Below are 144,179 nucleotides of genomic sequence, written 5' to 3'. Positions count from 1 at the left end.
ACTCAGAGGTCGCGGGTTCAATTCCCTAGTTTTTTTTTTGAGGGGAGGCGACCGACAGCTGAGGTCATTTGCGCCATAGGGGATGGATAGGAAAGGATGAAGGGTGGAGAGAAACCCGGCGTCGGCATTAGCCTACTCTTTACGAAAGGCGCCAAGGGGTCCGCAGTTTAACGTCCCATCCGACGGACGGCGTACTCACTCAAAGTGCCCTCCACAAAGCACCTCAAGGAGGGATCGAGATACCTCTGAAAAATATTCAACACCGCCGGGATTTGAACCCGGGCCCTCTGGGTGGGAAGCCAGTGCGCTAGCCCCCGCACCATCTCGAATTCCCGCCTAGGTGGTTTTTCTTTTACCTAGGACTTAAGTGTATTAAATAGTCAATTTTGTTATATAAATGTTCAAAGTACGATGTAAAGGTCGACGTGATGCTGCCGGGCTAATGCAAAATAAATAAATATTAAGCTGCTACTGAAGACAAAATGTCTTTGGTATCTGATGATATAGAAAAGAAGATGAATTGTCTTGATTGATTCTAATGATTGGAAGAAAAATGCATGCCTTTATGTACATATAAACTCAAGTAATATTCAATACTTAACTATTTATTTTATTTAAAATTCAAAACCTTACAAAAATGAATTAGATTTCACTATTAAACAGAAGAAATATGGTGTTGAAAGAAAAAATTTGAATCAGAAGCTCACGAGAAAAGGTCAAGATTAGCATCCCTTCATGACGCTATGCCATGGATTTTGAACTGCTCAATTTTGTCTAACTAATATACTAAATGAAATAACAATATGAAATGCATGTTCTTTGAGGACAAATAAGACCCTGTAAAATAGCAGACAGATAATATAAAGACCCTGTAACATATGCAATAAATCTTGATATCTACTGTTAGGTATCATTAAAAAAATTGCTCCATATTTTATTCGGTTAGAAATCACTCTATATTTAACAATCTTGGGGGAGAGATAGCCCAAGGGTAGAGCGTTGGAATTCTGACCGGAGGGCCCGGGTTCGGTATTAGGGCAAGCCTTCTGGGCGTCTGCAGCTCCACCCAAGCTATGTAATTGTTCGGGTACCAGATCCTCCTGGGGAACTATAACCGGCACAGGGAAAGGAACTGGTCCCCCTACCCTGTAGAGTTAACGTCACACTCCGTTGGGCTGATAATTGGGTGAACTCTACCTTAATCTACCAAACCGACCTTCGGGTTGATTACTGTGTTTTCACTGAGATTCTTTAAAGCAATAAAATTTGATGAATGCATTTGCATTAATGAATAAATTGAATGAATACTAATGGCCAGTGTATAAATAATTTCATTTATACGGTCTCATTGACAAGTCCGCGAAATGGACTGAGATCATGATGTAGGAGAGAAAAGGTAAATGATCCTCTGGGTTGAATTTTAGAAAACATATTTGCTGAAATTGAAAGAAAATAACTAATTATTAATCTTTGGATTAGTAATAACATGAAATGCAATAGAAAAACGTCATTTTTCAAAGAAGATTTTATAAAAGAAAATAATTTCATTAATATAATTATAATTAAGTGAAACTAATGATTGCAGTAAGATTTCTATCTGGAACAAGGAAAACTGTTATTCTTCCAGAAGGAAGCATAATTTCCAAGAATCGGTAAATGACACATTTATAGTGCTTTCCATGACATTCGGTTTTTACTACCAGGAAAGGAAAGAGAAAATAATGTTCTACACATTTTTTTCTAAACTAATTACGCCAGACAAGTTTGTATAAAATGTGTCGGTAGCAAATTTTTATCTGACGTGTGCGTGAAGTGCTGAATTCAAACCATCGAATAAGCGTGCGCATGATTGCAGATCATATTGGCATTGATAATGACAGCACTTGTATCATCATCACTGTAAATTTGGCATTGCGAAGGATCTGCGCTAAACTCATCCTGAAAGTCTTGACGGACGACCAAAAGCAGAGTCGAGAGTCTGCTTGCGAAGACATTTTGCAACGGGACATACTGATTTACCACCCCCCTTACAGTCCCGACTTTGCACCAGCAATATCTCCTATTTCCAAAAGTGGACTCTTTCCTCATTGAAAACCACCATGGGATCCGAGGTGCCGACAAAGAAGCATGCATACATACACTTACAAACATACCGGAATCCGCCTACCAGAGAGCCTTCGAGTCTTGAAATAGCGCTGGAATGAATATGTCAACGCTCAAGGGATGTACTGAAGAGTTTTTAGTGACTATAGCAATATTTGAAATAAATCTATTTTTCCGAAATATTTCCCGGTACTTTTTATACGAACCATGTATCTATTTGTGATCTAAATACGGTTTTTTAGTTAAAAAATAAACAGTATGCGTCTGAATAATGTGTTTGATTTTTAACGCAGGAAAATATATCAAATGTAGCCTGTTAAACTTTTTCGTACATTTTTTCCTGCAGTTAATATGATACTTTAAAATGAAAAATTAGGATTGATATCAGAAAATAATATATTATCGTACACTTTCTACCTGAAAAAAATGTTTGAATACATTATTACGCGGGAAAAATTCAGTTGTTATATTTACACGCAAGTATTTCCATCGCATGAATTTCATTGCGGCTGCCAAAAAAGATACGCGCTCGTATATCGTACTGAAACAAAAGGAAGTATTAACTATAACTTCGGCGGGAGAAAAGATGCAAAAGTAGGATGACGGTCTGTTGGTAGGAATATGTTGACGAATAAAAGGAATAAACCAGTAAAACATAAATTGAGGTGAGTGTATGCGTATTTGCAAATTTATCTTCCAGATGAGGTCCCATGGATAGTCTTGGTGACTGGTAAGAGGAATTGTAAATAAGAGGGACAAGTGAGCTTTCATGGGATCAACGTGTGAGTTTCTGGACGAGCCTGGGTGGAAAATGCTTACGAGAAGTTGAATACAAGGTATGAGTTGTAGGTGAGACAGATGAAAAGGGAGTGGGACGGAAAGATTTTCAAAGTGAATGATGTAAAGGCATTATCGGAATTAGGTTATTGGGGACGAAGGCGGATTCCTCAGATTGCTTATTCAAATTTCCTTACCTCTGCCACGCACCATGAGCAGCGTAATACAATACTTTTGCACCCATCTCGTTTATCTGTACAATGAATGGATCAAGTCCCCGCTTTAAAAGGCAACCACCGAAAGATTATCAATCGCTACCAATCAATCTATCAATCGCTATCAATCGCTATCACTTGTTTTTCGTTTCCAGGGAATTTGGGAAGGAGAGCTAATTTGCTTCGTAACGGCGCTCCCCGATTAATGAGCTAGCTATTGCTCAGTCCTTTTTCTTCTACCTCCTTCCCGATGATTGATTGCGACGTTCAAAATGAAAACTTAATCGTTCGATCCCTTTAGCTTTGGCCGTGAGGTTCGGGAAAGGAGGAATTTCGAGATGAAATTTCGCTAACATTTTGGTGAAGTTTAGTTATTTGTGATTAATGTTCCATCCAAAGAACTTAACTAAGACAAATTAATTTTCACATTCCCCACCTTGACATAATTGCAAGCCTTTTTGTCAATCTTTAATCGGTTACTTTACAGGTTTTTCCTAACCGTCGGATTAATAAAACTAATCATAAATGACAACATAAGCAAAATGTATGGCAAATATTTTCCTTCTAGAGTGGATCGTTTACCGGAGAAAATTTCGATGAGGGTATCAAACGTAATCTACTTCACGCAGTTATTAGTGGGAGAAAAAATCTGAGCAAAGATACTCATATATGTAGAATGATAATCACAAAATGACAGGAGTACTACTCCCAATGTCTTGAAGTATACATGTGAACAAAAAATGCAAAAAAAATATTACAGTCGTTAAGAAATTATTTTATGGTTAAATTTTCTGCGGGAATTGCAATTTTCTGTTAGTAAGAGTAGAGGCAATAGGAATTGATAGAATAGCAATATGCTGGTTGTTCTAAACTTGAACAACTTTCACATGATTAATGAAGAATTAAATGTTCAAAGCGATAAGTATTTATTCCGTGATAACGGTTCCCATTTAATCATATTTTAAGAATTAAGGCTTTCATTGTTTATATGCAACCTCTATAATCACTTTATATTATGTCATTTGTAGGAAAGTTGTTTAGCTGCAGGCACCAATATATTATGTATGTGATTCCTTTAAAATTCCCAGTTCTGTGAAAAATAAACTACGAGTATATGCTTGTGTATTTTTTCGTATTGAATTAAGGAAATGTGCCACAAAAAATTTGTTTAATCGCTAAGTTATATTAGATTTTTAGTTTATATAACATTTATGACAATGGTTTTTTACCGCCTCTTTTTCAATCGTCCAATTGTAAGATGGAACATTCACCTCCTTCTAAATCATATTGCCAGCTAAGAAAGTACCAATCCTAAATCTTGGGTGATCATTTTGAGATTATTGTCGTAAATATCTTGATGAGGGCAAATTTCTATGAGTACCCATCGGGAATTACAGTTCCACCATTTTAGATCAGCCATTTCAGATGCTGAATTTTCTCTTGCGAACTAACACCTCTGACTTAAATTTACGAATTGCTTTATGCTTTTCTTGGCTATGGAAGCATAACGTGGGGCATCAGACATTTTGGTGATCAGTAACTTTTCGCAATCATACAGTAAAATCCCTTGAACAAATCAAGTTCTCTTGTGCAACATATCGATATAAATGTTAATTCCATCATATTAATTAACCAATTCATCAGGTTTAAAATTATACGTGATTAGCATTAATATTATTTTTAAATAATTAACTGTTGTAATTTCATATTGCTGGCAAATGTTCAAGTGCAGCTAGAATAATGTTACCTTGTGAGTACATATTTTCAGGCTCTTCTTTAATAATACAATAATTTGGGAAGTGGGAGAGAAAGGTTCAATGGGGGACAAAAAATTATAAAAGAACAGTTTTTACGTTTCATAAACGTAATGAGAAAAGCATTGATTCATTTCAATCAAGCGTAACCATAAATCCAAATAATTTATCATTAATATGTTGCTATATTAAGAAAATATTGTCCAGAAATGATATTTTAATCAAATAAAATTCTTTGCATCAAAAAATATAACTTTTTTGGTAAATAATAAATGCTTTCAAACTAAATATACATTTGTAGTATATCACTATATGGACTGAGACATTGTGTCCAGCTAAATATATGAATAATAAATTTTTTGCCCAAGTTTGAATAGAAGTAATAAAAAACCTTTAGTATGTGATTAATAAAACGGGAAGGTTATCTGATATAAAACGTTTGTACCTTCTAAATTTTAGATAAATTAGTACCCTTTTGTGCTTTCGAGTTTCATCCCTACTAGCTTGATGGTGATATTGCATGAAGGTTATGTAATGATTTTGGTCGGCCGTCCTGTACCTACAACGACAATATAATAGTAATAATAAATTCAATTCAGAAATTAATCATTAATATGGTTGAAAATATATAACAATTCATGAGTATAGATTTTCTGAATAACAAAATATTTCCTTTGATGGCCCATTACGAAAAATTCTTTAAATTCGGATAAAGCCCATCTCAGATATTCATTCGCTCAAGGAATCGCTGCCAAGCTTGGGAGGATGCTTCTAGAATACGTACCCTACCTTAGTCTCCCAACTGAATCCACTAGGGTAGTCCTTCTGATTACATGTATAAATATAAATGGAGCCATTGCAGGTTGAAGTAGGTCCCGTAATGGGCGCCCATTTTGACTCCAACTCCCCCTTCCAAACCTCCCCTCCCTCGCGGCCTACTCCCCCACCCCATCCACCTTCACCACCCGAATGGTTTTGAACCTTTTAAGAAGGGCCCTTCCTTTTGTTTCTTTTGTACTCGATATCTCTTTTTTGGACAGAGACTCTTATCCCACCACCACCCCCATTCCCTCTCACGTTCGATTCCTCCGAACCACCGGCCGGCCTCCTCCAGCGCCTATTTCTCTGACCCCTTTTTTATATCAGACTCGCTCCCGCTGGTTACCCCAACTCCCTCTCTCTTTCTCCACGTCTCTTTCCTTCCACCTCTCATTTCTTACGTGAAGGGAGGCAGATTCCCGAATACGTTGGAGCCGCGGGGGAAATCACTTCTGAGAGTGTCATTTGCAGAACGTCTCTATCTTTATTTTTCCTCCCTCCCCTTCTGTATTTCCCACCCATTTTGCCCCTCCTCCTTCTCTCTTATTACACAGAGACTCGGCACCTCACCTATTTCCCTCGACATCCATCATTTCGAGGTCATCGCTCTTTCGTATCTTATTTTTGCAGTTCTTACCCGTCGTGCAATGGCATGTGATCTCCACGTATGTATTCATTAAATGAATGCAGAAACATACATTGACCTTTTATATAAATTTTACATACATTTTAATAATGTAAGATACATAGGATATTTGAAGGATTGTTTTGGTTTGCCTAAATCCTTTCAATGAGCGTAAGACCATATCGGTGAGAGGGTTTTCTAGCTACAATTAAACTGATGAGATTATATCTGTGATAATGGCATTTAAAAATGATGATTACAGACGAATTAATCGTTAAATTATGAAATTTTCATCTAAACTAAAAAATATAGATGCATTAGTTCTAACTTTTACTAAAATAAAGGTGCAAAAGTTGTACTTGAACGTTTAGTCTGACGTGCGTGTTAACCTTTTGAAATTAAATTTCAAACCGTCATTTTAATTTTACCAAAAAAACAAGAAAATTATTAAAAAACTATATGTAATTATATACATGAATAACAGTGCTGTTCAATTGAGATGAAGACTCTCCGGAAATTTATTTCTCTGGCAATTAATTGTCATACTTTGAACCTCATCTCGAACATTTCCATTGTTATTTCCCTATTATAAATTACTTAGTCTTATTATTGACAGCAATTGAGTGGGAGCTGTAAGATATTGGATGAACTGGGGTACTACATACTCCCGTATTACTGAATTATTGACGAAAAGCTAAACTAAGCACCCTAATACTGTATAATGCGATATTTCTTTCATTAAATCCGCAAATTTTCTACCGCCATTTACTCTAATAAACGTACCTATTATGTTAATTTAGTTACTCATTATGTGTAGTTTATTTGATCAGGAGAAAAATATGAATTTTTAGGGCTTTAACTTAGCCATATGTCACTGTAAATTGTTGAAGCACTTTGACCATTGGAACCTTAACCTACTATCGCATATCCGCTTTACGGGGTACTTTGTAAATGCGCTTTATTGGGCCATTTTTCTCCACGGTCCAGGATAACATTTTAAAAAGTATATTCAATTAAAATATTTAACAGCGATTGTTTTCTTTGATATGTAACGATTTTGACAAGTTTTGTTTAAAAAACAAAACCTTTAATTCCCACAAATATTTTTTTCTACACGCCTTTGGTATAATCGTCATCAGGTAAAGATCAAAGTAAGGTTCGCAAAGTACAGGGGATCGATCTACTGTAGAGGACTTTAGCAGAGTACTTGCATATTGAACTCGACAGGAGGGGGGGCTCGATGATTGGGACGGGGGCGGAGAGTAGTGAGGCTGTGGAGGTGCGGGTTGGGGTGTCCATGGCTTTTGCACGGCTTAGGATTATTGCAATTGGCAAGTAGATTTTTGCACTGCGATAGGTATACGAAGTACGAGTATTTCAATAGTAGAGGAATACGTAGTACTTGGGTTGGAAATAGGAAATTGTAAATGGAATTATTCATAAGTTTAGATTTTTGCAGTTTAAATGAGTCAATATTTTCAAAACTTTTATGACATATAATCTTGTCTCTTTCACTTTTAGGTGTAAGAGATATGTGGTGAAGTCACTGTAATGTCCATTGCCAAAACGTATTTAACACTTTGGGATTCTGGTAGTTGAATCGTTTCCGGTAATCTTTTTATTTCTTTCCGGTACCCTAGTTGCAAAATACTTTCCTGTTTGATTAATATAATTGGAAAAATGCTGCCAATAAACATCTTTTTGCTAAAACAGTTAGTATTTAGGTCGTAATAGTCGTAAATGTAGTGATAAATTCACAAATAAGAGAAATATGCTCCATTTTGGCGCGTCATTATTCAGATTTCGAGCGATGTAGAGTTGTTTTCGTGCTATCTGTGACAGGTTTTTTGCATCAAAATATTTTTCAGGAGGATTCATTAGCTCGGAAATAATAAAATTAAAATATGTGAATTTCAGTCAACATATATTTTACAAAGTTGAAAAATGGGTTTTTGTAGTAAGAAGAATAAGGCTAGTGGCTACTTTGCTTCTTGCAATGTTTTCTCAAAAAGTAGCGATAAACCGATTTATTTCCGATAATACTATAATGCCTCGAAATACTTCCTAGTACGTACCTACTCTGAGCGTCGACGTATTTTTTCCCGCGGCAAATTCACTATTCGAAGGCTCCCTGGTATGCGTATTCCGGAAGGTCCTTAAGGGTACGCGTGCAAACTTCTTTGATGACACTTCGGTCCCACGGTGTTGTCCTTTGAGGGAGGAGTCCACTTTTGGAAATAGGAAATAGTCTGCTGGTGCAAAGTCGGATCAGTAACGGAGTTTGGCAAACAGAATGGGCCGTTGAAAAAGGCCTTTGCAAGAAAACTCTGGACCATACTTTTGGTCGTCCTTCAAGATTCACGGGATGAGTTTAGCGCAGATCCTTCGCATCGCCAAATTTTCAGTGATAATGGTGTGCATTGTCATCTTATCAATGCTAATACGATCTGCCATCATATGCACGCTTAATCGACGATGGTCTGAATTCAGCACTTCACGCACACGCTGTCATTGGTTCTTGACATCGACGGATGTCCAGAGAGGGGCTCGTCCTCCACACTCTCTCGTCCAACTTTGAAGAGCTTGTGTCACTTAATAACTGAAGTTTGGTTGGGCTTTCATCTTTGAACACCTGGCGAGTCATGCCCAACGTCTCCGATTTCCCCAGTCCAACGCAAAATTTGATGGTCTACCGCTATTTAAATCGTTCGCTGCATTTCGCGCTTGCACCGAGTCACTCAACAGGAGTCTACTAAGTATACGATTTAGTTTTTGCGGGTGCTGAAGGTCAGACCCTTCACCACCGAGCCCGGTCGGTGCGAGGACGATGCAACGTACAACCACGTCGGGAAAAGTTTGCTTAAGATACTTTTAACAAACCTTTCACAAAGTAAGGCCCTATGAGCACCGTGGTGTACTTAGAGGGTCACCAAAAGCGTATCTTAAACCAGTATCTCTCACCTTATTTCACGTAAATTCCGCAGATGGATATTGTAAACATATGTTATCCTAAATGGCACGCTATAGTCAATACACTTCTGTTAATAACATAGTATAATCATCAGGATACTCCAGGACCTACTTTTTTTTACCAACGTTCATTGCAGCTGCTCTGCCTACTATTTTAAATTGGTGAGAATTTTTTTAATCATAAATTAAAATTTGTTCGAGGAAATGTATGAAATTTAAAATTTCGCTCTATTTAATATAAAACAAAAATTAGAAGTTTCTGTCGCCCGATTTCACTAAAACTTGAAAGTGGCTGGTTCTCTCTCGTATCGAAGAAAATAATTAAAATATGTCCATGACATTACCTTGTACAACACAGTATTTGAGTTTATATATTATAATTACTGATGCAATAAATCGAGGATTTTTTCAATGTTTCCATAGTCTAACACAAAACGAACCACTGGCAGACCTTCTGAAGGAAAATGTGGTGAAATAATTCATCCAAAAATAAAATAATAACAAGAAATGGCAATCTACAATTATACACCTATCATTTTTTTCCACATATATTATTTTATTTATCAACTATTTGTTGAGCTAATCCTGATTACTTATTTTATCTGTTGCCATATTTTTAAGTTTATTAATCTAGGAACAGATTAAAACTAAAAATCGCATCTGGCTCACTGTGAAAATATTTCCCTGATATTTGGGAAAGAAATAAAACATATTGAATAATAATGAAATTAATTTGGTATTCGTCTAAGTTTGTATACCATTATTATTATGTGAAAGTAATTTCGTGCGAAAAAACATATACCAGACATATAGGACTTCTAAACCATAGTGTCTAAACTACAGATTATATAGTTCTAAACCATAGAGCCTTGCCAAATAACCGTCTCACTTTCATAAAAAGCATCTGAGTTGAACAAATTTTTTATTCAACGAACAAGAGGAAAAAATGCTCTCTTGGCACCAAAATTGAATGTGTATTCATTAAAACTTTTTCCCGCACACATACGCTTCATGAGAAATGTCTGGATAGGAACGATTAACGAGAGTATTTTGACAATGATTAATTTTGGAATATGAAAATGCCTTCCGATCAAATGCATTTATTTTAATTGCATCTTGGAAGCGATTAGAGTCTATTTAGTACTCGCTGGAAATTAGTTGGGTATTGGATTTCAATATATCCGAAATATTTACCGTAGCCTTCGAATATGAACGCATATATATATATATATATATTCGTCCCTTTCAGCCATCTGTCACATTCATGCAATGAATTAATACTCGACTATAAATAAACAGATTTTAGACATCGATGGAAAATAAAAGAAAAGGTCAAACAAGTGATTTAAAATAAAAAAGGATTTATTTAAATAATATAAGAATATATGTATTTGAAAAGGGAAAACAATATGGTCTTAGGTGATCTTATTCAATACTCTTATTTTTATTGAAGTTAAGCCTTTATAACGAAATATAAGGGCTTATAAATTGCAAATGAATGTCATTAAATATAACAATTAGTTTCTACTTAAATTTATTTAATTATAAATCATCATTTACATAAATTATTTAAACGCACATGATGTAATTCTATTCTTAGCGCAAGCGCAAAAAAACTCAGATTTATTATTTAAAAATTATGACACCTTGTGTACTTTAATCATGTTGTCTGAATATTCACAGTTACATATTCCTTTATGTGGCTCATAAAATAATTTCAATATTGTTGCAAAAATACCAATTTTTCCTATACAAAATTAACTACCCTAGCTAGACAAAACACTGGTAAATTTTAATTCGGTAATGCAGTCTTTTTAAGACCGATTTAGAAGTTATATTCGTTAAGGTTCTGAAATACGAATCATGATTGGATTAAAATTTAAGAAAATGCAAAAAAAAACGCTTATATTTACCGTAAATGTGGTTTTTATGAGATGTTACATCAAGTGGAAATGACGAATGAATGATTTGTGGTAAAATTTCCTCAAACAATCCGCAAACTTCGGTCGACACAGCGTCCTTGCAGAAAGTAATTATTGCAGGCCTAAGTAGAAGGACTTAATTTTCTCACTTAAAGTCATGGCAAGCTGCATCATCACCGGGGTTTTCTTTGAATTTCCAATGCAGAACACTTTTCTGAAAGGCAAGTAACTGAATTATCATCCTCACCAGCCTCATCAATATTCCAATTATCCTCTCCCCACTTTCCGTTCGGAAAAGGATCTTATTTCCACTTGAGTGACCGCTGGCTTAAATTATCGTGCATGTAGGACGGTAACGAAGGCATTGGGGTGTGGGGGAATGCCCAGGATACGGTGGGCGCGACGACTCCGAAAGGAGCGGAAGGAGAATCCGCAGGGAAGAGGAGGGGGCATCGGCCGGCAGTAGAACGGCTGACCAAGGGCTGATCGTGGAAACTAAAAGCAGGGAGGACGACATTGGAGAACCGATTCTAGGAGTTAATCGCCTCAACTCCCGCGATTAATAAGTAGTACCCTTACGGTTCTGACCTCATTCTTGCCCCATCATTTTACCACACCTCTCCTCTTTCATCTGCCAAGACCGGCGATAGATGTAGATTGCGCGAGAGATGGAACAATGCGCAGGAGAAACGTTTTTAATGAACTAACGAATAGGGTGCAGAACAGATTTTCGAGGAATGCGGGGATGATATGGGTGAGGTGCAGGGGGTGGTGAAGTAGAGGCACGAGATAGGTGAAATAATAAAACTTCACCACCCGGAAATATCTCTCGGCCCATTCAAGCCGGTATTTCAAGAGGAGCTCCATGAATATTAATGGATATAACATGGTCTTACGACGGGGGAATTGGGGATATTTGAAAAGGGTAGGGTCCTCGGAGAATAGGAAGGTGTATAGGAATTTCTTTTAAACCCCACCCCGATACCGAAATCTACTCCAAACCTTCCAAGTTCTTTCGTTCTCCCTCCCTCCAGAGCTCTCAACCCCGTCCCTTGTTTTTTTGCGCAATTCAACTCCGTCCACTGCCCTCTCTCTCTCCTAAAATCTATACACTTATAAGCGATCAAATCGAAACCCCCTCCCTTCAACCTCTTCATTTTCTTCCCATGAAAGACGGAAAGTTTTCGGTCGAAGAAAAGAGAGAGAGAGAGAGGGAGATGATAAGGAAGAGGACAAGGTGGGAACGGGACGTTAGAAAAGTCTATGGGAGAGAGGTGGGAAGTGAGGGGGAAGGGCAAAGAGTCGACGTGGGAGCGGAGGGAAGGGGTCCTCGAGACGGTGCAGATAAGGCGCTTACGGCCGTTTTCTCGGAACTTGGCCGTGTTTGAAACAAATGAGTGTACACAAAAAGGTGTTCTTTGGATTTCGAGTGGCGTCGGAGGGTTGGTATAGTATGCGGGTGGCGAGAGAGGCAGAGTTGTGAGGAAATGGGAGTGCGAGGATTTTTCCCACCCTTCTCTACTCTCCCTCCAGTTCCCTAATCGCAAGCACCCACCCCACGAGAGTTTTCTATTGGCCCTCGGCCGGACGGGGAGTTGGTGTGTAGAAGGGTGAGATCAAATCGGGAGAGATTTTAGAAACACCGTATGTGTGTGTATATATATATATACACACACACACATTGACTCACACAACAGTAATGTGCGCAAACACAAACAAACACACAAAATAATCTGCACAAATCTACCCATTGCCACCCGAGTGTTTTTCCGGTCCCGGATTGAATTCCGGCAGTCCGGGGATAACGGTGCGAGGGACGAGTAGACAGAGAGAAAGAGAGAGAAAGATAGAAGTTAGTCTGGCGCTTTTCTTTTATGCAGTCACCTCTTTCCATCATTTTTTTATTCCTTCCGTGCGATCAAGGGGTAAAAGGAACATCAAGGTTTCAGCGTAGCTAGGATTTGTGGGAAGTTGAGGTACCGCGAGGGAGAATGCGGAGTCGGTAAAAAAAAGAGAATGAATAATAGAACCGCGGCAATCCGCCTTATGGTTTACCAATTTGGCTTCAGTCTAACCACCACCTCTGCTTATTTACGATGTCTTGAACGGAAAACGAACGGCTTAAGAATGATATAATACGACTGATTTTATCAGCCCGAAAAAAAGTGTCACCGTCATGGTAAACTATGGGAATGCTGGTTTTGATATGTGAGGCTTTAGCGTATCTCGATCTGCGTCTTAGGCCGTAAAAATACTTATTCATGGAAGCGAAATTAATCTCTATCCTGATAGTTTATTAAGCATTTCAGGAATCAAGCTAATTGCTCCACTTGCGTTTTAAATAGGATAATTCAAGACGTGCATTGATGTTCAGTCTGAGTTTACTTAAAACCTAATTGAAAACCTAGAATACCTAATAATAATGACAATACAGGACACTAAAATGATTTTGAAACACAACTTGTCATTATAGCTTTTAATTTTATTAGATGATGGACCTGAGAGCACGGCATGGTAAATATTCCAGAATTTCTAGGACAATTTAGGCATCAACCGATTCCGAGCAAATGTAGCTCATGCAATGTGACTATTTTCTGCATAATGAAGTATTGAGTGAAAATTATTGTGAAGATAACTCTAATTAAAGCGTACGGTGGGAAAGGAACTAGGAAGTCTGTGGATATAATGCACCGTCTAAGAATGTGATGGGGGAGTTCAAAAGTTAATTTGTAAAGTACGCTAGAAAGTGGTTCTAGTTGCCGGGGAACGTCAATAGAATTCATTCTGATAATTAATCATTATAAATAAGATAGTATGGAGCTTAATTTTAATTAAAAAAGAGAACTCTTTGTTTTCCATGATTTATTTAATTGATTGTACAATCGGTTTCATCGAACTGACTTGAGTATACTTGATAAACATAACAATATATTATTTGGCCTATGCGGAAATGCGAAGTTTCTTTTCTTACCCTCATCTTCAGTGTACTTAGTCCTTTGGCTGAAAACAGTCGTGACATCAAGTGAATTAATTCTGGAAGTCATTAATATTTTATATAATTTAATAATTAAAAAGTCCACTGTTATTATAATGGCTACTTTAATTAATTAGTGACGTGATGTTTCTTTTAAATTGGGTTTTACCTTAAGTAACTTTTCATTTTCAAGAACCTTGTCTCTGAAATTTACTTCAACTAACAATGATTTTGTTTCTTCGGTTCACTAAAAACGAACTCCATAGCTAAAGAACGATTATAATGAAGAAAGCCCTGCTAGAACAGGGGTACTTTGGTGTCAAGTTTTAAAGCACCAATACCTAACATTATTGAATAAAAAGGAATAGTAGAACAAGATCCAATTGATAACCATTGAACTCCTCAGCCATTTCTAATGTTGTTCATAAAATAACTGGGTTTGACTATAAATTGTTCCGTCCATTTTATATATAATAAATCTGAATAATTCTGTTACTCTAGGATGTGATTTTACCATAATTATAAAATAAGAGTGTACCTCTCTTCCATCTTTCAGATAATCACGTTGTTAGAAGCGGGGATGTAATGTAGAAGAGAGTATTAATGAAGAACTTAGGATAATATAAGTGAGAATCACCTCCAATCCTTTAAATTAGTAAGTTCTTAAACACCTTGTTTATTCAAGAACGCAATACTTTAAATAAATAATAGAAAGATTTTTTGATATTTTTACTGTTAATTGTTGAGACTAATTGGTCTTAAACAGATAAATAAATTAATTCACACCATAAAGTTGCACATAAATCTTTCCATTATATTTCCCTAGGTTTATAATTGGGCTAGATTTGGAATATCAACTCTCAAATTGAAGTATACTGAAAATCACTGCTTTTGACGAATTTCGATTTTCTTTGCATAATTTCATAAAATAATTATTCACGGCTAAATTAGAGCAACTGATCTCCCGCTCTGCATAGAAGTTAAAATACTCAAATTTTTTTAATGCAGGATAAATGAAAAAAAGTCAATCTTCATCATAAAAAGGGACTGGGGATTTTTCTGTGGTATCTTCATCCTTACGCAAGGGAATTATTGAGAGCACTAAATTTGATGCCCTATGCTCTCCGAATGGGACGTTAGTCTGTAGTGTTAACCGCTTGGTAACACTAATTAAGAGTATGAAAATACTGAACATGGATATCTCCGCCATTTTTACCTAGACTACTAGACTACTCTGAATTAATCTTTATGAATGCAACTCGTAATTTCTAATGGTACAAGAGAAGGAAATCTCTTAATTTTGCCCCAAGGAATTCTCTAATTTTTAGTTAAAAATGTTGTTAAATTATTTTCTAATTTCTCAAATTGGGAGGATCTATTTCTTGAAGTATTAGATAGAGCGAAGACGTATTATTGATTTCTCTTGACCTCTATTGTATATAATATTGTATGCCGACTGAGAAATTCCTCACCAAAAAATAATTTATTACCACGTTACCGGAAGTTAAAGGTAATTAATGCACCTAATGTAAGGTAAGATGCCAGATATACGAAGGGATATTGTTTTTAGAATGAAAAGAATGATTGCTAATAAACAAAACCGAGATGTTTGGATACAATTTATTCTGTTCATTAGTTAATCCTCCTGTAGATATTTTTGTAAACTACGCATTTAATTAATTATTTTGTTTCGGGAAGCCGTGAAATGAAGCAACTCATAGTATGGGGAAGATAAAAACTCGCAGTGTGGTTAAATTGCTTCATTTGGAAAATTAGAGTGCCCAGCAAATCCAGGATGAAATGATGGTGGTTATGGAAATTATAGCCCATAATATGGAGTTTTCATACAGACCACGTCCTTTACAGGAGATCCAAGAAGGGGTAGGCTAACACTCATGGTATACTGCTACAAAGAAGAAATTGTGGGGTTTTGTCCCATTAGACCAAAGTGGAAACACCCAAATGATTTTGATTGAACAGATCTTAGTTAGGACAGTGTATCAAAAACTGCGACGTATTCACGAAGAACTGTCCATGTCAAAAGTGTCAGCAAGCTGGGTTCCACGACTGCTGGCTTCTTTTCAGAAGCAGAAACGGGAAATTTCAAAGACATTTTTTGGAACAAGACGAAGAGGACTTTTTCAGACGCCCTGTTACATTGATTGAGTCATGGATCCATCAATATGATCCAGAGACCAAAGAGCAAGGAGAGAAGCACAGCGATTCATCTCCCTTCAAGAATGCTAATTTGGAGAAGTCTGTAGGGAAAGACGTGCAGTCTGTTTTCTGGGATTACCGTGAATTCATCTTTACAGACTACCTGGTGAAGGATCAGATAATCACTCATTCACACTACTACGTTATTGTAAATCACTGCGTTAATGGACACTTCTGAACAAATGTAATAATTATCTGAACAAATAATGGCGCAAATGGATGATCACCAAAATCATCCATCTTCTTGTCGAAAATGCACCTGCTCACTCATCTTAAGATACAGTTGAGGAATAAAGCGATATGATTTTGTCATTTTTTCACATCTACATTATTCTTTCAATCTTCCCAAACAAGTTACTCCTGTTCTAGAAACTCAAGAGACCATAGCCCGGTTGAAGATTTGACAACAAAAATGACGCCATTCAAGAGATGGATCAATGGTTTCCGACGCAATCCCTTGAGTTTCAAAATAACTGCCTTCAAAAGGCTAAGAAACGCTAAAGGAAATGTACAACTATGAATAGTGACTATGCATGTAGAGATAGTTTTAAGATACACCAAACAAAAATTGAGTTTTATCTTGATTATCTTTCAGTACTAATTGAATCTTTTTGATCCACCTTTATCATTCTAATTACAGGATTATTGGACAAATTAATATGCCAAGATATCAAACGAAATCATTCTGTCTCTGAAAATAAATGTATCTACTGTTTAAATATGTCACCCGAATAACAGTTTATTATTCTTATATCATTCTTTCCTCTGTTGCTGTTGAATGTTGAGACAAGAGAAGAAGGTTTCGGTGTAATTTTCAATATATTTTTATAAAAAGATCTCATTTTCACAGATCGACCTCATCCTCAACTTCAGTGTCTTTTAAAAACAGGCCCCATATCGTCATGTTTCAAAGCATTCGTTTACCGTTTTGCCCCTCGTATTGGAAGAGGACGACACGGAGAAGCTCAAACGGTCGGGGAGAATGTTGCGATGGCGAAAAAAGTAGCGATTGGATATCGGATTTTGGAGTCATCTTGAGGCCTTTGGGTTCTCTTTCGTTTAAATTTCGCGAAAACAGAAACGGCTTTAAGTGACTACTTCGTATGCATTCGCTTTCTTTGTGGTACTTTTTATTTATTTCGTTTTTTCTCATTTTATCCTTCGGGGTTCAATATTGAACCTTTTTTTTACCAGTCTTTATTCCTTCAAAGTTGATCAAAAACTGTGCATTACAAATATACATAAGACACTGAAGAGAACAAATTTATTTACCACTTGTAATAAAAATAATTGACTATTTAGGATGATGCAATAATTTTTATTAGTAATATTATATCTTCCAGCCATTTCTTCTGCATTTGAAAACCTGGTAATTTACCTCGTGAGTATTAAGGAAAATTTAAGTATAAAGGAAAATGCTATTGGTCATTTAAAATAGAACTACTTTACTTTGACAGTAGCACATATCCGTGGAGAATGCAATGCCACGCTATGTACAGGTATAAGCATTCTATATTCTACTAAGACCGCACTTTCTATAATACGACACATTTTTTAAGTTATATAACATATAATCTCGTTTTTTATTCATGTTTAGTAGTAGTAGTATTAATGAGAGGTGACCGATAGCTAAGGTGATTTTCGCAATTAGGGGTGGACAGGAAAGGATGAAGGGTGGAGAGAAACCCGGCGTCGGCATTAGCCTACTCTTTGCGAAAGGCGACAAGGGGTCGGCAGCTAAACGTCTCATCAGACGGACGGCGTGCTCACTCAAAGTGCCCTCCACAAAGCATCTCAAGTAGGGACCAGGATACCACTGAAAAATCTATGCTGCCACTGGGATTCGAACCCGGGCCCTCTAAGTAGAAAGCCAGTACTTTGGGAACCGCACTATCTCAATCCCCTTCATGTTTGCAAAGGAGGCAAGCGCTTGCAAACATTAAAATGAATGAATATCATCCGAAAGAATGGAGGGTAATGGTGTAGTTGCTGCCTTCACATTGTCTAATTACTATTTATTGAGTGTAGTTCTCTTGTCCCCCATTTCCAGACTGATCAATATGCTATTAAATAATCATGCCATTTCCATATTGTAATAGGTGAGTACTTTCTTTCAGTAGTATCTTAAAATAGGACTGAAATAACTGCAAAACATTTCCCTTTTTATGTATTTGGAAATTTGTATTAAAATGTATCAATATCAAAATATATATAGTATTGGACATGTCAAATTAAATTTTCTCCATATCTGTTTTAGATTTATAATATGGTCGATGTTAATGATTGAAGCATATCCATTGAATTTGATTAGAGTAATTTTAACTTACTGGCAGTGGCAGTTTTTATCTATAAACAAATACACTTATATTACTTGAGAAATAAAAAAATTTGAAAGACTTGTTTTAAAAAAAGTAACTTCAATTAAATTAAAATGCAAATAAATGCGTATTTAACCTTCATAAAAAATATTAAAGCAGAGCATTCATCGATTTCAAAAAGAAATAATGTATCTGAAATAGGAAGTAATGAAATGCCTGTTTGAATTTTTTTCACGATATGTGAAAGAGTTACTTTTATAAAACGATAATAATGTGAGAAAATTATGTTGTATCTCAAAGGTGAAAGTTTCTATTCGTTTTAAATTATAATTCTACTTAGTAATACATTGGTAACTGTTCATTAACCTTCAATATTTTCTACGCTATAATTAATGTACAAATAGAGTGAATAATTAACCAGGGTGAATATTTTTTCGTTGTTTGGTATTTACTGTGCAGATATACGAAATCATTCGTATTTGAAAACGACACTGATTCGCAATCAGTTTGGCATTTTAAATGAAATACTGGTTTTTTTGATTTAATATTGTAAATACAGGATACCTGTATGTGATATTCTATCAAGAACAAATTACCTAAGTTATGATAACTCTACCTTAAATGCCTGTACTCTTCCTCATTTCTCCACGTGAATGGGCAAATGTCTTCTTTCCCAAACGGAATATCGAAAAACGATCCGTCAAACGCCTAAAATTACCCCAAAGCGGTTTTCAGCTGCTCATGACTAACCTCTCATGTATGATGTGAAGGCCATTCAGCTGCCTCACAAAAACGCAAACACATCCACATATTAGTGATCATGGACTCCCGTGAAATAATATGAAGCACTTCTGTTGTGCATTCCCATTTCTAAAGCTCTCACCCTATTTTGCAATGCACTAAATTTCATTTACACATTCATGGAAAAACCTTCCACCCATTGGACTCACACCACATAAGATTTTACCTCTTGGCCCTCAAATCTTCCCATTCAATCCCTCCATCACATGAACCCCTCTCGTCCGTGCCACCAACTCCCATTCTACGGCCCCTTTCCATCTAATATCGCACATAATCCTTCCCACCCTCCCCATTCTTCCCAACCCAAATACACTTCGACTCCTCTAAATATCCGATTTTAATCCATTTTGTGAAACTCGATATGTGGAGTCTTACTTTGTTTTCCATCGGCTTTTCCGTTTGGTTGGCTTTGGCGCACGCGTGTGGTGCACCCCTGGGCGGTTTAATCGAGGTATGGGAAGTGGAAAGGGTTGTTTGGGGGGAGGGGCGAATGGTGTTGGTGGAAAGTTTTTCGAACGGTCGGAGAGTTTGAGGCTTATATCGAGTGTCCACTATTTTTGCCACCCAAAACTCATTCCATGCGCCCCTTTGGATCCCGCTCCTTCTCTACTCCATCCTCCTGCGTCAACATCCCTCCCCTTATTCCCAAAACCACATATCCCACCGTTCTCCCTACCCTCGAGCCGTCCCTAAACCTCTCCCTTTCCCTCTCTCTCTCAGACCATTTTACCCCCCCCCCACCGCCCTCCCCAACCCACCCCACCCCCTTCGCAAAGCATGTCCCTCATCGAGTTAGCCCCTCCGCCTCCCTCCCTAGAGTATTTACAGAATTTGTATATTCCAATTCCACTGCAAGTGTCGACGCGAGCGTGTTATTGCATTCCTTTGAATTTTTTACTGGGTGAAAAAAATGGACATAATAACTACTACTTGTAGCGTTAACAGTTGCTAGAGTGGATATGGTTTAGCAAAAAATTATTGGAAATACTCTATTGGGATGATAATTATTGGTAAAATACATAAAAACATTCCAAAAATGCTAATACTGAGGAGTTAAAAGCAGCGTCTAACGAACTATTGTCGTCCCGAATAGTACTGGTATACGTATTGAGGACACTGCAGAAAAAAAACAAACAGAGACAACAATTAAGACTTTGGTTGATATAACTTTTAACTGTTCGCATGTGAAATATATTTTCATAACGATTGGATGTTCTTTTTGTTTTAATAGAAAATAAAGTCCTAATGCGCGTGGACTTGAAAGTTTAACTGTTATATGGAATAAGATATAAATTTATATTCATCGTAATTCGCAGTAATTGTGAAAATTTTGACTCAAGCATCGCCAATAAACAAAGAGTGATATCCAGACTAGGCAAATAATGATTAATTTAAAATGACGCTTTAACTCGTTCCAAATTTTTTGGAAAAAATATCTAAATAACGGTTAAGGTTTGTTCATAAAAAAATCAGACATAAAATAAGATACACTTGTAGAGTGATTGAGACTGTCACCAGAGCTGGGTTAATTTACCTCACTTTCAGATGATCCCATCAAATCGTAATCACTCTTTTTTACCATAAGTAACAAGAGAATATTAAAATAAACCAACGAATTTCTGTATGTTCGAGGAAAAATTATTTTCCACCGTAAAATTCGACCTGCGCTTCTGAGAGCAGGGTTTACGGATGGCCGCGAAAGTGCATTTCCAATCCTTTTATCGAACCCATTCACCTTTCCCTCATCTCTCTCTTCCATTCCTGTGAGCCGAAGTGCCATCCATTTTCTCTTCCCTATCGCCTATGCAGACTCCTATGCATATGCTATTGCTTTTGATATGTGTGTATACGCTTCTGCATCCTTATTTTTCTTCGAGGACCCCGACACCTGAGCCTGCTCGCGTTAGAATGGCAAACACATATTTCACACTTTGCACTCTCGTGCGTTTTTAATGCCCTCCCATCTTTTTTGTGCTTAGGAGTTATTGTTTCCGCGTACATTGAATACAGCACAAAAAGGATCTCCAGAGACTTAGACTTTTCATTACCCAAATGAATATGCCAGTAGCAAAAATCTATATATGAATTGGTTCAAATAGCTTAGGGTTGAGCATTAATTCTACTATTTCAATCAATATCTCCATTTATTGATGTTCTACCCACTAATGCGTCTAGGCTAGAGCTGGTAGGTCAGCTCTAGCCTAGACGCATTAGTGTGAATTGGGAGGGAATTTATCTGGGTAAGAAGGGCAGGAACGATATGGATTAAGTAACATGTAGTGGAAGCTTTTTTAGTAAATGTGGCTGAATATTATCCATCGGTATCTACGTTGGGTGTTTTTTATTCTAGACTCTTTTACATGCCAAACTCCAGCACACGGTAACTTAACGGAGTAACAGTGATAGCATCACCAGCGGATAAGCCCGACTCTTCTTCATCCCCACCTACTCTCCTCACCGTCTAGCCAGCCGATTCCCTCTTGCCTCAGCATATTTTTCCGAAATATTATGGGACTATCCATTGTTAACCTGGGAGGATTGGACGGGTCTGAAAAGATACAATGCATTGCTATTTTAGGCAAAACTGCATCGACCCATTTATTGGAAACCGCGCAACTTGAATGTAAAACAGTGACAACTTCCATGGAAATTTTTTAATAACCGATCAGTTTAAGAAATACGAATCCTTGTATTTTACACAATGGCTCTTGTTAAATATAGGCTTATTAGTACAGGAGAAAAGAGTAAGAAATACACCACAATTTTGTCTACAGGTAAATTGCCTGCCAATTCAAGTTATCTCTAGGGCGATGTAAAGAACTGAAGGATAAACCACAAGACCACCTGTGTCAGAGGAAACTCATGCCGTAAAGGTAAAAGAAAAAAATGGATATTACCAGGTAATTTACCAGATAATTACCAGCCATGAAGGACAGATGTTTTGAAGAATTTATATTTTCTTTTTGTATCCGTTATCTTTTCACAGTTCAGCTTCTCTAAATGCCCAAAGTATGGTTTAAGCCATTGTTTACTGGTATATCTCTTCAAATAGAACTGGAAGATAACGTTTCTCAAGTTTAGTGCTATCCTTTTATGTTTTCAGGGCGAATTATTCCTTCAATAATTGTTCCATTTTCATCTGCCTCATATTAATTACTTCCATCATTGGATTACATTTTAAATGCTTGCGAAATGGGTAGCCTAGAGATTCAAGAAAATTATCAAACTCTAAAGCAGTGTAAATGAGACCATCCTGGGTTTCCCTAACGTACTACAGAATGTTGAGTGTACAAAATATGCACCATATTTTGACATATCTAATTACGTAGCGTGTAGTGTAATAGATTAAACATTCAAAAAATTTTTGCAAAACATAATCACGCTTAACTGCCTCTTTAATTACATGCGTCTCATTTTATAATCAAATCAAGTTTCTTTTTTAGCTGCTGCGACTATGTTCTACTCCTTATAGTACCGTTATATATTTTCTTTGTGGCTATTAGTGAAAAACAAGCCCCATAGTAAGGAGTGAATAATGCAGATTTAAAAATCTTTTATACACATATTCATTTAATTTTTTCCTCATTCCTACCGTAAAATTTTATCGCATTAAAAGTATGACGAAGTGCAAGGTAAAATTGATCAACTATTATAAATTTATATAGAAGTATTCAAAGTAAATATCTGTAAGGGTTACGAAGTTCAGATATTTGCTGAATAAAATAGTACTGATCACGTGCTCACAATTTAACCGTATTTATATAACGTTTCCAATAGCATGCATTTCTTAAAAAGAGTATCACAAATATATGTAAAATATATTAAAGACGTTTATGCTTTTTTGTGAAATAGATTATGAATTAATCTGGCGGAAGAGTGACAGAGCATGGATTTAGTCTCATTAAATACTCTGCATACCTTGACCCTATTTACCGCTGCTTCGCTACGGTTGACTATCTGGTAATGAAGTGACTATTACCCAAAAGAGTGAGTCATTGACGATTTTTAAACGACTTTTTTCGCAAAATAAACATATTTTCGAAGACTCGAGAATCAGTTTTCAGAATTCACGCAATTATGTTCAAATTTTGAGTTTTCGGAGATAATTTATTCAAGCATATATGTAGATGTAATTTCATTCTAATCGGTTGGAGCACAGTTCCAATAAAATCTGTGGATCCAATTGAATGTTATATACCTTGTTTTTGTGATTCGGCAAATTGGTGATGCCAAAAAATTGTAGGCTAGCACGAGATTGCTGGAGCCATTCGGTACATATTTGTACCAGTTATGAGGGGGGTAAAGTGTGGGCTAATGTGAAAATGTTCAGATTCAGGTCATTTTGCACCAGTTTTCCTCCATATCTGTGGACACGTGTACTAGCATACTTAAATTTTAATGGCAATTTCATCGGTTGAGGGACAAATAATATTACTGGATAAAGGTTTGTTCAGTAAATTTGAAAGGTAATTTCAATTATTAATACCCAAACCTTCAATGGAAATTCTTTACTTTTTTAGTAGTCTCCTCTACCTTTGAACAAACTATTAATTTGAACGAAAAGGGTAAGCGAAAGTTAATACTGCATACACAACATATTCCTGTCGTAATAAATCAAGTTCGATTGCCTTGATGGTAGAATATTAATCATAGAGTGGCTTTCTAGCTATCATGTAGCTATCACGTTCAATACTAGTATCCTATAACAATCGTTAGTTTTCCCTTCCTTTTTATTTCCGACTTTCATATTGTGATTTTCTTGATTCCTAAATGGCCTTTCTCTGCAGCTGTTAATTTAGGTATAACCATAACAATGATCATCAACTATTACGCCTCTATAAATGTTAAATTAGTTCTACTTATTTTTTGACGTGTTCCTAGAAACTATCTTTCACTACAACTTTTACAATAGCCAATAGGTCAGTGCATATTGTATTTATATTTTGTTACTAGTTCAAAGTTTCCATAATTATGATGCTAACATGGTCGATATGACACCTTTCACATAACCGATAGAAATCCGCTTGAAATCTAAAGCAACGTGTAGGATGAAAACTCTTCCTAATTCTTTTCAAACTCATGCTTAATTTCTTGGAATATTTCTATTATTTGCAGAACTCCTTTTTGATTAAAAGCCACTAGGATCCAACATTTCATTTCTTTTTGACTGTATTCTCATCCTTCTTTCTCGTCCATTATATCGCCGAGGTTGTACACTAGTTGTTCGATCGAAGCAATTTGAAATCAATTTTTAAGATAGTAAGCCTGCTGGTTGAAGTGCAAATACTCGTATATAATGAGCATGATAAATTTTACTTGTTTCTTGTGAATTATTATCTGAAACGCTGTGACGGCACGGTCAATTGTGGAGGCTAAAACAATGTGAAAATTCATTTCGATTCAAGTATTGAAAACAAAACTGTAGTATCACCAATTGAATGAATTTATAGTGTCAGCTTTTTAGCATCCTATATCGTAATATTAGTTAGATTAGCAAACTTTAACGTAGTATCATCTGGAAACTGACGCCAATCAACGGACCAGTTCATAGCTGTAGGTGAAAGACACGCCTTGAAGATGGCCTGACCCAGGGTCACGGTGCTTCCATCCGTCAGGCACAATCTAGAAGCGCTGCACGGCGAATGATGATTCGAGCTGGCAGTAAGAGAAAAAAATAAAACATATAATTCTCCCCCGACCGAGCATGAGTCATGTGAGATAAAATGCGACTCCCTCATTGGCTATCTGTGGATTTCCTGTGAAAGGAGGGAGGCTTACCGGCGTGTCAATCACGTGAGCCCATTCCTCCACATTCACTCTTTCAACTCTTGACTGCCACTGGCAAACTTCCTTTCATTTCGAAACCTTCTTGGGTTTCATTTCACTTCGTGAGCGCGAGTTTTTATAGCTTCAACGTGCTCCTCTGTAAACGTGCGTTTTATGTGCGAAGTTTTAACGAGAATCTAGCTTTGTAAAGATTCCTTCCATACCGAATCTTATTCCTTTCTCTCTCTCTCATTATGACCTCGACTCCTCCCATCTCTTTCCCTCTTAGTGTGCTAAATTTTCATGACGCGCAGGATGAAATCAAGATTGAACAAATTGTTTCCATCACAATGATTCACACCGCGACAGCTTTACAACATTTATCCGTCGAAGGATGTACTACCTTGATCAAAAATGTCCCGGAATTTATTCAGGAAATTAAAAATACAAGTTTATTCATCTAAATCTATATTGTCCCCTTCAAAGTAATCCCCATCGACTGCAACACACTTATGCCAGCGCTTGATCCAATCCTCGAAACATTTTTTATATTCGGTTTTCGGTATGTCCATCAGTGCTTCCTGCGATTTTTCCATTACTTCCTCTCGGCTGCTAAAACGCGTTCCCCGTAATGGTTTTTTAACTCGATTGAACAGAAAGAAGTCACAGGGAGCCAAATCAGGTGAATTCGGTGGCTGTTGGATGGTATTTGTTGCATTTTTCGTCAAAAAATTACGAATAATGATAGCACTGTGCGACGGTGCGTTATCATGGTGCAAAATCCACGAGTTTTCTGCCCACATTTCTGGTCTCTTTCGGCGAATTGCTTCACGCAAACGTCTCATAACGCCCAAATAATACTCTTTGTTTACTGTCTGGCCTTCTGGCAAAAATTCATGATGCACTACACCGTTGTAATCCATGAAAACCGTCAGCATTGCCTTCTTTTTTGACTGAAAACGACGTGGTTTTTTTGGTCTCGGCTCATTTGGTGAACGCCATTCACTTGCCTGATGTCTGGATTGCGTGTCGTACTCATAAACCCACGTCTCGTCTCCAGTAATGATCCTTTTGATGAATGTGGGATCGGATTCAGCCTCGCAAATCATGTCTTTTGCGACGTCAACCCGGTCTCTTTTTTGCATGAAATTGAGGTCTTTTTGCTGCTACACGACGGAAACCCAAATCATTAACCACAATGTCTTGGGCGGATCCATAGGCAATGTTCAAGTCCTCCGCTATTTCTCTGATGGTTAATTTGCGGTTATTGACCAACATTTCTTTTACTTTATCAATTTTTTCACCGACTTTCGATGTCGATGGTCTGCCACTGCGTTCATCATCTTCGATTGACTCACGACCACTTCTGAACCGCTCGTGCCACTGGTAAACGACCGTTTTTTTTAGAGAATCGTTGCCGAAACACTTTTCCAACATTTCCAACGTCCGTGCGCCACTAAATCCGTTTTTTACGCAAAATTTAATACAAGTTCGTTGTTGCAAATTTAAATCCATTTCTGCAATTGTAAAAAATCGCCAACACACACAGAGATAGATGTACTCTTGGCTACGTAACTTTTGCAAATGTCAAGTTATGACACTAAGATTTAAAGGGAATATCAACAACAGATGTACCAATTTAACAAAAAAAACAGAACTCAAATCGGAACGATGGGAGCGCCACACGGTGGTTATTCCGGGAACTTTTTGATAAAGGTAGTATTTCTAACGCTTTTTATTTCAACAGTTTTCATTGTTCGTAGTAAACGACAGGCTGAGATGAAAATGGGGTTAGAAAATATTATGCTAGTTTACGGGCGAAATGCAAGATAACCATCATGAAATCATTGGAAGCAAGTTGAGACATCATGCCTGCCCAAAATGTATGCCATTTACTTGAATATAAATACTTATCAACGATGTTGGCCTTTACCACAGGATGGATATATGGTAAAAAGAAAAATAGAACCTACGCGCTAAAAGCATTTAAAGTTAAATACTAACAGAAGGCAATAAAGAGGAATTAGCATTAAGGTGAGTGAAGTATCCTTGGATTTCGAGAGTGATGATCACGTCGATTTGTAGGTGCTTACTGACCTTTTTTTCGGTGTTTTGCCTGTGGTAGAAGACAATATAAATCATAAAAATAACTTTTAGAAATTTTAAATTCGGGGTACCAACATTTATAAGGAATTAGTACGAGGGTCATCCGGAAAGTAGTACCCGTTCGTGAAATAAAGACAAAAGTAAATATTAACAAACATAAAAAATTTTATTTGAAAGAGGATACTTTAAACTACTTCTCAACATAATCTCCAAGCAAATTAAGGCATTTGTCATAACGTGTGACAAGTTTCTGTATTCCTGCTGCATAGTCCTTCGCCGCCAGCTCATTGAGATACGCGAGGGACCCATCTTGCACAAATTTTTGCATAATGCAGATGGTGTTTAACAATTTCATGAACAATTGTTCGAGAAACATTGGGAAAATGCTCACAGATGTCATCAATTGTGACGCGCCGATCGTTCCTCACGAATTCGTCAACTGAGCTCACCAGTTGGTCTGTAATGACAGACGGTCTCCCCGAACGCTCATCGTCGTGTGTGTTCCCCCTCCCCATGTTGAAGTTGCGACACCACCGCCGAACAGACGACTCGTCCATTACATTGTCTCCATACACCTCCTTTAATTGGCGATGAATATCACATGGGCGAACGTTTCTTGCATTGAGGAATTTAATCACTGCCCTCACTTCACAACTGGCGGCGCTCTCAATTTTTTTAAACATTGTAAACAATCACAGAAACAACACAGGCAATGCTAGCGTCACGCAACTTGGCTCAGAGAAGGCAGACAAGCCACTGAAGCTATCTGACCTCGTCCAGCGGCTACTCGCGTCGTCAGCACTTCATGCGGCACGAACGGGTACTACTTTCCGGATGACCCTCGTATTTCCATACTATAAATTGCAGAGTGGGCAGAATACATTAATATTAGAATATTTAAACGTTTTAACATGGTTTTTTGCTTAATCTAGTTGATGCAAACAATATGTCGAGGGTAACTTTGTAAATTTGTTGTCTCAGGCGTAACTTTGTGGAATTTGCATAACATATTGAAATTAATGAAATAATTGACTTTGTAATTCCACACACTTTATTTAAAAAAACACGACCCAGGTTTCGACGTTGAACGTCATCATCAGGTGGTCCTCATAGAAGCACGCTTGCTATATATATACCTTCTGATCATAAGAGGGGGGGTGTTGGTCAGAGAGGGAGGTTGGAGGGGTAAAAAGGTTACAATGTAGCTGGGAAGAAAAGAGAATTACATTTTTGATTTAGAAGAGTGGTAGGTCTAGGAGTGGGGAGTGGGAGGGATACAAAATTTCGTTGGCAAGATCATGTTTCCAACGGACACATTTCAAAATTTCTAACTGCTCCAAAGCATCGAGCCTTTGACCTTTTTCTTCAAAATGAATATGGTCACTTTTGATGAGGTGCTTTGCAAAGAGGGATGTTATGATCTTATTTTTTACACATGTTTGGTGTTCTTGGAGCAGTTAGAAATTTTGAAATGTGTCCGTATATGTAAATATATATATATATATATATATATATATATATATATATATATATATACTATATATACCCATTTACTGAGGCACGTTGACAAAATAATATCGCTCTTTAGCTGGGAAAATATTGGTTTATTTTCAGATGATACACAGGGAAATAATTAACTCAGGAAATGCCCCATTACTCCCAAGCAACTTTAACAAATTATGGGACTGACCTAAACAGCGGGATTAAAATTTAATATTACCTAACGCACGGCAGTAAACTTTTGGAAAAAATATATGAGAAACAAATTACACACGAAAGAGACCAGAATTCATTTGGTAACACAACATCTGATGCACTCCTCACTTCCAGACTCCGTGAAAATTCGGAGAGTACGTGGTACTGCCTTGGATATACTAGTATTTTTTTTGAATAATGAATAACCTATTTGAAGAGAAAACAATAAAGATTTTAAATCATAATTAGTTTTCCCATTTGAAAAATAGAATAAGTTTTGGTTTTGATCGCAAACATTTTTAACAAGTAATCATTACAAAGCTAAAAAACACATGACTGATGAGAATTTTCAAAATCGGCGACGAAAAGAAAATAAATTATACGCGTTTGACAGAAAAAAACTAAGCATGAGAGATACCTTAGGCTTCAGTCACGGAGAAATAAGGAAAAGGTGAGACATTAGGAAATGTACTGGGTAATCGATTCAGATTTATAAGAAGGTCATTGCATAAAAGCTTATCGCATATGATATCACCAAGATTAATGATTCCCACACACGGGATGCATTTAAAAAATCTCGTTCTTACCTTAAAAACCTAGCGATAAACACGTTGGAGACTGTAAAAATTCCAGCAGTTTTGATTTGAAAACCTTATTTTTATTTGTCATAACTCTATGATTATTTTAAAATTCCCAAAATTACACAATAAAGGGCTAATGTTGAAGCTACTTCACGTCAACAAGGCTATTGGTAAAATACCAATCCAAGCTTTAGTTATTTTATATATTTAAAAAAATAGAAATATTATTGTTATTTAAAGTCAAATTTAGAACTAGTGCGTCAGGTGTGTTGTTGGATTTAAGAAGACGTGGATAGAAATAAATGCTGAGAATCGTTATGCAGACGATTGAATCAATTTGATTTCCTTCAATAGGTAACCGAGCGCGTAAATTAAAATGGTTGAGCAGTAGACACGACTGAAATTCATAAATGTCTACTACAATCAAAAATCAAAGAGCAACGCATTTACTTTTTTCTTGCGTTTCTGACAAAGGACGAACTCTTAAATCATGTCGCAAAGCTTTATTAAGTATTATCATTTTTTCAAATATTTTTTGAGGAATTTATACTCCTTTACATTTTCAAAACTTACAGTTAAAACTATGGTTATAAAAATCCTATTTCTGCAATAAATTTAACCTTTTCATGGATTCTTACAACTTAGGGAATCATGAGTTTGGCCGCAGATGAAAATGAAATAAGGAGAAATTGATCTACACTTCATTATGTATTATTTTACAATTCGTATGATTTTAATCTTAGGGAAAACACTGTTCCTCGACTAAGGTCAAATAACAAAAAATTCATTTGTCTTAAATATATCTTTATCAGTTTTTCAATTATATCTTCGACAATTACGATAAAATGTATTAGTGTATACTTCCCCAGAATTATTTTTCCCGATGGAATTCCAAATGGGTTTACCGGAGGAGAAAGGGACATCAGGTAAAAGTACGTATAATATATCATTTTTTTGTTCATAGAAACAGTTTCTGTTTACGTGCATTCATTATTTTTTTGAACCAATGAACAAATGTTTTATGTTGAAAGTTTGGTATTAATGAAAAAAGAATTAGTAATTTGTCAATTTTGATACAAATACATGTAATATTTATTTTCATTTTATGACTGTCTGAATATACTCACCTTCTTACTGTTGTGAGATGACTCTGTTATAATTTCTTCGTAATAATATTACTCTGTTTCCATAATTAATGTACACACAAAATTTGAAGGGTAGGATCACACTTAGCCCAACTTTTCCAAATTGATTGATCCCAGTACAACCATGAAACAAGTGTTCAGTCAAGTTTTCATATGTTCCAAATAGTTAAACTCCGAAAAGACCCTTCTGTCACTCATGATGGTCTTCAGATTTGGAGTTTTCAAGAAAAATCGAAAGACCATTCTCTCATAGCTAATATTGGATTTACCTTAAACAAGTTGTATTGAAAATGAAGGTGTTTAGTTCAATAGATGGAAATACATTGTGAGAATTGGTGACCTTTTGATCATCCATGTGTCCTAGAATTATATAGAAATGATCTTTTTGCGTTTTGTCGAACCTAAAAAGAATAAGAAGCGGAAAAGTCAAAGTTTAGTCAACAAATTTCAGTGACAAAGGACGAGCATTTAGGAATGAAGTAAGAACTTTAGTTCCAAAAAATGAAAAGCAAATTACCGAAATGATTGATGGAACAGAAATCTCTAACTTACTAAGTCGTATAACGATGCAGTAATTTTGCTACGGGATTTCCTTTCCCGGGAGCATTTTTACTCGCCAGAGTAGAGGGAATGTAGTTGAATGCTTGGATGAAAGATTACATAGGAAACGGGGTTGAAGTTGACTCCGGCTGAGCATTTATAAATCCCACAATTGGGACTGGTAAGCAGCCTCAATTCCATAAATTAGACCGTGTCAAGATTTTTAGGCCACCAAATCCCTCAGAGTTAGTAACTATGCCAAAAATATGTGTAAGAAGGGGAGGCATGTCTGCATGCCAGATTTATAACCTGTTGCGTACAGTTGGCTGGCTCCGAGGGGTGGTACCCTTTGAGAGGTCACGTCTAATTGTTTTCGGTTATTGGGAAAGTGTATAATTAATGGAAAAGGAAAAATTAAAATTTTCAAACACCCGGGCAAACATTTTCTCAATTCAGCCAGTAATTTATGAAGCATATAATATTAAACAACAATATTCAACTGGATAATCAAAGGAAAAATAAGTTGAAGAATATGGGAACTATAAAAGTTAAAGTAAATATTTAAAAAATAATCTCGATCACCAGAGTCTTCTTTGTTTTCTATTCGATTGAACCCGTAATGAAGATGATTTATTCACTGAACATATTATTATTCACTTAATTAACTATTATTACGCAATTTATTATAGTCTATTAATCGTTTTTATTTGATTATATTAGTATGTAACAGATTAGTCTTGACTGTTAACCTGTTGTTTATGAGATGAATTGGTTTTTTTGGTCAAATTACCTTAAAGTTTAAAATATATGTTTAATTAACCCATTAGAAATGGCTATTAATTCAACAAACTGCAAGGTGGAATACAAAAATATGGACTTCGGAAATGAGCCAATGAGATTTGGAGTCACGTACGAGGCAAGTGACGAAGCAACTAATCTACGATTATTTGCTCAAAGTAAATAGTGTGTATAAATATTCATCACTACATCATAATCAAGCTTTGGGCAGTTTATTTGTGATTCCTGTAATGGCATTATACTCCGTCACGTTTGTGCATTTCACCTCGTCCTTGTTCTCCATTTCCACTAGCTGTTCCCTGCACCGCGGTGATGCGTCTTTTTGTCATGACCTTCTATCTTCAGCTAAGATATTCTCACCTCCTATTCTCCCTCCCTCTCATTCCTCCGACTCCTCCATCTCTGCCTCCTGCCTCTTCACATCCCCCCTGTTTCCATTCACCTCCGCCACCCTTTCCAAGTCCCTTCATGCAACCCCCATACCAATTAACTGTAGAAGAACTTCTCCGAATCCCCTTGGCCTCAAACGTCTTGTCTGCCACGTACAGAGCACCTGCTCACCTCTCCTTCCAAAACCCTGTACTTCACTTTGCACGAATATCTCTCGGAAAGGCCTACGAAAGCGTCTCCCCCATCAACGCCTATCCCTCACACAAGCTTACTCCCTTTTCACGCTCTCTCCGATTCCTCCTCTTGTGCTGTACACATTTCATCTCCCTCTTTCTCTCTTCCTCCCTTTCTACTTTCTCGTATGTGAGGCTCCGTTTACACATACCTTCATAGAATTTCTCTCACTTCTCACAACGAGAACCATTCCCTTTCTCCAATTATGAGGAATTTCCCCTTCACTCAGCGCTTTCGGAAATTGTGCTCCACGCGAATCAATGCTTTTAGCACCGCACAACGCGGGGTGCGTCATGAACCCTGGACAATCAGGTAGCGATGGATATGCTTGCTCACACTTTGCGTACCCTCAACAGGTACTCATTGAATGGAAGCACTAATTGGACGACGGAATTTGATAATATTATTATTTCTTTAAAATTCCTCTTGTGAGTCCGAGATCTTTCCAAGCTTTATGGAAAATAATTGGAATAAGATACATTTAAATGTGAAATGTCATGAACTACTGGAGCATATATGGCTCTGGGCTACATATTTTTATTTGTTATAATGTTATTTTTCACATTTTGTCTTTATCAAGACAGAAAGCCGATTGGATTATACTCAGTAAGGTGGTTTTAATTATTTTCTAGTTGCAAGTAGTGCCACAAGATAAAGGAGTAGTACCGAAAAATTATATAAGCAATATTTTATACGTAATGCGATGAAAGTTATTTTCTCTTCTTGCAATGTATCCACATCCGGTCTATATAAGGGCTTTGAAATCGTTATCCATTCGAAACATTCTGTTTGCCAATTTCCTCTGCTACTTCTCCTCTTAGGAGAGGCGGCTTTATCAGCGTATAACATCTATATGGACGACTTGGAAAGCCTAGCTTGGCAATAAGATTCTTAGAACTCATATTTATTTCAAAACATTACATTAGCATTACAATGTGGAACAGTGCCTTGGTTTCCATCTCGACGCCTCTTTGCAAAGTCACATAAATGGAGGCCATTGGTTTAGGGATATCTCCAATACCCAATACCCGTCCGACAGTCAGGTCCAGGAAGAGAATTCATGTATTCCACACAAGAATTTACGCAATTAAAGATTGTTACTTAGTCTGCATCTTGGGCAAAGGTATATATGCTAGGTGCACCCGATGATCTAAATGTAAAAGGCAAAAATGCACAAAACTCTATAATATTGGAAAACGGATTCATCAACGTGCACGTCGCATCACCAGATTCAGCATTGCCAAAAAGCCCTTGATCCAACGAGCTGTGTTCGTTGACGGCAAATGGAACAGAAATACGTGCTGATTTGGAGGATTTTTCCTTCACTTCAAAACGGAGATTCACAGTAGAAAAAATAAAGGTCAAGCCCCGTTTGGAAATTTAACCACAGAGTGGAATGGCTTTAATTCAACTGTCTCGCCCCGGCGGAAATAAAGACCTGAGAATTTTTGCGACCTCAAGTTTTGACCGCGACGAAACTCTCTGTGGAAAAGTTTCAGGGTTTTTAGGGCGTAGGAAAACCCACCCAAGATGATGGGCGCAAAAGAAAAGACCAAAAAAGGGACCGGAATAAAATAGGAGTGGAGGGGGAGTAGGAGCCACATAAAGTGACTCTGATTAAGTGCCGCGAGGAAGGAGGGGGAAGGAAGAGGGGAAAGGATAGGGGGGACGGATAGGGGGGATGGGAGGGGGATAGGGGGAATGGGTGGTAGGCGTGTGTAACGAGAAATGAATATGCGCGGGATGAGGCCCGAGGGTTGGGTGGAAAAAGGGGTTCGGAGGGAGTAGGAGAAAACGGAGGATGAGACCCTGAGGTGGAGTGGGGTCGGCTGTGTGATATAGTCGGGGCGAGCCGAGAGGGGGCGGAGGTTGGGAGTTGACGGCGGGGCATGGGGGTTATGGGGGGTAGATTGGGTGTGGAAGGGAGGCTGGGGTGTAGAGGGAGGGGGGAGGTCAAGATGGAGGAGCCCAGTGATGTATGACCGTGCCTAGTGGGGAAGACTGAATTTCCGCGAGAGAAAAGTCCTTTCTTATCTTGCTTAACGCTTTAAATCATTTGCAAGATTAAAAGTCGGGGTTCCCCTTAAGACCGAGAGGTGGATTTCCTTGCGTAAACTACTTCGACCAATTCCAAAGGGCGAGCCTGGTTACTTTAGCATGGCGTGTATTGGCTTAACCAAAGAATAAAGTCCGTCTAAAGATAAAACAATTACAGCTTTTATTGGTATAAAACTCAATAGTTTAAAGATAAAATAACAGAAATAACTTCTAGATGTATCTGAAGACTTACTATTATTGCAAGATGCATTATGCATTATTCGATTTGTTTGCTGAATTTCTTTCTATCAACTTGATCACTTACAATGTCATTATTGATATTTTGGTGATACACATCTTTAAATGTAATTTTAAAACATAACACGGTACTTTCAATGAAGGTATTGCCTTTAGACGATTACACATTTTGGCAAAAGTGGTTATTAACTCATTCCGTTGAGGTTGTATTGCGATAATGCTAGTCAACGTTTCTGCAATTTTACTTAGGTCGTGATTACCTAATGTAACAGATTTATATCAAAAGCGTTATCCATTACCTATTCAGGAATATAGAAATAGAAACACATTATAAACTCCTTTACCATTTAATAAATTATCTAAGTCGTTTCGAACATGTTCATAAGTTTACATAAACTTAAAGGAGATCCAAATGAGGGATGTAATGGAAAGCATAGAATGTCGTTATACCGAGTAAAATGGCAATTGTTAACAGAGAGCCATAATGTAAAATCAGAAAATTCAAATGAGATTGGAGTTTCTCACGTTTAAAGTTAACAAGGACCCGGAAAATGGTGAACATTATGCAATTTAGTTTCAGTGACATTTAAAAAATCTGAACCCTGGAATCCCAAACATAAGATTTCATAATATAGCCGATGGACTTATTTCATTTTCAATATAATCGCAGTGATTACTGTTTGTTGTACTTTTACCATTTACATGACGTTTAGTTTATCCAAAATTTTACTGCCACCGAAGTGAACCGATTCTGTGAGGCGTATACTTATTACAGCAGAGCGAGGTATGCTATATTTTCTCAAATAATCTTTCAAAATGTTTCTTCACAAGTTTTCACAGTTCAAGTTTTCCTCCTCAGCATTTTACTAATTAACGGTAACGTATATCCCATAGTACAGAGGTCCATACTGTTTACAGTAAAACATACATTTTACAATTAAATTACTACCTTTTTTTCTTTAGCCTTCAATATAAACATAGTGCGATTTGAAAGTGGCCATACCAATTAATATCTTGGTTTATGACGTATTGAACTGTTAAGTAGAGTGATCAAACGCGTTTATTCCTATATATGCATATCCTTGTATTGATTTTTTTTACCACGACGTGGCTAAATGATGAATGAGTTAATGATTGCATGACGCGTGAGAAAAATTACTAAAAGGACCGCTTTAATACCGTCTGAAAATCTTATTCACATGGATTAATATTTGTTAAGCTATAATTGAAGGATATAAAATTATGATATTAGAAGTATCTCTATGTCGATCAAAATTAATGGAGGCTTGATTGTTTCGTAATGAAAATATAGCATCCCTTTACACAAATATCTATAAACAACATATCTTCAATACCAATGAATGGTGCTGCGACTGATGTAAATATCCAGTGGCCCTAAGTTTTGATAGGTACCATGAGCATGTGATACTCATGAACTGCCTCACCAATACGTAAGGAACACTCGTTTTAAAAGCTCACTTAGGGTATTCGAATGCTGAATAAGACCCGAAGACGAGAAAATTAAACAATAGTGATTGTGAGATGAAGAATATATGCGTTAAAATAAGCTTTATTGCAGTCACTGCGACCGCTGCATTGTCATCGGCTTGCTTTATTTTAGCTTTGTTGAATGGAGCTGAAATCGGTTAACAATTTATAGGCAAACTGACGCACACCAAATAGACTAAATACCAAAACTGTGAAATTCATCTCCGAGAATGTGTATATTCTTTTATGTTTGTTTTTTCTGATCAAATTAATACTCTTGGTTTTCAGAATTAGATGTGTCTCCCATTTCTTCCATTGTGCTCCACAGGAAACCGGATTCATCTTCATTCAGCGACAATTTTCTGCAAACAGATGGTTGCTCGCTCGCGTGTTTGAAGTTGAATTGACTTCCGCAGATGATGTCAAAACTTTTTGAGTTTCGCAGTATGCGGAGCTACGTGATCGTCCGCTTCAACCCTGGTACCTCGCAAAAAACTTTGTTGGCGTACTTTTTACATGAGACCTTAATTCATAATCTGTGGTCCAATATATTCTCCAACTTCTGGTCTACCAATTTTGGAACGGATTCCCATAAATAAACTAAATATTAGGTCCTCGTATCTCTTAATGCAAGCATATTTTGTAGGCATTGCATTTTACCAGAACCTGAACTGCGGTGGATCTAATTCAGTAAAAATTATTACCGATTGAAATAAGGGTGGACCCTTTTGAAATAATTGATTGATTTTTATATCCTATAAAATCGAATATGCACATAAACTATTAGCCTATTTTTTGCTGAATAGAAAAACTAAACCATTCTCCTGGAAACACAAACAGAGAATCTTAAAAACATTTTTTGAAAAATCGGTCGTTTATTAGGACGTGACGAGTTATCACTTACGAGTAGATGTTATGATTGAATTTCGCAATATTTCCCTTAATGAAAATATAATATGATTAGTACCCAAGCAGACACACTAAAACAGGAAAACCAGTATTTTAAGCGTTAAAAAACCTAAAACCTCAATAATCGGGTGACCATCAAATTTTAGAAGTCCTTATTTACAATTATATACTTATAGGATTTCCATAAGTAGCATGAAATAAAATAACAGACATTTTTCTTCCAAAATGCATGCTAAACCCTTGGGAACTTTGGCCTTATAGGCTCCAAAGATCTCTCTATTGGTGCAATGGGTACACATAGCAATGAGTCTCGCGGAATATATGTAAATTATATATAATTACAATAACATGCCAAAAAAAATTTTAATTTTTTTATTGCGGTGATAAAACGTCGAGGGATGAGTTGATATATTTAATAAAATTAAGTGCTTTCAATCAAAAACTTCCCTACAAGTGCACCTCACATACTTCAGTTGTTTAGACATCGGTTTAGTTTTCCATAGAAATAAATACACCATGGCCGCAGAAGAGCCCACGATAATGTAAAATAATAAATATAAACTAATTAAAAAAAATTCAAAGGAATTATGAAAAACTGGACAAGTAAATCCACGAAATATATGGAAAATCTTGATGGAAAAATTAAAGATATTATTACTATACTATATATATTAGTATGAATAAAATACAACTGCAATAAATTTTGATTTTTGAAACCAGTCCCGATACTTATTGTACGAACCCTGTAGACCTTGAAAATGCATTTATTATTTCTAAAGTAATACAAACTGAATAATAAATGCTCAAGAGTCAACCCTTTCTTCAACATCAATTTTTATCAACCCGTTTCTTGTTTCGGGGACCCGTGAAGAGCCATGGAAAACAAAGACTCAACATGCCCTCCGTCCTTGTCATTTTAAGTTCCAGGACCCTTTACGGGTCCCCATTGTTTATCTACAACCCCTCCCTATCTCCAGTTCGCTACCCATCACCAAACCACTTCTTTCCTCTTCTCTCGCTTTCCCAAATCCTCCCCCTCCTAACCCTTCCTTGCTCTGGAAATCATCTTCGCTTCCTTTTAATACGCGTACCCTCTGGAGTCACCTGTTACCAATCGACGGCTTGCCTCCCCACCCCAGACACACCGAACCCTCCCTCTCCTTAAACCCTCCCCTCCGACTCCACTCTCTGATCCCCATCGTCCCGCTTCCTGCCATGTTATCGGAATTGGGTTGAGTTTGCTCCAGGGGACGGGGAAAAAGGGGGGATTTTCTTCCTCTACTCAATCCTACCGCCCCTTTCACTCCCCCTACCTTATAATTGTGTTCACAGTTCTCCCACTCACCCACCGACCCTCAACTCTCCCTTCCATCCCTCTCATATTGCCCTCCTTCTCGCTCGCCCAAGACGAACGAACCACCTCCGGCTTGTTCCCCCTACTTATTTCAGCCCGAGATAAACTAGTTTAATAATTTCAGCTTTCATGTTTATATGCTCAACGAGAGGATGAGGTACAGGCGCACACCCTGCTTAGTTCACAAGCCTGAAAAGGCAAATGTATTCATTGGCATGAAATATGTATTTCGTACACGTGTCCCTTGAAATACCTATTGTTTTCCAGGCTCTGAGATTCGTGTTTACGTACCTAGCGAAAGTTGTTCTCCAGACTTCATTATCCCCGGGCATATTGGTGTGTGAAAAGGAGTTGGGGTAAAGGTAGTGTTAGATTATCGCTGAGATCGCTGTTCCAGAGCATCTGATGCTAAATGAAATTTTCCACAAAAACTGAATCACGTTAAAACCTGTACAGATTAGGTGGGAGTTTGAAAATTTCGTCCACCACTTTAGGCCAAACTCTGGAGAGTAGAGTGGGATGGATATTAAGTTCTTTGCCAAAATGGCCTAAATAATTACATCATTAATCCTCTTTTCCTTTCGTTCTTCAGTTATTTAACGTTGCGATGAATCAATAGTGCTTTTAGGATTAGTAAAGCTTATTTTTTTAACGGAAAGGGATAAAAAAAAATTAAACGGGCCCTTTATGAACACATTTTCCCGGTTAGGCATTAAAAATTATTTTTAAAATGAAAGTGGTTTTATCAATTCATGTATTTAAATGTAAATCATATTCAAACATTTCAATAAATGGGAAATTTTTAAGGATAAAATGCTTAAAATTCACACATACAGTTGCGAAAGCGCATTATTTTCAACTCCTTCTTCCCTTATACGTTTAGTAATAGAGGAGAAAACGGCACGGAATTTAACATCTGTTCGAGAAGAACGTTGATTGGTATGCTAATGTGTAGCCATGTCTCAACATCAATTACCTACCCTGTTCACATGCAATGCTACTTGGCAATAGAGCAGCGTTCGAGCGGGATTGATTTCAAGCGCGGAGCGTATACCTGCGCCAATTCATTCACTTTTAAGCTCGCATTGCTGCTAAAATTTATGATGAAATATAAACTACGTTGGATTTACGTCGTTTTGGGATGGCTATCACCGGGGTAAGTGGAAACTGAATTGAAGCCCGTTGACGATTATTGCCTGATCCCGGGTAGAAATCATTTGCGCGAGACATATAATCCTCTTGGATTCGAAGCGGATGACAATTATTGGCGATATTCACACTGCCATTTCCCGTTAGCGAGGCCCTGGGATCTGCAAACAGTGCGTAGTATTAGTCAGGGAATGAAAAAAGTGAACAGGACTTCGGTTAATGTATCACCACTGCGGCATCGCAGTGGTTTCATTCAGCATCCAATATCCGTGTTAAAAATTTTTCTTTTAGGCAGTTCATCCGATCGTAGTTTCCTGCACAACGAAGAAGAAGGAAGGAAGACCATGTCGTATGCGGTCGAGAGCTATAGTATATATATTTGCAGTGAACGCACCGCGCTTGCAAACTTTAAATCCTGCCGAGTAAATTGAATTTATTACCTCCCGCGCCGCATGACGTCCGCTGGTCCTCGCCTGCACGCAGTGACCAGCCCCTTGACCTCCCCTCGACTCGCTCGCTCACCACGGACACGCGGGAAGAATTTCTCCTCCTTCCTGCATTTGCAGCTCCTTATGAATTATTGATTTCAATATCCGACGTGGCAAAATTGTATTTCGGGAATATCACTGAATTTGACAAATTCAAAACGACGGAGTTGCCTTTGGGTCTGATATTCGCCGGAATAAGAAACAAGCTTGGACACGCGGGAAAAGTGACGCTCCGAGATAAAATTCCGACGCACGGATGCTTATGGATTATTCACTAATGTTTTGATACATGTCTTCATCTTGGAGAGCCCTTTTTTGTCATTCCGTATGGTAGGGGGGGGGGGGTGGGAATGTTACCCAGGAGAAGTATTTGAACACGCAGTGAATGCGGAAGCAATTTGTCGACGCTTGAGAAAATTCTGAATCGCGTACATTTTCTGGTGTTGCAATCCAACTTAATGCATTTCTGCCCCAGATGCGTCTTACTATTTCAGTCAAGAGGAAGATGGGTACGTGAGCGGGATTCAGAAATAGATTTGATATCTATATGATACACAGACGTGAATAATGCTGAGATATTGGTAAATGGAACTTTTCGATGTTGGAATTTGAGTGCTTTCCAGTTTGATGATATTTTAACAATTTTTTTATAAATTAAGAGATACGAGGGTGGTCTTAAAAGTTTCTGACCTCAGAAAATTTCATAAAAAATATCTTGTATCTTTGTTGGAAACATTTCAGACCACCCTCGTACATGTGGCGTAGTGCAAAGTTAGGAGGAATAACTCGAAAAGCAAAATTGTATCATGGCATAGAATAAAGTGACAAAAATAAATCTGAAATGGTTTGCTGGGATACTATGATATTGGAGGGTGATCGACAAAATTGTGAGGGAGCAGATTCTGAACGGCAAACTCTAACATCCGGTGGGGGAAGAAAATGGGAAAGACCAAGTAAACGATGACTGGAAGAACCAGTGCAAATACAGGTAAACCGAAGGCACAAAGGCGACCAAGACGAGAGTGAAAAGGGAGGAAAGGGTTCTTTAAAGGCTGTTGCGTCGAGGATAGCGATGGTGATGTCAATATTTTTGAAATTAATGCGCATTTATATATTTCCCTGATTCTTAACCATATTGTCTTAGGAAGATGGTGTAGTGCTTATTGATTTCTTACATTTGTAAATTCCAAGAAAAAGTAATGAATATGTGTTTCTAAAATATCTGATAGCAACAGCACTTGGCGGTAATATTACCTCTTCCGAGATAACTCGAAGAAATAACTTTACATGATTTCTTTACGGAGTTAATCCTAGACATGGTTCATTGGCGTGATGGACTTTTATCAATATCGTAAAATGTTACAGTCACCTTGAAGTCGGATTTCAAAAGTGGAATTGATATTGGATACACAAACTTGATCATAATAGCAACTTAATATTCGTAAAACCTAGTTTTAACTTCTTGATGGGAATGGAAAACCGATAAAATGCCACTTTGTCGTTTAACTAACATGGATTGAAATAATATATACTACCGATATTTAATGGTATTGCCATTTAAAAAATAATAAGGGGAACGATTGTCTAGTAGTTTGATCGTTTGACGTTGCTGACCGGGTTCGATTCCCGTAGACGCCTCTTGGTAATCATAGCTAACCCAAGATGTGTTGTAATTCTGTTAGCAGATCTTTAGGGAAACAATCGGTGGAATAGGGAAGAAAATGTGCTCTCCTCCCCTGAAATTTGAATTTCATACGCCCTACGGCGCTTAGTATTAGGTAAGCTCTACCAGCCTTCTGGTTGATTACTGAGGTTTGACATTGAAAAAATTAAGTTTAGGACAAGGAAGCTGGCCAGTTTTCTTCAATTATTCACGATGGGATTTGGGATTCTCAAAACAAAACAGCAATTCATCACACAAACTTGCTAGTACACTCAACTTAATGAAGTTTACCACAATGATTGGAATATTCAAAAGAAATTGGAACTAAACTTTAAACTCTCACAGTAGTTTTGGCACCGATGTTCGTTACTTGCCGTAAAAATTAAACGTCTAAATATATATATACAACTATATATATATATATATATATATATATATATATATATATCATACTACCATTGTAATAATCACCAATGATATGATGGCGTAATGATGTAGTTTCTATTGTTTTACGCTTTTACACTTTACACTTTTAGGCCTGCAGAGGGTCTCATCAGAGAGGAGTTCGAAGGCCACGGATGCCTTAGGGGCCAAAAAATATAGAAACCACCACGTTCCCGTGTTCTCTTTCGCTAAAATTTCCATTTTTGTAATGATATGGCGCACCATTCTTGCCATTGTTCTCAAAATTAAAATTAAATGACAAAAGAAGTCACAATTTTAAACAAAAATCCCTAGGCCCACAAACGTATGAATATGTTGAAGTGTCACAGTGAACGAATCAAGCGAATAAGAGCCAAATCTACAGCGTTGTCATATCTTGGATGGCAGTAAAGATGCCTTCCTAATTACTATTTTCTTCAAGGTATACATTTATTTAGACCCGAACTATTAGAGAAGATATAAAACTAGGGAAAAATCAAGGAAAAAATGCGTCAAGCATACTCTTTCATATTATTTTCATTTAGATTTAGGAATTAATTCATCACTGAACAGTCATTACAGAAATCATTTAGGGATTACTTTGATAAACTGAAATAGTAACATTTCAAGCAGGCCCCATGGGAATCTTTGCACCCTGGTACCCGTTCCTTGTTCTCCCTGCCCTCACCTGCGTGCGTGGGTGTTCGTACATGTGGGTGAGCGGATAAAAGGCCAATTTATTTCACAATCCAAACGTGTCCTAATGATCAAAACTGTGCCGAAGAATGCTATTTTCACAAAATGATTTTTTTGAGAGACCGTAAAAATGATTTTTTTTCAGTAATTTAATGCTATTTTTTATTATGTGAATTAATTATAGGTCACGAGGTTCCCTCGCTCTTGTTAATTCATTGGGAACTAATTTCCCGGAAAGAAAATCACTCCATGCCCCACCACATTCCCTCATTAATCCGCATTAAATCCCTGAAATCCATCCATTCGACCTTCGCATAATCAAAACTAATTATTCTTTTTATTTTTCAATTAATTTCAGTTTTGACCTTTCTGTTTCTTACCGTAAATATTCACTTAAATGAAATGTATCTTCGCCACTCGTAATCATGTCGTAACAGCAACTTTCGTAAATTTTACAGAAAATGCTTACTTTTTGTGCTTTGAAAGGCTCGCACCATGGTTTTCTTTGCCATCCTTCAGAAAATAACCTGTTCAAATAAACAATTTTTCAAAACTAGCTTGGCGAGATGCGCATTATCATCATTCTCTTGTCAATTGTTACATTATATACATTTTAACCTACCTTCCGTTTTCGTGAACCTCGGAGGATAATCATAATTTTCATTTAATTGAATCAAGTCATCACTGAGAATCCAATTTCTTTAAACTGCTCATGTTACCCTTTGGAAATGGTTCTGAATAGGACTGAGGGTGTATGATCGGAAGGAATATAATTGTGTGATATCAGTAGCCATCAATTGTGAAATACAGGAAAACACAAGTATGCAGGAAAAGGTAGGGGGTTAACATGAAATGACAACCAATGATTTCGGAATGGTAACTACTTCAGAGAGCGTTGAAAAGGAGATAATGTAAAAGTTATCAAATTTACAGGCCTTCATTCCAATGTAATATTGGTGTGGAAAAAAATACAAATCACACGCTAGATATGCATGCGAGAATACTATTAATATATTAAAGTATCATATCCTGCTTCATTCTCTGGATCTTTCCAAAGCCAAAATTTTGAGGTCAAATCTTTTCCGATATTTAACTTCATCTTCTTCCATCTCATAAGAGGCAAATCATTGCTTCTAAAACTAGACCACGTTCATTCACTCAGTAATCCTTACAAATGTCTGAAAATGCATTTCATCCTGTGCCTGGACAAACTAAACCAAGATTTTACTGGTCGGGCCTGAAATCCTGAATCATGTTGGCACCCTAGGCTCATCCTTTCTGACTACCATGAAACTATTCATATAAATTCAAAATTGTGTTTCTATTATGAATCGCGGTTACAACAGTAGCATAAAAATCCATTGATTTTAACTTCATTAGCTGATGATATAACTTTATATTCTTGTGATTAATACATTTCCTCATCAGTACCAATTTTTTATGCACAAGCAACGATTAAGAATATGTAATCTAAAACCAGCACCCGATCTGCAATTAACGAAATTAAATGAATTAAGAGCAAAGGTTTGAATTCATTTCCTCTCTTTCTGAAAATAGGTTTACTAAAAAATTCAAGGCCGGAACCACGTTGAGCATTCATTCGCCACACCCACAATGGGATTTACGGTGTTCGCCACTCACAAAAGAATCACGTGTCCATTCTTCACGGTTTTATTGGCCCTCTCGTTTGAATAATTCACCATCCCACAGGGTTGGTAACGCGTCGTCGCGAGGCGGCGACCGTGAGCGGCGAGGCATTTCACCCCGCTCCCGGCGCGGGCGCCCACAATCATCACCGTCGCCACCGCCTTATACTACCTCCACCGCCCGCCACGGAGCGCCTTGCTCGTTCTTTTCGCCGCCACGCCACCTTTCGAGTGGCTTGGAGACGTCCCACATCCTCTCCCGCCGGGTGCAAGCAAAGGATGGGAGGGAAGGAGGCTCGAAACACCCGAATCCCAACCCTCGGGCCACTAAGAATACCGGAGGTTCACCTCGATACATCCCGAGAGACTGACAGGAGAATGGTTGCAGGAGGGTTTGGGTGTATTTTTATACACACACTCACATATATATATATATATATATATATTTATACACACACATATATACCACACACACACACACACACACACACATATATATATATATATATATATATATGTTTTTTCTACCTCAGCTTAATTAAATCCGACTCAGTCTGCCAGCAGGGAGACGATCTTCCACCGTGCGCGAACCAGGTACAGTCCTTCACCACGTCTTGCCCCTCCCTCAATTCCTCCTTAACCCTCCCTCCCTCGCACGCCGTCCGAAATAACTTGCTCTTGGTAGGGGATGGAAAGGGGGTGCAGAGGGGTAAGACGGCTTCTCCACCGTCGCGGTGGTCCTCACGGGTGGCGACCAGGGGCCTTTGAGGGGGAGCAGGGGTTGACGGTTGCCGGGACACCGTTTGCAGCAGCGGGGCTGGGAGGGGAGGTTACGTGGCTTCATATATTGCGCGTAGAAAGGGGTGAACCTCACAGCATATCCCCCTCCTTCTCCTATATCCTCATCCTCCGCCTCTCGCCTTTGTTTCTCAAAGGCTCCGCGGAAAATTGAGTATTAAATTGGCTCTGGTTGGAGAGGCGTGGGGTAGGGAAGTGAAAGGGGCTTTCTTCCTCTTTACGGGGAAGTAGAAAGGCGAGCATGTAGGGGGGAGTCGTGAGGGGTGAGGTGGTGGTTTTTTATTTTTTCTATCTCCACCTCCGCGGCGGGGAGTGAAGGAGAGAGCTGAGAGTGGTGGGGAGGAGGGGATGTGCCCCGACCGTGCATTTCGCGAAATTAAGAAATTTAATTAAAAGCGGTCTTCCCGCGCGAAATTATAATGCACCACGTCGTTTTCGACGGGCACGTGTGTGTGTGTGTGTGTTAGCTTGGGTTGATGGGGGGCGGGTGGGAAGGGATAGAATGGCTGCTGTTGAGGGATAAGGGATGTGAAAAAAATAACTAACGACTGTAAGGGGCAATACATTTGTTCATTTTTTCGCCCGTGCCCCGAATCCTCCCTCCCCGCCTCGCCGCTTTCCCCCTTCCTTCCCCGCGGGCCATAACGAGAAGAGAGTGCGACGGTGGGATACGAGACGGCCGTTGCGCCAAGAGGGCTTCCTCTCCGTAAGGAAAATAGAGTTCTGGGGAGGGGAGTTGGGGAGGTGTTGAGGGGAGGGATGAAATTGAGGGTTAAGAGGAGAGGAGTGGATTAAAATCTCCCGAGACGGTTTTTAAACCCTTTCGCCTCCACTCTCTCCCATCTTTCCCCCCCCCCCCCCCTTCTCCCCTCTCCCCCTCACCCACGGAATGAGAGATCTGGACCCGCTCCTCTTTGGAGATAGGTGCTCGGTCCGTGCGCCCGCGTGTTATTTCAGGACTCGGGATTACAGCTCTGAGGGATGGAGCAATGAAAAAAATCAGGAAATGCTACGCTCGCCCCTCGTTCACTTTTTTTCTTACCGGGAAAAAAGTCGATATTATGCGTGGCATCCATAGGCTAGAATTTTCTTTATTCCACTGAGACTCATTTTAGGAATTTTGCTTCTGCAAGCCTGCTCCAGAACGTTTTATTCAGTCCAATCGGAAGTATAGTACGGAGGTCATTGAGACTATTCTAATTAGCGAGCCAGCGGCGCGTGCCATAAACTGAAATGGTGTCTTGCGCCAGCGGGCGCCGGCGGCTGACGCTGCGTAATTCAGTTACCCGGGAACGGTAGTGCCCGAATCCATTCTGTAAAATTTTGAACGTATCGATTTAGGCGGATTCAATGAAGCCGTGACCTGGCAGCAAACTCAGAAATACAATCTGGGCTACTACTGAGCAAGGAAGGTTTGAGCGGGAGGCGTAAGTACAGGCAGGTTCATAATCTAAGGAATACGGAAGCACAAACGAAGCTTACTTAACAATTATTATCTTCCCTTCCCTCTCTTATCTCTTTTACAGGGGTATCACGTTTTCCCAGAACATATTCATGGCACGTTTAAACGGCTGGCTTAACAAAATAAATTATGGTGCTGGAATTTCTGGGAGCAACCTTAGTCCATGGGGAGCCCAAACCGTGGCGAGGGGCTTGTTTCAAAACATGTCAATTAATTCGAAAAACTCCGGCAGTTTTTCCATTTACTTTTTCTCACATGATACCCTGGGCGTAGTCGGGTTTGATACGTGTTAGCGACTACTTTACATTTGCCACTCTATTGTTTTGGAGGACAAAAAAGAACTTGTGAAACGAAGCAGAGCAATAAATACTATCAGGTTGCCATTACTTCGAAATAATTCAGCTTTCTGTAGACGTGGTGGTGGTGTTGGTCGATGGGAAATCACTCGTAGCTTCATGTTCTCCATTTTAATGAGATCGTCTCTCGTTAATCGCTGTGGGCCATTTGTTTACCTTTCACCACAGACTTATGCATCCCAATCACTTCTCCCGAAGCTGGTTAATTCAAGAAAAGGCCGCCATCATTGCGGGGATAGTAACGAAAGTACAGCTGTGGGAATAAACCCCACAGAAACCCATTTCGAAATGAGACTGATTTCGAATTTCATCAATCCTGGATTATTAATGGAAATGAATTGGCGTTACGTTCAGCGGTATCATTAAATGGCATCTCAGGGACTTTTATCGGGACCGACTAGTCGCAGCTGATCTCCCGAACCATATCATCGTTCGTGTCCAATTGTCCGAGCTGTGTGTCTCCCTGGCTCCCAATATTGAAGGAGGAACGGCATAAAGAGTACATTTTTATTAATCCAGGCTTCAATACATTTTTTGCATTATATTTAAATAAAGTCTATTCTTCGACCCGTGGCTTTTACAATCAATTAATATGTGGAATAATACGCTGGCACAAGTTATCCGATTCATAAATGCTGACCGATTGTAATGAGTAATGATATTCCGTAAATTATAAAATGATAAGGTAACCCATGTTCCAGGAAAGTCATTTGGTTTCATTAGATTTAGGATGATGACAGTATCGCATTGTCAATAGTGACTAGGAACTGTTCAAAATATCTATCTTTCTAAAAAGAAGGCAAGCATTCGAATCCATTATCTTGGATTTAGCTGACCACTAAAATGGCTCCTTTAAATTTTAAATTAATGTAGTTGAAGGAAATAATTATCTTGTCACCTCGATAAATTAAATCATATATTTTTACTTAATTTTTCAATTATAACTTGCAAAATTTACAAATAAATAGTAATTCCTTTCCATAAGCCGCTATGGTTTTCCATGAATTTGATGCATTTAAAACCATACATCATGAATTATAGCGAGGATTTCTAATGGATTATATGTTGAAGGATTAAAATACTATACTACTTAGTTGTAATACAAATTTAATTTGTCCATGTTAGCTAAAATTACTACCTAAAAATAATTATGAATGCTTAGTAAGTTATGGCATAATCAAATACAGGTCTTTGCTATTAATTAATTGATTTATTTAGATTTAGAAATAAAATTTATTTAGCCCTATGAAGGAAAAAGCCTTTTAGGGCTCATAAAATAAAGCTTGAAAACGGATATTCACGCCACTGATTATTTATTTCATTTTTAATATGGTAAAAATTTACAGTAGAAAAAACATTTTAAACTAAAATTACTAATTATTTGATTAAATATTGCGTCCCAAAGGAGAAGAAACAATGCAGCAAATGCTACGAAAATAAGGATGGGAATCTCTTTTATTAATAATTGTACGGCTAATTTGAGGAATGTTTGTTATCAAATAGGATAGTATGGTTTTTAAATATATTCAGAACTATTTCAGATCTGCTATAATATGAATTATGTCCACAGTAGTGCGGTTACTGGGGATGGATGACTTGAAAATAAGTAGAAAAACGACATCAGAGGTGAATTATAAGACTAGTTGAATCTCATCGGAATAAGCAGGGCCATTTGAAGTGTTAATTAACTGCTTATGTTCTGACTATATAGAGTGCTCGTCAAGTTTGTGGATGCAAAGGTGCGATGCTGCATAGTATAAAGGTCCATGAGTATTAATATTTTAAAATAAACAGATGTTAATAAGAAACCTTTGAAAGAGTCGAAGGTGTACGAAGAAAGTTACTTCCAAGGTATGCTGAAAAAGTACCGGGGAACGTTTTTATTGCAAAAAATACTTCACTACCAAATTATTTCCCTGATGTCCCTACAAAGTAGTCTCCTCCTCAACACATACAACTATCCCAAAGGTGTTTCCACGTTTTGAAACAGTCCTGAAGCGTTTCTTCCGGAATGTTCATAAGCTCCTCCGTCGAAATTTTCTCTATCTCTGGAATTTTGGCAATTTTTTTTTCTTTGAGCTGAATTTTAGTTTAAGGAACAGGAAAAAGTCACAGGAGACCCAGTGTGTGTAGGTTGAGTTGGGTAAGCACTGCAGTCTTGATATTGGCTGAAAACTCACAAGTTCTAAGAGACGAATGTGCCGGCTCGTTTTCGTCGTGAAAAAAACCGCTTACCGCTCCTCCAAAATTTGGGGTGTTTTTCACCTTATTCTCTCTTTTATTTTATAGCCCAAAGGCAGTACTGCGTGTTGTCTTTCTGGACTTAAGGTAGGTGTTTATGATGCGCAACGCCTTTTTTATCGAAAAAATTAGGCAACATCACGTTGATATTTGAGCAAACTTATCGAGCTTTTTTGGGGCCGGGGGATGTTTAATTTTGAAGATTGCACTTTTGTTTCAATGTCATATCCATACACCCATGACTCATCACCTGTTATAATCTTGGACAAGAAGATTTCCTCATCTTCAGCCGAGTAAAATAGTCTCTGGCAGACTTGAACGCAGGAAAAGATTTTAGTACAGGAAAAAAACATTAGCAAACTCGATGTTGTTGCTGGTCTGCTATTATCAGGCGGGGCACGAATTTCGCGGCGACTCGATGCTTCCTCAATTTTTCAGTCAGGATGTCATGTCACGAACCAATTGAGATTTCACACTGCAAGTTCTTCTTCTAGTATTTCTGCAAGTTCCCTGACAATCAAAAGTCAATTTGCACCAATGAGATCGTTCATTTTCTCAAAGTGACGGCCATCGGTCAATATTGATGATCTTCCAGGACATTCGTCGTCTTTCACTGATTGCCGCCCATTTTTGAAGCAAGTTAAACACTCATGAAACGCGGTACGTGTCATAGCATCCTCACCATAAGTCTTGGTAAATCTCTAAATGTTTTTGTGAAGGATTTGCAGAGTGTAACGTAGATTTTATAAAACTACGTTGTTCTGTTAAAGAGCTCATTCCTGCGGATCCGATTGTTCAGCGCATGTCACGTACACCCCTTCACATATTCGGGCGTTAAATAATAAAAATAAACATGATATCAGCATAAAGGTTAATATCGATTATTTGGGATGTTTCTGCAAATGGAACGTATTCAACTGATTTTAAAAAAAGTCCAACTGGAGGTGCGCTTTTTAAAAAGTTCGGGAACCTTCTGAAAGACGTTGTATGAAAGAATTCTATTGAAATATTTTTAGTTACTTTTTTAACTGAAATTTATTCAAACTCTTTAGCTATAAATGTTTTTATGACAAAATATTATTGCGAAAGAATACTATAAACACAATTATGCCCTTAATTATGTATCTCTTTTGATCGTAACCGCAACAAAGATATAGAGGCACTTATCTTTCCTCAACCGCGTTATATTATGATAGGAGAACATGAATATCTTCAGAGTGATACTTTCTAAATTATTTCCCCTGGACCATTGACTTTCTTGAGGTAAAGGAGGTGGCATTTTATCAATTGATTTTTACATGCCAACAAAAATTCGAGCCGATAATTTATTTACCACAGAAAATAAATGATGAATATTAGAATGACGTAATGGAGACTACGAGTAAAGGTTTGTTTTGAAATTTCTACCGAGGTTTTCTAGTGCAAATTTTAGATGTGGATAAGTATAAAATTAAGCTGTTTTTTATTCAATAAATAAACACAGGTTAGAATTTTTGCGCCAGTTCATATAATGAAAATATGAAATATGTAACTGAAAAAAAATACTGGCAGCCTTCAATTCAATAATGAGCATCTTAAGTATTTTATTTAGGTGATTCCAATAACATGCATAGTTCAAATCCCACCAGGGAAACATGAACACCCTTACTAAAATGCTTTTCCATGACATTATTTTACCATTCCATCAAATGAGTCAACATATATCGTTCATTCCACAGAAATTGCTTCGAAGCCATTCAAATTGTATTAAAAGTGAATTTGTTAAACTAAATTTTCCGGTAAGTTCATAAAATTGGTAAAAGTTGTAAATCTGACCAAAGAATACGTATGAAACTACGTTACAATTGTTCCAAACTAAGTCGGGTAATCAAATTTAGTGGCCAAGCACAGCACCACGAGAGTGGTCATTTCAGCAAAGATTTCCTACCTAAGGGACTGAGTGATTTCCCATCATTCCTAACGTTCAACAATCTGGCAATACCGTTACCATTTATTTAAATTGGCGCGGAGAAATATTTTTTACCTCCGAAACGTTGATCGCGTGCCTGGCGATATCTCGCGTAATGCATCCAGCTGGGTGAGCGAAACATTCGAGAATACGGCATGAACACTTGGCTGCGATATACCACTGTGGAAGGGGAGGGGAGGAAGTGCATTTCAACTTGGGAGGTCCGATGGGGGCTCGATGGTGTGCGGGGGCATGAGGGAGGGAGCGAAGATAAATGGAGCATATGAAGAGTTCGGGATGCAGGCAAGCGCGCGCCCTTGGCAATAAATGCATTCGTGGAATCCATACTTGTTTTGAGGAAAACGAAAATATTCGTTCCCCGCGGAAGATTCGAGGCTGAAACAGGAATCGGCCATTCCTCGGATTCCATCTTTTATTTCCATCCCACTACTAATAGCGCGCCATTGAGAATAGTTTTTATTTGGATTCCCGATGCGCTTTGTTTTTTTCTCTCTCCCTAAACGTTTCATGCGACGGTAAACGTTAAGCCATGCCGAAGATGGTGAAGGGGAAGGGGGAGGTAGACTGCGATCTTGCCAGAATGGAAATGATGTGCGAAATCTGGAAAAGGAGCTTAGACGGCGAGTAGGAACTGGGAATCGGAGAGAACGAGATATCGTAGGAGGGATAAGGTGAGCACATCGACGGACGAATTGGGAAGATTACCCCTAGAAAGCTACTTTGATCTAGCAGAAAACGGTGAGTATAAAAATGCAAACCTTGGGATAATAGACAGAGGCAATGATGGGCACAGAACAGAGAACAAATGCGCTTCAATAAAAAAGAAACCTATAATATATAATGCTCTCAGAAGAGATGAATTTTGAGTGCAAATGACAGCATAACCTACCAGTGCTATTAAGGAAATATGTATCATTCTGGCTTCCTTCAAATTAGAATAGAGCTTTATTGGAATAAAAAAAGCTCTGCCATAAACATGCAGATAATTTTATATTTATATGAAACATAAAATATTGTTTGCTTCACCCGAGTTCCGTAACTAAGTATTAAGAATTAGAATTGTCTAGCCTGACAATATACATACTCGATACAAAGCCCGATTTATCAATGTCAATCATTTAAATATATAAAATATTTATATAAATAATATTGAAGTAAATTCTACTCAGCAAATTCCTTCTTTTTCCTGCAAGCGCATTTAAATTGTCTTTGGTGACAGAGTGAGAATACTTTTTCTTAGATTGTCTATGGACCAATATTGAAAATGCAAATATTCATTGAAAATATGTTTCATGTAATGAGATTATGATATTAAATATTGGAACGTGGAAGTTTATCGGGTAGAGCCCTAAGCTGCTGACCGGAGGGCCTTCGTTTGATTTCGGTTGATGAGTGAGGGCTCCCAGCTTCACCCAATGTTTTCGGGGACCTAATCTTTATGCAACACTATGAAGTAGAGTAAAAAACTGGCCTTCTACCCTAACGGGTGAATTACATATATATATATATATATATATATATATATATATATATATATATATATATATATATATATATATATATATATATATATATATATATATATATATATTGCCTTCTTAAGAGCTTCCAAGGTCCTGGGTCAAACTTTGTTAAAATCACTTTGAAATTTCTCCAAATAAAGAAAATCACATGGGTTCAAATTCGGGAAGCGAGGGAGCCTTGGAATATCCCCTCGTACGAAGATCAGGAGGCCGGGAAATTGTTCTTGCAGGATTTGGTTTGAACGACTGGCGGTGGGACTGACGTGGGACCATTCTTTTGAAACCAAAGGCTTTCTATGCTATGTATCGCACAATACATTCCATTCTGGGTGGTAAAAGGTTCTCCAGCATCTCACAATATTGCGCAGAGTTCACAGTAATAGTAATGTCGAAATATAAATAAGTAGGGCTCAATAATGCCTATTGAGGATACAACGTACCAAACAGCGACTTTGAGGCTACGAAGAAGTATTGAGTGAAGTTTGCGAGGGTCGTAAGTCGTCCAGTAACGAGAATTTTGCTTATTTATTTACTGAGCTGGAGAGGTAAAAATGTGCTTCATCGCTAGACCACAGAAAAGTTCCGGATTGCCTTACAAGCATCTATACGTTACACCCAGTCTTCTAAACTCAATATTTGAACAATCATCATCTTGTAGGGTTGTAAGTAAAGGCTAGAGTGTAAAATTTCCCGTATTGTTCTCAGTGATATTTCAAGAGCCGCAGCATGTTTGCTCGCAGAGCTCGATAAAAACTGTTCAAAGAACGATCACACTGCCACGATGTTTTCAGGTTGCCGCGCACTTTTAGGTCGCCCAGCTGGTTTTTTAGGAAGTGTAGACAGATCCTCTCGCCCGAACACTAGTAATCCATTTCCTAATGGTTTTAGCATCACGAACTCTGTCATGACGTTTCAAACGAAACCGCTTACGAAAAGCCCTCTACGTCGCCACCAAACTACCGCTGTTTTTAAAGAACGTTCATACTACAAAGCCTCAATGCTCACCAGACCACTGCATGGCAAATACTGCAAATGGTGTATTTCCCCCAGCTTACGCCACCACTCCTTCGCTAATTTACCTGCGCGCTCTTCAGTAATATTTTGAAATTAAGGAGACCATTCAACTTCTTCCTGTGTGTGTGTGTATATATATATATATATATATATATATATATATATATATATATATATACATATATATATGTATAATATTGATGCTACATACCTATAAGGTATAATCTACCACACATATGACGGGGAGAGATGAGATATGCAGTTACAATCCCGTTCTAAACTAAATACTAAAATTATGTCATCTCCCTATTCCTCTATCTTCTAAACTGAACTATATTAAAAAAAATATTATTTCCACCCATTGATAAACCCCGGTAGTGGGCATAAGAGCTAATAAAAACGTTTATAGCCTCTCATTAGGTTATGGTAGTAAGTTGAGCTAAGAAAAATAATCCCTGAATTAATCCGTTCGATTCAACATTGTACATCTCAAATTTGCTTCAGTTTTCACAATTAAAATTCATTGTAAGACTTAGATCTACTCATTGAGATGATAAGAAATATCTTTCAATTGACTTAGAAATGTACTCAATAACTTGCATGTAAAGCAAGAACCTTCGAGTCGCGAGTTTATTCAATTGCAATAAAATAATAGTATCTGGCTTCGCATTATTCTGTCAAATATATCATACCTACAAGTATTAATAAAAAGCGTGTGTGTACAGAAGACATTCAATTTCATTACAGTAATCTTTAAATCAAGCAATAACCATTTGCTACAACTCAAACATAAATGAAATGCTAGAAACACTGCTTAACCCAGCTGTACATTTTGTTATGTGAGAAATTAAATTCTATAGGCACAAAACAAATGCAAAAAAAGGACTAAAACTATATTTTAATGGAAGGGTAATGTCGCCAAATGTAATAGAGCTTTTTTGTAAAATAGTAGGAATTATTATTCAAGTCTCAAATGATGTATGTGAGTAATGTAATCGTAAAAGCATCAATTATGAATGAAAAAGAAATGCAATACGCGGGATTTTTTTAAGACACCTTAAATAACGGCACATGTTTCAGCCAGTTAGTTGGCCATTCATAGGGGCCACGTCTGAAGTGTCAAAATAGTCAACTCGTAACGATAGCCGTGTCGTTGCATCAATCGGAGTCAAGTATTTGTTACTCTTTCTATAATGAAATCTGCAAAAAAAATCTGCCTCGTTTGATCAATAACTTGAGAAGGAAATTGAAAATAACTCGGTAATCATCATTTTTCCAACAAAATACACGAACTTGTTTTAGACTAAAATTCAAATTTAAATGAGATGAACTGCGGGAATATATTACGGGTGAGCTATTCGTGGAGAAATTTAATTGGCTCACTTCGAATTCTTCTGTATTATAAACCACTTATCCCTTTCTATTTCCATCTTAATATTTACCAAAAATGTTTGCGAAAGGCTGAAACATTTAATTAACTCCCGGAAACACAACAAAACTCCAAGAAAATTTGCTGGAAACGAGAAGGCTCTTCGTTTGCTTTCATTTACCAAGCGTTTCTTTATTCCCACGGATTTGTTTCTTTTAAAAATGGTGATTTAGGCTTCAAAAAATGACAATATTTTTTCACCATTAACTTGAAGAGAGTAAGTTGCAAAAAGGGCATATCTGCCATGTAGCAAAAAAGATCTGGAGGAAATAACACGTGGGATCTCCGAGGTAAAGTGTGGCAAGGGGTGCAGCCAAGAAGGGGAACGAGTTAAGGAGGCGGTAGGACTGGGGGAAGTAGAGAAATCGACATGCAAGTTGAAGTCGGCGCCGTAGGGTTCAAGGAGGCTGGAAGGGTGGATACATTTCGGATATCATGACACCCCGGGGTGGTTTGAACAGGGTGGAGTGGGGATACCATCAAGAACGCGAGAAGGGGATTGTACATACGGCCAGGAATACGTATTATTCCTGGCCGTGCGAAGACCAGGTTAGGTGCGGAGGGGCGTGAAGAAGTAGGTGGGGTGGCAAGGTTTGCGGGAGATAGTCGCGAGTGGTAACCTCGAATGGGAAGACGCAGAAGAGCTTACCCTCCTGTGCTTGTTGGGCCACGTGCGGCTGCGGGACGAATATAGTTATGACTGCGTTTGCCACGGGTGTACTTCCTGAATGCAAATGGTGGGGGAGATGGAGGCATAAGAATGGTCGTGGGGAATATTGAGCAAAGGAAGGAGGGTGAAATTTTATCAAAATAAAAAGAATAAGCAAACTGCCAATGTTAGACAGGCCGGAATAGCGGAATATTCTTGAAATTTAATATGATAGCGGAATTCGGAAGTCGTGAAGATTTCACGCATTATTTATGCCTCAAAGGTAAGAAGAGGCCCTATAGATACCAGTACCTTTAGGTCCGGCTATATAATCAGAAAGAAAAGATAATACACCATTTACTTCCCGGCAAGCATCCTCCGTTGTGAGTTTTGAGGAAAATGCGAGTTTTCTGACTCATACTGTATCCCATGTATCTGCTGAGCTCCACAAGAGGCATTAAGCAACTAGAGACTTCATAAGTACTTTCAATAGAAAAGCTACATTTAATATTTTAAGGGACAGTTGGGCACTTGTTTTTCCTTCTCAAAACCATATATTCGGAAAGGAGGAAATAGAGTACCCCAAATTTTTTCCATACCAGCTCTGTACTCTAACAATTTTTTTAAAATTTAACTTACTTGAATTCAGTTTATACTTTTAATGTCATTGAATAAATTAAAACATAACCTTATATACAAGAAAATTAATATGTTTAACACATTGCGTTCGTTTGTAAATGATTTGTATTCAATGTTTACTTAATAATGCATGCATGCCTTATGCCATGCCTAATGCATGGATAGCCTTAAAGGTGCTGCGAGAGGTAATAAATACACATCACCTGAAAACAAATGAATGTGAGTATATGGATGTTAATATTTCATGTTCCTCAACAACGATTCAAATGTAATAAAGTAAAAGGGTAGAATTAATTTACAACATTTTTGGCCTTAGGGAGAACATTTAAATGAGGATGATGGTAACCTAACAAATGAACGCATTTAAGTGGTGAGCTAATCTAATGAAGGCAAACTGATTGCGTAAAGATATTGTTACTGACGAAAAATGTTATCATGAGCAAAGTAAATGATTCCTGACCATAGACAGTGAAAATACAAATTCTATCCCTCTGATTTGTTTGCTACTGCAAGAAATACGATTATATTTCATTTAATGAAAAATATTTACTGATATTTTTATAAATAAAGTATAAATTTTTACGCTGAATGCATATGAACCAAAAGGACTCCCTCATTCATATGCCCCTTATTCTTTAGAATAAGTGGCATGCCATACTTTAATATAATACCATATACCATGATTCCATGCTTTTTATCTTCAAAAAGGGCGCACCAATACATTTTTACCTATGAAACATTGTATAGGTCACATTGTTATTCCTATCACCCAAACGCGGTTTCTGAAAACTTCATCACTCTTTGGTGTCATCGCTGCATTTTCATTGCTTTCCTTGGTCAATTTTGAGGCCAGTGCATCCTATTAAGGCTACCCTGGAGGGTAATACTTTAAAATTCTAAATTGATAACTTATTTTATTTATTTTTAAGTGTACGTAGTGAGTAGCTGTTTCGCGTTAGCTAATCCGAAATCACGAAGAATTAGAGATTTGGGCGCAGTATTAATTGATTTATATGATTACATCAAGCAGTATAATGATAAATGGGATAGGAAAGCGAGTACAGATTTATTCACATTCCAACTTACACTTTTTCAGTGTGCCAGCTAAAGATACAATATATTCTTATATCAGTGTAAATAATAAGTCTCGAAAACGTGAACTCGCTTAAAACTCCGGATTCACTTACACGAAAAGAATTTTTCACCCTTCAATTATTCTTTCACCTGACAATTTTTCTTGACAAATATAATTAAACTTGGTTAATTTAATAATAATTTATGATTATTAAACACATTTGCAAATGGTCTCAGCTCAATTAAGGGACTAAATGTTTTCGCGGGATGTCCCCTCACGCTATAATGGCCATGAACGTATTTTATTCGGAAATCCATTACATTTCATCAGTCCCTTGCATCGATAAGTTAGCGTAATTCATTGCACCGGCAGTTTGTACTTGTGTCAGACGCGCACCATTCAACACAAATTACTTTGAGGTGGCTCACGAGCCACCGGAGGGAATTCATTCAAAGTCGAAACGGTCCATAAAGAGAGGGATGCATTAGCACGTGAGTCGACTAATCAAAGCACAAAATTCCACGGCGCGATAAAAAGGGGAAGGGTTTACGATTTTTTTTCCCAAGATGCAACCTTGGCCCGAATATTTCCCCAAGAGCCCCGAGCATTGCGAACGCCAACAGTCGAGCTCAACCATTCATCTATTTAAGGCACGGCGAGAGGGCCGGCCGGCAGTGACCCACTTTCGTCTGCGCCCTATTGTTGATAGCCGTGACTCTTTAGCAGCTCCTTTGCCTTCCCTCTCTCTCTCTCACCCCACACTTCCCACTCGTCACCCAAATACCCTTTCCCCCTCTCCTCGCGTGAATATAACGGGGTTGGAGTGTTGGGACCCTTTATCTCCATCTTTATGTGCTAGTCCCTTTGGCACGAATCTCACCTCCTGGAAAACATTTAATTCTCGCGACGGGATTTTGAAAATGTTCCAGCCAAGTGTGACGGAAAGTGCTTTGCTTTTAAAGTGAATGTTAATGGGGAGATGAGTTGCTTTACTGTACACCCTAAAAGAATTATTTTCAGCGACGTGAACTCTTGTGTCCAATATTTTCCGTTAATTGGGGAAGGAAGATGTGTGAAAAACTTAATGCCATAAACCTTCCTCTCTTAAGAGCCAAAGGGAATGCAGTTGCAGTTATTCTCTGAGAACCACTAAATACTGCATAATTTCATCAATGTTGATCAATTTTCTCGGCTTCAATATAACAGTGTTCATAGAATTATTGGTGCAGTAATTTTGCCTTAGCGTAGTAAGCGATAAAAATAGCAATACCATTCTCAATCGTACATTTTAATTAACAGTAAAAAATATATATAAGAATAAAATTTAATTTGACACAAAGGCTTTCTAATTTATCATTTTCTTATCTCTGATAATGTTAATTATATTCATCAATTCAAAATATTTTCGTACAAATTATTCAATTAAATACAAAATAAAGCCAAAGCAGTATGTTGCGCAACACGCTCGCACTCCAGCCCTAAGGTTGCCTTATTCTCAACTCTACAATAAGTCTAGGTTACTATAAAATTTTGATGATGAACTTTTTGCGTGAGATAATTGATCTGTAGGATACGTGCACCTAGAAGACCAGGAATTGTAAAATCAAAACACTTTTACAATTTAAACTTCCTTTTGAAGGTGGAAAATAATAATTTTGCCGCGAGTGAAATCATATAATCCCATAATTGTCATATTTATGCTTTTCCGTTTTTTCGAGTTGGTATTAATACTGATCTAGCAATATCTTTCTAACAAATTCCTTCCTCAAAGTTCTACAAATTGGTCAACAAAAATTCTTCCCTTGAGGTTTCCCTAAATTATTGTATAGCTATATCGATACTACATTTATTCTGGCAACCTTTTTCGATTTCATTTCCTATAATGCCTTTTCTTCCTCCCAAACAAATATTCCTAGTATTTAGCTATTTACGTCCACATCATTTTGATTTCTAAATACAAACAGACTAGTCTAAAAACTTCACCGTAAAGTTTCCCCATATGGGTCATGCCACGCCATTTTAGGACTCGAGTTGACCCTTGACCTCTTGGATTTAGATGAAAATCACAGGACATGTTGACCTTTTTCAAAAAAAAAATTTTTTTGGTCGTTTTGAAAAATCGAAAAATCAAAGCGAAATTCGGCCATTTTTCAAAATGGTGGTTATGAAATACACCCAATATTCATGACCTTATGTCTCAGGGTAGAATTGCTTTAAAAATACATTCAATAACTCACTTTTAATTTGAACCTCACGCAAAATGTAATTATTGCAAATTATAATCTTCAAAATAAATTATTTACTAAAACATTTTCATGCTACATTTTTTAAGTTGCTCAAGTTTTTTTCAGAATATTAAAATATATTATAACTAAGTACATTGTATACAAATCTTGGATGAGTATTTTTCCACTTAAAAAAGAGAGAAAATATGAATGAATCATTTTTTTTGCTGATTTAGTTATTAACGTGTTTTTGAAGGTAGAATCAGGGGAAATGTAAGATTTAGTCTTTTTTAGGCTAAAAAATTTAATAATGGTCCCTGAAATCAAATGAAATAATTCCGTAAACATTTAAGCCCTAAAGTTTTTGGTGTTTTAACTTTTAAGGCGCCGCATCTTGAATTTCATCAATCTATTTTGTTTTTTAATTGTAATGCAATGTTCAATGATTAGGATTTTAGAGGTAGTGTTTTTCCATTTTAGAGAGAGAAAATATTTTGAAATAATTCTAGCAATGACTCATTAATTACGATGCACGGAATTCCTGATATCCCTTTGCGTACATTATTTTTTTGAGGGTACTTTTTACCAAAAAAGATTTTCAGTTTGAGCGGTTAAAATAGAAAAAAATTGAAATTTTGCCTTTAGAAACCAAATTATTGTATATATTGAATGAAACATAGAGGCAGTTTCCCCTCTTAGAAAGGTACAAATTACTAGTGGAGTCAGCTTTGAATGATGAACTTATCTAGCGTAATGATGACATTCCGTCGAGTCCGAGTTAACTCAGCATAACATACACAATGCCTAGAATACCTAAAACATTTTTTCATTGCGAACAGTCGCCCACTTCCCATTTATTACTGCGCGCTTCAGTCGCCCTGTGTGCATCAGGTCGTTGCTAAAATTCTTCTATTTTTCTACGCACATTGTATGGATTCGGGACTGAAAGAAGTGGTTGATCCAATACCATTGAAATTATATCGAGATGGGTCTGTCAACGCTAATTCTGCCCTATGAAATTTGGTAAAAGATGATATTCAACGTATTAGAGAAAATAACGCCAAAATATGTTTATTGCTTTTTTCTTAAATGGAAAACCCTACTCAAAACATATAATATGATGCACTTTACACACAAGATATAATATTTTAAAATGAGTGAAATTAAAACAAATGAACTCTAAAAATTGAAAAATAAAAAAGCTCAAAATATTGAAAGAATTATTTGATTTAACGTACTGTATATGAGAGATTTATCGAGATATAATGTATGTACGAAACATATGGTGCATCAATTAAATTGCGTACCATCGGTACATAGAAAAACATTAAAAGCCATTTATAACTGATTTAAATCCTGATATGTATAAACACAAAAATATTCGGTGCTTTTTAAAATCAACATTTTGAAAAATGGCCGTTATTCGGTTGATTTTCGACTGCCGCAAAACGTTTTAAATTATATATTTTTTTCCCAAAAGTCATGTATGTCCTTCAATTTTCATCTAAATTCAAAAGGTCAAGGGTCAACTTGAGTCCGGAGTGGCGTGGAATAACTCATATATTCTTTCAACTTTTTCAGACCCTCTTTTTCTATAATTAATATTTTACCCGTTGCATCTTAGTAATGCCACCGAAATTACCTTTCTTGCATAATTAAAGTTCCTTCAACAATCCAGATTCTATGCGGGACTATTCAGTAATCTCTCTGTAAAGTTCATATTTCCTCGCACTGCTTTTTCCAACATGTTTCCTTAGCCGTATTAATTTCTCACCAAAATTTATAATAAACCCGATGCATTCTTCTTAAGTCGTTCATTCATTTCCTTATCTCATCCATTTTCCTAATATTTCTTCGGTAATACATGCCTTTATAACCCTTATTTTTATTTACCGTTGCCATTTTTCATTCCTCCCTTTTACCTATTCACATTTTAATATCTCTCTCCTACTTTACTGGTACACTTGCCTTTCATCTAAATTTTATTAACTTTTTCCTAAAAAAACATTCTTTTATGACCGTATTATATATTTAACATTCCATTTTCTTATCCTCCTTCCCTTCATCACTCACCTACATTTTATTTTACTTTAAATGGATTGCCAGTTGTGATACAAATCAGCACCTGCTTAAGTCAAGTATTACTTATAATTAAGCTACATATTTCTCCCGAAAAAACCCTTTCTACCCGCGGCCATTTCCTTATCATAAATTGTACTCTCCTACCTCGCTACCAGCTTTCCCTTCCCCTATCACCACATTCCTATGCCTCATAGCTGTCAAGAATTTTCTCTCAGGTACATTCTTAATGATTACGTCTATCGGTTTCTTTCTCCCTATGACTGCTTGTCAGCATGGCTATCTGCATAGCCACTAGATTGACCGTGTCTGTCCTTTATTTCTCCTCTTGATATTCAGTTTTTCACCTGTTCCACATTCACCGCCCTTCTCCCCAGTTTTATGTTCATTTCTATGCCTGTCCCACATTGACTCTCGGCTCCTCTGATATATATATATATATATATATATATATATATATATATATATATATATATATATATATATATATATATATATATATATATATATATTACTCTGTAACTATAGCTCCAACTATCCCCGCTATCTTTCCTTCTGAACTCACATACATATTAATGCGCCTATTTTTCTGTATCTATCCGTCACTAAATGTTTCGCTGCCCTAAGCAACGTCCATACGTCCATATATTCAATATTTTCAAGGTGGCGTTCTTATTTCTTGTCGGCTACCTTTCAGTTTGCTTAATTGTACATAAAAATACACCCGCTTAACATTTAATAAATGAGACACGAAAATATGAAGGGATATTTTGAGCACTATGCGTGTCTTTTTACCTTCTTTCAAGATTTTCACAAATATTCTGCTTGGAACCACACAAATAGCGGTTAAATCCAAAAGTTCTATAAATTGTGCATCATAATTATCAAAATAAGCATCTAATCTACCATGAATGGTTTAAAACGAATATCATAGAGTAGCTTACAATATTATAACGTCGAATAAACGAAGAAAGTTACTAATAAACCTATATTTCATGGTTGAATTTTAAAATGTTTTGTTGACACAGTAATTTTAAAATTTTCAAAACAATCACCCAAAAATACACTTCTTTAGACGTTAATGAAAATATACCTAAACTGAGAAATATTATAGTTGTTAACCTATACTACTATAGTTTAATACGGATTAAACATCGTAGAAGTCAACTTAAATACATTTAAATCAATTTCATATTAGGTGAACACATCGATTTCATTTCCATAATATCACGGGAGACGTTCTTTAGAATTAAGACATTTAGATATAGAATTTTGCCGTTGGGCTCCTCTTATGTCGTCATTTTGAGAGCTTATTATTTTCTTTTCCGTTTCCGAAACAGTTCTTTTCTCTTCCTTTCCCCAAGTATTTGTCTTCAAATTCAAAATTAAAATTTTCTTAATAAAATAAATTTACTATATTCCATATCACTATGCAATCATTTAATTTTTTAGGTATTTCATCGCAAATTTTTCTATTAGTTTTAATTTGGTACTCATTTACTTAAAATGTATCGGAAATCTCATTCGAGGAAACGCCTGCTTGTCCAGATTTAAGCGCCGCTCCCAGTACATGGACATTGGCACATAAAAATCCCCGCAGTATTCGATGAAATAAGTGATAGCTATACGTAGACATTAATAGGAAACCTAATTGGAAATCTGATGTCAAAAGCAACGTTTCAATTTGCTTGCTATCCCAGTTTGATATCAAAATGCCAGTTGTTGTTAAAATATTCGCCTTTTAAATAATTAGATATTTTATTTAGCCATTAAAGGTGCTGGGTGGTATTGGATTATTTTTATGGCACATCAAAGCATGGATTTTCATTTAATCACTTCGATGGTGGAAATTTGAAGGAATTCAATAATCCAGAAACAGGAAAATGTAACTTGTAAATCAACCAATTTTGTGTTCTATAGAAAATTAGAGGAAATTCAATATACAACGAAGTCTATGGGAAATAAACGTTTGAACTATCATATTCAATCAGTGAAAACAACTTCCGTTTTACTATCAAAATAGTTAAAGAAACCATGTATACTGTTACGGCTTCCATGGAACTTTGCCTTTCCCCTTCAGAAAACCCACAATGAGAAGTTATGTAATGGGCATTGAAACATTTGTACTTGTTATTCATGTTGAAATTGACTACTACAGAGTTTTTATAAATTTACAATCTCTAATATTTTTCAAGACCATGAGTAAGTAAGAGTAAAATTATTGCGAGTGCCAATAACCGAACGCAAGAAAGACAAAATGGACATTACTCCGCTCTACAATATTTCTCCAGTTTTTAGCCCACAAAATTTTGTGTTAAGCTGTAAATACACCTACCCTTGCCATATTTTTCCATTTTTATACTATCTGCCCTCTTCAATAGTTTAAAAAATTATTTCTTCTATTTTAGTTTAAATAAAAATTGATTCTGCATTCATTTGATACAGGGCGAGACTGGTATTTCTACGCGGGAACAATTTCATGCATCGCAATTAGTAAAGTGTAACCTTCCAGCGGCGTTCAGAAGAAGTAAAATTCCGCCTTGCTCGTGGCTCTATCTTAAATTGTCACCGCACATAAGCGGTTCTTGTTTGAGCTTGCAAACGCTTGCTGTACAAAATCTTGTTTTGGTAGGAATGAATGAAAACACAGCGTGTGCGTTGAATTTTGTTTTAACCTCAGAAAAAGTGCAACTTAAACTTATGCAATTATTAAAGGAGCATTCGACAACGAATCTATGAGGCGAGTACAGTGTTTTTGTATATAAAACCGCTTCCAATCTGGACAACCTTGACCGAAGAAGAATCGAGAAGTGGACTAACGTCGACATCAACAAAGGACACCCACGTCAGCAGTGTGAATGATATAGTGCAGAAAAACCGTAGGTTAACTGTCATGAAGATTCCCAATGAAGTTGAAAACAGCGTTTATTCGTGTTTCACCATTTTGACAGGCATTTAGGACATCCAGCGTGTCGCGTCCAAATTTGTGCCGTGAGTGTTAACGGACGAGTAGAAGCAGTTACGTCTTGGCCTCAGCCAGGAACTACTCTACCGTTTAAACAACGGCCGAAACTTCTTACAAACAATTGTCCAAGTCAAAGGAACCTAGTTTTATGGTATAAAAACCAAAGCTCAGTCTTAATAGTGGAATGGGCCTTCTACCTCATGACCCCATAAAGCTCGGAAGTCGCGATCGAACGTGAACATAATATTGGTCGTTTTCTTGGCATAGGAAGCGATTATTCATTATGAATATGTTCCCAAAGGACAAACAGGGAATGAGCAGCTCTATATAGAAATTATGAGAATGTTAAGACATTTCATGTTGCGGGGGATAACATTTATTAGCGAAATCAAGTATTGGTGCTTTCACACATCTTTGCTTGGTGCACACATAATTAATTACTATCGTGTTTTTGGCCAAAACCAGCATACAGGTGATCCCTCAGTCACCCTACTCTCCGGATCTTTTTCCTACAAACTTATTATCACTTACTAAGTCAAAACTAACCTTGAAAGGACACCGAATTGAAACTATTGAAGCCATCCAGCAAAATTGTACTGCAGACTTAAAGGCTATCCCGAAAGAAGCGTTTCAGGCGGCATTCGATAGCTAAAAAATTTTGGGAGCGTTGTAATCACTGCCAAGGGCTGTATTTTGAAATATATAAGCATGATTAAAGGTTTAATAATAAAATCAAGTATTTATACCCAGATTCTCATATTTTTCGAACAGATTTTGCATTTTAATTCGGCTCAGAGTGCAGGTTTTCAGTTTAGTTTTGGTATTTTTATTTTCTTAAAAGTTGTAAAATTTCTGATATGTTATACGTCACACTGGTGGAAATTGTATATCAAGCCGCAGTATGCAACCACCTTTTTCCCTCGCTTAAATGTCAAAATAGTCAAATGGGAGGTGGCTATGGCCTGCTAAGCTGATAAAATGTGGATGTGAAATTTCTCACGCCAATTAGACGGCGGGGTAGGGTTTATCCACACTGTACGCCTGTTTGGTATGGAAACTTACTCGCATACGGCGCTCTATTGTTCCACGGAGCCCAGTGTACATTTAACTTTGAATCAAGTGATGTGCATTACAAATGTTGGGGTTGACGCCCTTAGAACAATCCACTCAAAGGAATTCGGGAATGGCCCATGATGGCAATCCAGCATGCCTTTCAACATAACAAGACATACAAACACCAATCTCATCCCATTCCTCACAAACCCCATCCTACACTAACCGGGATACGCTGTAGAGAAGTTCTCGCGCTCACTTGCCATATGGGATAGATGAGTGTCTGGCCCTGAAAAACGCGACGCGAGGCTATTCTAAACTCTTACTTATTCTAAAAGCATAGTTAGACTGTAGGAGATTCTTGGAAATGCAAAACCCCTCCCCTATCCATCTCTACTGAAGTTAATGTGTTACGGAAGAGGGGCTAAAAATTTCAAAGTGACGACGTTCCGTCTACTACCTATGATTCTGAGGAAGATAAATGATGGCTTCCTTGCATATGAGATCTATAGTTGATTCAAAATTCTACGATTAAATTTTAAATGAGGGCATTCAAAGTGTACTTAGCAAACTTTGGCACTTGTTTATTATTTTCGCGAAATTATGTGGGGTAAAAAGTATTCGCGGACAATTTCAATATGAGTATGTAAAATTTATTATTTACATTACAACTGAAGTATTTGGATTCCTTGATGACAGTTGAGATTAAATTAGAAGCGCATTGTCCCGTTGACCAACAGTAATATGATTTGATTGTAGTATAAAAAGGACAGGGTTGTAATACATTTATCTTTTTGACTATTTTCAATGCAATAAAAATGCACACTTATTGCCATGAAGTTTGGTAAATATGGTAGGATATCACTATTCACTTTTTCACATGGTAATTTTCACTTTCGAAACGATCAAACAATAAGAAAGTTTGACTTTAAGAGGCTACAAGGGAAATTATAAGTACGGAGTACAGTGGGGTAGGTTGCATTCGTTTAGGGAGCTGGAAAGGTATCTAAGTGTAATTCATGCAATAGTTAGCAGGGCAAAGTTTGGAGAGAGAGGTAGTGGCATTGATGAGGGGTAATAAGAAAGAAATAATTTACATACCAGGGTCTGGTCAGTAGTGATGCAACGACTTGCTAAAGTGTACTTTTCAAGAAATTCAGAGAAAAAATGAATATTACGTGTATTATGGAAATTCCGACTCTATGAGTGGAAGAATCATGTTTGTAAATCATTTCGCAAATGATAAATCCAAATTATTTGGTCAAAGACTTCTTAGCAACTATTACAGGAAACTTCACCCGAATACCCATAAATCTTCATTTGGGCGTTTTGGAGATTTAGTTAATGCCCACTACAAGATTATGATTTGAGCCACAGCAATCATCATCGTCACTATAACTCTACTGATTTGGCTTTGTTCGCGACTCTCAAGGTCGAGGGCATTTTTTCCCACCGTTATGAAATCAATTTCTGTGACGCTAATTCACTTTTTATTCGAAGGGAAATACATAAGTATTAGTTACTTAACAAGAACAATAACGTGAGTCAAGATTCGGAAAGTTACAGTTTTCGTATAAATACAGTCAACATAAGATTGGTTTTATCGGTTGGGGTTAAACCTCCTCTCTGTGGGCCGCCTGTGTTTCCCCGAAAAATCATCATTTGCTTGACGCTGAGGATACCCATAGTTAATACTCGAAATCAAACTCAGATCATCAGTAGCTCAACGCTCATACCATGATTAGGCCACCATTAATTTTAACGATAATGGTACCCACCAACTTCTCCAACCTCCAACAAGGCTCTAGGTGATGTTCCCTAGTATGCTCTGAGGAATACAATAAAACAGGATACGGGTTTACCTGTACAGCACGTGCCTAGGGGCAATTGATATATTGGGACAATCTTAGCCGTAACTCTTAGGCTTCTTAGCAGTTAATCCCACACTGGGACAATAAAATTAACATTTTACCGGTTTATCATACACTACTTTTTTATCTCTATTCCTTTTCTTCTTCCCGGATTTGAAAAGTAAATAAAATTTCACATGAAGGATATATAAAAATACTCACGTCACCACTAGTGAAATCTAAGGAATCCTATGACCAGGAATGGCTTCCATAGCCATGGAAGAAGTTTTTCTATGGGTCTATGGGAAGACGACCCAGGAAGACTGTTCACAGCCTTAAATCTATGTTGCTCTGGGAGGGTGGAGGATGCTTGAGGAGAATGGAAGACATTAAATACGGTGGGGAAAGTGGTAAGAGCAGGTGAAGTACTGCTATAGTTTTCTAATGCCTGTAAGGCCTCACGCCAAAACCATTTAATTCATAAATAGATATATATATATATATATATGTATAAATAATATATATATATATATATATATATATATATATATGAATTAAATGGTTTTGGCGTGAGTCCTTACATATATAAATGCCTGGATTTATATATATATATATATATATATATATATATATATATATATAAATGCCAGGATGGACCCAAAGTATTTCATACACCGAATATTTAAAATACATTCATCCTTAATCCATCCATAAAATACGGTGGGAAAAGTGGTAAGAGCAGGTGAAGTACTGCTATAGTTTTCTAATGCCTGTAAGGCCTCACGCCAAATCATTTAATTCATAAATATATAAATATATATATATATGAATTAAATGGTTTTGGCGTGAGGCCTTACATATATAAATGCCAGGATGGACCCAAAGTATTTCATACACCGAATATTTTAAAATACATTCATCCTTAAAGTGTCTGCGAATGAAAAGTACTTCATTCAGACAGGAGAGAATTATGTTTTCCTGCAGTTATATCCCATTCGCCCCATCAACAATTGAAATATTTCTCAAAATAATACACGCACCGTAGTTTTACGACAGTTAAACGATGCCAAATTTTCACGTGGTGACCTCGCCGCTTGACGCGATGATTGGTGGAAAGCGTTTCTTGCCTGGTGGACGGCACCCGTGGCATGAGAATTATGGTGCGCGTTAGTGCAGAAACTGACATTTGAACCCTTCTCTCCGAGTGACCGAAATGTATTTCCAGGGCGTTTTGTGATCGTGCATCGTCGGCGGTATGAAAATGACGTCGGTGGAAAAGTATCCGACCAAGCTAGTCGGACTGAGGAAGTGAGTCGGCAAGATCGATAAACGATTCAAACTTTGTGGAAATGATTTTTTGTTTATTTTCATTCAGTGGAAGAATTTTCTGAGGTGTATTTCCAGAGCAGATGGCCCCCTTCTTTTTCTCTCTCTCTCTCGCCCTCGTTCCATGATCGCATTTGCCACGATCCAAATAGCAATAGCAAGGCATTTTGCACCTCAATAGCCTCCCTGCCACCCTTCTTAACATGGAGCACCGGCAGCTTACGACGAAATGTTTGACTGTGTCTTGACGGGGCTCAACTCAAAATATCTTCCCATATTGGAGACTACTTTTAAATAGTATTACGCCTAATGCGTCAATAAGAGGCTCGTTTGGCGCTTATTAGTTTTCCATATTCCTCCTGGGTATGTTTTTCTGCTGATAGATTTGCAGGATTTCTCGAAAAGTCAACACGTAGAAAATCAAGGGCCACATATGGCTACAAAAACTTATCGACAAACTTAATCTTTTAAATTGAAAACAATCTTAATATTTTAACTTCCTTGTTAAAAAAATATATTTATTGACCTCTTCAAGTAATAATTTCAAATTAATATTTCTGGAAAAACTTATGTTAATTCGATGGCTATAATCCAGCTCTTACTTAGGTCTTCATAAAGCCAAACAACGCATTAATCTGGATATGATTTCTTAGACATATATCAGAATGTTTGGCTAAATGATTATGAGTAACCTTTACTTATGCATTTCTTGCTAAACCTTATCAATTATCTGAAGTATATTTTCAAATACATGATTGATGATTGCTAATTGAACTCTATATTCTTATAGTTACACTTATTCACTCTAAACACTAATGCCAAATGACAGACATTTTCTTTCATAAACCACTTTGACAATCTACGTGGGACTGATTTTTAGGAACATCTCTATACAAAGCAAAACACCGAAGATTTAGACATGCTATGCATCGTAATGCGTAGGTTACAAAGTGATTTGAATATTTTCAACTGAATTGAATTATTTAATGAGGAATCGAAAATCGTTACTTGGTGACCTTTGAAACTGATACATAATATTAAAATATTAGGAAATGGAGGTTCTGTCTCTTTTTATGTCGTCGTCGAATGAAACATTCTAAGAACCATATTAAGTATAAAATTTCAGTTATAGTGGAAAATTCATGGCAGTGTTTTGGCTGCATTATTTACACTCATGTATGTATATGATTCGATGTGTAGAAAGCACTCATGAGAGCACAAAAATAAAATGGTAGAAATACTAAGACCCCCATATTTTAGAAACTTTTCTAAACTCTTTAAAATATGAAGTGCCTTTTAGTGTTATCTATTTTTTTGTGTTCTGTTGTGGTGACAAAGATAACATGTTCGGCAGACGATTATTTGTAAAAGCCTTTTTATTGCTTAAAAAATATTTTTAAAATATGGGATATATACGATGCACAGAACAAGTTTACTGGAAAAGGTGACGAATTGAGGGCAAACAAAGCAAAAGTAGGATTTTTGTTGTTGATAATGCGTCAGAATTCCTAATATAATAATATCTAATAATAAGAATAAGAATAACTAATAAAAGTTCAGCGACAGGGGAGAGAGAAAACGTAGATTTTATTTAAGTTTCAATGATATTAAGTTAGGTAATAAATATTAAAAATATTTTCAACGGCTTAGCAAATTTATCAAAGGTGATGAATTATGTTCTTGAAAAGAAGATAACTTTTTCTTTGACTTTCAGGTAAATATTACGGAGTTTTGAGTCCGAACTACTTGCTGCATAAAAAATGTATTTTGCCTTCCTTCTATCTCACTCCAGAATCAAAGCGGTAAAGCGTTTATTTTTCATTGTATCTTTCCCTCTTATTTTACACAGGTAGCCATACAAACTACTTATTTGCATACACATTACGGTGTTTCCTGATTGACTGAATTTATAACTACAAAAGTAAATTTTAGTAAATATTTCAAACGCGAAATGCATAACAAAAAGACGTATTTAATTTTTCAAAGCCTTTTTCCAAAGAAAGTTTCTTTAAAAATAGATTTATTGAAAATTAAGTGTTTTCAAACACCTCATTTGGACGAAGTGACCCTTGAAAAATAAGACAAACTGTCACTTGGAAATTGATTAACCAATCCCTTTCTTTGAAAATTGATCTCCTTGGGTATAGACACATCAATTTTGTATTCCTTAATCTTACAATTAAGTACCTTTTAATTAAACTCACTCAGTTTACAAATATTTGAGGCTTGTTAAATTACTGGTATATACGTACATACTTGATGTAAATACGCAATAATCATGACTATTCACGTAGGAAACTGATTGCAATTTTTTGCTGATTAGTACGCTGCCATAGTTCCGCTAGTCTTCGAGCTCATAACTGTGCAAATAGGCCTCAGATCAGTCAACTCTCTAGCACCATTCACAGGAATGTTAAACGTTATTACCCAACTTTTCATTCGACATATTAGGTGAACACAGGACTGTTAGGGATTCTGCCGAGGATTTTTTCCCTCTGGATTTTTTAATAAATATTTTAGACACAACTTTTATGTTACAACCAGCACCAAAAATCCACTTTTACGAGTTCAGAAAACGTTCATGAGCTACATTGAATGGATCACGTTTTCTCTTTGCTTCTTTACGAATATCAAACCGAAAGAATAACACTTTTCACGCATTTCACACCCTCCTTACCTCGTCTGATGCAGAAGGGAATATTTATTTTCACTAAAAATATAATTGAAGTAGAATATTTTTAGGAAATTTTTCCTTACTATGCAAAGTTGACAACTCTTCAACCCACGCTCCATTTTTTTGATAAATGTGGGATATGTGGGGAGTGCATTATGCGCACCGCTTTCCCGATATATTCCGATATTTTGCGCTGATATATTCAGTTGCCGACCCAGAATTTGGCCTTCACCAAGACACTTCACATTCTTTCATCTGGAATTTATCCCAGCGTCGTCGTCCGCTTCTATGGGCTGTGCAATTCAGATATGTAGGCAAACCGCCGTAAGAGAGGCAATTTCCTTCCGAAGGCCGATTTAAAGTTGTGCTTTTTTTGGCCCAAAATGACGCAATTTCTCCTGAAAGACAAAGGAGACTGGCTGTGGTGTTTTTCGAATCTCCACAACAGCCTTGTTCAAGGGAAAAGGGGTGTATCAGTATCTTTATAAGACTTTTGGTCATTTTCACAGACGTTTTACCGCGTTTTCAGCAATTCCGCCGGATCATACCTGGGTAAATACATTACTGCATTATCAACACCGATATTATTGTTTGTTTTTCATTCATGCCCAGCATTTTCCTTTAGCATCCCAAAATGATATGCATACTAATATCAATGCTGTTTAGCTGTTTAGCTGTTATTTGTGTTTTTTCTAAATTTATTTTTTTCTAAATTGTATTTTTTCTAAATTTTTTTCTAATTTATTCAAGTGAGTCTTGCTATGTATGTATGGCCAGAAATCAATGAGGAATGTGTACTATTAGAGACCACAGTATATAATCATATGATGAAACCAATGATGAAACAAATTCCATTCAACAGGCTTGCTAATTGTTTGCTTGTGTTTCGTATTGTTACTGAAGATTAAGCGATGAGGTAAGTGTGAGCCAAGCCCGAGGTGTTGTCAGGCGAAAAAAAGAGCAACGGAGCGGAAATTTCAAGTGAACTTTTGCAACATATTGAAAAAGAACCTGATTATTTGCAAGACGTCATCATTGGTGATTAAACCTAGGTTTTTGAATACGGCCCAGAAACAAAACGCCAAAACTCTGAGTGGTACACCGATCAGTCCCACAAGCCCAAAAAGGCAAGAATGAGTAAATCAAAAGTGAAAAGTGAAGGGTGCGTGCCAGTCTTGACAGAGTCGATGAAAAAAATATGTAGGGACTCAAGGACAGTGTTTTGAAGAATTTTCAGCTTCGTTTTTGCAAGCAGCCTCAATAAATTATTTTAAAAAATAATTGCGCTACTTTCGAATAGAACCTTGTATGTGGATTTGGCATATAAGAACCTACCTTGCTCAAACATATCTCATGTGCATTTCTTTATCTGCAATGCACCGCATTAAAATTTCATTTTTATTAAGCTCACTCCTAACGTCATTCGACAATCATCTTTCAAAATAGCATCATCAGCTGTGTGAATGTTTGCTTCCCTAAGAAGAGTGACTGGAGCTCATCGTTCATTTTCCTTTGAAAATGAATATATCCCCTATGTAAATGTTCTAAATAAACTTTCATCTCTTATCAAGCGGAAAATGAGCCTACTATTAATCTCCTGTATTAAAAATTACTCGTAGGTCTAGTATGAATGTCTGGTGTCTGTTCAGGAGAAAATAAAAATTTAATGCAGCGTTCGTGTGACCTCCATTATAGCCGTGGGCGCACTGTACATGCTTCTACATACAACTATCGCCAACTCAGTACTAAAGTGAAACATTAGAACTAGTACCGCATTCAGTAGATATTAATAATAACTTTAGCCTAAAGTTTTGTATCGGCAAGTCATGTTTCTAAATAATTACGATCACTCTTTATTGAACAAATCTCAAAGTTATTGATGAATGCTGATTATTAAGTTCGTTAAAAATAAGGAACATAATTTTTAAACTTAAAACTTTTACTATTGAATCTAATTATAGGAGAACATATTTATGCATGGCTATTCACAAGAACATTAAATTCTAGAGATAAATATTCATAGGTAAATTACAACTATTCAAACTATAACCAAAGTGAATGAAAAAAAGCTTAATTGTCAATGAACGCAAAAGATATACTGAAGGTGTTGAGGCAGAAAACCGCCTTGCTAGACCAAAATGGTGTAGATTAGAGTAACAGGACAAACACTGATCTGTTAGGTTATCATGGGAATTGGTTGATAATTGATTGAGCTCATGCAAAACAAATGAATGACATAGACTGTGAAAACAGACATTACTAGAAAAATAATTTGATTGAACAAAATATCTGGACAAAACGTTGAAGAAATTTTAATCTTTCTAAAGCATTTTAATTTAAGTTAATTTAATTTCCTCTGCATTCAGAAAAGAAGAGGTTGAATTAAAATGGCTAGTTTTACTGTAATTCATTTCATGGGTGGGCGATAAAGATAAGTTTTGGACTAATTTATGAATTACGGATTTCTGATTCGTAGATACGCAACTATTCAGTCTCAATTTTCATATGTGCATTTAAGAGAATAATTATTCTTAACTTAAATTTATAACGTTAGTTCATCCTCAAGAGTCCATCAGACTTCCTCAGTTAAAACTGTTTTGATCATCAATCCTTACATAAATGAAACCTAAAACCGTAGAAATAAATATTAAGAAATACACAAAAACAATTAACAAAATTGCTGCTGATATTAACTAAATACTCATCCATTCGAATAAGAACTAACTTTTAACAATGTACTACAAGTGCCTAGTTAGCAATGAAGACGGAAATACATCCCTCAATAATCTAATTGTACTTTGATATGCAGTGATTTTAAAAAATAAATTTATTTTCACAATAAGTATTCTCAATTAATTACAAAAGATGGTTTCCATATTCATAGATTAAAAGTTGATGTGACCCTAGTTGTAGCTCGACGAAGTTTTTATGCTCTCTGACTTGATAAATTCTTAATTAAAACCAGAAATTCACATTGCTCATCGTTTCTGCCCTAATGTCCCCAGTCAAACGACTGACTGCTTCTCAAATATAGAGGTCTCATTTTCCAAGCGTATCCTGGGATTTAAAATGCCAGTTAATGGAATGGCTTGTTAAAGGACATTAAATGAAAGACTATAATGACAGCCTCTTAGTTATTTATTTCCACCTAATATAGCGAGACGTCAATGTGGTGTTAAATTATTTATTTTTCCATATAAAACGTCGGCGATTAAATTTGCTCGTCAGGTAATCCACTTAATTCCTTTAAATTCCAAATACTCCTCGTGTGAGGAAACTGGTGAAATTTATGCATGATTACTTCCGCGCGAGTAGCTTTTGAATTCCACAGGTCACGGACTTAATCTCAGTAAATAATTCTGATTGGCTTCATTCAAATTTCATGCTACGTGTTTAAGCAAATCTCCGTCGCTCAATTAAGGAAAGATTATTTATTATTGCTGCCTAATCTGTCAATTATTGTTAACAATTTTCCGCTGGTTTATTCTCAGAGCGACTCTCCTTAAAGGAAACGTAAGTTTTGTTAAAAGGAAACATGTATCTTTCTTTCGAAATGCAGTCGTTATATTTGTGGAAGGAAAAAGAGATGCAGGGAGAACAAATGATATACTTGCAAATGGTATATTTCTATAAGTTCTAAATGAGCTTTTAAGTGCTGAAAGGTAACTTTCAATTCTCTTATTTCGCCTTCACTTTTAAATAAAACCTTTTCTGATACTAAAAGTGACTTTTCTTGAATTTTCTACGGAATTTTTGAACTAGCTATGCTCAATACTCTTATAAACTAATTTGAGAGAAAATTTAAGATCTCATCTTCAGGCTACTTTTTATGAAAATAATCGAGAGGCGACGTGAAATGTGAAAAACCAATAAAACGAACATTCCAATTTTTTGGTTGAAAAGGTTATTAAGATTATGAGTTCCCGTTCTTCGTTACACAAAAAATGTTGAAATTATTTAATTATATGCTGCTCAAAAAATTGTTTCATTTAAATTGATCTGAAATACCTTAACTATGTCACTATGGAAAATTTACCGTTATGTAAAAGAACATACTAGTGCTAAAAGTGAAAAATGTAAATATTTTAACAGACTGTGGAATGAGTTTTATGAAACAATAATATTTTACTAAATAACTAAACAAACTAAACAATATATATATATCTGATTGATTCATGGATATTAAACATGATATTTGAGTCAAGAGGATGAGAGTAATTTGGAGGCTTTTAAAATATGTGGGTGTGGATGAGAATGGGGAAAATAGTTTTGACAGAGAGGAAGAAAAACGGTGAAATCTTAAATGGTGGGCGTAGTGATGGAGTTACTAGGGAGAGTCCAAAGAAGGCAAAGAAAAGCAGTGGAGAAAGTGTAGAACAGTAGTACTAGATTATTAAAGAACGTGATAGAAGGGAGACTGTTTGATTAATGTTGTAGGGGAATGAGGAGAGTGGGCTTTTTCGACTGCATGAAAACAGGCAGAACTTTCGAAGATATGAAGAAAGAAATTACTCATGGAAAACGAGGAAAGATACTCGGTAGGTAGACAATAATAGGCATTAGAGGCCGCCCAAATCTTACCTTGTTAAGGAAAGATATAGTGAATGAATCTCTAATTGAAACCTATTTATTCGATGATATATAATATTAGTAAAAGTTTACTGACATAATTTATTATAATAAATACTTGCATTCTGTTTGCGAGAGAAATAATTAATAATCAATTGCCCCTCAGAATGTATCAAAACGATTTGCTAGTTTATCTTTTTAGTTTCTTATATTCAATTCATTCTTCATCCACTCTTCACAGTTCTATATTAACTGTGTTCTCTCTTTTTAGTATATTCAATATATATTCAAAATTCTTCTGTATCAACGCATGGGTTATTTTTTTATCCATTCCTGAAATCGTGCATACCTAACGTTCCGATACACGATATTTTTTTAATAGAATAACTTCAATGAAGCATGAGTTTAAAGTATTGGTAAAAATAAATTTCTACTAAAAACATATTTGAAATATTATTTACCCATTTTAAAATTAGGAAATCTAACAATAAATTATACCTGAACAATAGATTTATTCTCGGTAAAATGCATATGAAAACTTAAATAAATATACCCCCTCCAATCGATGGTGATGAAATATTTTCTCAGAACATGTAAGATAAGATGAGGAAATAATAAAATACAAAAATACGTGTCTCAAAACCTGTATGAACTTATATACACCAAGTATCACGATTTGAATATTCCTTAAACTGCTACTCAAGTAATCGTCATAAATGTATAACCTTATTAGATAACTTTTGCTTCTCATAACTTGAATGCAATCTCTTCACAATCGCAACGCACCAATTCCCACAGCTCCCAATCATGTCCTGCGAGAGTCTTCTCTAAGCCCTTCTTCTAAGTCTCCTTCCACGTTCACCAACATTTTCTCTTCTAACAAAATCTTCAGCATTCCACTGACGTTCAATAAATCTTTCAGGCTTCTTCGTATTTCTCCCGACGACTCCCTTTCTTTCTCTACCATATGTAAAACTTTTTCGTTTGTCTTTCCTTTTACCCAACTTACTTTCACAATCCTCCTCTGTACCCACATCACAAATGCCACCAATCCAAGATCAAACTCTTTCCTCAAAGTCCGACGCCAAAGTTTCTTTTAGGATGAGGTTGAGCCACACAAGGTCTTGTTGATCTTAGTATTAGGAAAACGGCTGGTTTTCGTTCGATTTCCGACTCCGTCCAATTGAAGGAAACCTGCGGTCTTTTCCATTCCTCCACTCACGCCCACTGCCTGTCACCCTCCTCCACCATTCCTGCCACCCACAAGGCTCTCCTTTTTCCCAATTCAAATGAAGTGAGGCCGTGAATGTTTAATGAAATTTCCCTTTGATTTCACCACAAAACCCACGAAAATAAAATGAAGGCAAAACTGCCACTAGTAATATTTCTGAATGAGGTGCCACATTGAACCCGTAATTTATGCACATTTAACCAATTTGGTAGCCTAAGGTATTTCAGAAATTTAAACGTAATTTGGTACTGAAATATAATATTTTTCATTGCATCGGGTTCTTAAATATAATTTGAGGAAATAGACATCACTTATTATTTGTAAAATGTATTTACAGATTTATTTAGCTATAATTCCAAAATTAAACAAAAACTGACTGGTGACAGAATCAAAAGAGCATTAGGAGTAAAAATAAATTTATACATGATTTCCCATAAGACCGAAATATGTAAATTTGGAAACAAAGAAACAATATAAAGCTGAAATTTGATGAAATCCAAAGAAGAAACTTTCATTTTCACTAACAAAACGAAATTCATGCATTTGATCAAAATTTAACTCAAACTTTTCATGATGAATAATATTCACTTATATTCATTAAAATATTGCAAATAACATCAAATTGAAAACAAAACTTATATACTAAAGCTTGATAAATTTTTGAAATAGTACAAAAATAGCTATCAAGAAAAATGAATAGATATTAACAAACATATTTTATTGAGGATCCTTCTTTTTCAATGATTGCCGACGTTATGGCATTACTGGACCTATTGATTACTTGAAATTTCTCACATTTTCTGCTTGCTCCGTTTCCAGAATACATTCAGAATATAGGTAATTACAATAACTAAAATACATGACCCTTAACAATTTCAAGTTACCTGTTTGTCTGTCGGTGTTGACTGACGTGAGCGTTTAAAGACTTTGCTGAGCTGTGCTTGGCACCTTCCTTCCGAAGGACAAAATTCAAGGGTAGCTTTGAATTAGAAATTAAACTCAATTTAGGGGAAGACACACAAACGGTGATGATTATTTCAACGCTTAAATAGATAAATACCGCTCCCTATTCTGAGGCTTTTGATATGCCTAACCACTTTGCTTTCTTTCAATGTGCTATGCCTTCAAGGAGCAGTTCAAGGTTTGACTGAAGAAATTAAATTCGGGTCGGAAGTAAGCCTAGAGATAAAACTCAGGCTAAAAATTCAAAATCCAAAAGGACCAACGCATCATATTCATTCGGGCAATAGGAGCACTTTTCAAAGAAGGAAAATTACTTTGGAATTCCCTTTAAGCACATTCTTGCTCACCATCATTCGGAAAAAAATGTCATAAAAACTTAAATATAGTAGAATTCCAGAGAAAAATTCTTTTCTTCAGGAGTACTGCAGGACTGGCACTGTTTTTCTATATATATGATATTTCAACCCCGCCAGGTACTTCTTTTAAAGCTAGCATATAACTAAAACTCCGCGCAATTATTGATTTGTAGTAGTTTTTCAACTCCTAAATTTTCCAACTTTCCTTCCTTTTTCCAATTTTCCTTATATTTCCAATAGATAATAATAGTCTTACGAAGAATAATGACCTAATTTTAATTCTTTCATTTTGAACATACATTTTGGAATACGTACTAATCATTTAATTGATTTCAATAGTCAGTCAAATGCTTACGCATGGGACATACTTAAACATTTCGTATTACGGACAAAGGGTCATCCGTTATCGTGCTAAACAAAAATGACTACGACGCTGAGGCTTTACGCCAATTAAACGACCTTTTTCGCTCCACTCCCTTGCTTCGAGATCTTAACTTTTCATATCAGAAGGCAATTCTCTATTTTCTATCCAATTTTGGTCCCAAAGAAGGCCTCTCATCCAAAGATATATCCATTCTTTCTCTACCTAAGATTATCATAATCATTTCTATCTGCTAACCAAAATCCATAAAACCAATAACCCTGGACGCCCCATTATCTCCAGCACCCACTTAGCCGCTGAAAGAATCTCCACATTAATTGAGCACCACCTTCAACCCATAATGACTTCATTCCATTTACACGAAAGATTCCTACCACTTTCTGGAACGTTTACATTCAATCGCAATTCCTCAAAACACGACCATTCTCATGGTCGCAATGAACGTTACATCCCTCTACTCCTCCATTCCTCAAAAAGAAGGCCTAGAATCCCTGAAATATTACCTCTACCTAAGAGCCACACCACACAGGTTTCCTCATCGAACTGACCCAAACCGTCCTCACAAAAAACGCTTGAAAATTTAACTACAAAATCTTTTTACTAACTAAAGGCACTGCAATGGGCACGCGCATGGCTCCTGCGTACGCCAGTACTTTTATGGGTAATCTTGAACATGCCTTTCTCCACCAACAAACCCTCAAACCACTCTTCTGGGCCCGCTGCATGGACAACATTTTTCTCCTTTGGTTCCACGGCCGCGAAACTTTATCCTCCTTCATTTCCTCTCTCAACTTCTCCTCCCCGGTATTTTTCACTTCATCTATTTCCTAGATGTCGACATTCACCTTTAGAACTATAAATTTAGCACTTCAGTCCACATTAAACCGACCAATAAACAAATATACCTTCATTTCAAGAGCTGCCAACCATCACATACAAAACGTTCCATCCCTTTCTTACTCTCAGTCCGTGGCCTCCGCCTCTGCAACTACATCCCCTTCCAACCAAAATACATGGACCAGGTACTCGGCTCCATCAGGAAACGTGGGTACCCTGGAAAACTACCCAAAAGTAAAATTCTCAAACCTTCTGCCTAATACTCTCCTCTCCCCAAACCAAACTGCCAAAATCGCCTAAACCTTATCACAACTTTCTTCCCCGGAGCCCACAAAATCAAATATATAATCCGAAAAATCTTTCCATTTATTAATAACAGTCAATTCTAATAATTTTTATACCCACATCGCCCCTCCGTTTTGTTTAAACGCCCGTCGAACTTGTGACACATCTTCAAGTCGACAAACCACCTGCGAGCACCCCGTCTCTTCTCCGCCCCTGTCAACACCATACAACCACCTACGCTGCAAATGCTACTAACTTATAAGGCCCGCCACCTCCCTTATTACGAATTCCCAAACCGATGCCACTTGCACCTCAAAAAAATATTATATTCCACCTCTACTGTAAATTCTGCCCTGCCTTCCACGTGGGTGAATGCGACACCACCCTTTCCCTCCGCATGAAAAACAACCGATATACCATCAAATATCCAATCTTCCTAAATTTTCCCATCGCTACTCACAATGCTTTGCGCGAACAATCTTTCGATGACTGCTTCTCTGTTTCGGTGATGGAACCCCTTCCTAAATTTGCAGGTAGCATAGAGGTGAGAACTCGCGAGATGGCTCATATCTGGGTGCTCCAGTCAATTTATCCTTCCGGACTGAATCAAGCCTACTTAATCCATCCAATATATCCATATACATATCCCCTCCCACTCCCTTGTCCGTTTCCTATTTGTCCCTTACCTTTCCTCCTCTCAACCTTCCCCCACTCATATCCTCTCCGCTCTTGCCCCGAGAACGGCATTCTGATGATGACGGCTGTGCCGTCGAAACGTCACAACTATCGTCAAATGTGAGTGTCCTTTCTTTGGGTTTCTATGTTTAAATATCTATATCAGTGTTTATATACAGGGTTCGTCCGGAAAATAAGTGTACTGAGCTCAGGAAAAAAAATTTATTACACTTTTACATATCTTAAGGTAATATTCCTCAAAATAGGACCCTGGTGAGTCGATACACTTGTTCCAGCGGCGTTCCCATTCCTGGAACGCTCCCGCGAAGGCATCATCGGGAACCTCTCGAAGACTCGTCGTCGACCTCTTCTCTACCCTCCACGAACATCTTGTGCCACCGAAAGATCATGTTTCTGGACATGGCTGACTCCCCGTAAGCCTGGTTAATCATACCGACAGTTTCGGTAGACGATTTCCCAAGCTTTACCGCAAATTTGATGGAATAACGCTGCTCCAAAAACTTCGGCATCGCGTTCCGTGACGTGGGTCGAGCGTGGAGGTTCGCGTTAATAGAGCTCCTCACTACACCACAGCTCAGAGCCTACTGCCTTTTTCAGCGTCGCTTGCCAACATACCCCCCTCCAATTGCAGCCCGTCAGAGCGGTGCTAGGCGCGCTTGGAGCGGCGCGCCCAGCCCAGGAGTCAGTACACTTATTTTCCGGAGGAACCCTGTATATATATATATATATATATATATATATATATATATATATATATATATGTATATATACATATATATATATATATATCTATTGTCCATCACATTGTTCTTGGGAATGATAATTTAGGTGGTTTCCCGTTGCCTTCCTCAATAGTGTTTTTAACGTGACACCGTCACTTACTGGCCGCCCCACTGGGGTCAGACGCCAATGCAGCCGCCTCACTGAGGAACAGACGCTGCGTGGACTACCTTTCGTCTGGCTCCTAACCTTCGACCTATCTGGCATGGGTGACCCTACCAGGAGCAATTTTTATTACTCCCGCCTGCACAGCTCTAGGGGTCATCGGAACGCACAAGCCCTTCCACCACGTCAAGGTTGTAGTCCGGGGAGGGAAGTAAGAAAGGAAGAGCTATGCTAACAGTTAGAGATAAGGCGGGTGAGGTAATAGTTGACGCAGGAAAGATCCAAGAGAGATGGAAGGAGTATATAGAAGAACTGTATAGTAAAGAACCCAGACCAACAAAGTTAGACATTGAAAAAGAAAATGACGTAGAGGAAGACAGATTAGGTCCAGGCATACTAGACAATGAGATAGAAAGGGCTTTAAGGGAGATGAAACTAAATAAGGCCGTGGGAGTAGATGACATTCCCGTGGAACTTTTAAAATTCTTAGAAAAATGTGGGAGAAAGAGGCTATATGGGCTGATCCGTAGTATTTATGAGGAGGGAATCTGGCCGGAAGACTTTGTGAGATCAGTTTTAGTTCCTATTCCGAAAAAGGTAAAGGCCACGTCATGTGAGGACTATAGGACAATTATTTTGATATCCCACGCAACTAAAGTTGTTCTCAGGATCATAAACAAAAGGATAGATAGTAGGGCATATGATTACTTAGGGGATGATCAGTTTGGGTGTAGGAAGGGAAGAGGTACGCGTGATGCCATTGCCTTAATGAGATTATTAATCGAGAGGAATATAGAACACAACCAGGAGGTATTTGCCTGTTTCGTAGATTTCGAAAAAGCGTTTGATAGAGTGAATTGGGAAAGACTAATGAGTATATTGCAGAAACTAGGAAGAGATTGGAGGGAAAGGAGGCTAATCCGCAAGCTGTACATGTCTCAGACTGCTCAGGTGCGAGTGGGGAACGGGGAGTCCGGTTGGGCAGTGTTAGGAAGAGGTGTAAGGCAGGGTTGCCCATTATCACCGTTGCTGTTCAACCTGTATGCAGAGGAAATGATCAAAGAGGCATGGGAAGAACTGGAGGTAGGAATGAAGGTGGGCGGGGAATTTATAAAATCAGTTAGGTTTGCTGATGACCAAGCTTTAGTTTGTCAGTCAGCCAAGGGGCTGCAAGCATTGCTGAGTGAATTGGAAATTCAGTGCGACAGTTATGGGATGAGAATCAATATTAATAAAACAAAGGTTATGCGATTTTCTAGAAAGAAAAAGGCCAAGCTTAACATTAAAATAGGAGGGCAAAAACTAGAGCAGGTAGAACAGTTTACGTATCTCGGTAGTGTTTTGGACCAACACGGTCAAAGTAGTAGGGACGTACGGAGAAGAATTGCGCTAGGCAAAGAGGCTTTCACAAGGAGGAGGGAGTTTATGACGGGGACTTTGAGTAAGGATGTTAAGAAAATACTCGTAAAAACTTTGATATGGAGCGTAGCTATGTACGGTGCGGAAACGTGGTCATTGAAGCAGGAGGATAGACTTAGATTGGAGGCTTTTGAAATGTGGGTGTGGAGAAGAATGGAGAAGGTGAAATGGACAGAGAAGAAAACAAATGAGGAAGTACTTGGTATGGTGGGCGAAGAGAGGGGTTTGTTGGGAGCAATCCTATGGAGGCAGGAAAAGTGGATGAAGGGGGTGTTGACCGGCAGTGGGATGTTGAAGACTGTGATAGAGGGTAGAATATTGGGCAAAAGAGGAAAGGGAAGGAACAGGATAGGGATGTTGGACGGGATGAAGGGAGGAAGAAAGTACTCAGAGATGAAGAGGGACACACAAAAGTTCATTGATTGCCCAAGCGGGCAAGTATAAACCGTCCCGGTGAGTGAAGTCCCACCTTTACCGGTCATTGTACATAAGAAACGCATTGCATTGAAGAAAGAAACATGGCTGAGGTGGAAGTGCGGTTTGTGAGAAAGTGAAACTTAAAACTAGTAATAAAATATGAATTCTTAATCTAACAAGAAAGGAAAGCCGACAGGGAACGGCTTTTTGCAAAAAAGAAAAAAAAAGTACGTTACTAACAGCACTAACTGCCCACCGGCACACTCTGAGCATAGAGCGGTACAAAATGGTAGCGGAGGCGAGGGTCGCCCATTTCCCACAGCGGGAAATTACACTTGGGCTTGAGGAAGCGGGTGACAGCAAGACCGTGAAGCGGATGAAATAATACTAAAATAACTTGGAGGACGGAGGAAGAGATCCAACCGGCCGTGAAGCGGCTTAATACTATGAAGAAAATTTAAAATTAAAAGACATAGTAAAGACTCATAGGCGAGTAATATCTTGAGGCAGTGTATAAGTGTGTTTCTCTCCGGGATCCGTGCTATAGAGTAGGATGATGGATTTTGTGTTTTGTTAGGAGTAATAAAATATTTGTTTGGTAGTTGTGTCCATCCAAAAACCTATTTAACCGGTAGATTACCTTAAAAATATATATATATATATATATATATATATATATATATATATATATATATATATATATATATATATATATATATATATATATATATATATATATATATATATATATATATATATATATATATATATATATATACACACACATATATACAGGCGCGCACCCAAAAGTGGTAGGACTGATTTTCTCTGGCGCGAACGGAGAGGCGGAGGGGGTCTGCCTGCCAGGGTAAGGTGGAGGGGGCTCTTAGCAACAGACCGACACCAACCTCAGTCGCCTGCGGGCTGTCGTTGAGTGAGAACACCGTTTTTAGTGAAGCAAGTTTTTTTGTCCGCGTCGAAAAACAAAATGAATCTGAATTTAGAGCAACGTTATTCCATGAAGTTTTGTGCGAAACTCGGGAAGACGGCCACTGAGACCCTGGATATGATCAAGCAGGCTTATGGGGACACTGCCTTAAGCCTTTCTACATTATTTGAATGGCACAAGTTGTTTAAAGAGGGTAGGGAGCTCGTTGAAGACGACCATCGCTCCGGACGGCCGTCGACGGCAAGAACCGACACGAATGTGGACAGAGTGAGGACACTGCTGAACACAGACCGACGCTTAACCAGTGAAGAAATATCAGACCAGTTGGGTCCGTCTGCATCCAACGTATTATTTCACAGGATTTGGCCTTGCGTAAGGTGTGCGCCAAGATGGTGCCGAAAATTCTGAGTGTCGACCAACAGCTCCTGGCCAAATACGGCGTTGCCACGTTGCCGCACCCGCCCTATTCTCCCGATCTGGCACCACCGGACTTCTTCTTCTTCCCCCCGATGAAAAGACAGCTCAAGGGACGACGTTTCGACTCGATAAAGGCCGTTCAAGAGGCTTCGACGAGGGTTATCAACGGCATCCCCAAAGAAAATTTCCAGCGGGCGTACGGGGAATGGGAGCAACGTTATGCTAAGTGTGTAGCAGCTCAAGGAGCATACTTTGAAGATTATTAAGTCGATGTAAGTATATCGTCAATAAAATTCTTGTAAAAAAATCAGTCCTACCACTTTTGGGTGCGACCATATATATATATATATATATATATATATATATATATATATATATATATATATATATATATATATATATATATATCACGTTCACTTATCACTTAGAAGAAGCTAATGCCTATGCAATATATCTCCGTACTTCTCATCCTCTAAGCGTCAGAGACCCGTTGCTCAAAACTTTATGACAACTTCCTTAAGACAAAGCTCCTCAAATTATTTCCTTGTATACCATAAATTGTCCTAAATCACATTCCTCGCAACTCAGACGAGATGGACGTAGGGAACTTTTGATCGTTCGAGTGATGCAAGACCAAACTACAAGCTCTTACAAATTTGACCTGCAAACCTCAGGAACAGCCCGGATTTGAAAGGCACCCCCTCACTTCAATAGGCGTGAATAACCCTCAACTCCCCCGAAATAGCAGCTGGTTAGTGGAATAAAGAAATCGAAATTAGAAAAGTAATTTCACGCGGGTATATATTTCAGGCGACGGAATACGCTCCAGCCCAGCTTGACGATGTTCGTTAGCTCTTAGGATGAGGGATGTCCAATCAAGGTGTCAGATCTATGGAAAAAAAGACGTCCCAATTACGGCAAAACAATTTATGAGCTCGACCTTGATCTTTTGCCTCCGTCGATGACCTCGAACGCCCTCCACCCCCATTGCGTTCCCATCCGCCCACTCCTTTGTGACTTCCCTCCTATCATGCTCATTTCATTCGATTGGACGGGAACTGGTCAGCAATTAATCGCGATGGCTAAATGCCGACGCGCATGATCTCTCCAGCCTCCCTCATCCTTTAGCCCCGCCGTCCAGTTCCCACCCCCGATATCCCTTCCCTCCCCCAGCTCCCCGCCCGGCCTGGCGCCATCCGAATTTCGGCACCGTTAGATGACGTCACCCGTGTGCGACCAACCTACACCCGTTTGTTTAATGAAGCCCTTGGGCGAAGGGTTTGGATATGTGTCGCAATCTCATTGGCGGCCTTGTGGGAAGATCCGTTTAGCTTCGTCAGCGACGGGTGAGTTTCTCTTTCGCCCGGTGCGTAGGGCAGGGGGTGCGTTTACACCATGAGATTATGTCATGATGAAGAGGAGTCCTTCCACAAAGGATGACGGTGGCGTCTACCGTTTTTGGAGCGAAATGAAGCAGTCTTTCAACTTTTTCTGATTAGAAGTGGCAAAGTTCTCGCCTGGGAATATGACTCCCGAGTGTTTTCCGTTCACTCAGTGCGGATTGGTGCACTCTGTAGCATTACCTGACGAGTGAAAACAGGGGATACCGATGAATCTTTTTTTATTTACTCCTCGTTTCGAATGCAAAACCTGCGTTGTCCTGCTCCAGAAGACTGGAAATAGTTCTCGATAAGTGGCCGATGTTAGTAGTTGAGAATCATTCAACGAAGCGACGAAATGGCACATCACAAAATGTCCATTCGAGACTTTCCCTTCATCAATGATGAATATTTTCCGGCAGCGTAAACTTTTTAAGGTAGAGTAACGATTTTCATTTTTTCGTCCTGAACACAAGTATTAAGTGCAGATAAAACATAGCGAAAACGCGATTATACATGGAGCTCGAGCAGGTAAACACGCGCACGGGACACGATATTATGCGATGAACTGCGCTAACTTACGATGCACAAATGTAAGAAAGGGAAGGGCACCTTATGCCTTTTCAGGGTACACTATCTTTTTAGCAGGTTTGGTGGTAGTGCACAGTGAAGAAATGCTTAACACGAATTTTTGTTCATTTTAATCGATACCACAAAAGTGCCAAATGGACGTCCCGCCAGTCATTACATTTTCTTTCAAAGAGAATTTAGAGACTTCTAAATCGAATACTTTTTTGAAATTAAAAAAATCGATAGAATAGGTGACATTCGTGAACATATAAACCAACCAGTAAAATGAGCATACAATTTCACTCCGAATTGGATCTTATTTTTGCAACCACTTCGATTTACACGTTAGCGGACACATTTAACGGTCTTGAATGAATTTAAATGCCCCCTTGTCCGCAGAAGTGGGGATATACTTGCTTATTGGGTGGATTGGTATGCTACTGACCTAAAGGCTAGAGATTTTTTTACCTAAATGCGACTTGAAATCCAGAGTAATACTTGGTAAACAAGCGCCATTTTAACGTAATTCGGAAGAATGCCAAATATATGGCAGAACTTGAATGAATCTTACGAGCGCTTTTGAAGAATAATTCTTTTATTATCTCATAAAAACCTTATATGAAGGAGGAATGCACGTTCCCAGGTGGAAGAAGCGAATAAGAAGAATTAGATTGGCTGCTCAGGGGGGACCACAGAGAAAGACGTTTGACAAATGAAGTGATACGTGAGCAACTGAGGAAATATTTTCGAGGTAAAAGAGGAGGCAAATGAATTAATTAGTGTCAAACCGAAGTTATGAACCCAGGGATCCAACATCTGGAGTTTATAAGGACAGGTTAACGGAAAGAAATAAAAGCTGTTTTAATAAAATGACTGAAACATAAATGCAACATTTGGAACGTGGTTCACATATCAGTCTGTGGGTAAACGAAACCATTAGCAGTTATATAGAGAACAGAACATACATTAAGGTACATGTTGCTACAAAAATCTCTGCATCAGCAAATTGACGGTCAGTTTTATGATTTGATCCAATTATTGCCGGTTGTTGAACAGGAAAACTTAATTAAGGTAAATGTTAAGTGGAATTACGTTCATCTGCATCAAAAAAGTTACTCTTAATTTTGGTGTTAAATTTCCAAGAATGTGCGCATGTTGGCGTGTACAGGTTTAATCAAAAATATATTTTATCAAGTACACTTACAACGACAAGTGGATATGTGGATATGGGCTTGTCGCGTTAGGATGAATAGCATATTTCGTATGCTAAAATTATATAAGAGGTAGCATAGGAAAAGTAGGTTGGATGAGCATTGAGGAAAGAGACGAAAACTAATGCTTTCAAATTGAAACTTTGCAAGAAATCTCATCAACTGGCTTCTGCGCTGTGTCACTGGGAACGGCACAGACTATACTAGTAGAGAAAAATTTCATAAGGCAATAAGGACATTAATATTTCATTCTGGATATAATTTTACACGTTCAACCCCTTTTAGATGTTATTTCAGAAAATTGAAAATTGCAGATTTATTGAAAATAATTCTTGTGACGCTTTGATTTTTCAAGCAAAATTAATGCGAATTGAATGAACGCTGATTGGGTAGTTATCTCACATTGTTTGATGTTTTTACCAACGTCTTTGCTCCATAACCAGTATTTATGCATACTGAACGAACGCTGCCTTTCTCTCTTCTCCTTTTAATTCCTACTCTTTAACGTCCTAATAGGCTTTCCGTGAAAGTCTTCAAAATTCGGACCCTTTTCCTGGCTTACAAATTTATCCCTCGGCCTCAAGAGACAAAAGGACCTTTTGCTCAGTCTGATCCTCATGGGAACTTCCCTTTCATTGTGTTCACCAAAAATGTATTATCTCTCAAGGTGTGTCCAATCTATCAGCCCATTTAGTGTGTTTATTTCGTCGTTCATTTTAACTGCTCACCAGACGAGTTAAAATGAGAATCACCTTCATCACCTTTCTCACTGTCGTATGCAGCGCGTTTTCCCAATACATTTACGTGAAGAGGCGAATCCTTTGAAATTATTTCGGGTTAAATTGTCCATAAATATCGAAATGTATTATTTTTAATTTTATAATTGCTAAATATTTTACAATTATTTGAAAATAACAATTCTAGAAGTATTTTCAATTATGCATGAAGTTAATATTTCAAAGGAAATATTTTAAAATTTCTACTGAAACTGCTGAATTGATTGTAGTTATTAATCTATCGGATTAAACCATCTGCATGCTATATGTCTTTTTAAAAAATTTACCTTATTTGTCGGGCCAATTTAGATAGATAGTGGTCTTTATTTGGGCGAAATTGAGACCAAATGGTCCCTTCTTCCATTTAACCCATCGTCGTATACATATTATATTAGGCATTAAACTTATAGTTACATTCATATGTACACAAAAATACATATAGACAGACATCATTTCATTTAGCACAGATTTGCACATTGATAAGAAAAAAGTATATATATATACACACACACATACACATACATGCACATATACACACATACATACCTACACATATACATACATATACACATACACACATAAACATACATACATACATGCATAGACATACATAAATACATACATAATTACGCACATATACAATAAAATAAGGAAAGTCTAAGCAAAGAATGAAGTTTGTGGGAAAAGCTAGGGAGAGCGTGGCATTGCTCAACTAGTAAAAAACCACGCAGGAAAAACATCCACGAAGAGAAGGGGGTGTGAAAAACCTGCGAAAACCCTATTAATTAGAGGAAAGATACATGTACATTGTAACAATCATTTTTACATAGTATACATATTATTAAGTTACTGAAATTGAATTGGAGAAATTAAATACATTGACAACACATGCGGAGTAATGAGAAGCGTGATTTTCTAAAAATTTCTAAAAATAATGATGCAAACTCCTACCGCTTGAGATGACAAAACAAAAAACAGAGTAAAAAAAGTAGACACAGTGATCTGTATAACAGCTGAGTGGATTGACGGAGGGTATACTGGTTAAGTTAAGTACCTGAGGAAAATGAAATTGTGAAGTGCTCTTCTAAATGTTGTTGTTGATGAAGAGTTTTTTATGTCATCTGGGAGAGAGTTCCACAGACGGCATGTTGTAACATGAAAAGATTTGTGATATATTTCCGTGCGATGGTGTGGACCAAGAAGTTTATTATTACCCCTAGTATTTCTGTTGCGGATTGAGCTGATGAAGAGGAAATTTTTGTATAGATATTTAGGTGTTTGGTTTGAAAGTATTCTGTAGAAAAGTGAAAGAATATGAAAATGCCTGCGGCCTTCTAGCTTTAACCAGGATATTCTATTAAATGAGTCGGAAATATGATCGTACTTTCTAAGATCACATATGAACCGCACACAGGAATTATGGGTCTTCTGGAGTTTGGTTTTCAGTTCGCCTGAAAGGTCTTGGTATACTACATCACAGTAATCAAAGAGGGGTATGAGAAGAGAGGACACAAGAAGCATCTTTAAGGAGGGGGAGCAATGTGCTTTAACCTTTTCAGTGAATGCAGGGATGAGTTCATTTTTCTGCAGATAGCAATTGCATGATCAGTCCAAGATAATGTTTCATTTATGGTTAAGCCTAAATTATTTACTGTCCTTAGGTATGGTATGATAGATCCTTGCAATTTTACTGGTGGTAGTTTATCAATACTTATTTTAGAATGTAGTTTATGGTATCCAATTACAATGGACTGACTTTTGATTGGGTTTATTTTCAATAAATATTTTATTCCCCATTGTGACAAAGCAGCTAGATCTGCATTAATTTCGTTTATAATTGTAGGTAGGTCTTGAAGGCGGGAATGGTGATATATTTGTAAATCATCGGCATAAAGGTGATGATTGCAATTTAAAATGCATTTACTAATATCGTTTATATACAGGGAAAAAAGCAAGGGTCCAAGAATGGATCCTTGTGGAACACCCCTGTGTATTTGAAGCCAGTTAGAGGATGAATTAGGTGTAATGACTCTTTGGAATCGGTTAATTAGGTATGAGCGAATCCACAGTAAAGACGAGGAAGAAAACTTCAGGTTTTGATGTTTTGCTAAGAGAATATCTTTGTCAATAGAGTCGAAGGCTTTGGTAAAGTCTAGGAGAGTCATTATTGTCACCTCTTTGCGATCCATGGATAGTCGGATATCATCTGTTATTTTAAGGAGAGCGGTAGCTTTGCTGTGAGAGGATCGAAAGCCTGATTGTAGAGGATCAAGTAAGTTATTTTCATTCAGAAACTTTGAAATTTGTTCGTGAATGAGTCTCTCGAATGCTTTTGATAAAGGAGGCAAAATGCTGATTGGTCTGTATTCAGCAATGCTAGTGGGTGTGGATTTTTTGGGGATGGGACGGACGAGGTCACGTTTCCAGAGTAAGGGATATGTTCCAGTTGAAATACACCAATTAAAGATATGAGTTAAAACAGGAAGTACAATGGGAAGTAACTTTTGTATGAGAAAGCTGAAATTCCGTCAGCTCCATCTGAGGCGGACTTGATTTTTTTGAGGGCCTGGAGGACTTCCATTTGTGTGACGGGAGAAATTTTGAACGAGCTTCCTGCAGAAACTGGAGTTAGTTCAGAAATATGCAAACTTTATAAGTATTTATTTTTTGCATTAAAGTCGATTTCCGTCGGTGGGGTTGTGAATAAACGGTTTAGGTCGTCTGGAGAAATGTCAGCAGGTAGGGAGTGTTGATTTTTAGTTTTTCCGACACCAAGGTACTTCAAGCTTTTCAAAATATGTGACGGGGGCTCTTTAGATATTTGGAAGGCATATCTGATTTTGGAATTTCTAATGACTTGTTAAGTTTTGTTCCGCAGTTTTTTGTAGATATTGAATACATTTTCGTTTTTATGTTTTTTAAACAGGCTATAGACTGCGTCACGCCTACGCATCAAGTATTTTATTTCATCTGTTATCCAAGGGGAGCGTGGTTTGGACAGTCGGATTTTTCTAAACGGTGCATGTTTGTCTCCTAGATCATTTAAGAACGTATTAAATAGTTCTACTTTTTTATCTATGTCGTCGATGAATTCTATAGACTGCCATGGAATGGTAGCCGTATCGGATACTAGGTATTTGTCATCTATGGACTTGAAATCGCGAGTAAGAATGAATTTCTGCTTAAAGTTAGGACATCTAACTGAGTATGTTAAAAATAATACATCATGCATGGGTATTCCTGGGGCAGAAAGATATGTTGTGATTTTGTCAGGGTTGGCTGTAATTATTGCATCAAGCCAAGTGGCTGATGAACATGTAAATCTACATCTACATCTACATAATACCCCGCAAGCCGCCGCAAGGGCGTGTGGCGGGGGGTGTTAGGTCACCAACCGTAAAAAGGAAAAATACCACATGCAAAAAAACAACACGGAAAATTACACCCACAGCAGCGCACACACTCATGCAAAAATCCCTTCATCCAATACTCATGCAAACTCATATACCGCAAAACAACTAAAAAACTGCACCCCATGATGCAGCACGAAAGCCATCCTACAACACGGAAGCCAGGACACAACAAGCAAGAAATTGAAACACCACATGAAAATGCACCACGAAACACTCTACCCCCAAAGAGTCTCTAAAAGGCAGGGAATGCGACCCAACGTTGCAGGTAGCAGGAATTTGCCTCCGCGGAGAGGGACGAGGGATTGAAAGGGAAACTTAAAAACAGATGAACAGAACATGAATGAGGTCATTCGGAAAGAATGGGTTATTATAGCAAAACACATAAGGTTAGTGGAAGAGCATGCATTTAAATACAACTAATTATTTTTTAGACGCTGAGGGTGGCAAGTGGAATTTTTGCTATCTATAACCCTGCAGTTGCTATCCCGTATTGTCCGTGGGAAGAAGGAGTCCTTGAGTCGGCTAGTTCTGGCATCTATTTCCCGAATTTTATATGCATGATCCAAGCGACTAATGTATGTAGGAGTACGAATAATTTGCAAGACCTCGGTGCTGAAACATGCGGATCTAAATTTATTTAATAATTTCAATCTTGCATTGAATCGTCTCTCAGCCAATGATTCCCACCCCAAATCCATGAGCATTTCGGTGACGCTTTGCGTTTTATCGTAGGAATTTTTTACAAAACGGGCTGCCCGGCGTTGAACCTTCTCAATTTCCCGAATGAGACCTTTTTCACTCGGATCCCACACGCTGCATGCGTATTCTAAATGAGGCCTTACAAGAGCGTGGTAACAACGTTCCTTGACCTTCGAGTCACTTTTGCCGACAATGCGTCTAATGAATCCCAATTTTTTATATGCTTGACCGCAGACTTTACGTATGTGAGTCCCCCCAAGTTAAGTCTTTTGTGAATGTGACACCAAGGTATTTTACCGTATCAACTACTCCTAGGTCACCTCCAGCTAATTTGTAAGCAAATCCCGTTGATCTTTTAAAGAAATTTACCACTGAACATTTATTATAATTTAGAGTCAATCCCCAGTTAGAACACCATTTAGTAATGCAATCTAAATCCTGCGCTAGAATAAAACGTCCACATCCCCAGATATCTCCCGATAGATCACCGTGTCATCCGCGAACATCCTAATTTTACTTTTCACTTCGCGGTTCAAATCGTTAACAAAAATCAATAAAAGCAACGGCCCGATCACACTTCCCTGAGGTACCCCCGACGTGACTCGAACGCTGTCGGAACTAGCGCCATCAAGGACTACCCTCTGTTCCCGCTCTGAAAGAAAATCTTTAACCCAACTTATGGCGCCCTTGTTTATACCCGCGACCTTTAATTTATGAATGAGTTTACCATGTGGGACCTTATCAAATGCCTTTTGAAAATCTAAGAAGATGGCATCCACTTGCCTACCTCTCTCACCCGATAAAAGTAAATCATGTGTAAATAATCCTAATTGGGTCTCGCAGGAGCGGGTTTTCCTGAATCCGTGTTGATTGTCACTTAAAAAGTTAATATTGTCAAGGTGTCTCATTATTGAACTGAGATGTGCTCTAAGATTTTGCAACAGATAGAAGTGAGAGATATAGGTCTGTAATTACTGGGATCCTCCCTGTCACCACCTTTAAAAATAGGCGTTATTTGCGCGGTTTTCCAAATCTTAGGTACTTTGCACTCTGTGAGGGATTTGTTAAATATAAACTCAAGGTACGGGGCAATGTTTGGAGCTAAATGTTTTATCACCCTAGCTGGTATATTTTCGGGACCCGGGGATTTGTTGGGTTTAATATCGTAACGCAATTTTAGAATTCCTTGTTGGTCCACTGTTATTTTTTCCATGGGTGGAGTATGTATGGTTTCTTGGAGATATGCGGTGGCAACATCATTCGAGAAAACGTTTTCCAAGATTATTCGGGTCTCCCACCGGGTCCACGTTCGTAGGTTTGCCGACGCTTCGATGGCCGAGTCGTCCATCGTCTTCAGGGCATGTCGTTACTCAGGTATTTGGCCGCCTTATATAGTTTGGTCGGGAGTTCAGGTCACGTCTGATTGGTTGGACGCTTTCCGCCTCTTGTTTTCCTTGATGTTCCTCAAAATGGGTTTCCACGCGTTACTGAGGGAGTATCCGCTGTCTCGGTTAATGGATTTGTTTTCGAGCCGGATCGCTATTGCTTCCTTAGTCAATCTTTCCCAAAATTTCTCTTCTCGGCAAAGGACCCTTGTCTCCTCCCACCGAATGCTATGGTCGGAGATGATGCTGTGCTCTGCAATGGCCGACTTCTCTGGTTGGCACAGTCTGAGATGTCTCCGGTGTTCTTTTAACCTTGTAGCAATGGTCCTTCCGGTCTCTCCCACGTAGACTTGGCCGCACTCGCAGGGTATTCGGTATACTCCAGGGGTCATGAGGCCACAGGGGTCCTTTGCCCTTACTAATTCGTCCCTGAGTTTGTTACAGGGACGGAAGTAGGTGTCGATGTTGTACCTCTTCAGTATTCTCGTGACCTTGCCCGAGACCGTGGAGACAAAGGGTAGACCCGCCCTTGCCAGTGGTTTTGGTTCGGCTTCCTTCGGTGTGGGGGCCCGAGGCTTGACGGTCCTTTTAAGCGCCAAGGCGATTTCTCTCTCGCTGTAGCCATTTTGCCTGAAAGTCTTCTTAAGGTGCAGCAGCTCCTTGTGAAGACTTTCTGTGTCAGATATTGCTCTTGCTTGGTGTATAAGCGTTGATAGAACCGCCATTCTCTGGGAGGGGTGATGGTGACTTCTTCCGTTGAGGTAAAGGTCTGTGTGCGTCCGTTTGCGGTAGACGCTGTGTCCCAAAGACCCGTCTGCTTTCCGGTGGATGAGTATATCGAGAAATGGAAGGCTATTGTTGACCTCCACCTCCATGGTGAACTGTATATTTTGGTGCAGGCTATTCATGTGCTCCAGGAACTGCTTGAGGGTCTCCGATCCATGCGGTCAGATGATAAATGTGTCATCCACGTACCGGAAGAAACATTTGGGTTTGAGGGGGGCTGATATTAGGGCCTTTCTTGATCAACCTGACGAAAGAGAAGCTTGATGGACCTACGATGTCGGTCCTGTCGAAAGGACTCAACTTCGCTCCAGCTCCCAGTATCGTACCACTCAGTGACTTCGTAGCCGGAATAGAACCTGCCGTCAAAAAGCTACCCGGGGACCTGGCTGAGGAAGTGAGGGCAGAGATCGCCTTGGTCCTAAAAAGGGCCGTTCCACCAAAGCCCAACACCACGAGAGAGGAAAAGGCTGCCGTCCGTGCACTACGTAACAACAAGGCCGTCACGGTTCTACCAGCGGACAAAGGCAACGCCACGGTACTGATGACCACCGAGTGTTCACGCCTGCCCTCTTTACCCTAGAGTGTAGCATTCTCTGCTTTCGAAGGGCTTTTCTAACGTCTTTATTGTACCACCTAGGGTCGCGATTTGCTTTAACGTATTTTATAGGTATGAAATCTACGGTTCCTTTTTGCATGATATTGACAAATTCTGTCCAAGTTTCTTCCACGTTGACATGACTTAAGCGGGTTTTGAACTCGGGTAGTGAAGAGTTTAATTGATTGGCAAAAGATTCAAAGTCTGCTTTATGGTAATTATAAATTTTTCTTTTTGGTTTAACAATCATTTTTATTTCTATGTCCAAGTGGGCATTAATTGCTTTATGGTCACTCAAGCCCTCATCAGTTTATACACTAATAATACGTTCAGGCGTGTTTGTAAGAAATATAGTAGATCCAATATGTTCTTTCCACGGGTGGGCATGCGTACTGCTTGATGGAGATGTATGTTCTAGGGGAAGTATGCTAAGACCGAGGTATGGCATAGAGTAAGTAATTGTTTTAGAGTCATTAGTTGAGGAAAGAAAGTTGGCATTGAAGTCACCAGTAATAATAACATGGTCATAGTTCGTAATGAGGGAAGATAATGCTTCTTTCAAGTCGGAAAAATAACCTACCTTGGGTGGGCGGTAAACTATGCCTGAAAGAATTTTTTGTAGGTTGAAGGTTATCTCTAAGAATGCAAACTCGGGTCTTTTGCAGTAAATGGAAGAACTTTTTGATATAATTTTGAATGAGAGATCTTTTCTCACGTAGATACCTACGCCTCCACCACCCTTGCCGATACGATCATGTCGATAGAAGTTGTAGCCAGGAATGTCGATGGACGAGGTAGACATATGAGGCTTAAGCCAAGTCTCAGAAATGGAAATTGCATGAACGTCGTTGTCAGGTAGAAGTTGGCACAATTCGTCAATGGTGTGCAGAGAGACTTTGGGCGTTGAGGTAAATTATTTGAAAAGAACGAGGATGATATCTAAAAATGTCGCATAAGGTTAATTGATTGTTAAGGAATTTACTTGGAGCCACGTATCGTTCACGTAGATAGATCAATGGTTGCAGAGGAAAGACTTCGAGACGCATTTTTACCTTCAAGTTGGAAAGAGACGAATTCCGGTGCCAGATGATTTAGGGATCTGTGGTGGCTTTTAGGGAAGAATTCTGGCGCAAAAGGGTCTAGGGGCGAAAAGGTTTGGGAAAATCCGAACCGGTATTTTGTGGGTGGTTGGGTAAAATGTGATGACTCAAGGTCATTATCGGGGAATTCAGTCGTGTATGAGGGACAAAGATTAGCGATGTTACCTATGGGGGTCAAGGTATTTTGAGGGGAAAGGAGTGGGAGTGGGAGAATTTATTAATAAATCAAGAGGGTCACTGTTGAACGGTCACGTGCCCCTGCGATTATTTTTAGACAAAGGGCAGTGGAAAAGGACAACGACGGAAAGAAGGTGAGTCGAGCAGCTTAGGTAAATAATTGCCTATCTCAACCACTCGGAAAGGAAAGGAGATTAACGAGGGCGAACCCGTTATATTCTTCCGTCTGAGTCTTTTAACGGAAGGCCGAAAAGTTGTTAAACGGAGACATGATGCTAATTTTATGTTTGGTTATGCAGAAGGAGTTGTATTTGTCCACAGAAATGGCATCATGGTTTTATAGGGTAGACAGCATTTTAATGAGCGGTAGGGAATCACCGCTCTGGCTGAAGCCGCCGGAAGGGATTTTAAGGAAGCAGATATGTGTGTGTGTGCATGGTCGGACGAGACTGAGAAAGGAGGACGAAAGCAGGCGAAGGACGGTTTGAGGAAAAAAAGGAGAGGACTGATAGGTACATGCACTCTGGGATTCGAAGTCAACTTCGAAGTACTCTACGGGTAAAAGGGATTAGGGAATGGAGGGCCCTGCGCTTCGCAGCGTAGAGGAGACTTATTCAAAGGGCAATAATTAATGACACATAGGAAGTGAGCGATCCGAATAATGGAGTTAAGAAATTGAAAAAGGCTTAAGTCTTTGGGACAGAGATAAAGACTTCAGCTTGTCGAGGAAAGCCGTACGTGGTAATTCGTGCGTCCCGGCAGACGGTGAACGTTTTAAGGAAAATTTAATAGTCAATTTTATTCGATAGTAGTGGTGATGGATGGAAACTTCATTCACGTTTTTCCTTTGAGACGTGTGTAAAAGAATATACCGCCATTGCCAAGTTTACAAGTGTACTACAGCAGCAAAGAGTCTACGAAGAGGTTCGAAGATTGTGCAGGATAAGAGCTTTTTCTACATCTTTTAAGCGAGCATCTTTACTTTGAACACGACTCGATTTTGGCTGCTCGCAAAATAGTGTTCTGCGTGGAAATTCCTGGAGGTTACTCTAAGGGAAAATTTATACGAAATGCATTTGTGGTAAAAGAAATTCAGGGTAAACTGGAAATACTAATTCAAAAGGAATTTTAGTCTCTTCTCCAAAGTTACATCTGAAAGAAGACTACTTTTTTGTCAGTTGAAGCGTTTAGAGAACGGACGTTTTGCTTACATTCTGATTTTGATATTTATTTTTCCATTTCTAAAGTAGCATTGAATAAATTAGTTAGGAATACAAATATTTTCTATTACCAAATGCTTAAAAATTTAAAGTTAAACATTTTAGAATGGTATAAATGTACACGTACCCCATCCACAAAGGACAATTGCTATACTTAAAGAAAAATGTTTTGCTCTGACGACAAAGTATCTCACTACGATATTATACCAACGTTACACAATGACATTTTAATGTATAACCTCGTATTATTTCTTTTAAAAACCGACTTTCATTAACTTTGTCATTACCAAAAACAAGGGAACTATGCGTCACTATCTTAATGCTAATTTTATTTTGGAACTAAGTGGAAGCTTGGTAGGATGGTGAAATTTCCTTCAGTAATGAAAAATTTTCCCAGTTATTCATAGTTGTAAATCAGTTTAAAAAATCTGATATTCTTTGTGACGGCGAAGATAACATATAAATTTCGTACTGGACGCTTTGCATTTAAACTCATAGCCTTTGCAGAATCGAAAAATATCCCGAATAATGGCGATAAAACTAATCCTCTCTCTCATTCATTCATTCTCTCGCGTGGAAATTGATAAATTCCCTATGAAAGAAAATTGAAATAGCAAACTTTGTAATTTTGCGTAGCTAGATTGCCATTTGAAACGCCTACCCATTAACGTGTTAACTTTATCACTCTATTAGTAATTCACAAAACACTTTCTAAAACAATGTAACTTTTAAAGACAAAGTAATGCCGCTTGGTAGTTGATGTAGATGGCATTATCAGCGTTTTTTCTCTATAAAGGATGAAAAATGGACTCGTGTCTCTACTTACTATTGCCACCTAAAGATCAACACGCTCGTAAAATTGTTAACTTAGCACTGTTCGGGATTTTCATCGATAATATAAACTGAATAGAAAGAGGTTAAATACGTTTATTTGAGTATTATTGGTATTCTTCATATTTTTTGTTTACTTCTGAGACACTTTTCTTCTAGCATTTCCGATTGATAGGCTGCCACTTTAATGAAATTGTAGTATTAACTTTGCCGTATGATTGATAGCCAATTGAAAGGCTCTTACTGAATAGAAAGAGGTTAAATACGTTTATTTGAGCATTATTGGTATTCTTCATATTTTTTGTTTACTTCTGAGACACTTTTCTTCTAGCATTTCCGATTGATAGGCTGCTACTTAAATGAAATTGTAGTATTAACTTTGCCGTATGATTGATAGCCAATTGAAAGGCTCTTACGATTTACCTAGCTCGATTGACGTAGCTGTACCCTTTGACGCTTGGGGTAAGCCATATCTATCATATATAAGACATTAACATTTATTACTCTAACTACGATTAATGGATATTGTTTTCTCAAAGTTTTATGAATAGTTCAAATCTGATCCAATGCAATATTTTCATCAATATGGCCTCGTAAAACATTTCCATTACTTAAACTTCCTCATCGGGAGAACAAAGGAAGAATTCGAGAGTACGGGAGCCATAAAAAGTGACCCACTGTTAACATACGCACAATTCGCGCATGACCCTAGAAAGACAATTCGATTTCCCTAGCAACATGATACACCTACGGCCCAAACACTTCAGAGAGGATTTTTGAATGAAGTCTTTTGCAGTGATATTTGTTTTTACTACATAATTTTATCAGAATTTCCTGCTGCAAGATTAATTTTATTGAAAATGTATTGTATCATATTGAGAGCTTTGTCAGCATCTGACTGAAGCGTTATTTTTCCTGAGAGGCAGTTGAAAAGTCTTGACTCTGCGTTAAAAGTGTTTAAAATTATCATGCTGATAATGTTTATCCATTAGGGTTAGTGTTTCTTTTCTACATACAGTGGAAAGATGATAAAAATTTTCTCTGTCAAAATTATATGGTCGTCTTGCTATACGTATCTCGATTTCTACTCGAGTAAGAAGAGCATGATATGCCCAAAGTTTTGCCCCTGACATCAATATCATCTTTTGCACAACATATAGTACCAAGTGTCAAGAGTGACTCTCTACTTTAAATGGAGGTGATGGCCATTGTCACAGTTCTGTTTGAAAGACGCCTTACCAACCTAGATTTCCTTCTAATTTTACATGACGAAATAATTTCAACGGCCATCTGAGTAAGAAACATAAATACAAGGACGAAAAATAAAATTGAATCCTCAGGCAGCTCTTGATAACGTTTCCAATGTTAGAAACCAAACTTCGAGTGTTTTAAAAAGTCCGTAGAGAACGATATCCCCAGAAGGTTTGATAACGAAGGTTACATTAGCATAAGGTAACGAACTCTAGCTAGATTACATATTTTATTTATTTATTTATTTATTTATTTATTTTATTTATTCAGTATAAGTCCGAAAACAGCGCATTCTGGCCTTTACATCGAACTATTAACAACGATAACAATGATCACATTTACAAACACCCAAGCCCTAGGTGGAGGAAAACTCACCCAGGCGGGAATCGAACCCGCGTTTATTCATCATTACATGTTACTTACTTAATAAATGCATAAAAAGACCAGTGACATATATTTTTAACATGCGAATTTTATTTTAAGTCGATAATGGTTATTTTAAATGAGAGGAACAAGATAGAAGAGTTGGAAAGAAAGAGGAGTTCCCCTCTCACTTTGTCTGATGAAGATGCCATTGGTATTAAAACGATTGCGACTTCAATGATTCATCATTTTCGGCAAACCATGCTCGTTTTTTCTCCGCCACCCACTTTATTATACCCAATCACCTATTATTTATTAGACTTCTTTCAGCTCGTTTATATTCGCCCTCCCTTCTCCCTCACGCAATTTACTCCAATATATTCCCCTCAAAGGTAAACAAGAAAAACTGTCAAGCAACACCAAGAACCTTATCACATCAATAAACTAGAGTGCTACAAAAAAGTAACCTTAGAGGAGCTCAATTTAATCAGCTACCCAGTGATTGACTACAGTGTACATACAGCATCGTCATCCTGTATGAATAAGTGGCGCCCTATGTGTGGTGCCTTCTTTTCCTTTTTCCCTACTTACTCCTCTCCATCTCATCCTCTTCCAAATTATTGATCTTCTCATTTGAAATGGAAATGGTTAACTACACATATAAGGCGTAGTTAAAACTGGCTATAACATGAGGTAAGAAAACAATTGTATTTTTAAAGTTAAATCAACGAAGAGGACGTACCTTAACACAATGCAATCCAAAGGAATGACTATTGTGACATAATCACCAAACTCATGCCTTTCTAAGAATTCAAACGCACAATCTAATGGTTTTTACGTCAAAATTGTTTCACGACAAAACCTGCACAGGTCATGAGGTTTCAATAACAGTGACTTATCTACTATTCCAAAAATATTTTCGCGTTGACTTGATATCCTCTTAAATTACTACTGATATCAGGTAGACGGGCACGATATTATGGTCAGAGAAACTGTTTTGTTTGGGATGCGAGAAAAAATATTATCTGTTAACGTTACGTATACTATATCTGTAACATATTAAAATATGCTACATTTATATTCTATTTTTATCGCATCTACTTCACTAATGCAAATCATGCTAAATACAAAATTACGTTCACATGCAGACACAGACATAGTTTCTATGAATCACAGGGGTATACTAAGGCTGAAAATATTTAATGATGTCGAGGGCAATGGCCCTCCACTCTAACAGAATCAAAGCCTCGTGTGACTTCATAAGATTTATTGCCCCCGTCCTTTCTTCGTGGAGAATTAGGGAAAATTGAGCCCCACAATGGAGGAATTAGCGCGACTCTCACAGTTGCAATTATCTCTCTGCGAAACGAGTTCAAATTCCAGGGAATGTATTTAAACGGAGCTTTTTTTTATCCGCCTCGTACGCCGACGGGGAGGCGAGCCCACTTTTGCAATTCAGGGGTTTAAAAGCCAAAATACGTCACTGGTTCCGGCAACATCCCAAGTTAACAATAAACGAATCCTTGAAAATCCATAATGTAAAGAAAATCCGCATGAAGACACCCCCGATGCACATTGAAACGCCTTGTCTCGTGTACTTTAGGTGGAATTTTACATTGAGCCCAACACGCTGTTCATTGTACTCAGCGGAAATGCAGTTGTTTCAATCAAGCACTTGCAATTACATGTGCACGTCCTGTAGAACTGTAGTTATCTGGGGAGTGCTAATTCGGCTTCGCATAACCCGGTGCATGGCGAATGAATTGAATTTCGGTGCATCATGCACGCATTGACTAAAAGCCTTTGAAATTTAGCCAGTGCAAATTTATTGCATTTTAATAAATCAACGACGGATACCATCATAGGATCATAGGGAGTTAAAATTAATGAGAGTAAAATAGATTAATTGATAACTTTGTAAACTGTTGGTAATGATATCCCCCCAAATTTGAACTATGGATCCTATTTGGTGTGCCATTTTACGTGGAGAACACGTTAACGCTTAAACGCAAACTTAATCATGAAACTGAAAACAATTTTTTTAATAGAGAAAGCACATTTTAAATATTTTGTCTAGCAAATAAACTATCTTTTAAGAAAAATAAGAATTTTGACTGGTAATGACTATCAAAAAGAACTTTTAAGACCTCGGGGAATTTGGAGGTAAAAAAGATGATTTATTATTAAGGTAATGATGGCAAATCAAAAATACGACCACGTATTTTGAATGTAAAAAGCAAAATACTCCAATAGAAATAAAATCAAAACTCTATTATCAAGAGTTTACCATAGATGAAAGCGGAAAATGCGGTAAAAGTGTAAATAAAGCCGAAAAGATGTTTTCAAAGAACTTTTTTACTATGATTAATAATATACGCTTAAAGAAATTGAAAATAGATTTATCAAACAAAAGCATTACGCAGAAAAGAAATCATGTATGAGCTTAAATAGAAAAGTAAAAGCTGAAAATTTCACTCTGCTAACACATTGGCTAAAAACACTTGACGCAAGTATTTAGAGAAACACAATTATGCCTTCATATTCATGAGACATTTCCCGGTAGATTTAGTTGAAGAAATATAAACTAAACTATAAACATAAAAGCCATCATTGATGTCAAATGGTATTATTTCGGAATATCAAAATATTTGGAAATTCCTATGCATCTGGTCTGTAATACCCTCGATTCCTGATAAACTATTCCAGGTTAGTCAACTGGTGCTCTATGGGCATGGCTTTACAAAACACCAATGCGCCAAGGGGAAACTTTGGTTTAGAAGGCAAGTTCCTCACATGGCCACTCGGTTAAAAAATCACTTAATTCCCGACATGGTTGCTTCATACAATTTCGAAATCAGAACAAACGTATTCCTGTTATTATTCTAACACACTTATACAATGCAACCGTATTCCATCATCTTAAATCATTACCATAGGGAGAGAGAAGGGCATATCAATTGAACCCAATGAATATTATGCTTTCAGTAAGAAAACAGTACAATGCCACGTAAACACTATCTGCCTGTTTTATTTTCTCACAGCCATCTATCAGGTAAAACTAAAGAATTTTGACTATCCTAACTAAATAAAGCTCAATACTTATTGTGTATTTTCTTCAAATTTTCATTATATATTCCCTTTTTTCACATCTAGACCGCAGATACTAATAGAATTTAACCTTGTGCTAGCCTTCTTTAAACCGTAATGTAGGCTTTCAGATGCGTTTTAACCGAGATTATCCCAATCATTTTGCATGATCCATTCTACTTACTCTAACTTCACAAAATAACTGCAGGAATTCGCAGGATATGCAAAAAGTGATGCCTTAATAATTTTATACTACATGTGACGATATGGTCGTATTTATTTGACACTCAGAGTTAAAAAAATTAAGTTTTGATTGATAAATTGGGGAAGTACTTAAAAATTTTTGATACGGGAACAACGCACAAAACCCACTATCTCTCTCTTAATTGGTAAGTCACATATTATATCAGAGAACACCCTACGCTTTATATTCACACCATATATTGCTGGTTTTTTATTATACATTATTTTTAATGACAGCATGACACTTCAATATCATATTTCATTCTTAGTATGGTAAAATTGCGTGGGGTTTCTGTGATTCTCTGTATTTATAACCTCGTAAACAAAATGCTTTTGTGAAGTGATCCCAGGGGGAAAACTATTTCCGTATTCAACTCAGTGCATTTATTTAGAACTTTGAACTTAAATTAAAATAAAATATATTAACAGTTCCATTTTGTACAAGTATGCATAATTCAATACAATTAAATATGCAAGTTTTTAATGAAAAATTATAGTATGGGTCATATTTACTTTTCTGACTACAATTTAATGGAAACTTTACTCATTGCTAACAACAAATATATACAGGGTTCGTCCGGAAAATAAGTGTACTGACTCCTGGGCTGGGCGCCTCGCTCCAGGCGCGCCCAGCACCGCTCTGACGGGCTGCGATTGGAGGGGGGTATGTTGGCAAGCGACGCTGAAAAAGCCAGTCGGCTCTGAGCTGTGGTGTAGTGAGGAGCTCTGTTAATGCGAACCTCCACGCTCGACCCACGTCACGGAACGCGATGCCGAAGTTTTTGGAGCAGCGTTATTCCATCAAATTTGCGGTAAAGCTTGGGAAATCGTCTACCGAAACTGTCGGTATGATTAACCAGGCTTACGGGGAGTCAGCCATGTCCAGAAACATGATCTTTCGGTGGCACAAGATGTTCGTGGAGGGCAGAGAAGAGGTCGACGACGAACCACGGCCTGGACGCCCATCAACGACACTCACCGACGAAAATGTGCGAAAAGTTCGCGATGTACTGAACTCTGATCGTCGTCTTAGTGTTCGGATGATATCTTACGTCCAAGTGCTCGACAGGCTTCGAAAACGAGTCGCCCGCGTCCGGCCAGCGATCAAAAACATCTGGCGGCTGCATCACGACAATGCGCCGTCTCACACCGCGCTTGTCGTGTCGGACTTCTTGGCAAAGCACGGCGTGGCAACGCTGCCGCACCCGCCCTACAGCGCGGACTTGGCACCACCGGACTTCTTTCTGTTCCCGAAGATAAAGAGGAGTTTGAAAGGAACGCGATACGGGACTTTGGACGCCTTCAAAGAGGCCGTGACGACGTGTCTTCGAGAGGTTCCCGATGATGCCTTCGCGGGAGCGTTCCAGGAATGGGAACGCCGCTGGAACAAGTGTATCGACTCACAAGGGTCCTATTTTGAGGAATATTAGCTTAAGATATGTAAAAGTGTAATACATTTTTTTCCTGAGCTCAGTACACTTATTTTCCGGACGAACCCTGTAGTTCCTTCATCGTGAGTACTTTAAAAATTACTGTAGATTATAGAATTATTTAAAAAATTAGAATTTCTAGCATTATTTTTACTAAAAAGGTTTTGCGTTAAACTGTAAAAAATATTATCACATTTATTAAAAAAAATCTAATCAAATCTTCAACAGGTGAAACTAAATCTAACATCTCAACCCAATGAGAAAATATGAACTCTATGTATCTTCTCCATAAGGCCCCTACACGATGCCAATTAAGCCTGCTAGATCTCCTCTACGTGATTTTTTGGGACCAATCAGTCAAAAATATAGTAATTTCAGGACTGATTTATAATAAATTACATAAGTGCTCTACAAATTAATAAATCAGAATGACATAAATTAGAGGTGGCGGAACAACACACGTATATTACAATATTTTGTACCAAATATTCCACTGTAGTAAGAGCATTGATACAAATTGTTTATTCCAAATAAGCGGTTATCGAATATGGAATTGTTTTAAAAGAATTTCAATAAAGACGAAACAAATAGTGTAAGTGAACATACTGGCTCGTCGCGTAATGTTTATATCCATCCATAACATTCTAAAGTAAAAAAAGACAATAATTGGAGGATTTAGACGAAATGCAACTGCATGCTTGGATTTAAATAATTTTTGTTGCGAAAAGAAGAATGTATACAAATAAAATTTTCACATACGGTTTTCATTTCCACGACCAAATTTCAACATATTTTAGAATATAAAAATGAAAGGATGAAGTTAAAAAATGATAAATGGTCAACGGCAAATAAAAAATAAGTTGAATAATAATTCGTAAAACTAAATCCTGATTAAAAATTACAAAGGAGTCCCTCCTTAAGAGAATGCTTTGATGCTTATTGGAAAACCAGGGGGGAAAATATGATGGTGTGGGAAAAATTGTTAAAGAAAAAAGAATATTTTTATAAAAATTCTGTGAATTTAAAAAAAAAGGTTCTGAGAGTGAAATAAATACGAAATATTGTAGATGATGAGAGTGAGAAAATGATTACTATGCTGAAAATAGGAAATATTTTCATCGACAGCAGAGAGTTCATGGAGGTGAGACTAAAGAGTAATGGGTATTTCTACCTTCTATTTCCCACCTTCGGATTAATGATATTTATGTTTATCGGAAAGTACTCAAATGTTTATTACATCGTATAAAATTTTCAAAGACCACGCAGAATACAGTTAAGGACTGTATGAATACAATTAAAGACCGAGAATACATTGAGGAATTGAACAAAAACCACTGAACGAAATGAATAATATCCGTTCCTTTTTAAGAGAATTCTTCTATTTTTCCATAGATTTACGAAAATTCTTCCATTTTAAAATCATAAAATTTTAATATGTAGCATTAGTACAGGTGTAACCAGACTTTTACGCTCTCATTACTACTTAATAAATAGACATTGAAAAGCATGGATTTGTGACTTCATTTGATATTGACACTAAAGCGACTATAATTGTCATTTTACATCGATTTGATTTACACTTTCATCAACTGTTTCACAATAAATAACGATCAATTTCACATGAAAAACAAATTTAACTGCTTGTTAGACTCATGCAATGTCTAAGATTGTTATGTGCTTCCAACAGCGCATAAAAATGTCATTAATATGACCACCACAGTCAGTTTAACACTTTTTTAAATTCTCTGAAATATTAATAGATAACTATATAAATTAAGTCAAAGATTAATGATGCTTTCATATTGATTAAAATATAAATATACCACGGTTTAGACTAATTATTGTGAAATCTAATTCTAATTAACAACAAAAGTCTGTAACATCTCATATTTTCTTCGAATGAAAATGTATTTACTCCTGTTGTGAATTTTTAGATATGAATATATTTTTCTAAGTTTTACCGAAATAAAAACGTTCAAGTCATTAAGATGCTCAAAATTGAACTATTAGGCCTTGTAGAAATCACCTAATACCTACTCCGATGAATCGCTAACAGTTAATCACAAAACTAAATCAGGTGACAGATCAACTGTGGCATAACATGAGAAGGAAGTGGGATTGCGTCATCGGCCTCGATGTAGTAAAGGCGAGTTGCATGAGTCGTACAATTTATATAACGGTAAGATCAAGATTATGAGATTAAATACACAAAATTAATATGCCACTATTTAGCAAGGAACTGTTATGAATCAATATAATTCATGCATCAGTCAAATAAAAATTACAAAAGAATAATCATGTAAGGCGTGATATACGATGGGAAAGTATCTTTTGCAATTCTTTCACCAGAGGCAGTTAAATTTCGTCGCATATTTTAATACCTTAAATCCCGCTCACACGGTACCTTGATCTAAAACATTCGCTGAAGATATCTTACAGAAGAAATTGAATACAACGAATATCTTAATCTAAGACGATTCCTCTTTAATCAACTTGCACTGCTCACTTTACATCTAAGCTCTACTTAAGAACCATACTATTAAATTAATTTGTTTAATATTATTTAATGGAATTAAGCAATGGAAACTCGCTTCTAATCTTTACGATTGCTTACGGTAGGAACATCATCTTATTTCCAAGATAAACAACTCCTTTATTGACTATTGCCACCGGCGTATTATCCCGCAATATTATGATAATCTCGTACTTGAAATACTTCCATTTTGAGTATTAATGCTTAATATTTACCCTCCACGTCTGTATTAATTACGGAAAAATGACAATATTTGTATGCATGAAATAAAAAAAATTGCAAGCTCTAGATATCATATCATATATAAACTACAAACCTGGTAAATTCAGGCTTGACTTTGTGGAACTTATCTATTCCGGAAAGAAAAATTGCAGCTTTGTTAATTTCACTAAATGTTTTGATCTTACGACCAGGGTTTCAACACATACTTTCTGATGATGACTTTGGACTGACTAGTACTGATTAGTATTTTGTATTGAAATCCTAGTCGTAAGATTAAAAAATTAAGTGTAATGAACTAAGCAGCAATTTTTCTTTCCGACTATTATTTCTACTCTCATGTATTTATTATCTAATAGCAATAAACGTATTTACCAAATGGCAGTAAAAGTATTCTCATCAGAGATTATTAGATAATGTAAAAACCTAGTCAAAGTTGTGACTCAAGTTCTACAGTTGAATTATGTAGCTTTTACGATTGCAGTCAAGATGTCTGGTGGAACTTTCCTTGCTCTCATTTTATTGTGTTCTTCAAGAGTCACATTTGTGCTGCCGAAACATCTCCATTTAAGCGTTTTTCAACTTTTCGCTCACTCTAACCGATACCTTAGCGTTAACTTCATTCATCCTCTTCACTATAAATTGCCTTTCTAGTTGATCTCAAGATTCGACCGGACTACGTATTCCATCCCTGAACTATTTTACGGGGAGGGTTTTTGGCACAGCTTCAGGCTACATCAGTAAGAGGAAAACAGCGAGAGGTTATACCGTCACCTCCCGGAATCAGTGTTAACGATGCCGACAGCTAAATTCTCCCGTGGAACTGTATCATTCTATGTATTTAGAACGTCTTGGGCTCTAGTGACATCTTATTACTATTACATTGCTGTCATATACTTGTGTGGTACATTCAAGTTCAGTAGCCATTCTGCCAAAGAAAATCCGAAGAATTCTTTCCGATCCTGGTATAGAAACCGGGGACTTTCACCTACTCAGTTGAAATCAATGCACCGAAACAGGAAGAGCAGATCCTATTCTCTAAGAAGGAATACGACGGAGAAATCATCACTTTTTCAATCCGACTTTGGTCCATAACCTTCTTGCACCAGTGGTGCCTCTAGCGGAGCTTTCGACAGTTGTATGTTTCCGTGTAATGTCGACAGGTGGCGAAAGGTGAATCCCTCGAGCTTCTCCCCTTAAGAATATATTGGTCCATGTATGTTCATATACTTACGTAAGTATAAAAGAGGAAGGTCTTCTTGTTGCACGCGGCAATTTTGGGAGAGATTTAGTGCAGAATGAGAAAATGTCGTGAAGATGAAGGGACGGAGATGGAGAGAGAAGGATGGAGAACAATGTTCTTGTGGAAGTGTAGGGGACGAAGCCCTGTATTTTTTTAAGGGACGCTTACTCAAGACGAAATGAAGACTTTGGCGAAGGAAAGTGGTTGTAGTTTTTTTTTCTGCTCTTTATTTGATCTCACAAGTTTTCCTGGTCAAGTAGCCAGGCATATTGAATCGCTCGAGGATATTGAAAACGATAAAAGAAAAATCGGGCCCTAAAAGTAATATAAGTGGACCCCGTGTTCTTTCTCCGTTGAAGGTTTCTTTGACACTACGTCCCTCGCTTCTAAAATAAAAAAGGGCGGTAGGAGTGCGTTGGATCATCCTCGTATTTACGCGTCTTATTTTTATCTCTTTTAAAAGGGACGACATGGGGGAAGGGTGGTAGGCAACTGAGGGGTGGGGAGGGATCAGGTTGTGGTATGGAGATTGGAGGGAGTGAATGGGGTGGGGAGTTGGGGCTCGGATGGTGGAGTCTCCCCCCACCCTTTTAACCCTCATCTAACCCACTCACCATAGCTCATCTCGACCCGACGCTCGTCATTTCTTCCCCGTCAACCTCCGCCACCTGTGACGCCGGAATGTTCCTCATTACGAGAGAGGAGAACTCCTTCGCCCTTGGCCCCCACACCAACTCAAACCCCTCCCTCAACCCCCGACCCAACCAACCTGCCCCCATAATACCCTCGCCCTACATGCATTCGCCTTTTTCGCGTCCTGAGGATTAGAGGGGAAGGGGGACCAAAATATAGGGTGGGATGAAAGGTGAAAGGGGGGTTGGGGAAAGAGAAGGCACGATATCCGAGTTTCTGCTGCTCCCATGGAGCAAACGTCCTTGCCCCAGAGAAGTGGAGGTGAAAATAGATATTTCCAATGGAAGATGCGACTCTTAAATTTTGTGAGGATTATTTTTATTTATTTTTTTCTTTATTCGCCACACCCACGCCTCCAAGCATCGCGCGTCATTATCGACGATCCCCCTCTGGTGCTCTTATTTGCAAAAATCCTCCTTCGCTTTGGAACGCGCTGCGAATTCCTTGGGCGACTTTGTATCCTGGAGTCTTGGTGAGGAATCCCCGGTGCCATTTTGAGTGCTCTTATTTAAGCGCTTCGCAATAACCGGCCTTACCCTAAGGAGATGGCTATCCGAGGTGTACGATGGGGGGCTATTGATGAATGGAGATTGCATGACTTTATTCCTTCCAACGGAAATCATCCGGATGCCGCATTGCATTTGGAGTCTATTGTTTAAATAGTAATGTTAGGTTTTAAAGCAAATGCACGCTAATGCGGAAAGTGGTGTCTGATTTTAACGTACACGCATATAAGGTTACAATTAGAAATCTAACGCAAGGATGTGATAATAATCTGCTCTACTTTACGTTAAATAGCTAACAAGGTCTGGCCAACAAGTTTCAGGACTGTTTAAATTGCGTTCCATCGGAGAATTGGAGCGCGTTGCAGTTGAAATTAACGTATATAAAGCCTAAATCTTCCCGGAGGTCTAAGGAAGGTCGGATGTCGTCTGAAGATAATCCCCTTTCGGGAAGACCGTCTCCTTTGGCGGAAGACTGTCATGAGAAAATTGTGCAAGAATTTAATGAGGAAAGAACCTTAACTGCGGCGAAGTGAATTGTTGCTGTTACATCACGACAACGCACCAGTGCATTCGTCCAACCTGCCTTCGGCCATTCAGCCACGTTGGCCAACCTCCAGGCCTCCTACTCCACTGATTTGGATCCTGCAGATTTATTTCCTGTAACCAAAGGTCAAGTACTCGATAACACGTCAGGGTATTCTCGTGATTGAGGAGATAAAATAAAAATCGCAATTCGAGCTAAAATAAATTTTAAAAGAGGTGTTTCCCGGATACTTACAGCAGTGGATTGGGCGATGGAAAAAATGAATAGCTTGCTAAGGCGAGTATTTTAAAGGGGACGGGGTTGAATAATTTGTGATTAAAAAAAATAAATTTAAAAAATAAATACTTTTATAATAAGATCAGAGCGCATTTCAGCTCCAAGGAAATAATCGGCTTCATTAGAAATATATATCAGTGGTAAATATTAAAAATCTTCGTTAGCAAAAAATTTTGTTACCAAAAAATCATACTTTTATAGGGATTTCTGGTTGTTACTGTATATGAATATGCTTAAACCTACTATATTTTTTCAGTTAATTATGTAATCGATTTAGTAAAACCGTTAAAATAAATTTCAAGTGTTCTCGTGGTAGCTATTACTAAAAAATGTCACTCAAAGAGTTTTTCTGTGATATGGATGCTAAATGTCGCGAAAACATTTGATGGATTTACGTATGTTTTAGATGAATATTGCATTCATATGTCACACTCCTTGTGAATTAGAGCTGGTTTTGAACCTTGTGCTATTGTTGTTTGTCTAAGATATTTGTTTCAGATAAATATCTACAGTCACTTCGGTATATATACTTGGGAAATAGCAAAGAGTTCTGGATATGCACGTCTTTTTCCTTGCATAATGTGAACCATATGATTTCTATTCAGTATACTATTGCTGACTACGTGAAGATACCACTAAGCGTGAGCTTTCAAATCTAACATTTACAACATAGTTTTCCTTTGTTCTGAGTTATAGGAGTAATATACTCCTTGATAATAAAAAAACCTCGTAAATCTTTCACATTGATTTTCAAGTTCAACGATTACAGTGACAAAATTTGTGTTACTATCAAGGTCATAGGCATAAAATGTACAAAATGTTTCTCTATGACATGATAGTTGCAAGAAATTTTCACAAGGTACCACTTGACGTAGTAACTATCATAATGTGGAAATGTTTAGGTAATTTTTTCAAAATTTACAGGCGGAACGAAATATACCTCTCCTTTAAACGTAATGTTCAATGAATAGAGACTTATGTACCAACTATTGGCATTGCAAGACTTTAGGTAACCAATATTCCTTTTGCAATATTATACCTCATCCAAATTGGGTTTTTGGTCTGCATGCTAAATAACATCAAAGAATAACTCGATAACCACTTTCAATATTTATGTACCTCTGACTTTCTTTGCAAATATATGTATTCCTAATTTTTCTTGGCATGCATATCATTAGCTACGGTAAAAATATGGAAAAGTGTTTGCATAATTTGCAAATTTCAATAAATCATTGAAGGCCAATCTTAATGGTATAAGGCATCATGTTTCCTCTTTGCCACAAGATAAAAATGTTCAATTAAAAAAAAGAAAAAAAATGTCTCACAGTTTTAACGGTAGTTCACCCCTTTCATTCTACTTAATCCAGTCAGCTTGGAGGTTTGTGCTTTCATTAATATACGTCATCCGGGAGCGGTAAAACATAATCTTCCTTTAACCGATTTTAAAATGTCAAATGAACTTTTTCTTGAATTAGCGACTAATTAAGTTAAAATTATTCCATCCACGCAGGCCTGCAGTAAATGTGAATATATCCCTCAGATTATATCACTTGGATAATAAAGATAATTTTGGAGCGAACGGGCTGCAGCGCAAGTAGATTAGGCTCATGTTTCATGGAGTCATTAGCATAAACGCGGCATAATTGAATAACACCCTGGCGTGTCCACCTATTCGTGCAAATAGAACTAGCATTCAGCCAATTATTGTAAATGCAATTCCGTACCATGCCAAATTTTGGATTTTGCAACATACAGATTGGGATAAACGGGACGTTTTGCTTTTTTCCAGTTTTTTTCCTCAAAGCCAGACTGCGGGGCTCGGGGAGGTTGGGCGCGAGTAAAAAAAATTAAATAAAACACAGTGAATTAAAGCGGCCGCCGTTGTCCGGGACAAATGTTTACCGAAATCGTCAACGGTGTTTTCGGCTTCACCATCCTTTATTTGTCACCAGTCACAAAACAAGCCCCCCCGAAACTTATTCAGGACGGGATGGAAAATAAAAAGACTGCCATAGGGGGTATGTGTGAGAGGGTATGGGAGAGATGAGCAGAGATGTTGTCAGAAATGTAGTATTTGCGCGTTATTTCATTCCGAATCGTCATAATTGGTGGTTTTCCGCGGTAAAATTAGGCAAACACGCGAGACCGTATATTCGGTCGGCCAGGATGTGTGGTGGTTGGGAAGTTAATAATTTTTTTCTTCGCTAGAGGGAGTGCGGGGAGGGTGGAGTCGGCTGGCGGAACGGAAGGGAGGGGACACTGACGTTGGAGAGTGGGAAGGGGTGATGTTTGGTTTCGCCGCTTCTGGAAAGGCAAAGAGTGGTAAGAGGAGGGGAAAAGCATTCTGAGGGTGGGGATCTGTGTGAAGCGGAATAAAAAGTTTAATTGCTGGAGAGTGTATTGCCGCGGCTGACCGATGCATGGCGGAAGGCCAATAAAAACATGGGAATATTTTGCTCCTATTGGAATTCCGCGCGATCGTATGAGCCTCGGGAGTAAAGGAAGCTATCGTACGGACGCTGAAGTACGTGGATGGCAGAAAAGGCTTTATTTATCTCAATTCAAAGGGATTTGTCTTCCCTCCCAGCTGTGAATTCATGAAAGTTTCCGTTCACTTCGTCCTAAAAGCAAGATTATTACATGACGTTTATTTTTCATCATGCAGCAGTCAGTTCAAAGTGAGGCCAAATCCCTGTCGATTAGAAAGGTTATTTCATATTATCCACTGAATCAACAAAATTGTGACTATGAAAACACTTAGTACAAACAACGACCTACTTCTCTCATTTTTGGCCAAGTTTATAAGCATTAAAAATATTTTCTATGAATTATCAGTTGAAAAAGTAGATACATTTCGATGGATTTAAACGAAAGTTAGTCAAACTATACGTGCTGAATTGGACAACTCTTCTTGGTCAAATAAGAATCAAGTAAGAATTTCCAGATCAAATTTTAATTTTTTTTCATCCTAATCAATTATTGAGATTGCAAGATGTATCTTTGTCAAAGATACGGATTTTAAAAGTGATTTAAAATAAGTAATCAAATGAGAATATATCGTGGTAAAAACAAAGAAGCCGAAATGAACGCAAATGGCTCAATTAAATCACTTCAAAGTTATGTTACACAGATGTCAAATTCCGGTTACTGGAAGTAATTTGTTCAAGGTAAGGTAATTAATATTAACACTATACAGCAATCCAATGTCAACCGTCCAGCTATATACTGGTTACCGAGGGCAACAGGTTAAAGTCATCTCTTTTAAAGTGGAACCAGAATGATGGACAAAATCGATATTCGTACCTATGATGATCATTTTTTTTTCAAGAACGGGCACTATGACATATTCAAGTTCTACTGGAGGAAAATGAATTGTGCTCGCTTGTGTGAAAACCCTTGTGCTCGCTTCTCTTGTACCTTCCTCGAAATGGATGTGTGTCACAGTAAAAAAACATTCTTCTCCCCCACAAACAAAATACAATCCGATATACTAGGCAGTACAGTGGATTTTGTGCTATGGAAAATGATGGAGGGAACGAGGAAAAAAGGGATATCTAAATAGCAAGTGTAAACATTAAGAGAGAAAATATATGTCTACTGAAAATCTTTCGAAGTTTTATTCTAAAATGTATACTGAATGTGTTTATTCGGTGAATTCCGACAGGACTTCCTACTTTAAAATTTAGATAAGGTAAGAGAGAGTAAAGTATAAAACAAATCGTAAACTCGGAGATCGCACAAGGATTTATCCCAGTCCGCGACCGCCGAGTTATTCGGCTATCGAGGAACAAGCGCTTAACCCTTCAGGTAAAGCCAGTTGCTTTCACATGAGATATCTGTATCATAGCTGTGGTTGGAAATTATTTTTTTCCTTTCTCTTCGATGGTTTTAAGATTTGAGAGACTTAAGTGCAGGCTGTTTAGGTAGGCGGACATAAAACGTTTTGATCATTTCATTAACATCTCTGTGCAAGGTATTTGTAGTGCTACATTTTCCCAAAGAATTAAAAAAACATGGGACAATGAAATAAAAAAAACATTCGGTGCAACGTTGTTTCATTAAAACAGCTCGTGTAAAACCTGGTCAAAGTGTTCAAACGCCGTCCACATAACCTATTCTCGACCCCATGTCAACCATTTGGTTAGTGATAGATATATTGAGCTTGCAAATATAGACCCTTCTTCCGTTTGGTAATACTTACATCACAATACTCTACAATTTCCACATTTTATTGCAAATCAAGTTTTATCATATTTATTTATCAAGTTTTAACACCCCAAATCCATGTTGCTTTACCATGCAGTGGTGTTTGTCAAACTGTATTATATTTAAGTTACAAATGAAAAGTTTCATATCTTATATTTAATTTTTGCAAGAAATTACGAAAGAAGAGATAATATTTAAAATTCAAGAAGGGTTCATTTTAGATTCAAGAGGAGACTGTTTTAGTCTCACTCTTGTTCCGGTAAATTATTTGTAATTACGAGGGTGATTCGAAAAGTAAGGTCCCCTATTTTTTTCATAAAAAATCAAATTCATTCTCAATTTTCCGGACATCGTTTGAAAGTTTGATCGTTTAGCTTTTTTCTACATAGATTTCTTGTCAATCAATCCCTTTTTTATCCTTGGAAGCCAATTTTTAATACCGACGTCGTATCTTTCTCCCGCCGCGTCGCTAAGCCAACTGACGACTGCTACTCCGATATAAATTCCTCGCCATTTAGTTGAAGTGTACGGTGAGAAGTGTATGGACATGAAAAACGTGCAGAAGTGGTGCAGGGAGTTTTTTGATGGCCGGGAAAATGTCCACGATGAGCAGTGGTGGCAACCGAGTTTCGCGGAATCAACGGTGGCTCCAATTGACGAGATGGTGCGCAATAACCGGAGGATTACCCTTCATGGGAAAAAAGGAAGGCCTTAGTGAAGAGAAAGGCAACTTTTCCGTGCAGAATATTATATCGGAGGTCCTCAGTTACAACAAGGTGTCTCACCAAAGGAGTGTGTTTGCATCATGACAATGCACGCCAATTGTCACATCAAACGACCACCCTGCTCAATGAATTCGGCTGGGATATCATCGACCACCCTCCTTACAGCCCGGACGTTGCCGCCAGGCACTACCACTTGTTTTCCGCTCTCCGAAAACACTTTGGAGGACATAAATTCAAGTCAGACGATGAAGTGCAAGAATCAGTCGTCAGTTGGCTTCGTGACGCGGCAGGGGAAAGGTACCACGCCGGTATTAAAAAGCTGGTTACAAGGATGCAAAAAGTGATAGATCTTCAAGGCGACTATGTAGAAAAATAGCTAAATGCTCAGCCTTTCCTACGATGTACACAAAGTTGAGACTAAATTTGATTTTTTATGAAAAAAAAGGGAGACCTTACTTTTCGGATCGCCCTCGCATTAGATATTGATAAAAATAGTAAAATTTCCGAATTTAAATTTGCATCTGAAAAATTATACATATACGTACTTTGATCACTGTCGAAAAAATGAATTTCTTTTAAATTCAAATGTTTTCATGACCATTCATTTAACAGAATCAAAATCAAACAAACCAACGCCTAAGCATAATCTTTGCTGAAGGCTGTCGGGTGTATTCCTGAAAAAACGGCTGTCTGCGTGTTCGGAGGAATGAATGTGATCCAAAAACTGCACATGAATATTAGATCTACAGAAAATTTGGAGCGAAAAAAGTAGGAAAAATGAGGTGGGATAAAAATTCAAATCACACTTAGCCAGTCCATTTCTTCACTTGGAAATGACTCTTAATTGACGTCATATGCCTCCTGAAATAACGGTAGTTTTTTCAGTGGCAAGATGAAAATGGCAAAAAACTGTTATGGATGTATGAACGATGATGAAGGGAACCCACAATAGGGGAACTCCCGCATATGGAACGAGGACTCAGAAAAGAAAACCGAAGGACACCGTCATGCTCTCCGCATGCGCTTGACAACCCCGTCATGCAAATCATACCTATCAACTTCACTGCGGGTCGTACCGTTTGCTTAATCACCCCGGAACGTGAAACATGTCCTTCAAATAGATTGCGCGTCATACCGTCAATTTCATTCGGCCCGCACACAATTCCAGTCCACTTCAAAGGCACCCTACAAATAGTCCTTCCCAGGCGGTGATTTTCCCATTGCGTGGTCCTTCTCGGATATCATTCTTTTCTTACCCATTCATTTCGTCTTTTTTATTTTCCTTGGGAGTTATCTTTAATTCGCTCCGACTTCATTCCCTTTCGTCGGGTAGGAATCAAAAGTGCTGCAGGAGACCTACGCAAGGAAAGGTATGGCGAAGACTGGTGGGGGAGCGGGGGGGATTACTACGGGAAAGCCGGCGAGAATGGACGTCTGGCCGGAGACGGCATCCATTTATCGCCCTCCACCGAGGTGGGTGAGGAGTGTGCGGGCGCCGGTTATTGTGTCGCGAAATTCGTGCGGCTCGTTTGAAAAGGGGCGGCTGACACAAAGCAACGCACGTTTTGGGGGACGTGGGAGGCGAGATTTGAGGGAAGGAGTTGAATGTGGGCGGACCTCGACGACCCTCATGACTTTCCTGGATGTGCCGCCGAGGGCTGACTGCGCAAAACTCGGTCATTACCTACGTCAGCAGTTCTGCGGTTTTGCGTGAACGAAATAAAAACGTGATCGAGGGTGATACCGAGTGCGATTTTTTCGGTGGCAGCAAATGTGATAACGTCCAGCGAGAAAATTGGAGCATATATAATACGAACAGTATTCTGTCACAGACAATTGTTAATACTAAATGCTGGTTAAAGTTCTCAATTATACCGACGTATGAGCAACTCTGACCGACTATGCTGATCTACGTTTTGTTCATGTTTCATTAACCAGTATCAGAAAATTTAGATAGATTCTGCTATCTACTTTTTGGCTTTATAACTCCTTTTTGGAATCTTTGCTTCAATTTCAATCAAAAGTTGATGCGCTCTATATACTTACCCTATCGTCGATGAACTTAAATGAGATATGTCAGAAATAAAAGACAGCTACTGTGAACTGGGAATGTTTACAGAGGTTATCTAATTTTTCTTCTGCATTGCAACATCGCAATCACTTTCGCAAACTTCATTCGAGCCATGGACGAAGCAGTTTATTCAAGAAATACTTGAGCAGTTACATAATTGAAAGCAGAAAATTGTTATATACTACCTCTTTCAACCAATTATGGTGCACATTAGTTGAGGAAACTCCTGTTTTTATTGTTGCAGAAAATTATTCCTGAAATACTTTAAAAACAATTGAGGTCAGAGTGTTTTCGACCTGCAATCTCGGCCACGCGAATTCGATTTTCATTGAAATATTACTTTTATTTGAGTGTTATAGGATTCACAAGAATTACTTGTATTGGTTTTGTATGTCATACGAGTGGATACAGGAAACATACATTGCAAAGTCTTTCCTACATATTTTAAAACTGCAAACAGTTTAAATGTCCATGAAATGTTTGAGTTTAAAATAAAATGTAAGTTTTATATTATAATTTCTTTGATAGTCAACAGAAATATTTCATTGAATATGGGTATTAAATGAAAATGCACTATAGAGACAAAGATGTGACATTAATGCATCAGTTGTCAGCACCAGCATCCGCTGGCTTTCATAGTTTAATCAATCCATCCCCTAACAAAGTTCACTCTTTATTCGTCTTTTAATTAAAAATAAAATGTTTAGCTGCCTACTTAATTCAAAATGACGGCTTGCATGAAATTCTTTTTCATCAATTAATTATAAATAATCCCCATGATGCAGTATATGATGAATATTATAAACTGTTCTTGATCTCCTTCAGCGGTAGCAATATACAGGAGTAGGCACTTCACAAGCAACATAGTGAAGGAAAGCATCGAGAGAGACCAATTGAAAGTCAAAGTTCTTATGTGTAGTTAATCTTTACTACTAATAAAAATTACCGAAGTTAAGAAGAATTTATCCATCTTACTTGGCGATAGCCATAAGCTATTGAACGTGGTTTTGCTATTTTCGAGCGTTTGTGTCTTCGTGAATTCCTTTCGGAATATGCGGCGAATACTATATAGTTCAGTAAAAGGAGTAAATAGCAGTGTAAACCTTTCTTCCTCTATGAATCTGAAGCACAAATATTATAGCCTAGATAAATAAGGAAGCTGAAACTTTACCTCCGGATATCTATGAAATCAAATATTTAAGCATCTTTGTTTGAGCTCATTCTGTATGGTCAATAAATTTGGAATAATTCTCGTATGAGGCATTTAATATTTTTAATGTGGCAAGTAATTCGAAATTCTAATATTATTCATTCCTCTTTTTTCATAATTCTACATAGCTACCAAAACCTTCGTCCGTTTCATAGAAATGAATAACGATAATGTACAAAAATATTCAATTCAACTATATTAAATTTTTGTTATTTTGGGCAAGAAAATTTCACAAATTGCAGTTATTTGTCATAAGTACTGCTATAATATTAATTTATAATAATTTGTGGCAGTGGCGTACCGGCTTAGGTAAGGCTTTTGATGGATCATGGCGCAACACTACTATATTCGTACGGATTAGCTAAAATTACTAAAAATATCCTTAAATCTCATTTTACATGCCATCCATTACCCCTACCTTTTGTCTCGATTAATTCAATCAAAACGCCCATTCTTTTCCTTCTTTTACATCTTTTTCCCAGAATTCTCCTTTTATTAGCGTCTTCAGCGTCTCAATACCTATCATTATTTTCTGCACCAACTCGTCTTGAGTTTTTCAATTTCTACTCAACAGTCTTTTCTCGTCCCCTACAATGCATAGAACTTATCAGTTATTTTATTTTTCTATCATTTTATTTTTCCACTCTTCTCCGCATTCATATCTCGAAAACATAGGTACAGGGAAAATTAGTGGAAAACGAGCAATAACTTTAGAAATTATTGGAGACTAAAACTAACAGAGACTATTTGGAAACTAAACGAGCATTAAAATTGGAAAAAAATTCCAAGGAAAAATGAAATAATATTATAGTAAGTGTAGCTTGCAAAATACATTCCACATTCAAATGTCAGAAAAATGTCATTCTGCTATAAAATGTTATGCGAAGCGGAGGCTCTTAGAATTTGAACTCAACAAAAAAGTTAAAATGGGCAACAATGAACGCTTCATGGAATGCTGGAACAAAAATATACTACAATACAAAGTTTTTAAAGTCGATAAATCCACGGTGCGTATATAGCTGTGAATTATATTTTGTTGTCAATATATGTTTGTAATATTTGGGGGATATAAGGCTTTTCTTAGAATATTTGTTGCTAACTCTTGATTGGAATCATCCATTTTGTTTTTGACAGGGTTGCCATTGTAGCACGATTACAACATTATTGATGCACTGGAATAATTCTACTGAAAAATCATAGCATGAAAACTTCTGCCGGTACCTTACAGGAAAAATAATCCAGAAATGGAATTTATCTAGAGTTATTTTCGGATTATTAAGTTTCTTCAAATGCATGAAAGGGCGCGGAATAGACAGGACCGAAAGTGAATTGGAAAGTTTTCCGCCAGTAGATTTTGGAATAGCGTGATATTGTACAAAACAATTTGACTCACATTTAAGGGTTTCTGATTCAATGTTTCCTTAATGATATGAGTGGGGTATTCAAAAGTCTTTTTTCTTTCACATGCACAAGATTAGTCCTTCAATAAAGAGCAAAGTAAGAAGCAAATGGCAACTTAGTGAGTCGCCTTCCTTTTTCTTTCTCCAATATCGTTTCTAATATCAATCCAGTGTAGCAACGCTTTGAATGCTCAATTAAAATTAGAATAAACTATTTTTTTAAAACTAATTATCGGTGGTAGAAAGCATAAAATATTTGGACAGTAAATAAAAGAAATAAAATTATTTGCAAAGAGTACCGTTGAATTAGGAAAAGAAATATAGTTAGGGGAAAACGACTTTTTTCCACCAAAGCCACTTATTTGGACGAGATTACTATTTTGGATTGCAAAGTTAAATATGTATTAAATTTAATAATAAAAACATTTACTTTGATTTGAACACTTTTGAGGTTTATATGTAAAACGTATATAAAATAGAAGGAGTTTATGCATTTGAATTTAACTCCAAGTTAATGACTTGCCGAGAAATATGAGTAAAATAGAATTATATGTATCCTCTATAAAGGACCTTGTTTTTTTGCACCCGTATGCAAGATCAACTTCCAGAAACTTTAAGGCTTATTCACTTAGTATTATATTTAAAAAGCCATAGTAATTATGGTTCGGTGCTCCATAAGCTAACTTTTTCAATATACACAAAGTTTTCTGATATACTATATATTTTTTCTGAGAGTTTCTTTCAAATACTGGTGATTTTAGAGTAAGCATTTTCCAGATTTATTTATTAAAAAAATCAAGTCCAGCATATTTGGTATTATTTAGTCTCTATCCTTTTTAGAGATTAAATTCTTTTAGAGATTAAATTATTTAAAAAAAATAGAGATTAAAGTGGATTTATGACCATTTAGTAGTGGCATGCATCTCAAAATGTACAATGGCTTTAACCCGCAATGAATATACATTACGAAGTTAAGTCGCAGTATTAACACCGTATCTACTGTCACTGGTTAATCCGATGGGCTCGTTACCTAACTATATGACCGAGAGAATATTAATTATCTGATTAAAACCCTTCCTAATATGTACTATATGTAATGAATTCCTTATTGATAGATAGATCTTTTATATATTTTTGTAATGACTATGGTGTAACTCGTATAATACTTCATATTTAAAGCTCTTTCTAATATTCTGGGGTGGCTATCAGTTGATTCATACCCGTAGAGGTTGGATAATCAGGGTAATAATGGATTAAGTAGTGTTTTTAATAAACGTTTGGTCGAGTCTGCGAAATAAAATACTCGCGAAGCAATCAATATTATCCCTAGCTGTCATGTGCAGTTTATGTCACCCTTTGAAGGGTATTCTCAAATTCAACGTTCACCACCGTCGAACTGCGACGCTTAGTCGATGTACTAACGGCGATTTTACTGATGCAGGCCTAATCTCAAACCAGAGGGACAACGATTCTAAATTTATATCCGTTCTTTCGGTAAACTAAATTACTTTCTCTTCTCTGTATGGAGATCAAATTTATGCAACTGAATTCACTGAATGGTACATTATTTACACGTAATGATTAAATTTTTGACACAATATTATGATTGTTTATCAATTAAGAGAGTATAGATTTAAATACACAAGGTAGTCAAAAAACGAGTTAAGCGTTAAATAAGGATAAATTATAAATGGTAACTAATAGAGTTAAATTTATTTTATTTATTTATTTATTCAGTATTAGTCCGAAAACAGCACACTTTGGCCTTTACATCGAACTATTAACAACGATAACAATGGTCACATTTACAAACACCCAAGCCCTAGATGGAGGGAAACTCACCCAGGCGGGAATCGAACCCGCGAATGGCAGACGAGGATGTTACCCCGCCGCCACCGGGGTCGGCTAAATAGTTTATGCAGCCCTATTTTAAGCTTTATGCTGTCATGGGACTAAAGTTTGGTAAAATATTTATCGCAGTTCTATCAACCAATGATTGTATTATAATAGTTCACCACCAAATTTGAATGAAAAATTTCAATGCGGGCCAATGTGAATATTTTACGCATCACCTTTATCATATTAGCAGAAGTAAAACAGTCGTGTTAAAGAAAATTGTAGAACAGGGTAAATATATCTTTGATGTATGGGAATTCAAAGGATATGTTCACCAAAATCTCTCGTAGGTTAGACTATTTAACTGCAAGTTGAGAGGAAGTCGGATTATTTCCTATTGTTTAAGACCAAAAATTACGAAATATGTGCAACAAATTCTGGGGTGGAAACGAGGAGGGTGACGGAAACAAACAAAATTCTTATCCTTTTTCCGTAAATTTTTAAAAACATCAACTGAATATTATGTTTAAAAAGGCTATGTGATAAAATAAATTCAGTGCTGGCTCACCTTCTGATAGCAGGTTATCTTCCGCTCTATTAGCTGGCAATATTATTCTATTTCTGAAAAACGATAGCAATCATTACTAAGGAAGCACAGAAAAGATAATCAGCGCCGTAATGAAGCCTGCGGCAGAATTAAATTAACTTATTTTGACTCAAAATCCCCGCCAATTCAATTCTAAATTATTTCGCACGTTACTTTAGTTAGATAGTTTAGTACCCTGCAAGCCACCGCTAGGGTGTGTGGAAGGGGGTGAATACAGACCAGACTAATTTTGACCCGAATATCTTTAATACTTACCGCGGTCGGACATTATTAATCTGATCCCTTATCGTCCGAGGAAAAAATAATATCTTAAATATATCTATTCTACAAATTCCCTCTAATTTTATTGACATTACCCTGTGCTACAAACCCAAACGATGACTTGCAGGGTAATATTTAAAAAAATATTCCGTTGAAAGCTATTTTAAACAAGAAAGAGATAACATTCATACCCTTTAATTTGATGGCGCACAAAGCAACGCACTCCTTTCCTTCCTAGGCCACGTAAAATAATATAGTTCCGAGATTACCGACTTATACAATTGAAAACTTCTGTCGCAATTCCTTACTCTTATATTATTTAAGTTTCGAATACACTTGGTTGTGAACGGGCATTATCTCCCGAACTATTATTACTTACTGAGTGCTACAATATTTTACTTAAGGTCCAATGTAAGACTAACGAAGATATCATAATGACGATAAAGTTATTGATAATTTATAAATATCATTAACCCCTGGAAATATATCATGACATAACTTATCATTAAGGCAATATTTAAGGATATTTATATTTAAATCACATGCATGAACAACAACGATAATTCCTATAAATATAAGAGGACTGTAATAATGGAAAAGATATATGAACATAAGTTTTTTTTATATATCAACCCGCAAAATTCATAACTGGTATGAATCGTTGACTACCTAATACCTGTTGCCAGAAAGTATTTATCACAACGATTATGTTTCATTATCTTTTATGCTTCATCTAAATTGATAAAAATAATCCCACTTCTTGTTGATCCTACTGTATTTCAGAGTGATTAACTTCTTCTTTAAGTTCCGATTTTCAAAATAGAAAAAAAGTACCTAAGATACTATAGACATGGTGAAGTTACACTCCTTCTTCAACAATAGTAAATTAAAACAGGAAGATAATCGTAAATTGCAAGGACTTAAGATATACAAATGTCTATCTTTGATGTTGACAGCAACAAAGGAATGACATGTAACACGGACTGGTGTGATAGCTTTGTGTTCCTTGATGCAATTACAGCAGAGAAATTCACGGGAGAGATAGAAGTCGAAAATTTCTTTTTAACTGCTCTTGTTACTTCTGATATACTGCTGATCATATCTAAAGCTCGGCCGTTTGTCCCCGTGAAGTAAAAGTCAACAGCACATGAGCGTCGTGAGCGAAAGATTACTCCTTTATCCCGGGGCCTGTCTCGTATGAAAAATACACTTGATTTCAGCCGGGAACAAAAGAAGCTTTTATTCCGGCCCGCCGCCCATTCGTTCCGAAGATAAACCTTATGAAATCATTCCATTTTGACAGTAGCGCAATGAATGAGTAACATTGTCGTTTTCGTTATGGAACTCCTTTTTGAAAACAGGCCCTGTTGAGCCCACACGCCCGGTCGTTTCGCCGCGAGTTGAAATTAAACATTCGAGATCAAGCCCCGAGGAAGGCAAAATACGGGACATTTTTGGCGTAGCCAGGAAGTGTGTCTTTTGGCTGTTTCTGTGTCGTGAAAAGCGCGACAATAAACGAGGTATTTTCAGCGCGGGAAATATTGCCCCTGATTACGAAACACGAAGCTTTTGAAGTTTCACGCACAGAAATGTTAACGGGCAAATAATCTTTTGTTTCTGATGAAAACGTGGGAACGGAAGAAAAAAAAACTTGGCCGACGAATTAGCGGGGGCCAAACTTCAGTGAATGACTGCGGTAAACACTGCAGTAGTTCTGTAATCATCTCAGAATGATGGCATTTATCTCCTGTTCGTTGTAATCAAGTTTCTGAATTAACTGAATTCTACGAGTTATTTCCCCTCAAAGGCAATTTGAGTCAGTTTCTGAAATCTTTTCATAGGATATGGAAATATTTTAATTTCAATACTTCATTTTCAAAGCCCATAATTTATCAGCTATGAAAGTTTCAATTGCGATTGGAAACGGGCTGCGTCTAGAATTATATCTTTTTAAGTAGCATCATCATCTTCATAATTGATTTAACGCACAATCAGATCTCTTGGCAACTCTTCAGCAGCTCTGTGTGCCCTCCGTTCTTGATTTAATATTTGAATAATCTCTTTCCTCAATCAAATGATCAGTCATTTTCTTACCTCTTATTTATTTGCTTTGGCTTTCCAGTAAAATGTATTACGAGATTCCCCATTCCAGGAACTCCATTAAGCATTTCAACCACTTTTACTCCTGTACGCGTTATAACCACCCTTTTTTTCCCCTCGATAATTTATTAAGTTCATTGGATTTTTTCTTCTCCTGATTTTCTTAAAAACTCCCGATTTTCTACTTAATGTTAAAAAGGCATAGTAAATTAAAATTTGCTAATATAAAAATTTACATATGTAAATAAGTCTGCAACACTTATTTTATCCATGCTTTCGTGTATATATAGCTTGCAATCCATTAAAAATTTCAAAGTGCAATTCCCTTCAGAACGCCTACTGTATTGGGAACACCAAAATGTATAGTGTAGCCTTGATTAACCACTTGGGCGTTACGCTTACTGAGGTTATCTCTCATGGGTTAAACACATATGGGGGAATATGTGGACAAGCTAACAAAAAATTAGAATTTGTAATAAATCGCTGGTTTAGGCCTCAATTAGAATATGTTGCTAGCATATGGGATCCTCACGAACTTGGATTGATTACATGTATTGGATTGCGTGCAGCGTAGAGGAACTAAATTTGTAAACCGTTGTTATGGTATACTTAGTAACTTATCCAAAGTATTAGAGGAACTGGGCTGGGAATATGACTCGGGGCGGAGAATAAAATACAGATTAAACTCTTGTATAAATTGAAAGGATGTTTATTTAGCATTGATCTTGAAAATTTATTTTTACCCCATCGTGCTAAGGTAGGACAGATCGTGTCAATAAAATTAGAGTAATTAAGTGTAAAACAGATAAATTAAAGATGTCATTTATTCCACGCATGATAAGAGATCAGAATAAAATTTTCCAACTGCGTTTGGGGTAAAAATATTCGGCTTATAAATTAGTCTGGCATATAGTTACCCTCTGCTACACACCCTACCGGTGGCTTGCAGAGTATTAAAAAATACAAAGTACAAATAAAGTTTAATAGTTCGCAGTGAGACAAATAGAAAATCCATAGTATTCATACTACCACAGAGGGACGCGTACTGAGTCTAGGGACGTTTAGACACCAATATGGTGGTTCTAGCCCTACCAACCGCCACGCTAGACCGAAACACAAGTTACTTTCTTGACAACCTTTGTAAATCGTTCCCATACCTTCTTCTCAAAACCCATAGATCTTAATTCACAATTCCCTTCGTACCTATTTGTTGCAACAAACTAATATTTATGCAGAAGGAATTCTAAACTCTTTCTTACCTTTGAATATTAATTATCTATTAACCTGCTGCTTATCTTTCTAAAAGTTTCTTTTCCATGCCAATCTTTGCTCTTTAACTAATTTTACGTTTCCAATTCTCTTTGAACTTCCCTACCCAGGTATTTGTATTCCTTGACTTGCTCGTAATCCTTTCCCTTTAACAAATGTCTACCTTCTTTCGCTAACTTTCAATGCTTTATTTCGGATTAGCTCCAGTTCAGATTGGTCTTACTTAGATTACTGGAAGAAGTTTCTTAGTTTCTCTGGTCTTTTGTAACTTACACAAATATGCTCAATATCACTCGTGAATCTTACGCATCTATCATTATATATGCTTATAAAAGCCATACACTCACATACGCACGCACGCACGTGCACGCACACTCACATATATACACATACTCGTGTGTGTATATATATTGTGTATTCAACCAATGTATTCAATATGCTTCTGAAGCTTTCAGCGCGGTATAATCATGATTGCTAATAACATTTTCATTTAAACACTTAGTTATGCACCGAGAATATAAAATCATTTTTTGTTATATTTTAAATGTGATCTTTGTTATAATCGATAAAAATAAGACGCCCCTTAAGTTTAATCAAAGCTTTTATTCTCGTTTTTTTTTAAGGTAATCTACCGGTTAAGGTAGGTTTTTGGATGGACACAACTACCAAACAAATATTTTATTACTCCTAACAAAACACAAAATCCATCATCCTACTCTATATCAGGTCCCTCTTCATCTCTGAGTACTTTCTTCCTCTCTTCATCCCGTCCAACATCTCTATCCTGTTCCTTCCCTTTCCTCTTTTGCCCAACATCCTACCCTCTATCACAGTCTTCAACATCCCACTGCCGGTCAACACCCCCTTCATCCAATTTTCCTGCCTCCAGAGGATTGCTCCCGACAAACCCCTCTCTTCACCCACCATACCAAGTACTTCCTCATTTGTTTTCTTCTCTGTCCATTTCACCTTCGTCATTCTTCTCCAAACCTACATTTCAAAGGCCTCCAGTCTACGTCTATCCTCCTGCTTCAATGACCACGTTTCCGCACCGTACATAGCTACGCTTCATATCAAAGTTTTTTTCGAGTCTTTTCTTAACATCCTTACTCAAAGTCCCTGTCATCAACTCCCTCCTCCTTGTGAAAGCCTCTTTGCCTAGCGCAATCCTTCTCCTTACGTCCCTACTACTTTGACCGTGTTGGTCCAAAACACTACCGAGATACGTAAACTGTTCTACCTGCTCTAGTTTTTTCCCTCCTATTTTAATGTCAAGCTTGGCCTTTTTCTTTCTAGAAAATCCCATAACCTTTATTTTATTAATATTGATTCTCATCCCATACCTGTCGCACTGACTTTCCAATTCACTCAGCAATGCTTGCAGCCCCTTGGCTGACTGACAAACTAAAGCTTGGTCATCAGCAAACCTAACTGATTTTACGAATTCCCCGCCCACTTTCATTCCTACCTCGAGTTCTTCCCATGCCTCTTTGATCATTTCCTCTGCATACAGGTTGAACAGCAACGGTGATAATGGGCAACCCTGCCTTGCACCCCTTCCTAACACTGCCCATCCTGACTCCCCGTTTCCCACCCGCACCTCAGCAGTCTGAGCTTATTCTCGTTATTTGTCTCAAATTACTATTCTTGCTCTTTGAACCGATGAGAACTTCTATAAAGTATTTTTGCATGAAAACCTAACCTCGATGAGAAAAATGGATATTTAGTAATGTTAGCCTGACTTTTATTGTAGTACCTCGGTATGCTAAAATTATTCCCTAAGCAGGTAGACTATCTATAAGATACGAATTGGTAACCAATACACGTTATGTTACATAGTCTTTGTGAAACTATTCCCTACCAGAACCCTAGCGGTGACTTATGAATTACTCTGTAGATATAGATATTATGTCAGCCTAAATGCACCTTGATAAAAGGTCTCATGTGTGCTTTGATCGTATTTTAAATTAAACGTTTCATTTCTAAATCTCTATCACTCTCTAAGTTATAAAATTAACGCAAATGCAACACAGTTTCCTAATATATGTAGTTTTAAGGGGTAATATTCCATAACAAATTAACATGAGGTCCCTTAATTAAAAAACTGTAGGTTAAATGAATGTTTTATTGAGATTCTTACGGCGATATGATTGTTTTTAATTGATCAAAAAGATTTTTAGAGAACACGACAATTCCTTATGTATTTATCCTCTTTTCTTTCGACCCTCCCTCTGGAATACCCTTAACCTCCTATTGCATAATCATGATTTTTAATGACTACCTTATATTTCCCTTATCACCGTTCTTTTTATCTTCTGTGGCCAATTGTTTTCTTCCGTAACTCCTCTTTGAGCTGCATATTCCTTTGTCTCCACATTTGGACTTTTTATACCTTTCTGTTCATTCTATTTCTTGTTTCCGAAATTACCTTCACCATATGTAACTGGAAGAAAACTTTCAAATATCCTCCCCCGTATTCTTTCCCGAGCTCTCTTGGTTTTTTCTGGCTGCGCATTCTAAATGCTTATTTTCCTTTTATTTTCGTATCTTTTGCAGTTCACTCGAATACCATTTTTGTCATTGACTCTGCGATGATTTTCCTGTTTTAATTAGCTCCTCAGTGCCTTACTTTCCTGTTTTGGACCGCAGTGCCCGAGTTCTAATCATTTTTCCAACTGCTCTTTCTTTCATTTTAACCGTACAATATATTTATTTTTATTTCATCATTCTCATGGAGACGGCACATATTAAAATGGAAAAACTCACCCCGGCGATATTCAGAACAATGGCATCTCATTTTCAGATCATTTTCCGAATTTGTATGCAGATAATTTGGTTTTCTTTAATTTTTAGCATGAGGCAATTCACAATAACCGTTCCCTAAGGGTTTCCCATGAAAGAATACCCGCAAAATATCTTTAAAATTGAGCAATCACGCTCGCTTTCCTAGTCAATACCTGCCGTATCCTGGGAGTCGGCACGTAGACATTTGTGACACTATCTGTTAACTGCCTCATTTTTAGCGGTTTTTTGACATCTTAAAAAGAAACTACAGGCGATAACATGCCCATGTAGTCACCAATTTTACCAAGATGATGCTCTGTTCATGACAAATGCGCATTATGTGTGAGGCAAGATCGAGTGTTTAAGTTTCAGTATCATTGCTGGCGGCTTTTCCCGCCTAATCTATCTGATTGGCATAATCTGCTCTAAAATGTTAATTCTGTTGATGTTAACGTTAATGCTGTTCTAAAATGTTAATTACTTGTAATAACAGACAGAACCGAATACGAGTATCATTCCATAAGCCGTAATCAGGTTTGATTTCCTGTGTGCATAGAGGGGTTTCAATTACTATTAAAAGATGATTATCTCCAAGTAACATGAATTGAGAATCCAGTTGGTCTTTTCTCAGTATCTAATTTATCCAGTGAAAGCCCCTCTGATGTGCTGCAAATATTTAAAGGTGGGGTATCCGTTGCCAAATAATAACTTGTCAACTTTCGTTTTACATTTTCCTCTATTACTCGTCTAATGAAATCAAAATTCTTTCACTTGGAATTGCCTTCACGTATATTTTGTGAAGTGCTCTCCTATGAGCCTCTGGAAGGTAAGAAAATAGAAAGTGTGATTCGTGAGGGATTGAAGTGTCCCGAGAGGCATGATTCAATGCCATAATTTAGTATACTTTAAGTTAAATTTGCTTTTTCTTATACTCTTCAATTTAAGCGTATTCTGTAAATTACTTTTTCCTCCCGACCCTCATTCCTTAAACAACACATTTTCTTGCGGTGTGTACACTGAACATTGACTATTTTGATTGTCGGTTTGCCAGTTTGTCGATTGCTACTTTTTGTGAGAAATTTGTCTTTATTCTGACATTACCTACTACACGACCTATTATTACCTACTAAACGACCTATTATTACCTACTAAACCTACTGTTCTGACATTACCTAATGCTAAACGAATTTAAATGCATATTTTCAATTATTTTTTTTCCAAAAAAACATTACTTTTACGTTCCAGCATCGAATGTAATAAGGTTAGAATACTAAATGTGAAAATCTGAAATGTTATCACCATTTCTTTTACTTTAAACTATTAGTCAAAATAAAAATATAACCACGAGGTCCCTTTTTACTTTCATAACTCTACTTTTAGCTTCCTTTTACTCATTAAATAGAGGTTTTGCTCTCCTTTCAACAGAAATGTTCAATATTAATATTATAGTGCCACCAAATATTTTATAAATGTGATTTACTCTACGGACATATTGTATTTAGAATTATATAAACTATGTGAGTAACTCTTACGTTGACTTTCGTGGGGAGCGATGGCGCCTCCAAGGTTGGCTAGCTTTCTATTTGGACTGCCCTGATTACCTTCCCATTAAGTTGCAATGGCATAACAGAATTAAATCGAATCAACTAGGAAAAACAGTCCACTTCTGCGATCGTTATCCCCAGGTAAGGTCTCCTCAGACAACATCGCACGAAATCACGTCGCAGATGACTTACAGGCAACTTGTGCTAGGAAACCTAGGGAATGGTAAGATAAGCAGCGGAGGAATTAGTCGAAGCGGTAAGATGTAGGATTAATTATGCATATATGCTTGCGTATGATAAATATAGACATAGCCAATTATATACTGGTCACTCTTAAGGAAAGATACTATGGATGAGGCTATCTCCGAGAGTACCTGAAAAAATTGTCCTGAAACAACCAGCTAATTCCTGCCATCGCTGAAGATGACCTCCTGCCTGCAGAAGTTCATCTCCAGTCTCGGTAGGAGTCAAGCATTTTAAAAATGCAGTAGTTTTTATTTATTTTTGAAATTATTAATGTGCTCTGCAAGCCCCCACTAGGATGTGTGGCAGGGGTTGAATACACATGAGTATAATGTTTACCCGATAATGACCCTACTACGGTCGAACAATTTTATAAGGATCCCTTATCGTTCGTGGAAAAATGATATCTTAAATCTATCTGTTCCATACTTAGCCTCCCTAATTTTATTGAAATAATCTATCCTTCTGTGGTACGATGAGAGTAATAATAAATGCATATTATAATAAATAATATGATAACATGCTCTCTGACAAAGATTCTACGTTATTGAGACTTGAAGTCACCTGATGCTAGATTATCTCAACACTCCTTTTAGAAATTAGTGGCTTTTAAACACAAACTACTCTCATTGCAGCTTTTGCCAGGCTAGGTTATGAAAAAACTACTGTTTTCATTTAACTTTCTAAAACACTTACGGGCTTAGAACTTTCTTATCTGATAGCTACTTAGTAGGCAATAGTTATTAAAAGATCGTGTATGGGCTAAATAATCGAATAAACTACAGGGTTTATTGAATGCATTGTGAAATGTATGGCAGATTAAGACAATGAAGAAAAATATTTTAAAATGAAATGATTCATTTTTAAAGCAGCTATCAAAGAAGTCGAAGGTAAAAGTCAAAATTAAATGAAAAGTAAGTTTAAAGAATTTAACAAAATTAACCTTAGTCCAAAATATATCTTCTTTCGAGGAACTAAAAAGGAGAGTTTGGAGAAAAAATAACTAAAAAAATGAGAGATTTCACGTCCCAATTCCTAAAAAACAATAATAATTACTATGATATTGAGGAAAACTGCATGGCTACGAAAACATAGGATGATAGAGGAATGACGCAGGGCTTTTGACTCCATATATGCTGGGATTTTCGACTATATGCGAGACAAAAAATACCTCAAAATTGGAATGTTTTTTTCGTTATCTACTTTATGAGAGGTGTCTATACCCTATGTGTACGGGTGTGACTTTGGTCTCGTATGTTATCTACTCAGTTCACCTCCTACTAATATCCTGAAGGCTATGGGTGGAGGATATTCACGTTTTTGTTCTCGCATGGTTGAATAGAACTTAACTCATTTACGCCTTTGAGTGTGTGTACACACATACCGGTGAACCTACACACGTAAAAACATTTACAAACGAATATATACAATATATCGAATTAATATTTCAGAATCCCATCACTACGAAGCGCAGAGATAGAAGTATATTTTGAGACAAACCGCAATCAATACTAGCAATTGACTTGCAGTTTCTGCAACGGCCTGAGGTCACATTGTTAAATGTATGAGATTCAGAATATAGCACTGAATCTTAGCATCGAATGCACGCAAATTTGATCCCATATTGTTCGGATAAGCTTGCGATCATTACAATCAAACGCCGCAAGTATTTTAGCGATTGGACTGCTCAGTGGTCACGGAATGCGACTGACGTTGAATCTATTTCCATAAGAGTTATTGTTCAATTCCTGTTTGTAGCTCATTCATCCCTGGCCAGTGGTGAAACGTTTCTGACTATTATATATGTGTGTATATATATATATATATATATATATATATATATATATATATATATATATATATATATAACACAAATAGAATAGAATAGAAACATTGAAAAGGACACTCACACGGTAAATTGTTCGAGCTTTCGGCCCTCTCAGAGGCCTTCCTCAAGTGGAGTCTCACTTTAAGGAGGCCTCTGAGAGGGCCGACATTAATATTTACTATGGTAAATTTAATTTATTTTACCATTATGCTGAGTAGGCATTGTAATTTTTTTAAATGCCGTGTATCCGTTAGCATGAAGTTCTTGATCTTTGATTCCACTTGGATGGGGAAGGAGGAGTGGGCGTGAACTTGTAATGTTGCAACATGCCAATCAAAGAGTAATAAAGACACGATGGAGATTATATTGATGGAGAGAAATGATGCTGCCAATACGTAGAACTCCACGTCCGAAGAACTAGTTTCACTTTTTTCAAGGATCTACGGGAGATGCCACGACAGTAACTTCTGATGGAGTCATCCGCTAAATGCGCTTCACAATTTAGGAGTGTAAAAATCATTCAGCTTGACCGGGATTCGAACCCGGATACCTCGATGTTCGGCCGAGTGCTGTAGCCAGTTAAGCTACCGAGGTGCCCTTTTTTCCGTTTGAAACCCTTAACATCCCGGAATGTAAGTGGAGGCGCCCAACTTAACTACCCAAAGCACGCGTCGGGATATCGAGGGATTTCAGTTAGAATCTCCGTCTAGGCGAATTATTTTGACACTGAAATCTGCAATATTAGTTTTAGTTTCTCTTTCATTTATGAACCCGCGTTTCAGTGTAGCAACGATTCAATTGATCATCCATCACCATTCTGTGCGCCTCTAAATTAAAGTGCTAAAGCTACAGGATTTGGTGGTATGAGGAGGTGAAATGTTTCTGGGAATGTAACAAAAGTATATGTATTATCTCGTCGAGACTTTTCACTTGTATGCGAGAAGTCTTGTGCTCGAAATACTTGAGGAGAATATTGTTTTTGGGAGGTCAAGCCCGAACGCGTGCTTAGTTGAAGGAAACCATGGTGAGCATTTAAAGAAAGAGCAAAAGGTAAAGAAGGCGTTTCGGTAAAGAGGCTAATGAAGGTAAGGACGACAGGGCCTACAAATACTGGGGTAAAAGGGTATTGAATGCACGAAGTGGAGATAAAGGATGGAGAAAGCGGACAATGAGCATTCCAAATGGATCTCAAATATAGATTGTCGAAAAATGGGAACTCAAAAGTTCGGGGTGATGTGGAAGCACCAAACGAAAATTGAATCGATGCGTTCGGCGACAAATTTAAATATTTTAAAATTAGGTTCAGCGAGAAATCAGAGATCAACCTAGTGTATATGAGACGTTGGTAGTACTTCGACAGTATTTTGCAACTTCTACCTTACCTGCATATTTCAAAATCCCATGAAGCTTTTGATTGTATTGTTGATTTAGAATTACGAAATCCTCAACATTCAATTTATAATTGAATTTAGGGTATTAATGTAAAACTATAGATGCATTTATCCTGACCTGATTATGGAAGATATTCGCCGAATAAGTGAAGATTCACGATATTTATACTCATTATTTTATGTTGAAATAAGCGAAATGGCCTTTTAGGAATAATATCTGCCATGATTTCATTAATCCCATCATGTAGAAGGGATTACATAAAGTTATATAGTATAATCGAGGTATCAGCTGATCAGCATAAAATGCTTTCATTTAATCTGAATAAAAATAGTGTTTTTGACAATATACGTGAGGAGAGAAGTTTAAATAAATAAAGTATGTGAAATCATTGAATTATTACTTAATTAATATAGTAACAAAGATACTCCAAAGGTATGTGCTGTAGTCAGTGAAAGATATAGACAGCAATGAGAAATTTGATATTCTGATTCTGTATTTTTGCATCTTCAATCTTTCTTAGCTCCAATACGATATTACTTCTTGCCGTCTCAAATGAATATGTGCTTCCTTTACACCCATAACATTCATTCTTTTCCCACGGTCTCAAAACTCCCACTACCTTCGAATTTATCTTCCACCTCCTTTTTTGTTTGTTCGAGTTTCATGATGGGAATTTCTCTTTCTCCTACCGTAACTTTGGTGACAAAAAAAAGACTTGAAAACGTAATGAAACATAACATCTTTGCGTCCTATGCACCACATTTAGATATTCCGGAATCAGTATATGCCAATAGAAATTGATATTATTTCAAATTTTTCCAATTTAATACACACCAAAGTATCACTTTCTAGCGGAAAAAGGGGCACTCCCATCAAGTCATCGCGGTTGATTGCTCAGGGGACCCAGATACTTTTATTGTGCCCTCATTCGTACACTATAATGAATGAATTTAACGTCGTATTATGAAAGAAAGTGGACATGATGATGGGTGGTTTTTAAGTATGAGATGCAGAAAGTAGCTGAAGAAACTGGCTTGGGGTCGAGCAGGTTTTGCCATTTTAAAGAAGGAAAAGATTCGCGAAATGACGAAAGAGTGAAGGAAAACACAGGCATGAAGGTAAAGCCCTTTGAGATCCGAGGAAAAAATGCGAAGCTGAGTGAAAAGAGAATTCGTGGCATAGAATGGAAAGTCTGAGGACCAGGGAGTGGAAGGAAAGTGGAGTGACGATGGAATGGCTGGTCTTTGGAAAGGTGACGGAAGGGATTACTTTCTGAAGCGTTAGCGCCGAAGACAGAGGCATCAACGCTTGGGGGATGAGAGAGAGGAAGGATGAGAAGGAAGGACATTGAAGGCTTGGAGGGACGGTCACCACGAGAGAGACAAGGTTAGACGAATGTGGAGCGGTAGCAAAGAGAGAGAGAGAGAGAGAGAATAGAATTGCCGCCGTCAGAAAGGAAGGATTCCCCGCATACCTATCTGCCTCGGTGCGTGAAAAAATAAAATGGGATTCGTGGCAATCCTCAGAAGACAAGTCTTTGGTTTGCCCTTCAGATTTATCAAATCACATTGGGGCACCAAATACTTCCTATCAACGGTGTTATTGGTATTTCCCACCGTTTCACCTGTTAGTGAATACCACTTTGTAAGACTTGTCCATGGGACAAAGTTATTTTTTGGCAGGCAGCCAACTGTGTATACTAGCCAAAGGCTTCATTAACATTAAATTGAGTCTGCTGGATAAAAACTCCACTGTGTTGCATCTTGTCCATTCATTACTATCACATATGTGATGGAATTGTACGAACATATTTTCATGGATATATAAAATGGAAAAACACACCTCCAGAGTTTCTTGCAATTGGCAAAAATTCAATGATATTACTAAGCAAAAGTAATTTTTTATACAGAGGAGATATGATCACCGTAATGTAAAGAAGAGGAACGTCCCATTTTTATATGTTTTCTTTGATAGGATTACTACGATATTGCCCGAATCCCATTTTAACACGTCCGTCACGAAACACACAAAATATTTGACAATTATTTATAAAAAAGGGCTTTTTTAAGTCGACTTTCAGTAATGGCCCTTCCAGATATTCCGTAAAAGGAATATCTGGATCTTTTGCTTATCTTTCTTATTTATGCATAATGTTGGTTTGAGTAAGATAAAAAAAATTAACCCGAAAAAATGCCCAATTAGTTCCTCTCAACCTATCATAAAACTAACAGATTGGTTCTTATTTAGTTGAAATTGAGAAATAACTGTACGTGAAGGAAATTGAGGGTTTATGACAACTCAGACCTGTATAGTGACAACTCTAACTCACTAACCTTACCAATTATATCATTTAGCTATCAAATTGAAGCATTATTTTTTAGAAGAAAGCAACAAATATTCCCAAAATTCTTATTTGAAGGGTCTGAGGTTTTAAGTCACGGAAGAATTGGTAAAAAATATCGAAAACGAAAACAGCAATACATCTCGAGCAAAAAAAAATATTTTGACTAAGTTCCACATAATACTATGATGCCCGAACTACAATGTGGGAGTAGAGAATGTGACATCAATTAAATGGAAATATGTAGTTAATATTTCGTTTTTGCTTTTTGTTCCTATATTTCTCCCTCTTTGTAATGAAATTTAACGGAAAACCAAAACTAATTTTTCTACATTTCTATACTCTCAATTTTTTCAGAGATTTTAAAATCAAACTGGAAATTCTATGAAAAAGCTATATAACTTACTAATGAATAATTCTCTATTCCCTCAACTAGGAGTATAAGTAGCAACGATTTTTCATATTTAAGTCGAAGGTGAATTGCAGTAATTCAACGTTAAAATACGAACCACCTTATGATGGGGAAATTACCACAAAATATCTGCAAACTTGATGCAACTATACTTAAAGACAACGAAAGAAGCAATAAAGGTTAGCTCCTAATCGAATGAAATAGATTAGCTCTGTTCTTTCCCATCAGTTATTTCTCAATTTTATTGGGGCTGGAGCAAATTGGAGTAAGCGTACCTTACAATGTCGAGGTCCTGTTACCTGAATAAAATACTTCTTCCAAATGTCCCGGCACGTATTTCCCAAGTCTTATTATATTTTATGCAAACAAAGTCATATTGGTAAAAACTTATGCTCTCAAATATCCTATCAATTCACTTATTAAAAAGCACGGGTGATGACGAGCAACTCTGTCTTACTCCTTTATTTAAACTTTCTGTACAATTTCACCGCATGTAAACGTATTCTTGTAATCCATGCATGTAATATGCAGCCATATCCTGTCAGTGTAATTAATTTCAAATTATATTTGGGTACGTAGCATAATATCGCAATTCAATTTGTCGAAAGTTTACTCAAGTTAAGCGAATGCGAGTTCAGTTGATCTCCCTGAATCGTCTTCTGCACGATGGGTCTGAGAGTAAGAAGAGCTTCTCCAGTCCCTCTCCTTCTATATCCAAATGGGTCCTCAAATAAATATACTTAAGCTTTTCCCTCCATTCGCCAATTGATTTTGCTTATCATTATATTCGAGATATGAGTTTTCAGTCTAGTTGTGCGAAATTTTCGATATTCCTCTGCCCCATTATTTTTTTTTTTAGGTAATGGAAGATGACACATGTATTCTTCTCATTCCTTATGGTAATTGTCATGACGTATACAGCCAGTAATCAATCTGAAGTTTCTTTTCATAGACTTTAGTAGAGCGTACATATTCCATTACAAATTAACTATAAGCTATAAATATTCTGTCTATGGGTACTGAGTATTTTCTCAATTTCATTTGATATTTACCAGTAAGTTCTGCTTAGCAGAAAAATAAAAGTTTTGAGTTATAGGCTACAGCGTACGGAAGGTGAAAGTGAAAATGAGGGAAACTGGTGAAAGGGGTGGGAGAAAAGTGTTGGAAAAGAAGGGGACGAAAAGAAAAGAGGTTCCAATTCTCAAGATTAGGATGGGGTTTTTGAGAAAGGAAGCATAGTTTATAAGGAAGAAAGTGGGTTCCGTAAACGAAGGAAAGGAATTGAATACCCTTTCCCATCCTCTGGAAAAGAATGATTTTTCTCTTTCTCTCCCCATACGTAAATTTGTAAGAGATGAAAAAAATAAGCTCACGGAATCAGATGTTTTTCTCGAAAGGGATGATGGGAAACGGAGATGGGGGTGGGGGAAGGAAGGGGTGGAATGAATGAGGAGAGAAGGGTAAAGAGGAGAAAATGGAAAATGTTTCAGCAGCAAAAAAAGAAGTTATTAAAATGAACTCATACAAAAGGGTTTGTTTTTTGTTTGTTACCCTTTCCCGCCCTGAATGCATAATGCCTCAGAGAAGGAACGGGAGAAAATATTTTCTCTCTCTCTCTCTCTCTTTCTGAGTAAAGGGTGGCAATATTCATGAAGACCTTCCTACGGCTAAACCTAATTCGCAGGAGCATTGCTTTTTGGAGGCAATAACTCGATTAAAAGGCTGCACAGAAAAGTATTGAAGGGCTATTAGCTGATGATTATTTTTATGTCACTCAAAGTTTTCATCGCCGCTAATGGAGGTTATGAGTAATAAACTATCCTTGATGCATTGGAAAACATTTAATAAATATAATAAATGAATAATCTTTTAGAAAGGAAGACCACTCATGCAAAATGCAAGAAACCGTCACTTCAAGATCTAAGCGTTTTGCGTAAGAAAAATGGTTTTATTTCACCCATTAGTATTAATGATATATTTATCACCTAACAACAGGGAGAGTCTAACAAGGAGGTCTATACTTTTTTTATCTATAGAGCGTTGCCGCAATCAATTCAGGTAAAAAAGGATTTAACAAGAAAAATATATCCCACTAAAAAACGACAGGAGTTAAAACTGTTGCAGCAACCATTTTTCATCAAAAATTATTTTATGGATTAATAATTCAACGTTTTATTTTTAAATGAACTTTATCTTAACCATTTTTTCGTAGTTTTCATGAATGCCTAAAGGTAATTTATATTCCTTTTGTGCATATTCCATAGTTATCACCAACGGGAGTACTCTTTTATGTTAACCAATCTAAAATACTTTCCTTAATTAAAAAATTATACATAATTGACAGATTAATATTTTAGGGTACTGAAAATTGTAATAGCCATAAAATATATCAAAACTCTTTTAGCCATAACATGTACATGGTGCTGTACATGTATTTCCATCGCCCGGAAAAAATGGACAACAGTAATTCCAATACTAATAATTATTCTCTTGGTGAATTGTTGCACCGCTGTGCTCTGTGGGAACCATGGTTGCGTCATATGCACCGTGATTGGTGATAGCATTTTTATAGAGAGTAAATACTAACTGTGAAATTGGTTTGCTTAATTTTTTTCTTCATGAACTCTGGGAGTTACCACCGTACCCTTTATTTAGTTGGAACCACGTTAAATGAATTGCATCCTTCAAATAACCGTATTTGGAATTATTCTTCACCAGGGTCATTGTACTGATCGTATATCTGTGCGTATATTTTATTTCAGCAAATGAATTTTCAGCCGTAATGTTAAAGTTGCATGACCAATCACATCCCAAACGACCCCGCAACATTTAACCAAGTAACGATGATTTAATTCACTGACTGAAATGTGGATATCCATCATCTTAAAATTATTTCTTACGTTTCAAAGAAGCCATTATTATTATTATTATTAATACTGCTTATTCATATTTTCTTTTACCTCTTCCATTTTCCAGCTGGAGTAGGTACTCCTATATTTTGCATGAACTTTTATTAAGAGATAATGATGTGAATGAGACAGCCATGGTCCACGGATACGGAATGGCCGCCTTTTTTCTCTCCAGATGTTTCCAAACTTTCCGTCAAGGCTGAGAGAACCCAGAGGAAAACCCTTTTTCTTCCCAAGTCCAGTTTTTGAATACGGGAAGCGTCATTTCCGTTTTTTTTGGGATATAAAAAAATATCAGAAAGCTGTGCCCACTTCTCTATCCCCATCCCTTCTCCTCCGCCCGATATTTTCCGAGATCCTACCCGAAGGACCGCTGTCGCGAAGCTTAGGAATTTTTTTCGCGTATTTGTGCCGGACCCCACCCATTCAATTTTCCGTTTCCCTTTTGAAAATGGAGATATGCATTTTTCATTACGGGAACCGTGCTCATTTTTCTCCATTTCACGCCACGCTGCCGTTTTATACCTCTCATGTTGCCCGAATAATTTTTTTGCTTTTTCGTCAAGATGACGAAAGGGTTTATCGTTACTTTTTAGCATTACCGTTTTCTTTCCATCTCTCTGTCGCTAATTCGGAGTTTGATTTCATTCAAATAATGATCTACTGTTCCAAAAAACGTCGAGATCATAGCATTTCCATGTCTTTTACTCGTAAATGTATATCGCTTTATTCCTTTAATTTCCTTCTATATATAAAGTGTCTTTATCACTGGGTGTTGTATACTCATTATTTTAAAGCTTGTGTTTTTATTCTCCCAGACATATAGTATACCTACTCTCCACGATTGTTTTAAGAATTGAGTATTCTAAAATTTTCATTTTTTACGGCTGAGCATAGGGCATGTTATAGCATAGGGTTGTTATACTTTCCTAATGATTAACCGTTCTTTAAGGTTGGTAACTAACTATAACACATCAGGACTTTATTTTTTGAAAGAAATTTCCGATAACATGTTTCCATCTACGTTTGCAAGGTTTTTCTTCTGCTCATCTTGAAACAAAAATATCAGCAATAGTTTTGTTTTGAAATGTAATTACTTTAATAGATACTGACGATTGGGAAAATGTTTTCTCCGATTGATTGTTTCTAGTATATTTAAAATAAAATCATCGACTTAAAATAAATGTTCCGATTAATGAGTACCTAAAGGACTGTGCATGAGTGAGTGAACGAAATAAATTATCAATTTATACGTTTAAATTGGAGCCATTTTTCAGGATTAAAAACAAAGATGGTTATACTCACGGAAATAAGTTCGCTAAAAACATACTAAATATCAGATATATTTTAGGTATTTTCTTTTAGTTATTAAGCTCTTTATTAAAAATAAGGAATTACTAATAATGGATCAATTTCGCTTCTGTAACTAAAGTACTTATGTCAAAAACTGAAATATATATTATAGGTAATAGCAAGTGTATGGTGACTTAATTAATATTTAATTTCAGTCTTACATTGAGTGACCAACTATTAGGCTGTCTAATAGATACATTCTGAAAACGAAAACAGTTGAATTTTGCAGCGAATATTTACATTTTTGCGTTTTCTATGACTTAATTAAAAAAGTAAATATCCACTCGGGAGTTTCCTGTTGAAATTCACGTCTGGTAAGGATCCAATTCTTGATAAAAAATATTATTAATTGTGCCTCTCTGCTGCTTCTCGAAGACGCTATTATTATCTATTCCCCCTCTTATTTTCCGCGCCTGACGACGTAAACCGAATAATAATTAAATACAGAAAAAAGACAAATTTACTTTTCTTAGTAATTCGCTCCTCTTCCTTCATCTGTTTATATTGTTTTAATCGTTGCCGCATTTCATTAAGTTCGGCATCATGACATTTTTCTTCATCTCTCTCTCTACTTCTTAAGTCCATTCTGGAAACCTTGCTTCTTTGTTTTCCCAGTCTCATTCTCCCTTAAGGCCAGCTTGCTTTTCCTTTCCTCTCCCTTTCTAAACCATTCTCTCCTGCATAAGATTAGATCAAACTTTGCGGAAATTGTAAACTTTTCCATCATAGCCACCGTATTTGTCCAGTATTTTCATTTTATATAATCCCTCCTTACTTCCATTTTGAGCACACAAGATTAGCGCAAAAAAGGAAGCTCTAAACTTTCATTTTCAAAAAGTAATTGAAGGCCTTAATGAATTAATTTGATAAAAATCTCGCCATCAGTCAAAATGAAGTAAGAACCGAAATTATTCGAAGACAGAATAAAAATATACGAATATTAATTAATTCAGTAGGGCAATGCGTGATGGGATAAAGTTTTAAATATTATTTGAATTAAAAAAAATAATAAATCATGATGTTAAAAATGAGGTTCTAAACTTGAAATAACTATCTGTGGTAAATTCAATAAGAGCATAAATATATGAAATATCTCAGGGAAAAAATTTTCAATTAAAAATCAGTGTTGATGGTGATCAGGTGAAGCATAATGGATGTTGCGTTTTATGGTATCGGCATTTCCGGAGTAATTGAGCGTATGAATGACTAATTTTTAGCGCATGAATTACGCAGACAGAGAATAAATCATAATTGATAAATTTTCATTGGAATTGAGTACATTTATAAACTATGGAAATTATTTGCCATTTTCAACATTGCATTGCATTGGTACACTAGTCTGCAGTGTCGTCTTTGAGCCACAGTACTCCGTGAAAAGTATTTTTTTAAATCATTGTAATATTTATTTGATCATTACGTAAATCGTTACTTAAAAAATATAAATGTTAGGGTTAAAAAAATTAGGAGCATAAAATTCCCTTGATTTTACGGGAAATATTGATGAATATTAGGGTAGAAATGACGCCCACTTAATGCCAACCCCATGATTGATGATGGCAAAATA

This window comes from Hetaerina americana, unplaced genomic scaffold, assembly GCF_022747635.1.
Source record: "Hetaerina americana unplaced genomic scaffold, ioHetAmer1.1.p SCAF_2, whole genome shotgun sequence".
Taxonomy (NCBI): domain Eukaryota; kingdom Metazoa; phylum Arthropoda; class Insecta; order Odonata; family Calopterygidae; genus Hetaerina; species Hetaerina americana.
This window is presented reverse-complemented; position numbering follows the sequence as displayed.